Source organism: Grampus griseus, assembly GCF_964374135.1.
Source record: "Grampus griseus genome assembly, chromosome: 3".
Classification (NCBI taxonomy): Eukaryota; Metazoa; Chordata; class Mammalia; order Artiodactyla; family Delphinidae; genus Grampus; species Grampus griseus.
In genome coordinates this window covers 8,388,026-8,521,012 of record NC_139019.1, presented here as the reverse complement: position 1 = coordinate 8,521,012, position 132,987 = coordinate 8,388,026, and the positions used below count along the sequence as shown (strand labels likewise).

At 44.5% G+C, this 132,987-nt stretch overlaps 3 protein-coding genes across 4 annotated transcripts; 2 read left to right on the top strand and 1 right to left on the bottom strand.

Moving 5' to 3' along the window:
• The first annotated feature begins 11,914 nt into the window (after positions 1-11,914).
• On the top strand, positions 11,915-34,069 carry CMBL (carboxymethylenebutenolidase homolog). The gene is made up of 6 exons (XM_082652587.1): positions 11,915-12,136; positions 24,086-24,319; positions 26,366-26,473; positions 29,451-29,593; positions 32,144-32,235; positions 33,391-34,069. The coding sequence occupies exons 2-6, from the start codon at positions 24,105-24,107 to the stop codon at positions 33,568-33,570; spliced, it is 738 nt and encodes a 245-aa protein (XP_082508713.1). The 5' UTR covers positions 11,915-12,136; positions 24,086-24,104; the 3' UTR covers positions 33,571-34,069.
• A 2,541-nt stretch (positions 34,070-36,610) lies between these two features.
• On the bottom strand, positions 36,611-53,436 carry CCT5 (chaperonin containing TCP1 subunit 5). 2 transcript variants are annotated; one of them, XM_082651335.1, is made up of 12 exons: positions 53,294-53,436; positions 50,510-50,570; positions 49,863-50,027; positions 48,546-48,744; positions 46,589-46,781; positions 46,356-46,505; positions 43,783-43,902; positions 42,967-43,152; positions 42,092-42,229; positions 41,502-41,682; positions 40,080-40,234; positions 36,611-36,899 (listed from the first exon to the last, which is right to left on the bottom strand). In XM_082651335.1, the coding sequence occupies exons 1-11, from the start codon at positions 53,396-53,398 to the stop codon at positions 40,107-40,109; spliced, it is 1,626 nt and encodes a 541-aa protein (XP_082507461.1). In that variant the 5' UTR covers positions 53,399-53,436; the 3' UTR covers positions 36,611-36,899; positions 40,080-40,106. The 2 variants fall into 2 exon arrangements, with proteins under 2 accessions (XP_082507461.1, XP_082507460.1); XM_082651334.1 differs by lacking the exon at positions 36,611-36,899 and having other exon boundaries at positions 39,856-40,234.
• A 389-nt stretch (positions 53,437-53,825) lies between these two features.
• Positions 53,826-70,257, top strand: ATPSCKMT (ATP synthase c subunit lysine N-methyltransferase). The gene is made up of 5 exons (XM_082651276.1): positions 53,826-53,840; positions 59,705-59,994; positions 61,536-61,673; positions 63,208-63,258; positions 69,890-70,257. The coding sequence occupies exons 1-5, from the start codon at positions 53,828-53,830 to the stop codon at positions 70,058-70,060; spliced, it is 663 nt and encodes a 220-aa protein (XP_082507402.1). The 5' UTR covers positions 53,826-53,827; the 3' UTR covers positions 70,061-70,257.
• The last annotated feature ends 62,730 nt before the right edge of the window (positions 70,258-132,987 follow it).

Genomic DNA, 132,987 nt, shown 5'->3' with positions numbered 1-132,987 from the left:
TCAATAGAAAACCATAAAAATCCGAAGTGTGTGTGCATCTAATAAAAAGAGCTTCAAATACACGAAGTAAACATTGACAGTATTGAAAGGAGAAATAAACAAATCCGCAGTGAGACTGAGACAAACATCCCTCTCTCAAGATGCTTATCTGCTGAAAAAAAAAGTAAACAAAAATTAGTAAGTGTATAGAAGATTTCAATAGCATTATTGACCAGTTTGATCTAACAAACATTTATAGATTGCAAAAAGAAAAAAGCCATAAAAGTCATTTTGAGAACAACTGGAAAACTTGAATATGAAACAAATATTAGACGAATTAAGGAATTATTAATAATTTTCATAGATATGACAGTGGCATTGTGGTGATGTGGAAGAAGATTTTTATTCTTAGAGAAGCACACAGAAGTATTTATCAATGAAATGTCATGAAGTCTGCAACCTGTTTTTAAACAGATCAGAGAAAAAAGAGATAAAACAAATGAGACAAAGTATTAACAATTGAATCTCAGTAGAGAGTACAAATTATTCATTGTACTGATTTTTGACCTTTTCATACTTTCAAAATTTTTCAAAATAAAAATAGGTAAATATATTAGGATAGTTTGGTGTCAAATTAGGGGTGAGTTTCTCAAATTCAAGACTGAGGAATTAGGTTGTCATCCGTGGTTTGCCAGAAGGAAAAGGAGACCCTCTGCTTTTAGTAAATGCTCTTCTTTTGTCTAATATTCCTGGCAAGTGGGTACCACATCAGCTTCAAGGAACTCTCTTCCTGTAAGAGGCACAGGAAGAAATCCCTGGTGTATATGTGGGGCTCCGTCTGCAAAGCCAGGCAACAAAACCACTTTGAAGACATTAAAGACACTCTGGAGAAGCAGAGCCAAGCAGAAATTGATGTCAAGGAGAAAAGCCGGTGTACTTTACAAAAAGCAGAAGTTCCAGGGCCTTCCGTGAAAGTCTGAGAAGGAAGAGTGGAGGAGGTAAGGAGGTGGGGAAGGAGAGCCCCCTCAAACTTCCAGCCCAGGATTTCAAAGAAAACCACCAAGAAGCCTCTGTTAGACACTGAGAGACTCTGGAAGAAAAGGAGGGGAGAATTGTGTTTGAGGTCAACAAACGAAGGTCTCAGGTTTATGCCTCTGTAGGCAGATAGAATGGGTGTCCCGGAAGAAGAGAACCAGACATACTGTCTAACACAGGGGTCCCCAATCCCTGGGCTACGGATGGGTACCAGTCTGTACAGCAGGAGGTGAGCGGCGGGTGAGTGAGCAAAGCTTCATCTGTGTTTACAGCTGCTCCCCATTGCTCACATTACCGCCTGAGCTCCGCCTCCTGTCAGATCAGTGGTGGCATTAGATTCTCAAAGGAGCATGAATGCTACTGTGAACTGTGCATGTGAGGGGTCTAGGCTGTGCACTTCTTATGAGAATCTAGTGCCTGATGATCTTTGAGGTGGAGCTGAGGCGGTGATGCTAGCGCTGGAGAGTGGCTGCAAATACAGATTCTCATTAGCAGAGTGGTTTGACTGCACAGAGACCCTAATATATAAATTGCTTGCAGACTCATATCAAAACCCTATCAGTGAGTGGCAAGTGAAAACAACCTCAGGGCTCCCACTGATTCTGCATTATGGTGAGTTGTATAATTATTTCACTATATATTACAATGTAATAATAATAGAAATAAAGTGCACAATAAATGTAATGCGCTTGAATCATCCCGAAAGCATCCCCCCCATCCCCAGTCCGTGGAAAAATTGTCTTCCACGAAACCAGTCCCTGGTGCCAAAAAGGTTGAGGAGGCCATTTTGGCCTAAGCCATTTTGTGATCTAAGCCTGTCTACAATGCCTGCCTTTGACCAGGCCAGGGAAATAACTTAATCATATCAGAGACAATAAATCAGTTATAAGGACTCCCAGTTCTGTTTGAAGGTTAGGATTAGCCTGAAGCTCACTCTTGTGCCATTTTGCAGGATCCAAACCCCCTTGAGCCCTCAACCACCAGAATAACTGGAAGCTAGGGAACGATGATGCTGACCTCTGCTGACCCTTGAGACTTCAGTCAACCAGAACCTGGACTCTGTCAATCTCTTCCCCAATTCTAGACTGAATTCTCCTCTGCCCAAGTCCCCTTGTGAATATGCATATACTCTTGGCTTAAAACTTCCCCAAGTTTGCTCTTGGGGAGACACTGCATTGGGAAATATCCCTGGTGTTTTCCTTACTCGATGCAAGTAATAAATCCTATGTTTCTCTGTTCTTTGGCTTGGTTGTCTTTTGTGGCTTGGCATTCTCCAAGAGGCGAACCGAGTTTTTGGGTAACATCTTCGAAAGAAGACTACATCCCCTACTTTAGAATACTCAAAGGGAATCCTACATATAGAATTTGAGGTTAATAGTAGAATAAGTTAATAAAACATTATTTCAACATCCCATGATGATTTAATAACTCTTATTGACACCAAAACATTTCATCCATTTAATAACATGTGGTATTATTTTTAGCAACTAGATATTGATCTAAAAATCACATTTTATTGAAGTACATTAGAAGCAAGTAGATAAAGTCAGAATGTGGGAACTTCTACAGCAGCGGTCCCCAACTTTTTTGGCACCAGGGACCGGTTTCGTGGAAGACAATTTTTCCATGGATGGGGGAGATGGGGGATAGTTCAGGCAGTAATACAAGCGATGGGGGGATGGTTCAGGCTGTAATGTGAGCAATGGGGAGCAATGGGGAGCAGCAGATGAAGCTTCACTTGCTCACCGCCACTTGCCTCCTGCTGTGTGGCCTGGTTCCTAACAGGCCATGGACCAGTGCCGGTCTGTGGCCCAGGGGTTGGGGACCCCTGTTCTACAGGATAACAACCCAATGGGGAGACTATTCTAGATAAAAGAATGTTAAGAAAAAAGATAATCTCAAAACTTGGAAATAGAAAAGTGATGATTTAGTGTCCTGTTTTTTCAATGTCACGCTGGGGCATTGCCTAACATGCTAGGGGCGTGCACCTTCATTTCAGGCTATTTAAGATTAATGAAGGTATTTCACAGTTCTGTGAATAAAGATGACAACATGTATAAAACAGAGTGATGCAGATGATTCTTATCTGATAGCAACTGGGATTAATTTTGTCTGGTAGAGATGCAAGTGATTTCTATTTGGTAGCAAAGATCATCAAAAAGATTTTGATTTTAATTTTTATTTTCTTGGAGGTTGTTAACCAGTTTTACAAAAAAAATCTAACTTAGCAATCATTTTCTGATGCCTCAGTTTCTCAAAGTTTCTTTTAACCAATTTAATCATCTTGCTGCTTCCCTTATTACTGAGTTAATTAAATATTTAATACCTAGTTCCTTTATGTTTATAGGAGACTCGGGTTTTGCCTTTTAAAAAATTCTATGTTGAAAAGAGACTTGAAAAACAGAACACCAAATGCAATAGGGGGACCTTGTTTAGATACTGTTCTCTAACAAACCAGTTGTAAAGACATTTTTAGGGAGATGGAGGACATTTACAAGATGGTCTAAGCATTAGATGATATTAAGGAGTAAGTGATAATTTTCTTAGGTGTAAAGATGGCATTGTGGTATGAAGGAAAAGATTATATCTATATCTATATATATTTAAGTGTATGAGTTATCTAGTGCTGTGTAACAAATTACCCCAAATTATGCTATTTTAAAATGTAGGTTTTATTATTATTTACGTATGGCAAGGCCAATAGATCAGAATATGAGTGCCATTGAAAATACAGTTTTCTATACTCCTACATCCCAAGAGAAGGGAGCACACTACACCACACCACAGGTGAGCTACATGGGGAAGCACCTGGGTCAGTCTGGAGGCAGAGGGACTGAGGGGAACATGTGGGCATGAGACTTTGTTGTGGTTTCTATGGGAAGGGACAGGCAAGGCAGGGAAAGCGGGCTTAGGATTGTCTAGTCTGAAAAATTTCAGTGGACTCTGGGGCATGGGGGCTATCTCTAGTTGTCTGGTCCCTGGCTATGCGGTCACTGGTGCAGGTAGATAGTGGCCCAGAGTGTGAGAGCCTGATGGAGGAGGTGGTTGGGGTGTGGGCTCTGGATTAACTGGTTTGCTTATGAAAGCTATGTTCTCTTTTTAAATTTTTAATGTTTTATACAATTTTTAAAGGTTAAACTCCATTTACAATTATTACAAAATACTGACTATATTCCCTATGTTGCACAATACATCCTTGTAGCCTGTTTTACACCCAATAGTTTGCATCTCCCACTCCTCCATTCCTATATTGTCCCTCCTCCCCTCCCTACTGGTAACCACTAGTTTGTTCTCTATATCTGTGAGTCTGCTTCCTTTTGTTATATTCACTCGTTTGTTGTATTTTTTAGATTCCATGTATAAATAATATCATATAGTATTTGTCCTCTGTCTGACTTATTTGATTTAGCACAATGCCCTCCAAATCCATCCATGTTGCTGCAAATGGCAAAATTTTATGGCTGAGTAGTATTCCATTGTATGTATACCACATCTTCTTTATCCATTTATCTGTTGGTGGATACTTAGGTTGCTTCCATATCTTGGCAATTGTAAATAATGCTGCTATGAACACTGGAGGGCATGTATCTTTTTGAATTAGTGTTTTTGCTTTCTTTGGATGTATATCCAGGAGTGGAATTGCTGGGTCATATGGGTCATATGGTAATTCTATTTTTAGTTGTTTCAGAAACTCCATGCTGTTTTCCACAGTGGCTGCATCAATTTACATTCCCATCAACAGTGTACAAGGGTTCCCTTTTCTCCCCGTCTTTGCTGATATTTGTTATTTGTAGTCTTTTTGATGATAGCTGTTCTGACAGGTGTCAGGTGATATCTCATTGTGGTTTTGATTTGCATTCCCCTGATGATTAGCAATGTTGAGCATCATGTGTGCCTGTGAAAGGCATGTTCTATCCCTGGGAATTGGCTAGCCCTGGGAGGCACAGTCTTTCCAGGCCCCAGAGATAAAAACATCAGAAACACATGGTTAATACACATAGCGACTTTAAAAAATTTAGTATTTCATACAGTTTCCGAGAGTCAGGAATCTGGGAGTGGCTTTTCTGGGTGGCTCTGGCTCAGGGTCTCTCAGGAGGTTACCATCCAGTTGCTGGCCAGACCACGGTCATCTGAAACTTGACTGGGGCCAGAGGCTCTGCGTCCAAGATGGCCCAGGCATCTTGTTTTCTCTCTGTTGGAAGAGAGCTCCTTGCTGATTTTGGCCAGCGGCCTCAGCTCCTCAGCAAGTGGGCCTCTCCAGAGGGCGGCTGGCTTCTCCCAGAGCAAGTGATCTGACAGTGAGTGAGAGAGTTAAGCCACACTTATAAAAATAAATAAGTATCAGAAATGACATACCATCACTTCTGCCGTATGCTATTGGTCAGACAGATTAACAGTGGTCCATTGTGGGGGAAAGGGCTGCACAGAGTATGAATACCAGGAAGCAAGGTTCACTGTGGGCCAATTTGCAGACCACCACGGTCCACCAAAAATTCATATCCTTCCCACATGCAGAATACAGTCAACCCCTTCCAGAGTCCCCAGAAATCTCATCCTATTGTAGCATCCGCTCAATGTCCAGAATCTCATAATGTAAATAATGTAAATCAGGTCCGGGTAAATCAGGTCTCATAATGTAAATCAGGTCTATAAATTTATTATAATTCCTTAAATCCAGTTTCTCCAGTACAGTTCTTCTTGACAAATTATCTGCTCCACCCCTCCCCCTCTGTATTAGTCAGCTCAGGCTGCTATAACAAAATACCACAGACTGGGGGGCTTAAACGACAGACATTTCTTTCTCCCATTTCTGGAGGCTGGAAGTCCAAGATCAGGGTACCTGCATGGTTGAGTTCTGGTGAGGACTCTCTTCCTGGCTTGGACCTGGCTGACTTCTTTTTCTTTTTGGCTGACTTCTTACTGTATCCTCACATGGAAGAGAGAGAGACAGAACTAGCTCTCTGGTCTCTTTACAAGGGTACTAATCCCATCATGAGGACCCCACCCCCATGGCCTCATCTAAACCTAATTACTTCCAAAATCTCCACCTCCAAATACCATCACATTGGGGGTTAGGGCTTCAACATGAACTTTAAGGGGACACGAATATTCAGTTCGTAAACCCTCTCCTACTGAACACACAAGGGGACAGACAGAATAACCACTCTAGAAACTCTTGCTGAAAAAGGGAGAAGATGAGAGCATGAAGAAGTTGCTGGTCCATATAGATTCCAAGCCAAGCAAACATCCTAAGTTCCTTAATTATGTCTCAAGTCTTGGGAACCATACTCCAAGGCTTTGGACTGCCCTCTGGGCTCTTGGTTTTTCCCTGTGAGTCATCCTTCCTTTTCCATGAAAGGAAAGGTATCATGCTGTAACATGAAAGGTATCATGTGTTAGCAGCTGAGTAATATTCTCAGCCTGCTTCCTGCCAGTAGCACTTTGAGGGTCCAAAGACCTCTTTTTATTTTGTACTGGCTCTGTCCCTTTCAGTCCAAGTTGGTAATGATTCTGTACATATAATTCTCATAAAAACTTTATGGATTTCCTGCGAATCTCCATGGGATCTACTCCATTAGGCAAAGTCAACACCCCTAAATCTCTTTGAGATGAGCCCTTCTCCACATAGATAGGGCTTCTGCAGACAGCAGAGGGGCAATGATTCGAAGCTTCTAGGAGCACTGTTTTTCTTTTTTTTTTTTGGCCGTGCCGCTAGCATACAGGATCTTAGTTCCCTGACCAGGGATCGAACCCATGCCCCCTGCAGTGGAAGCGTGGAGCCCTAACCACTGGACCACCAGGGAAGCCCTGAGGAGCATCATCCTTTGATTGAGGGGGTCTGTGAGTGTCTTGGTCCACTGGGGCTGCTGTAACAAAACACCACAGGCTGGGTAATTTATAAACAACAGACATTTATTCCTCACAGTTCTGGAGGCTGGAATTCTGAGACCAGGGTGCCAACATGGCTGGGTTCTGGTGAGGGCCCTCCTCCAGGCTGCCGACTTCTTGTGACCTCACATGTGAGGTACACCTTTAAGCCCACAAGCATTCGGGCCACAGCAGCGAGGCACACGTTTACTCTCCTTAGAGGGCCTTTTGTCTGACAAAAGGACTATGGGGTATGGCTTTATATCTTTCTGAAATCTTTTAAAAATTATTTACAGGCACAGCCTAGGGTCTGTCTCTGGACCACAGGTTTTCTGGCAGGGCCCTGAATTTGGACTTTTGCTTGGAAGCCATTCCTTGATTCTAGCATAATTTGTCATCTGGCCCGGCTGAAAACCTTCCAGTTCCAGCTCCTTTCTGCTTAACGACCCTTCTGTTCATTTCTCTCTCTCCTCTGGCATCTTACTATAAGCAACTAGCAGAAAGCAGGCAGCACTGAAAACGTTTTGGCTCCAAATCTCCTTGACTAGATCACGAGTTCATCGGGTGCATTTTCCTCTGTCCACATGACTGTAGGCAACAGCATCACCAGGATCCCTTCCTCCAGTTTCTGACACTTTCCTGCAAGCTCTGACCTGAATCTTTAACGACCTGGACTCTTTAATTCACAGCTTCTTCAAGGTGCTCCAGGCATTTACCGATGCTCTCAACAAAGCCCACCGCCTGGTGCCAAAGCCACTCCCACATTTTGGGTTTCTGTCACAGTACCCCGCCTGCAAAGGTATCCAAATGTATTCTATCTGTACTACCAATGTAGCCCCAACTTTAGCAGGTTAAAGCAGTAGAAATTATTATCTTGCACAGTTTCTGAGGGTCAGGAATCTGGGACTGGCTTAGCCGGTGCTTCTGACGCAGGGTCTCTCAGGAGGCTCCCATCTAGATGTGGTGGGGTTTGCAGTCATCTGACACTTGACTGGGGCTTGGGGATCTGTGTCCATGAGGCTTTCTTTGTCACATGGGCCTCTCCATGGGGCTACTAGCGACATGGCAGCTGACTTCCCCCAGAGCAAGTGATGAGAGGGAGAGGGAGAGAGAGAAGGCAAGATGCAGCCATGTGTCTTTTGTAACTTAATTCCAGACGAGACAGGCCATCACTACTTCTGTATTCTACTGGACCAACCCTGTACAATGTGGGAGGACACTGTCGGAGGGTGTGAAATCCCAGAGGCGAAATGTCATGTTGTCTATAACCTATATATTTCAGCAAAAAAAAAAAAAAAAAAAAGAAATGAAGTAAACTGCAAAAATAGTCACAATAATTATATCTAAATCAGGGGAATATGGGACTTTACTGAGCTTTTCTTTCTATTTTTCTGCATATTTGTACAGTTTCATAGTAAAAAGTGAAAAAAAGCTAACTTAGGCTTTCTGTTTGGGGGTGACAAGATGGCTTAATGGCTCAAGAATCATCTAGAAACCAGCTTTCTTTTCTACCCAGCCTTCCGACCTGCCTTCAGCAGCAATGCCTGCCCTGCACCCAGGACTCAGTGCTTTCCCAGCTGGCTACCTGCAGCTGCATTCAAGGGGTGGGGCTGAGTCAGCAACACCGCCCCAGAAATGGGAACAGATGAACTGCAATACACTCTCCCCCAGGTATTCCTGGGAGATGTTCTCAAACACACCAGCACTTCTGATTTTGTTCCAAAATTTCTTTAGAGGAGCAGTTCCATGGAATACTTTTCCTGACCTTGCCTTCAAGGTCAGTGTTCATACAGGGCTTTAGCAGAGTCTGCGGGTCTTGTTTAACTTTGCCCGGTTTGTTAATTCAGCTTGGGTTCACTCAGTTCCTGGAATTTAGTCCCTTATTTCATAATAATAAATAAAATAACTTTGGAGGGATAACCAGCTGTGACTGCTGAGTCACAGCTCTTTATTAAGGAACTCTGTGAAATCCCAGTGTTCACTTATGCTAAGAGTTTCTATAAGAATAGAGCTTTAAAAAAATTTTTTTTTAGAGTTAAATATTAACGTGTGATGAATTTTCCAGAGGAGTTTGGAACTAAAACTGGTGAAGGTGAAAAAAATGCCATTTGGGGTGTTGCAAGCAGTTTGTACGTTTTAAGATAGAAGCAAGAATTTATGTTTAGGGCCCACCCTCCGTTGGTTCTGGGTGGTAACACTTTGGTGACTTCTTTGACTTATTCAGATATTTAAAAATTACCTACACATTATTTTGGAGAAATCCCAAGGCAGTGAAGTAATTCAGTTGCAGATGTTTCAAACTGGCACGTGAAACGTTCTGTTTAATGCTAAACCAGTGTATCTCTAGCAGGATAACACCTTTGCCTTGGGGAGGACTGGAAGGGTACCCAGCCATGGTGCGATGGTTTGTCGATGTGCCCACTGGGCTAAGCTGATCTATGTTTCCCAGGATTCCCTTTTCTTGTATGTTTCTAGTTTGATGGACCTATAAGATTTATTTTATCCTGAGAGTTGCACCTGCCTTCCTCCAGCCAGGCTTTCCTTGCTGAACCTATAACATAAAATCATGGAAGGTTGACACTGACATGGCCCATACAGATTATCTAGTTCAATTGGGTCCTAAAGTTGGTCCTTCGTAAGAGTCATTTGGGGAGTTTTTTTTTTTTTTTTTTTTTGCAGTATGCACTGCTGTGGCCTCTCCCATTGCAGAGCACAGGCTCCGGACGCGCAGGCTCAGCGGCCATGGCTCACGGGCCCAGCCGCTCCGCGGCATGTGGGATCTTCCTGGACCGGGGCACGAACCCACGTCCCCTGAATCGGCAGGCGGACTCTCAACCACTGAGCCACCAGGGACGCCCCTGGGGAGTTTTTTTGAAATACGGTTTCCCCAGTGCCACCCTGTAAGATTCTGGTTCAGTAGGTCTGAGCCCAGGACATCTGAATTTTACAAGTTCCCTAGATGGTTTTGATGGTCAGCAAAGTGGGTTTGCTAGTCACTGTGATTCTCAAAGTATATGGTCCTTGGACCAGGGACACCAGCATCATCACCCACAATCTTGGACTCACAAATTCCTGAGGTTCCCCCTGGACCTCCTGAATCAGAGGCTCTGTTTGCGGTCCAGCACTCTGTGGTTTAATAAACCCTCCAGGGGATTCTGATGCGTGCTAAAGTTTGAGAACCAAATCTAGTCTAATCCCTCATTTCATAGTTAAGGAAAACGAGTCTAAGGAGAAGGGACACGTCTTTGGTTTAATGCAAGGAGATGGACACAGGAGGCATCCTCTCCTTGCACTCAGGTGTTTCGAGCAGAGAACACTCACAGCCTGCCTTGAGAAACCTCAGGTTACTACACTTGTGAAAGCAAGGTTTTCATCAACTAGAAGATGTTACATGATCCAGTGACCCAGTTTGTAGTACAAAATGCCAAAGGAATCATTTTTTTTTAGGAGTGCAGGTTAAGGAAAATCAAGAGCTGTAGCACTTAAGCAAGCTTCATGAAGAAGAATTCTGAAAGCTGGAAAGGATTTGCATAAATGGAAAGAGAGAGGGCGGCCCTCTCCCCAAATTGGGGAGACCACAGGGAGGAAGAGGCAGGACAACGGAGATTCCAGCCAGATTCAGGGGGAAGGTGCACGTTAAGACAAAGAGGAGACTGTGAGAGGGGTCTGGGAGATAGTTTTGGGAAAATAGGTGGGAAAACAGTAGATATAAATCGTTTTTGAATGTTGTAGCAGAGGTGTACTTTATAATATAGCGCTGTCTCGTAATATTGGAATCCACTGCACAACTTTGCCAACTGAGACTGATTTGGAGGCAACTTTTTAAAAAATTACTTTTAAGTGCATGCATAAGTTTAACGCTGAGTTGGCAAATTTTGGCAAGGCATAGAGTTGTGAATATGAAATCCCTCATGTTAATAAGTGTTAATTAATGTCAGGAATGATACTTGGAGAGCTAAATTTAGCAAATAGAGAAAAATGATGTGTAATCAGTCACATTAGTCTTTCCATGTAACTGGTACTTCCAAGATGCTGGAAGATGCTTAGAAACAGTCTAATAGAAACAATTTTGTGTTTCGATGGAAACCTATGCTTGCCTAGAGGTCACCATCCAGGCTATCTGATTCTTGTCTTCCAATGTCTGGTCGCTGTTTCACAATTCTGTAAGTTGTAGGTAGATGACAGACAAGCAAATTGACCTCGTTCCCCATCCTGTGGAACAAAAGCCAGTTTGCCTCTGTCTGCATTTTCCTTTCACCATTCCTTTACTCCATATGTGTGCACTTTTTAAAAACTTTCTTCTGAACTAGTTTTAACATCTGCCTCGTTTTCTTATTAATTAATCAGTACTGTAAAGTTTTCAACACAGGTCATTTTTATATCTGTGTGAGCATCATGATTTTACCTTTTTCTGAAAACTGCCCTTTAACAATCAGATTAAGTCTCACAAACCTTACCCCTCGAGGCTTTTTATATTACTGATTTGCCATCCCTCTGCAGAAAAGATCCCTTAAGAAAAAGTCACCCTCAATCAGAATTCACGCCTTTTCCAACTGGAAGCGTCTTAACTAGTAAGGCTCTATCTCACGGGTCATGAGATTTGTGGTGAAATTCTTGTGGCGTCAAGAAGCTGCTGCTACTTTTCCCCCTGTCACTTATTTTCCTAATCAACATTTCTTCCGGTTTTCTTTCTTAACCCTTCTCTGTAGCCAATTGAATTGGTTATCACAATGTTAGGTGACCAGACAAAATATGGAGTGGCGGCGGAGGGAAGGAGGTCAAGTATGAATATGTAGTCATCTACTGTTTAAAATAGCCTAATTTTGATTTACAGTAAAGAAGTCACAGGTCTCAGGAGACAGGCGCACATGTAAATTTCATAGGCGGACTGTCTTCCTCCTCCCGGTCTCCCTCCCCCCCTCGTCGTCTCCCTTCCCCTCTCCTCCCCCCTCTCTCTCTCCCTCCCCTCCCTCCGTCTCCCTCCTCCCCTCCTTCCCTCTTCCTCCCGACCTCCCCTCCCTGCCCCTCCCTCCGGCTCCAGCCTTCCCCGGAGGCCGGGAATCCAGGACAGCCACTGGTCCACCGGGATCCCACCGCCCTCCGTCACCGCGTCCACTTCCGTCCCCGAAGGAGGCGCCTCCCCCTCGGCTTGCCCCTGACCGTCTCCCCTGTGTCCCGCGGGGCTGCGGCGTTGCCCGCTCCGGTCCGGCGTCCTCCGCGCGTAAGGACAGCGTCCTTCAGGCAGTTGGACGAGGTACGTGCGCTTCGCTAGCCCAGGATCGCGCTGCAGGTCCGCTCCGCTCTAACTTGCGCATGCGTTTGCTTGAGGCAAAGGCGGTCTTTGCCATGTGCACAGGTAATGAACCTATTAAAGTCCATTTTCAACACCAGCTTTTATCAAAGCAGTACATTGTCACTGCAGAAAAGCAACCCCGCCATCCTACTTTGGTATATTTTCCTGTATTGTTTAGCCATACATTTTGAATAGACAGTTGAAATCATACTGTATATAAACTTGTATTCCTTTTTTTCCATTTAACACTATGTCTTGATCCTTTCCTCCGTGCCATTAAATACTCTTTGTAACCGTTTTCCTACAGTTGAACATTTTGGTCGTATAGTTCTTACTACTGATATAAAAGTATGGGGGAAAAATGAGCGTATCTGCGTCCAGCTCATTCTCCACATTTTGCAGCCTTTATTAAGGATGGGTGTTAAGAGAGTAGGGTCTTGGGCTTCCCTGGTGGCGCAGTGGTTGAGAGTCCGCCTGCCGATGCAGGGGACGCGGGTTCGTGCCCCGGTCCGGGAAGATCCCACATGCCTGGGAGCGGTTGGGCCCGTGAGCCATGGCCGCTGAGCCTGTGCGTCCGGAGCCTGTGCTCCGCAACGGGAGAGGCCACAACAGTGAGAGGCCCGCGTACCGCAAAAAAAAAAAAAAAAAAAAAAAAAAGAGAGGAGGGTCTGGTCTAGGCGTGTAGCGTCCTGTATACTAGGTCCGTGTTGCCAGGAGAGACTGTACCGTTCCCACTCGGCCATGTGGGTCAGGAGGTGAAGCGGTGGCCTGTCCCAGGCCTTGCTGACGCTGGGCACTGCGATTTAGGGCTACTTGCTGATGGACATGCCACCTGTTGTTTTCAAAGCCCATTTAAAGTAAGGTGGTCAGAACTGAGCCCTGTGGGTATCTGGGGGAATGCCATCCAGGCCTCACAACAGTCCAAGAAAAGGCCAGAGGCAGCCACTTGATTGGCAGTTCACAGGCCAATCTAGCTTCATCCCATCTAGTTTTCTAATTAATGCTGTCAAGACCGTGTACCCTTTGGAAAACACAACCGTGATTACTGGAAAATAAAAATAATTGGAGGAGTTGATGTTCACAGAACCATCTAAGGATAAGGAGGGCCCTGCCTTCCCTGCTGCAAGATGGAAGATCAATTGCCATGCAAGTTACAGTGTTTACCCCGTAAAGGAAACCCCCAGCCTTCCCCTGCAGCCACCTTAGAGGTCCTGTAGTTGTTTTCGATGCCCTTTCAGGTGTTTCCGTTTCTAAATCTCTGAGGCTGCCAGCATTTTATTCCTAGACTTCTTTGCTTGTTGCATTCCCATCAACACCAATCCCCTTCACTTATCAAAATCTTCTTCCCTATTTCTTTTGGAGATCTTCATTGCTTTGGGAAGTGTGACTTCTGAGTTATTTAAATCCTGGGGGGTATGAAAGCAGGAAACCACACTAGCTCAACCATACTTGACCACCCATTTCTCGCCTTCTGCCCTCCAGTGAGAAAAGGGGAATGTTCAATTATACAGTTAAAAGATAAGTTTCAGCAAAAGGCAAAATCATGACTAATACAGATAGAAAAACGAACGTGTGTTAAAGATTCTATTTTATTCATTAAAGAGGGAACCAGGCAGATCTTATAACTGGTTCAGAAAAAGAAGTCAAGAAGCACAAATTTGTTTGGAGTAAAAGAATGCCTCCGGATGGTACATTTTAGGAAAGGGGGGAGGACACAGCAGCCCCTTGGAATTTGCAGGTCAAACACGCACCAGTGATCCCCGTAGGTTTTGACTTACAATTTTGTGGAGGCATTTGCTGTGTGAAGGAGGACTGGAGGGTGTCAAAGAAAATATCATTCATTCGTGACACTTGTTAAAAAACGGTAAGGCAGACCTTATTCAGGACCATCGTGATAGGGGTTAGGGACCACTCCAGGGGGATCTTGCAGTAGGAGAGAGACATTGGGCTCAACTCTGAATATAAGGAAAAGTGGGAGTTTCTAGCCAAGGGGCAGAGTAGGGGGTCAGTGGATGGAAATAAAGGGATTCCAGCTAAGCTGACCTAACAGGATTCTTGCAGAAGACAAGCCAGGGTGATCGGACATCACCTGGGGGATGATGGAGGATGAGGGAGAGAATCAGATAGGTGGCTGGGGGATTCTGCTAAACCGACTTAGCAGGATTCTTACTAAAACTGGACAAAGCCCAAAAGCCAGGGCCTAGTTGAGAAGAGAGTTCAGAGGATCCTGACTAGAGTTCGGTCAAGGAGAGAATCTTTGTCAAGGGGCCAGAAAAGTCAGTCTGTAGGGGACGGGTCTCGTAGTCATTCACAATTATGTGGGATCTTGCAGGGGTGTTATGGGGGAAACATGTACTTTAGTGCTGCATCCTGGGTGGCACTGAGAGAGAATGTGCCCATCAGGGTCTCCCCTGCTGGAGCATGTCCTGGCCATCCCTCGTGTCATAAAGAGAGCTCTGACTTCTGGAGGCGTTACTGGTGGAAACCACAGATCTGATCTCAGGGTGGCTGGAGTGTGTTGCCAAGTCCACCTGACATGATACAGAAAAGCGCTTCTTGGTACATTTTATGAGGACCCCACCATACATGTCAGACCTACAGTCCCATCCCCTTACAGGAGGAAACCTTATCCCTCACTGTGACCTTATAATGTCATAGAAGAAACTCTGTGTTTCAATGGAAAAGTACCCATCGACTATAGCCCACCCTTCCGGGCTGTCTGATTCCAGCCCTGTTCATTGTATTTGAGCTGTTTTGCAGCTCTGTGAAAGTTGGGGGTAACTGATAGGTTTGTAAATTCTGTCCTGTCTGGTGGAGAATTAATTGGCTTCCTCCCCTACTGTGGAAAAATTGGTTTTGTCTCCATTTACAATTCATCTCAACATCCCTCTACTCCATATAAATTAGTGCCCTTTTCTTTTTTCCTTAGGACCAGTGGTAACATCTGCCTTATTTCCTCCTATCATATGAGTAAAGTACAATCCTTAATGTGAATTCATTTTGGTAACTGTATAGGAGTTGAGTTTTACTTTTTTTCTGAAAATTGTGTTTTAACAAATGTGTCATTTGGGAGGGAAAAGAGCCCAAATCTTGAAATATATATACAGAAGGTTTACGTATAGTACAATCAGTAGAGTGTCAAGGGTGTGTTTCCCAAGGCTCTTGCCCACAGAGAGACTGTCTACCCTGCCCACTGTGGCCTTGGCCCGGGACACACTGGCTGGGCTTGGCTGCTGTGCCCCGTGAAGTGTCTGGCAGGAGTCCAGCCTTCATGTGTGGCACATCCAGGCCTTCCCAGCCAGCACCCCTTTCTGTGGGAGAAAGGCCTTTCAGGATCAGTTCAGAGAGTGGCTGTCTTAGCTGTAAACATTCCTTTTGGAAAGTGGATAGCAATCGAAGGTAAGTAAAAAGATTCAGATTCAAGGCTGCTTATTTTCTGTGGTCTCGCATCCTCATAGGACAGCCAGGTAAGAAATCAGCCTGAGGAATAAGTTCTCAACAAGTAATGTGCAGTGGGACATAAAGTTTACTGCTATTGATACTGGATTGTTCTGACTTCTCTTATAATAGTTCCATAATGTAGTTTATGGAAACAAAACTATGAAAAATACCATCAAAGTTTTCTTTGGTCAAATGACTAGCTCTTAATTTCTCTTTCCTTAAAATTTAGTCATTTCTAGTTATGAGCATTTAGAACATTCTGGAAAGTACAGGATATAATGTAATAGCCACCTATAGTCACATGACACAGATTTATTTAAAAAAAAAGATATTAACATTTTGTCCTGGGCTTCCCTGGTGGCGCAGTGGTTAAGAATCTGCCTGCCAATGCAGGGGACACGGGTTCGAGCCCTGGTCCAGGAAGATCCCACATGCCGCGGAGCAACTAAGCCCGTGCGCTACAACTACTGAGCCTGTGCTCTAGAGTCTGTGAGCCACAACTGCTGAGCCTGTGAGCCACAACTACCGAGGCTGCGTGCCACAACTACTGAAGCCCGTGCGCCTAGAGCCCGTGCTCTGCAACAAGAGAAGCCACCGCAATGAGAAGCCCGTGCACTGCAACGAAGAGCAGCCCCTGCTCGCCGCAGCTAGAGAAAACTGGCACGCAGCAACAAAGACCCAACACAGCCAAAAATAAATAAAATTAATTAATTTAAAAATATGTATTATTCAGGGGTTTTAGTATTAACTTAGCATCAAAAAACCATTGTCTCTCTCTTTTTTTTTAACATCTTTATTGGAGTATAATTGCTTTACATTGTTGTGTTAGTTTCTGCTGTATAACAAAGTGAATCAGCTATACATATACTTATATCCCCATACCTCCTCCCTCTTGTGTCTCCCTCCCACCCTCCCTATCCCACCCTCCCTATCCCACCCCTCTAGATAGTCACAAAGCACCGAGCTGATCTCCCTGTGCTATGCGGCTGCTTCCCACTAGCTATCTATTTTACGTTTGGTGGTGTATATATGTCCATGCAACTCTCTCACTTTGTCCCAGCTTACCCTTCCCCCTCCCTGTGTCCTCAAGTCCATTCTCTATGTCTGTGTCTTTATTCCTGTCCTGCTCCTAGGTTCTTCAGAACCACTTTTTTTTTTTTTTTTTTTTAGATTCCATATATACGTGTTAGCATACGGTATTTGTTTTTCTCTTTCCGACTTACTTCACTCTGTATGACAGACTCTAGGTCCATCCACCTCACTACAAATAACTCAATCTCATTTCTTTCATTGTCTCTCTATATGGCATTGTTTTTGAGATTTACTGTATTGATAAGTATCTATGGAATTTGCTCTTTGAACTGCTATGTAATGTTCTTTTTAGGAGTGTATTAGCTGTAACACATTACCGCAAACTGGGTGACTTAAGACAGCAGAAATTTATTCTCTCACTGTCTGGAGGCCAGAAATCCGAAATGCAGATGTTGGCAGGGCCGTGCTCTTCCTGAAACCTGTGGAGGAGAGTTTTTCCTTGTCTGTCTCCCGGCTTCTGGTGGCTGCTGGCAATTCGTGGTGTTCCTTGGTTTGTAGACGCACCCCCTCCAAACTCTGCCTGTGTCTTCCAAGGCTGTCTCTCCATGTGTGTCTGTGTCTGTATCCAGATTTCTCTCTCTTCTTCTAAGGACACCAGCCATTAATTAGATTAGCACCTACCTTCACCAGGATGGCCTTGTCTTAACCTGATTCCTCTGCAAAGTCCCTATTTCCAAATAAGGTCACATTCACAGGTTCTGTGGGTTAGGACTTGAACAGTATCTTTTTTGGGGGACGCAGTTCAACCCACGACAATGAATAAATGGCAACGTATCTCATTCTCCTGATGGTCGTTATATTGCTTGCAATTGTTGCCACATTTTGGTGGCAAGAACAGCCTTGCATACCCACTGCATGTGTCTGTGTGTACACACATACACACACACACACACACACACACACACACGAGTGTGAAATTCTCTAGGGAATACACCAGTGGGGGGATTTCTGGGTTGCAGGGTGTGTTCCTCATTGCCTTTGCTGAACTGCTTCCCAGAGTGTGTATCAGTTTACACTCCCTTCCGTTTCCCTGCTTGGGCACCATCTCTTGGTGTTAATAGACTTATTGCCAATCTGCAAGAGGTAAAATGGTGTCTTGTTCTTGTTATAATTTCCTTAAATACCAGTGAGGTTGCGTATCTCTTCACATGTTTACAGGCCATTCAGGTGTATCCTTTTGTAAATTGCCTCATATCTTTGGAGCATTTTCTATTGGGGCTGTCTTTGTTTTGTTAATTTCTAAGAATTCTTCATATATTTTATCTGGATACTATGGCCTCTGCTTTGAAAATAATTTCTTCTTTTAGTCTGTATCTTGTTTTCTCACTTTTTTACGGAGACTTTTATCTTACAGTGTTTAAAATTTAATAAAAGTTTGAAAGCTTTTTGTTGTGGGAAATCTCAAGCGTGTATGGAAGTCGAGAGGGGCTTCCCTGGTGGCACAGTTGTTGAGAATCCACCTGCCAACACAGGGGACACGGGTTCAAGCCCTGATCCGGGAAGATCCCACATGCCGCGGAGCAGCTAAGCCCGGGAGCCACAACTACTGAGCCTGCGTGCTGCAACTACTGAAGCCCGTGCGCCTAGAGCCCATGCTCCACAGCAAGAGAAGCCACCACAGTAAGAAGTCGTGCACCGCAACGAAGAGTAGCCCCTGCTCGCCGCAACTGGAGAAGGCCTGCGTGCAGCCATGAAGACCCAACACAGCCAAAAATAAATAAATTAAATAAATAAATTTAAAAAGAAAAAGAAAGTTGAGAGACTAGTACAATGGACGCTCCTGAACCACCCAATTCCAGTACTGTCAGTACTTAGACACTCTCCCACAATCTCCACAGCCTACTGGGAAAGTCCCAGTACACACATCAGCACGTAGCTATAAAAGATAAGGACTCGTTAAAAAAAACCCATCACTGTTATAACACTATTCCTCCTTCCCTTCCCCCCCCATTAAAATGATTCTCAATATCATCAAATATCCAGTCAGTTCAATTTTCCCCCATTTTCTTATAAGTGTTTTTTACAGTTAGCTACTGCTATGGACTGAATTGTGTCCCCCAAATTTACATGTTGAAGATGGTACTGGGAGGCGGGGCCTTTGGGAGGCAGTTAGGTTTAGATGAGGTCATGCGTGCAGGGCCCCCATAATGGGATTCGCACGTTTGAAGGAGGCTGACAGGATCTCTGTGTGTGGTAGGCAGTGACTCACAGGGCTTTGTTTTCTCACCTGGGTTGCTTGGTGTCCATCCCACCTCCTGAGGAGTCACAGAGCCTTCCTGCCCCTGTCATGACCCGGCAGAGCCCCGTCTGTTCTGCCGGCCTCTCCCTGCCTGCACCCTGCAGCTGGACCTGGCTGGGGGACACGGCCTCGCTGACCCTGCCTATGTTCCGGGCCCTCATTTTCCACTTCTATTCTCCCCTCCAATCTCCTCCTTCTACCCTGATCTGTTGACTCTGCTTCTTAGTTCTCTGAGCAAACAGAGGCAGGTGGGAACATCCACAACCTCCCTCCTGGCAGCACCCACCCACCTGTGTCTGTGTCCTCACCCTCTGCCTTCTCTCCCAGGGCTGTGGGAGGACCTGCCCAGTGCCTCCTCTGCTGTGCTGGCCTCACCCCTCTCTCCAGAGACCACTGGTTCCCTCTCCGTGGTACATTCTCATCCACAAGCCAATATGCTGACATTTCTTCCATGAAGAAAAAGAAAAAAAAAGACTTGTTTCCACATCTTCCCTCCATCTTTTGCTCACTCTCTTTTTTAGGACTGGTGACAGTCTAGAGAGAGCTTTCTGTATTTCCTGTCTCCCTGTCTCTCTTCTGTCTCAGCCCCCGGCAGTCCCGCCCTCCCCGCTCCTGCAAACCTGTTCTGGACGCCCTCAGCCTGACTTCCACCGTGCAGAGCCTGGTGGGCAACCCTGTCTGCACCCTCGGGTCTTCCTGCAGAATGTTGCATGGTCTACACCCTCCCTTTCTTTCTTTCTTTTTTATAAAAATTAATTATTTTTGGTGCATACACGTTTTTTCATTTTTAAGTATAGTGGATTTACAATGTTGTGTTAGTGTCGGGTGTACAGCAAAGTGATTCCGTTATGCTTACACTCTCCCGTTCTTTTTTTTTTTTTTTTTTTGCTCTACGCGGGCCTCTCAGTGTCGTGGCCTCTCCCGTGTACCCTGCATCGGCAGGCGGACTCTCAACCACTGTGCCACCAGGGAAGCCCCACTCTCCTGTTCTTGAAGCCCTTCCTTGGCTTGGCTCCTGGACACCACACCTGGGGTTTCCTCCTCTCTCACTGGCCCGTCCTTCTCAGACACAGTCACTAGTCCCTTTTTACCTCCCCAAAGGAAGTCTTAAGTACTGAAGGACCCCAGGGCTCCGTCTTCTGCATTCTTCTTTATTGTTATTTCCTGAATGATTCACTTGAGAGTGATTCACTCTCAAGGTTGTAAATACTGTGTTCAGCTGATTCTCATTATTCACAGAAGGTATGTTCGGTAAAGTTGCTGTGAATGCTGAACTAGCTGCTAGTGGACCACAGGGAAATGTCGTCGGTTCCTACGAGCCTCTGGTCACGTTTCCATCAACTCATCAATATTTAACCTTGTTTTGTTTGTGTTTCTGTATGAAGAAACACAATATATATTTACTACATATTGCTGATTCATTAACATTGACTCATGGCCAACAGCAGTGTGACTCACACCTGAACAAAGCTTGTCTAACACGTATTTAAGGCACATCACAGCCTTCTTGCACTTCGATCACTAGACGGCTCTTTAGCGCTGCCCATGAAATCACCAACAAAAAGCACAAAATTACCAAACGTGTGGCACTAAATAGACCATGAGAAGGACACTTGTTTACAGCGTGAGAGCTGATACAGGAAGACAGAGCACAGCCTTGCTCGACCTTGACTGGGAACGTGCATCTCAGTGACTCAGATTTTTTGTGGCTCTACACAGATTTGTGGGTGATGCAAAAGCCCGGCAAGAACTGATTTTGGAGTTACGAATAAATTTAGCAAGTAGGCAAATTCATGAATACAGAATCTGCAGATAATGAGGTTCCACTGCGTATGCCGATCACTCTGAAATGCATATCCTCAGCTTGGACCCCTGCCCTGAACTTGGGCGTTGTTATCCAGCTGGCCGCTGGACAGGAATGTGAATGTCTCATAGACATTTCAAACTGCTTATGCCACAGCCTGAAGTCCTGGTCTCCTCAAACCTGCTCTTTCGGCACTCTCCCCTTTCACTTAGACATTCCATCCTTTTCCAGTTGCTCAAGCAAAAGACCTAGTCACCACGGACTCCTTTCTGTTAAATATCCTACGCGTGCCATCTGTCAGCAGAACCAATTGGCTGCACCTGAAAAATCTATCCAGACCCTGACCTTTCTCACTCTTTTCACCATTACCGTTCTCGTGGCAAGAATTTGGCTTTTTCGGTGTGAGATGGAAGCTGCTGGAGGATTCTGGGCAAAGCAGTGTTTCCCACCACGCTCTCTCCCTGATATTTCTGTTCCAACTACACTGTTCCTTGTTGTTCCTCAAAAACCGGAAGAAAATGAACACTTGTGATCCCCTAGATTCAACAGTTGTTTGCAATGTGCCATAATTGCTTTATGTTTCTGTATGTATGTCTGTGCATGTGTGTTTTATAATGATTTGAGGGTAAATTGCAGATGCTGATACTTCATCCCCAACTTGAGCACACACAGTTAAAAAATAAGAACGTTCTCGTACATAACTTCTATTACCACACCGTAGAAAATTAATATTAATTCGTAATATCCACTATCATCCATATTCGCTTCCTCACTTGTTCCCCAAGTGTCTCTTGTAGCGGTTCTTAACTTGGAACGAGGATGTAGTCAAGATTCACATGGTGCATTTGATTTCATTTCTCTTTAATCTCTTTTAATCTCGAGCTGTCTCATCACCTTTGTTTTTCTTTTATATTTTTGAAGTTAGGATTTTTTTCCTCTCATTCTGCATGTTTGTCAGTTTTTCCTGTTTCTAAATTTATTAGCGTAAAGTTGTTCATACTAATTTTTTGGTGATTTTTTTAAAGGGAAAAATCCGTACTTACGTCACCTTTTTCATTCCACATATCGTTATGCTGCTGTTGTTGTGTGTTCTTTATCATTCTTTCCTTTTTATTGATCGGGTTTGCTGGGGATATACCTATTTTATAACTTCGAAAATCAGATTTTAATCACTTTCTGTTTCTCCATTGTTTATGTTCATCTCATTATTTTCTCCTTTTGGGTTTATTCTAATTTTTCCCCTCACTTCTTGAATTGAATGCTTGACTTATCCCCATTCTTCCCTTTTGTCTAATACGCGCAATTGAAGAGGATCGAAGGATGCGCTCCTCAAATGTGGTACTTTGGCGTATTGATTATTTTGAGCTGAAGGCAATTAGGAAACAGCAGATGCCAAAAGAGTTTTTCTCCCTCCCCCTTTCTGCCTAAAATTAGGGCATAAATTCCCTCTCCCCCATGAGGGGAGCAACTCTCATCACCAGATTCCCCATATATTTCCCAGTCATGCCTCCACAATTTATCACCCTTTGTTAAAATGCTGTATAAACCATGTGTCTAACTGCTTCTTGGGTTTTCACTTCTTTTCTGCAAAACCACTGTGTGCTAAAAATTAAAAATATTAATAACGTGTATGCTTTTTCTCCTGTTGATCTGACTTTTGTCGGTTAAATTCGCAGGCCCTCCGGTGCTGAACCTAAGAGGGTAGGGGAAAGTGTTTTTCTCTCTGACTGCAATCTAGGGCATCAGTATTTCTCTAAGGACCAGTGTATTGCTTCAACGTTTCGCTACAGCGTTTTCATTGTAATTCGGTTCTAAACCTTTTGGATGTTTATTATCATTTCTTCATTGTGCTAATATAACACGTTTTATATAAAATTTTTGTTGACTTGTGGGTTAATATGTGGGCAGTTTGGTAGCTGTTCACATCCGCTTGAAAAGACTGTATATTCTCTAATTGCTAATGAAGAGATCTCTATCTTTGGGTTCAGGCTTCCTAGTTTTTCCTTTCCAAGGAAACCTCTTTGAATTAAAAACAAAAATTTAATTAGAGAATCTGTCTCAAACAGTGAATTTAATATATTTACATTTGTTTGGATTTATTTCAGCCCACATTATTTTTTGCTTTATGGTTGATAGGTTTACTGTTCTTTTTCTTCTCCTTTCCTGCTGTTTGTTTGGTCAAGTGTGTTTGGGTCTCTTCCTCATTTCTACCCCCGTTCCCACCATCAGTTTTCCTGACGAGTGTTTATTTGGAGCACTTCCTCCTGTGAAGCTATTTGTAGTAAGCACCTCTTCAGTGGGAAGCATTTTTCGGCCTGGATTGTGAAAGTCTTGCATTTGTTTCTGCCAGGCGCCCAGGGATTTCCCTGCCCAGGGTCCACTGTTCCATCAATTTCTCAGCCTAGGTATTCCTACTTCAAAAGGATGGTGCAAATTGGGGGGATTGGTTTTTGTGTTGTTGTTGCTGAAGACTTTACATTCATTTATTTTCCAGTTTTATTTTATTATTTTATTTTTTATGGTTTCTTTTTTCCTTTCCTGGGCTTCCTTACCATATTCCTAGGCTTGGTTGGCAGAGTTTTTCTTTTTTCTTTTGTTGTTTGTTTTGAATTTTGTCTGCTAAATATGAACCTTTGAGGGCTCAGACCTTGTGTGGGAAAGTCTCAGTTACAAATCCCTGTCTCAAGGGGTCCCAAGGCCTCACTGGACACAGAGTCCTAAGCACTGGTTAGGTGAGGGCCTGTCTCTGGGTCTGGCCCTGTCCCCAGCACCCTGGCTCCTTCACATCTGCTCCTGCCACCCTGACCCTGACCTCCAGTTTCCTCTCTCACCCGGGGAGGGGGGTTGCTTTCTTTTCCCTCTGAGCTCCACCATTTTAACTTTTATTTGTTAGTTTCACTCACTCTGCTATTTCTACTGTTTATAATGGGAATGGATTCTTTTTTTTTATTATTTTTTTTTTGCGGTACGCGGGCCTCTCACCGTCGTGGCCTCTCCCGTTGCGGAGCACAGGCTCCGGACGCGCAGGCTCAGCGGCCATGGCTCACGGGCCCAGCCGCTCCGCGGCATGTGGGATCCTCCCGGACCGGGGCACGAACCCGCGTCCCCTGCATCAGCAGGCGGACTCTCAACCACTGCGCCACCGGGGAAGCCTGGGGATGGATTCTTCTTAGCTTAATCTTATCACCCAGAACCAGTATCATTGATTTCTTGCATGAATACACTGTAAGTATAGTTTAAATTAATTTTTTCCTGTACTCTTGATTTTAGTTTTCTCATTGTTTATAATCTTGAGATGTGCCCCACTCAGTGTAATGCATGTGTCTCTCTGTAGCCTGACTTAAACATCTCCAATGGCTAACGAAGCTCACCCTTGTCCATGTGACATTGGCCATAGAATAGAGTACGGAGGGTTGGGGCGTGAAGTTCAAGTTGAGCACATCAAGGCTTATCTCACCGCATCCCCCGTGGACGCTGGCAAAGCTGTGATTGTCATTCAAGATATATTCGGCTGGCAATTGCCCAATACCAGGTATATGGCCGACATGATTGCAGGAAATGGATACACGTACGTATAAAATTCTTCTCCTTTTTTTTTTGTTTGCTTAAATTCATGTAAATTTCTGTATTTTGTTCCCTTCAAAGGAAATGAAACCAAAAAACCCTGAGTATATTCTGATGTACATTATGTATTTTCTTATCTCACTGGGGTGCAGGTAAATGGAGACTGTCACATACGACAGCCAGTGTCCAGTGGAAGCCAACTGCTCCCAACCCAATGTCTGGGCTTCAGGTCCTCCTAGGATGGCTAGCCCTGTAGACTTGTTGGACGCTGGGAGAGTTATTTCCCGATGTGAGGCCCTGCGCAGACACCGGTACAGGACACCTAGGGCAGAACTCGCCAGCTCTGAAATGGATCCATTACTTGGCCCTTGAAGCATCTCCGCCTGGGGTCAGCTTTCACGCACAGGGCACACGTAGTTATCCTGGTCTGAACACGAACTGTCATGGCCTGATGTGAGTTAGACTGGCTTCCAGAACTGGCAGAGTGAGACCTCAGCTCCCAAAGGCTGTCTCTGTCACATTGTGTGACCATGGCCACCTTTGGTGACTGCTGTCACCTGCTTGCCCCGCACTGCTGTGCTGTTGGTAGCAACTTCAGTAAAGCACGGAGGAGAGAGAGGAGGGGCCATCCCTGCCAGCCCAGCTTCACTCAGCGAGCCCCGAGTGTGGTGCACCCCAATTCCCTTTGTTTTCTTATTTCTTAAAAAGAGGAGCTGAAAACCAAAGCGTGCACCCATCTCGTTTTCCTACAAAGAGAAACCCATTGAAAGGAAGCACCCCCACTGCTGTGTGATGCAATTTCCTGTTGACTGGAAAGAGGACGTCCACTTGATTTTTCCCTTTTTCATGCCCTCACGTTTCTTCTTGTGGATGAGGCAACTTAACTTTCCAAGGGCAATACCAGTAATGAAAACAATAGCCAGCCCTGATTGCTTTCTGGCTCCGCCAGACCGGGGCCCTAGGGCGTTCCCTGGGTAATTGCCCGTCATCCTTCCAACAACCCGGACAAGGCGGGGCTGTCACTGTTCCCATTTTGATGGTTAGGAAACCGGGGCATGAAGGCGGAGGTCTCAGTTGCCCCAGGTCACCCGCTGCATCGAGGAGATTGGATGGGACGGTGGCTTCCGTTGTCTTGGGTGGGTCCATTAGCTGGAGACGGAACATAAAAATGAGTAAAGATGCCTGTGACTTACAAAGCCTGTCACCCTTATCTAAGTATTTTGCCTTCAGAATAATCCTCTGAGGGTGCACAGCTCTGTTAGATCAAGAAAAAGAGGCTAAAAGTCATTAAGTGACTTGTTAAGGTTTCAGGGCAGAACGGGGCAGTACAGGGACCTGAACTTAGATTCTTCTGACCCAGATTTCAGTGCTCCTCCCACCCCTGCAGGAGAGGTTGTGTTCCTCCATCCATGGCCGTGACCTTTACTTCCGGAACCGGCTCTCTGGCGGGGGCCGCGTTGCCCCACCCCGGGGTTGGTGCGGAAGGAAGGTTGACATGGACCCCGCAAGCTGGCGTGTCTGCTCCGCGGCCCCTTTTAGAGCCTGCATGAGACCAAACCTTCGGGGCAGGACATTGTGCCCTGTTGGCATCCTGGGCGGAGGTTGGGAAATTGCATGGTCATGGTGACTGGGCCGCTCACCAGGTGTGCCCTCTGGCCTGAGGCTAATGCGAAAGGCCAGCTGAGAGGTACGACTCCTCAGGGGCAGGAGGGGAGCCTGTGTCCGCCCGCCCAGGCCCTCGCCGCCTGGGAACCCTTGTCCTGGGCGTCACAGCTAGCGGGGAGTGTGCACGACCGAGGCCTCGGCATTTCAGACGGGCTGGGCTCTCAGCCCGCTGCCAGAGGCCCTGCACCTTCGGTTGTGAAATCTGAGATGCTCTGGCCTGGAGCCAGTTGGCCTCTTTGCTGCGATCACAGCTGGCCCTTGTGACCACTACCTTTCTTCTCCTGTGGTCCAGAACCGCCAACGTGACAAGTTCTTAATGAACAGAAGCAAATATGGAGTCCCAACAGTTCTGAAACTAAGCAGGATGCATGTCCCTATTTTACAGAACCATTGTTCCAGACTTCTTTGTAGGACAGGAGCCATGGCACCCCTCAGGGGACTGGTCCACCTTCCCGGAGTGGTTGAAGACAAGAGATGCCAGAAGGATCGATAAGTAAGTCCCAAGTACGTTACCAGCCAGCGTGGCTGTCTTGGTGGCGCCCCAGGGCCCCGGGGGGAAAAGGCAGGAGGGAGAGGAGGGTCTGGCTTCCTCGGTCACCCACCCACCTGCCCGCCCTCCCGCCGTGTACGACCTCAGAGGCCACAGCTCGCAGAGTCCTTCCTGAGGCGTAAAGGAAACCGATTTCGTTTAGCACAGTCTTTGCAGCGGAGGGTTGGTTAGAAACCAACAAGTACCCTGCTGGCCAGTAAGTTCACTTGCTTTTCTCTCTGGGAAATGCTTCGTGGCACTGATGCTGAGAGAGCTTCCTTGAAGTACCTGGGGGTCCCATTTTCCTTGACAGTTGGGCTATAGGGGTCCGTAGATCAACACTCCCTCCTTCCCCTCTGGTTGCAGAACCAGTTGAAACAACAGGCAGAGAAGAGAGATCAGAGAACACGTCAGCCCCACTTCTACTCCGCTGATTGGAAACTGAGGCCCCAAGTGCCATCCCCTCCCCCCCAAAACCGCCACCCTCCCACCCCCTGCCTCGGGGAAACTGGGTCTTTAGACCAGACCCACCAGACCAGGACTGTGGTCTTGCCAGGGTCCAGGGAACTGTGGAAAGAAAAGGGGGGGATCCCCCAGGATTGCAGCCTTTTATTAAATTGGCTCCAGTCAGTCCAGAAGCAAGGACCAGAGGGCTCAGCTGCCACTCAGATCCCCTCTTCTTGGTCTGGAGGAATAAGGATGGAGTGGGGAAAGAGGCAGGGATGTTCTCTAGTGCCAAGCTCCTCCTGAACAGGAAGACCTGAGCCCAGGGCAAAGGGTCCCCCAGCCCTAGCCCCCGACTCACCGTGACCAGGCATCCTCCTGAATGCTGTCCTCTCCCATATCACATCACAGCACAGCCCAGCTTCTCTCTCTGCCCTGCTTCCTCCCTTGCCTTCCCCAGGGTGGACTCTGAGATCACTGGGGACCCAACTTCCCACACCTTTATCCATTTCCAGGCCTCCCTCCCAGGGACTCAGACTGCAAGCCCAGGAAAAACAAAATGAAGCAAGAAGTTACGAGTAAAATACAAGTAGAAACACAAGAGACCCCGAGAACCTGTGATGTGAATATGAAATTCAGCTTTGCGTGGAGGGGAATAGTTAGGACATTTTGAGGAAAAGCCTTGTGGGGCTGCCTTCTATCTGTGAGCGCAAATCAGGGTGATCCTTTCTGGAGGGCATTAGAACACCCAGAGGTACCTCTCCACAGGGGATAAGGAGAGCCACACATTTTAAATCAAAATGAGACATAAAATGGAGACACTAACTTGGAAATTAGACTAAAGTCCTTGTGTCTAGTCAAATATCTTTTGTTTGAAAGAAAACCCATCTTGAATGGTTACTGCTTAAGGAGTCATGGAATTTATTGGCTTATAGTACTGAAAAGAGGTCATTTCTGGCTTCAAGCAGAGGTTGGTCTATAGCTCAGAAGGTATCCCCAGGATTCGACCTCCCAACATCCCTCAGCACCCTTGTCTGATGCCGGCCCCATTGTCAGGCAGCATTTGCCTCTGGGTGGCAAGATGGCTGCAGCAGCCCCAGCCTCCCATGGGCTCCTTTCCCAGCAAACCAGCAAAATTCTCGTTTTGTCCTGATGGTTATGACTGGGTCACAAGTCCATCCTTGAACCAATCGTTGTGGCTAGAGATTGCTATGCTGCGATTGGCCAGGCCAGAGCCACATACTCCCCTCCTGGAACTGACCCTCCCAAAGTATATGGACCGAGCATGGGGAAGGGAGTTTCATCCAAAGCTAAGCTCTGGTGTTCCCAGGAAAGTGGGGAATATACTCGGCAACAAAAGGAAGATAGGTTCACTTGAGTCAGTGAAAGAACGTTTATAGAAATGCCCTCTTCCTTCTTGTCCCCTCCAGTTAAGGCAGTTATTCTTAAGATCAAAGCATTCGAGAAAAACTGAAAAACAAAATGACAAAAACTATTCCTTATTCCATTTTATTTTGCAGAATTACTTAATTACAGCTCTTCTAACATTATGAAAATAACTACTTGCACACAGAATGGTATGATACATATGTTTAAATGTGTTCAAAGATATCTTACGATTAAAAGAAAAAGAACGTGCAATAGAATTGCTTTCTCCTTTTTTTTTTTTTTTCTTAATTGCAAACAGACAGCGTTTCTTCCTTATCAGATCCAGCAGAACTTTCCGGGCCGGCCTTGCAGCACTACCTCTATTTTGGCATCGTGCTTCTAGTTGCAGAAGCTGTATGAGTTCCAGACAACCAATTTGCAAACGAACCATTTGCAAGGCCAGAGCCACTGTTCCCCGTCCCCTCGGGCTTGCCTCTTCCTCGTGGCTTTCCAAATACTACCGTGCTCTTTGGTCATGGGAGGAAACAGGCGATGCAGAGTTAGGGTGTCGGGCAGGGAGATGGAATGTGCTGAGTCAGACAGAGCTGGGGAGCTGCCTCCTGATTGAGGCTGCGCCCTGTTGAGAGAGAGGAGATGAAGGAGCTCCCTGGGGCCGGATCTTGGGATCAAGCCCTAGAGCCGCGGTGTGGCCTTGGGCCTTGATCTCTCCTGAGGCTGTGGAAGGCTGTTGCTCAAGATGGTCTGATTTGTGCCACCCTGTCAGGTGGTTGGAAGAGGCTGGGCTTGGCAGGGAGACTTGCTGGGGAGAGATGTCACTTGTTACTCGTCACCCAGGCAGGAGGTGGTGAGGACGGAGCTCTGAAAGTAGGGATCTCAGAACCTCAAGGAACAGCTGCTGAGAAAGCCCTGTTACCACTAGTGCTTGCTGCCCAGTGTACTTTCAAGGGGCCACAAAATACCTCATTTGTTTTTTTTGGCTGTGCCAGAAGCTTGCTGGGTCTCAGCTCCCCCACCAGGGATTGAACCCGGGCTCCGGCAGTGAAAGTGTGGAGTCCTAACCACTGGACCACCAGGGAATTCCCCTTGAATAACTTTTCTTTCATTCTAGAGAAGTTGACGCGGTCTTGAAGTATCTGAAACAACGTTGTCATGCCAAGAAAATTGGCGTCGTGGGATTCTGCTGGGGTGGAGTTGCTGTCCATCACATGATGATGAAATACCCAGAATTCAGGGCAGGGGTGTCCATCTACGGTAAACCTGCCTTGTGCATTTTTACACAATGAAAACTGGAGGAGGGGTTGAGTGACAAAGGCCACGAGCCTCTTCCCAAACTGAGGGTCCTGGTGTAACACAAACCCCAGTGGAGCAGAGGTGGCCTATCTTAAGGAATTGGTTTTAAAAATCTGAAGGTAGAGGCGGAAGTATGTAATATCTAACCAGAGGGAACCTGGGTCCCGACAGTGTGCCTTTGGGGAAATCCCCTAATCCGAGGTCTCAATTTCTTAACCTAGGATGAAGGGGATAACTTTCTTTCTGTGATGATGTTTAATATCAAGCAATATTTTTATGAGCAATAGCTGTGAAAAGATTTTTCCAAGATATGACTAATTCTCAACTACTCATGCATGCATGCAGTCCTGCATGCACACACACTATATATACACATGCATATATGTGTATATATATGAAAACAGGGAAAGGGAAAACCGACTCTAAAATGTAAATAGCAACATAAACATTTCATGCAAACAAACCAAATGTATCACACCAATGACATAAGAACATTATATCTGTGTATAGAAATGGTTACTAAGTGAGGATATGGAAACCTCCGACCTTGGCTTTCTTTCATGGTAGTATATCCAACAGTTATACTAATGATTCTTATTTGGCTTAATGGTTCCTCACTGCGGTATTTTCACTTACTTTTAGCGTTAAAAAAAAGCCCTTTACCTGTTTACTTACTCAAAGGCAGCAGCAAGCTGCCGGTTGCCGCTGTGCACAATGGGGCTGGCAGCCCTCGCGGCGCCTTTGTGTGAATTAGCACAAGCCGCTCCGGAGTGGACTGCTCGCCGGCGCCCCCTCGTGGCCGCCTCTGCGCAGTGCGCGACTGCGGAGCCGGGCGGGACTTGGAGCCCAGGGGCCTCAAAGCGCTGTGCAGCCACCTAACGTGGCCTTCACAGAATAGGGCGGAAAGCGTGGCCCTCTTGCCCGTGGCTCCCTGCATTCTAGAAAGGAGTTACAGCTAAGGGGAGGCTCTCCGGCTTACTTGGCTTTGCTATACTGCCAACAGGAAATGGAAAACATTTTTTTTTCCTCCGTACTGACTGGGATTCTCTATGACCACCCTTGAGTCAGGCTCCGCTGTGAGTCCTCTTTCTGAGGAGGTCCCGACCTTGGGCTCTCTCCTTGGCCCACTGGGTCAGTTTAGCGAGAACTCCCCATCCTTGATATGTGATCAAATTCCTCCTGTTCCCCCCCCCCCCCCATGGCTTGTCACCTGGCCTGCCTTCAGCAAAGGCTTTGTCAAATACTGTCTGGCCAGAATCCCCGTAGCCCGATGATTCCTTAGTCATTTTCCATCCACCGGCCCCCATCCTGCTCTGCGGTGGAAAATCCCACTTGTCCTCGCATTTGGGGTTGAGTCTGGTGTCCCTCCCTCACTGCAAACCCTTGTTGCCGTGGTCTCCTCGAATAAAACCTTCCTTACCGTCTTTGACAAGTGCCAGAATAATCTTTTCTTTATTTAAATAAATTTATTTATTTTATTTATTTAGTTTTGGCTGCGTTGCATCTTCGTTGCTGAGCGCGGGCTTTCTCTAGTTGCAGCGAGCGGGGGCTACTCTTCCTTGCGGTGCGCGGGCTTCTCTTTGCGGTGGCTTCTCTTGCTGCGCAGCACGGGCTCTAGGCCCACTGGCTTCAGTAGTTGTGGTGCGTGGGCTCAGTAGTTGTGGCATGCGGGCTCAGTAGTTGTGGCTTGTGGGCTCTAGAGCACAGGCTCAGTAGCTGTGGCGCACGGGCTTAGCTGCTCCGCAGCATGTGGGATCTTCCCGGACCAGGCAGCGAACCCATGTCCCCTGCATTGGCAGGTGGACTCCCAACCACTGCGCCACCAGGGAAGCCCAGAATAATCTTTTCTTTAGAACTCCTCTCATCTCAGAATGACAGTGGAGTTTGAAACTTTTACTTATTTTCCTATAGGAGTGGGCACACTCAAAGTTGTCTGAATCCCCAAAGTCCAACATGCTTTTGACTAAATGATCTCTAAAATTCTGAAGGCACTTTAGAAGGATGAAAACTAATTATTATGAATGACCTGCTGGGACCCGCTGCCGTGCCCAGGGACTTCACACACGTGGTCTCCTCTGAGCACAAATACCCCATCAAACCCTGACGTCAGAACCTTGGGGCTTGAGTAAACTGTGAGAAACTTCCAGAACAGCGGTGGTCAGATGGTCCAGATTAGAAAGTTATCACCTCTTGGTAAATGAAGACACGTCCCAAGAGGGAGCATTTTTCAGGCTGCTGCGTATCTTTACCTGCCAAGCAGCCGGCCAGGTCTACAGCCGTCATTTAATGGCCTGATTCCTGGTGAGTGAGGTAGAGAGAAGGGAGCTCAGACTCAGTAACCTCTTTGAGCCCAGTTTTATAGAACAGGCCACTTTTGTGGAATTGCTAAAAAGAAGAGACACAAAACCCCCAAAGCATATGTTTTCCTTTGAAAAATCTAACTCACATCGTTTTCTGTGGCACATGTATGGGAGTCATACCCTGTGTCCCTGTCCCACCCCCATTCTCCAGGCATCATCAAAGACTCTGAAGACGTGTACAAATTAAAGAACCCCACGTTGTTCATTTTTGCTGAAAACGATGCTGTGATTCCTCTAGAGCAGGTAAGTTGGCATCTTAACTCTTCTCGTCTCTGTGTTTAATGGCAGGACTTGACATTTTGGGGAAAACATCCCGAAGGATTCATTTGTTGCTCCAAATACGTTTCAACATTAAGGTTTTAAAGGTGTGTTTCATCGGGGACTTTGAGGGGGTCTGTAACCCCTTAAGTGCTCCTGCCATGGCTGGATGGCTGGTTACTTCCCTGCCCATGCTCCCTCCGCGTGGAACCCATGAGTTATCATAAGATCTCTGTCCTTAAAGACACAGCTCTGTTTGTTTTTTTAATTAAAAAATTTTTTTTATTGAAGTATAGTTGATTTACCATGTCATGTTAGTTTCAGGTGTACGCCACAGTGATTCGGTTATACATAAAAAATATATATATATATACATATATATGTATATATTTTTTCAGATTCTTTTCCCTTATAGGTTATTACAAAATATGGAGTATAGTTCCCTGTGCTATACAGTAGGTCCTTGCTGGTTACCTATTTTAACTATAGTAGTGAAGACACAGCTATGTTAAATCCAGTATGCTGATAAGGAAAAGGCAGATGGAAACTGTGGTTCAAAAGCAGTTGTTTAGAAATTACTGTTGTTATTCATAACTGATACATTTTATTGATATGTTTTAAACAACTTACACCTGAATCTATGAATTACATATTGAATACATTGAATATGGTATATGCAAATAGACTGAAGTATATATTGAATAATATATAAATATATTAATACAATTTCAAATAATTGATGTATCTTTAAAAAAAGTATTTTATTTTTATTTATTTGGTTGCACCGGGTCTTAGTTGCGGCACGTGGGCTCCTTAATTGCAGCACGCATGTGAGATCTAGTTCCCTGACCAGGGATCGAACCCGGGCCCCCTGCATTGGGAGTGCGGAGTCTTAACCACTGCACCACCAGGGAAGTCCCCTGATGTATCATTTTTATATCGCTCTGAATTCTCTCCTTTGCCAGAGGTGCGGACTGTGCCGATTTTAAAATTAAAAGTGAAAAATTCATGATAGCTATGGAACTTAATTTAAAGCACAGATGTTAAAGCTCTTTGATAAGCATTCAGGGAAGATTTGGAGAATGGAAAATATTGCTAGAGGGTTGAAGTCCTATCATCATGAACTCTTTTGCCAACCAGGTCTCTCTGCTGACTCAGAAGTTGAAAGAAAACTGCAAAGTGGAATATCAAATTAAAACGTTTTCTGGGCAAACGCACGGGTTCGTGCATCGCAAGAGAGAAGATTGTTCGCCTGAAGACAAGCCCTATATCGATGAGGCGAGAAGGAGCTTGCTCGAGTGGCTGAACAAGTACGTGTAGCCAAGGCCAAGGGCAAACTTTCTCAAAATAGCTCGCATCCAGAAATTTGCTTTGAAATGCTTAGATCATTTGATTTCATTTTCACTTTACAGAAGATGAATCAAGGAATCCTGAAATTCATCTGAAACACAAATTCAGTAGGAAAAGTTAATGTATGAAATACTTTAACCTTTAACATGTGCATAAAGAAAAATTTTAACAACAGGTCAGGACCTGAAGAATTTGGATGGTAGAGTAATGTGCTAACTATTAGTAAAAACCTAGAGCTATCCAGGGACCAGCTCACAGATCAGGCATGGCCTTCCGGCCTTGAATTGAGCACATCCTCTAAAACGAATAATATGGCAAAACCGTGAAGAGCCTGAAATGTAAACTCAGGTAAAGCCCACCTTAATTGGACTTTTATCTCTGTCTTAATACAGATGAATTTGTCATGTTCATATATTGCACTATGAGAAATTTTGAGATTAAAATAAAGTTTTAATGACTGACCTAATCATATCAAGCTAAAGACTTAATTTTTGAGTTTTTGAATCTGTGGCTTTTTCTAAAAGCTAATAAAAAACGACGGATGAGAGTTGCCATCCAGCTCCCTGCTAGGCAGTGGTGTTTCAGACAGTGACGTTTTCGGGTCCCTGGGGCTGGGGTGGCATCACAAATCTCTCCTGTGTTCAACCAGAAGGGTGGTGTCAAGGGTAAAGTTTCAGTTTTTACATTTAAATTAGTTAAAATCACATCAAATCGAAGGCCCAGCTCCTCAGTAGCCCTCCCAAGTCAAGCCTTCCATAACCATGGGTGGCGGGTGGGAACCGCATGGGGCGTGCGTGCCTGCAACGGTCAAGCCACTTCACGTGCTGTAGCTGCGTCCTGCTGATGCTGTTAACCTCATCATCCCCCACGTGACGGCCCAGCGGTCGTCCTTCTCAGTCCCGGCCCAGAGGATCTCTCTACCTGGCCAAGTGCTCACGACTAGAGCACGTAGCCATCCTTCCCGCTGGCCTGCAGGCTCTGCAGATGCTGAAGGGCTACCTTGTTCTCCACCGGGCCGGCCCTGCAGGAGGCTCTCACCAGGTGGGGCTGCGGGGAGGGGGCCGGCTTGGGTCCTGGGTGGGGGGTGGGCTTTCAGCCCAATGTGCATGGCTGACTGGGGGCCGTTTCTTGTCAGGGCTGGGGCTCCGGGAGGGAAATCGGGGAAATTTCTCGTCCGGAAGCCGGGGAGCAAGAAGGTCCCGGCAGCCTCAGGGAGCCGCCCCTCATCTTCCGTGGTCGCTGGGCCTGCAGAGGCCCCGGGAAGGGGTCCCGGGCCGGGCCAGAGGCCGGGCAGCTGTGGGTGGAGTGGAGAGGAGGTGAAGGCGCGGGGAACCAGGCTGGCTGTAGAGAAAATGAGAGGCGCGAGGGAAGAGCCCAGGACTCAGGACCCAGAGGGGCTTGACTTGTTCTGCTTTTTAAGGGGAGCTACTCGGTGGAAGGTGCGAGGGGGTTGAAGGTGCAGTGGAGAGGTTCTGTCAGGCACGGGGACCTCAGCTCTCAGGGTGAACCTGTCCAAGAGCCCTGACTCACCTCTGCTCCATGCCCACGGCTGCTGGAGGGGGCTCCCATCACTGTCCCTCCAGGGGCCAGGCTGGAGTGGCCGCCTGGAATAAGGCGCCTGGCTGTGCTGAGAGGAGAGCACCCTGGAGGGCCCTGCATGGCTCGTCAACGCTCTGGCCTGGAAGTGATGCTTCTCTCCCCTCACTGGCCTGAGCTGCTCACACGGCCCCGCTGGTCACAGAATCTGGAAGCGCGATCCTGTCGGGTGCCCAGAAAGGGCCACGTGTTGGTGAGGCTCACTCGTGACTACCCGAGATGGGGAACTGAGGGAGCAAGCTTGAGAAGAGTTGGAATCTAGGGTAACACCCCCCCCCCACACGACAGGAGTGTATGAGTTTCCTACTGCTGCTGTGACAGATGATCACTAACTTTGTGGCTTAAAGACAAATGTATTATTCCGTCAGCTCAGCTGTTTTTTCTGCTCTGGGTCTCACAAGGCCAAAGTCCAGCTGCTGGCTCGTTAGGCTCCCTTCAGGAGGTCTGGGAAGGATCCACTTCCAAATACAGCTGACCCTTGAACAACAGGCCTGGACTGCGTGCGTCCACTTGCAGGTGGGTATTTTCCAACAGTAAACACTGCAGAGCCACGATGCGCGGCTGGTTGAATCCTTGGATGTGGGACTGAGTGTATGGAGGGCCACAGGGCCGGCTGTAAGTCACTCAGGGGTCTTCACCTGCACAGGTGGGCGGCGCCCCTAACCCGTGGTGTTCAAGGACCAAGTGTGCACCCCAGTTTTTGCCACAGCCGTCCCTTGCAGTTCGGGACCGAGGCCCCGTTTCCTTCCTCGGCCCCTTCAGGCCTGTCTTCGGGGCCTGCACACGGTCCCTGCATCTCAGGGCCAGCAGGGGGGCATCCAGTCCTTCGCGCCTGCACCTCCCTTCTGTGACCACGAAGGGCTCCTGTGATATCACGGGGCTCACCTGCATCACCTCCCTCTCTTAAGGTCAGCTGACTAGTACTTCATGCCGTCTGCAAAGTCCCTTCACGGCAGCACCTACATCAGCGTGATTGGATGACTGCGCAACCAGACTGAACCCTGGTTTGGAATCCTGCCTGCCACCGGGAGGGGGGTGGAGGGGCTGGCCAGATGACCATGGGCGCGAGCACAGAGGCCGGAAGTTCACACCATCAGCTTCAACCGCCCTTGAAACGGGTCAGGATCATACAGTAAGTCTTGGTAAGTGCAGATTTTCAGCGCTGTATGAACGAGTTTATTTCAACGAGTGAATGGTGCAAACTACGCAGCGTCTCTTGGCAATGACCGGCATATCATGAGGATTTCAGGTGCTAATGCAGTAATTCTCAAACGTTGTTATCTCAAGATCCCTGTACGCGCTTAAAAACTTATTGAGGACCCTCCCCCCTCCTCCCAAGGGCTTATGTTTTTGTCAGTTACACCCGTTGGCATTTAGTGTTAGAAAATAAAACTAAAAAATTAAGGCAAATATTTATTTTAAAATAATGAACACACGTTAATATACACTTTTTGTAGTTTCCAAAACAAAAGAAGAAGAGTGGCGTTGTTTTCCACTTCTGCAAATCTCCTCGATGTCTCTCTTAGCAGAGGACAGTGGGTTCTCACATCTGCTTCTAACAACACATTCAATTCAGTGCAGTGCAGTCTGGCCACATCGATATGTTCAGTAGTTGGAAAACAGTGCATATTCTGTTTTAGTCTCTTCCAAAACAGAACAAGTGGTAGTTTCAATCAACTTTTCATTCTGTTACGTTGGTCCACCTACACAAGAACGAGACCGTAATATACTGATGATTGGAAAACACTAGCTTACTGAGCCACGCACAAATACCATCAGTCGTTGCTGGCGGGGGTGGGGGGAGAAAGAGGGAGACTCCAGAGACCCTCCCGGAGCCACAGTGAGCAGGTGGCTGCCGCCTACAAGCACTCTCACCAGACACCGGACCCGTCGGCACCTTGATCTTGGACCGCCAGCCTCCAGAACTGTGTTGTCTAAGCCACCCGGACTACGGTACTTTTGTTGTAGGTGTTCCACTGAAGTGACAGGGTCACAATTCATTTCTGAGCAGCCGTCTGTCACGCAGACGTGTGAGTAACCGGCTGTCAGTCACATTTAAATAAAGACGGTGTCCACAGGGAGGGGCCGGTCCAGCTGAGGCGGCTGCCATGCCTGTTACGTGAGGTGCTTCACACACTTGCTGTGTCGAGCGAGCACCGAGACGCGTTGTACTCTGGGGCCGAAATCTAATGACTCAGTGGCTGGCACTGCTTCGAGGTCACCCTTCAGTGGCAGCAGCTTTCTAAGCGGGTGGTGGTGAGGAATACAGCTTCTAGCACCACCACCCGATCCCTACTCACGAGTTTTACCCGTCACTGCTTTTGCACCATCAGTGCAACTGTCAACACGGTAAAAACGGCAAATCAGCTCTTAGAAACTACTGTTGACCTCACAGCCCCTTGAAAACCGCTGTTATCACCTACGTAAGACGTTACAACAGCATTCAGGACCCAGCATGTTCCAGGTGCCCTCGCTGCTGCCACTGTGTTCCCCCAACGCTCCCCAAGGAGCCACCTGTCTTTGGTGCCCTCTTTCCTGGCACTTCAGATGACCCCCGTCTGCCCGGCTACCCCCAAGAAGCACCTGAAATGCAGAAACACTTCTCCACACCTAGTAGTACTTCAATTATTTGTTACTTCGTTACTCCCCCCCCCCCGCCCCCTTTAGTGGAGCTGTTTCACCACGAACAAAGAAAGAAAGGATTAAAGACATTCGGTCACATACAACCCACTAGCCTCTCAGCCCCTGCAGAAGCGTTTGTATTTCTGAGTGGTTGTTTATAATTAAAGACCAGGCCACCTAACAAACATTGAATAGGGAACTCCCTGGTGGCCCAGTGCTAGGACTTGGCGCCGTCACTGCTGGGGCCCGGGCTCGATCCCCGGTCGGGAACTAAGATCCTGTAAGCTGCACGGTGCAGCCAAAAAACAAAACAAACTAAAGGACAAACAAACAAAAACACTGAAAAAGCCGCAAGTGCAGGAATTGGGAATCAACAGGACAATGCTGGGCCCTGCGTGGGAATCCGGCTTCAGGGTCAAGTGCCTTCACTGCTCTTGATACACACAGGATGAGGTGTGTGCTCTTGAAGCACACGGGGTCGGCTACAGTACAAGGGATATAAACTCGACCAGCCATTTGGAACTGGAAGATAAAAGGTAACGTGGTACCCTGAAGAGGTGCTTTTACCGGAAAACATCAAAAGCTTGTGAAACAACATGTCTACGAGTTTGTTCATAGCCACATAGTTTCTCTCAACCAAAACCAGGAGAAGCATCTGTGAGGTCCACTCTTTGGAGGAGCGGTTTCGTAGCTCTTTTCATTCAACCCCAAACCCCTTCTTGTGAGACTGGTCCAAAGCAAGTTGCTGTATGTTCTTTATAGGCTAGAATCCACCCTTGTAAATCAACTCACCTGAACTACTAGGTCAAGACATTTATCTAAGTGGGTCTAAGTCTGACACGATCCCAAACTTGACGCATTCTGACGCTGCACCCAGAAAGCAACAGTGTAAGTGATGACAGTGCCACTTCACAGTCCATTTCATGATGAAATGTGTGCCAGGTTGTATGTTCATTAGGGTGAATGATACTGGCGCTTCTACTACGCTGCCTAGCGAAACCACCAATGCGTTAACGTAGAGAAAACACGACGACCCAATAGATAGGACTGGTCAGCACCCAGGTCCCCAGGAGAAGGAACCCTGGATCATTTCCTAATTCTATGGAACCTGACTGGTCCAAATCCTCTCCCCCTGGTGGCACAAGAGTGAACTTTATCATCACGATTCTCTAAGAAACATCCTTTTAGAGAACCAAACACAAGCCAATGGGGAGAGGGGAACTCTCGAGTTAGACTGCCAGGGTTTGACTAAGCTCTACCATGTACTGGCCAGAAGAGGCTGGCAGATGATCAAAACTCACCTGTAGGATGGGAATAACAAGAAAACTGTCTCCTTTACAAGGTGGTGAGAACAGGTAAAGTTCTCAGAACACACCTTGGCCTTTGGTAAGGGCTATGTCACTGTTAGCCAGTATTATTTTAATAAGCAGAATTAATTCAATACCAATCTACTCATACATGGTCATTGCAAGGTATTTCCTCCCACTTAACCCATTTTTCTACATTTCACTCTACTTGTTCTGTTCCTCTGATAAGAAAACGCCAACAGGGTTCTGAATCGCCCTTCTAAGCACCTGCAGGTGGTGCAGGAGTCTGTGCCCACGCTGGCCTTCTCTGTACACATGCTGGCCTGCGCTTAGGGTGGAGCCAGGGCAGGATAACGCCAAGGGGACTACGTGAAGGTTACGCTGTTAACGCGGTCTCAGTGGCACAGTAATAACGCCCTAGCTCACGTCGGTGTAACCTAAAAGCACGTTAAGACATCCCACAATCGTTTCGTGGATACTCACCTCTGACGGGTCTCTACAGTCAAAGATCCACCCATTTACACAGATGCAGCATTTAAATAAATAGGACCAAGCCCGTAATTCCTCAGTGTTAAAATAAATCTTGAGAACAAACGAAACATTTAAAGCTGTTAAATATAGGTCCTACGGCTTATTAAAAAAACAAGAAAAAAAAGAATAAAAAAATCAACTTAAACCCCTTCAGTTAAGGCATTTGATGAATGTTACAGTGAATGTTTCTTAACTTGAAGAGCAGAATATAAAGGCTGTTTAAAGAGTTCCCTTTAATAGCAAATACAAAAAACCTGTGAGATCACATCTCTACAATTCCAGGTCTCTGAACAAGTCAAACTATAGCTACCAAACAGCTACTGTTGCTATAGCACCTACAGTGTCTAATGAAGGACATGGTAATAAATAACTGCAGATGCATCACGAGACACCCATTTATTTAATCACGGTAGCGGATCTTACTTCTACATTTTATTCTAAATTCTTTTTTTATTCTTCAGATTCTCCAGGCTTACGGATGTCATCAATCTTCAAAATCATTCTAACCACTTGTGTTGCAAGAGAGATCTGCTGCTTTTTGCCAATCAAGGTTTCTATGACGTGTTGTTGCTTCATATCTGAAAAACACATATAAATTACTATAAAACAGCATACATATTTATTACTAATACCTTGCTCCAATTTATGGAATTAGAGTAAAACTTAAGAAACACAAATTTGGAAGCCACTAGTCCCGGTTATATTTTCAGAAGAATATACTTCCACTGCTTCCCAGGACATTCTGGAATGTGAACCTGGTTTCCAGAGAGCTGTGGGGACAGGGCCTCCTCAACCACAGGCTGCGTTTCTCAGTGACCTGCCGAAGGGGGAATTGCTCAGCAACACCTCATCCCACAGCACACCCAATGCCGTCACTTACTGATAGTAAGCCCGATGTGACCGTGCCTGAAACGAAAAGTGACTCCAACGACCTGGGCATTCAAGTTAAAGGAACTGAAATATGTGTCTGACAAGGAGTTGCTGCTGTTACTCAACTCCTTGGGCTGTTAACCTAAAACCCAGAATACACCTACAGTTCTAAGTAAAAACAGAAGAAAACAAAACACAACACAACACCAAGGGCTTCCCTGGTGGTGCAGTGGTTGAGAATCTGCCTGCCGATGCAGGGGACACGGGTTCGTGCCCCGGTCTGGGAAGATCCCACATGCCGCGGAGCGGCTGGGCCCGTGAGCCACGGCCGCTGAGCCTGCACGTCCGGAGCCTGTGCTCCACAACGGGAGAGGCCACAACAGTGAGAGGCCCGCATACCACAAAACAAACAAACAAAACCAAAACACCAGCTGCTGGAGACTCTGTGGTCAGGACTAACTGCAGAATCCCAGAGACGGCCCCATCAGGAATCACTGGGAATCACCAGGACCACCGTTCCAACACGCTAAAGCTGCGCTACGTTTTCAGCAGATGAACTATGCGAGTGCTACAGAAGTTACAGTACCTCCCATTTATAAAACACCCTGGAATTTACGGGACACGACCATAGAATCAGCTGTAAACCGAAAAGTCCATTTCAGAGCTGTCTTATAGGTCATACAGAACCCACACCGACAGACATTTGTGTAAAAAAGGTAAGATGGAAATTATTTTCTAAAATGGAAGTCACCTTTGGAATAAATACCGCACTGCAGCTTTTTGTTATTAAAATTAGTTGTAGGTTGCTAAGACCAGCAGTCTAACAATTCCCAAGGTAATTAAATCAAATGTTCTAAAATTCAGGACCTGAATACCTGAAGTGTGTTTAAGTATTTAAAAAGACAGGATAACACGCAGCACGTAACGTTTCAAGTTAAGTCGAACCGCAGCCCCAGAGCGGTGATGGTGCCTCACCGTTTGTTCCCCTGTGCATACAGTCAATCCCAAGGGCAGGGTTCATCTCCTTCACTTGTTTGGCTCGGACTTCGGTCATAGTCTGGATGGGATTCATGCCGCTGTTTTCGGCAAGGGCCATGGGGATGACCTCCAGAGCGTCGGCGAAGGCTCTCATGGCGTACTGCTCCAAGGTCGGGCACTGGAAGGGCACACGGTTACGGTCAGCGTACTTGGCCAATGCCCCCCGCCAGCAGCTATTTGGAAACATAATTAAATCGCGTACCTTGAAAAACTAACTCATAAAGAATTCTAAGGACAGACCGTCCTATGAAAACGTCACTACAGGATAAGGATGGAGAAGGTACATGTGTGAGAAGTCGGAACAGGTCAGCCCTTCCTGCTGTGCCTGCAGGTACGACGTCTAATTCTGAATTTCAAGTAACATTAAGAGTGCAGAGATTTGCTGTTGAGGCTGCAAGGTCTGAAAAAGGCTGAGACACGCTGGTTTGTGGTAACCCGCACTCGAGTACACGGGCGCGAGAATCGACGCAGATCGGACGCCTGGGGTCTAGCACCCCGCTGCACAGTTTGTGACGGGTCTCACTCACCTTGTCGGCCTCCTGGCTGACGGCCAGAGCACAGGCTATTTCAGCAGCGCCTCCGCCGTACACCACGCGGTTGTCACGGATGAGGTTCCGGATGACACACAGAGCATCGTGAAGGGATCGTTTAGCTTCCTCGATGATCTGGGGAAAACAATTTTGCCTAAGTTAACGTGATCACAATCTAATCACTTTAGAGCCGAATACCGTGCACCTGGGGTTTAATCTAAGTGCTTGCTGGGTACTGGAAATATTCCTACCTTGTCCCCAGTAATATCCTTGGTTAAAAAGACTGGTGCCAGAAAGTTCTTTGCCAGATGGTTTCTATCTATTCTACTTTTCCTCCCTATAATGTAGTTAAAAACCCCCAAAATACAGGGCAGCCAGGGACTCATTCCAGGACCTATGCCCAAGTGAAGGGGGTCAAACAAAAACGACAAAGAAACACCCTTACAATGAGTCTTACTCATCTCGATGCACTAAAAACCCATTCCTGGTGAATGAAGAGCATGCCTATGGTTACCACTCAGGTTCCCCATTTATACCTATGAGACAGGAAAGGCAAGTGGGCCTCGTAGACCCAACAGTGGAACACGGTCTTCAGTATCTTACGTTGTGACGTGTCCTTTTTTTCCCCGGCTGCACCGCACGGCTTGCAGGATCTTAGTTCCCTGACCAGGGACCGAGCCCAGGCCCTGGCAGTGAATGTGCTGAGTCCTAACCACGGGACCGCCAGGGAATTCCTGACGCGTCCGTGCTTCTCTAAGGGAGATGCTGTCATCTTTCTCAAGGTAACTGTGTCTCAGTTAAGTACATTATGGGAAAAGCCAAATCACGTTCCAAATTCTGAAACAATGTAGGACAAACAACTGTGTTCTCACCATCTTATTTCCTCCTCTGATGAAAATGGTGACGGCTCTGGAGTTCTTGCACTGCTCGATGACCAGCATCTTGTCTTTAGTGGTCCCGAATGAAATTTCCTTCACAAGACCTGCAAAGCCCAGCTTCTCGGCCGTGAGCTCTGAGAACCTCGGGACGATGCGGCCGCCCGTGGCAATGGCGATCAGCTGACCAGCAGGCCGGGGGAAAGGAAGACCAGGCTGGTGAGCGGGGACTCTCAGAATCGCACCACGGAGGAGCCACACTTGACCCACGAGCGCCGTGTTCAGTAGAACCTCTGCCCCAGCCTGGCCCAGGTTTCAAAGTCTGCCCCGAAAGCCTGGCTCACTGAGCAAGGTTCCGAAGAGCTGGGTGTCCTGGTCAGGCTGCGGCGGCCCAGCGCCATGACCCCGTGCGCAGCCCTCAGCTCCCCACCCGTCCCCGCCACGAGCAGCCACGAGGCCACATGTGCCGGGCTACGGACCACGTCCGCCGGGCTACGGACCACGTCCGCAATGGCTCTCAGTACTGATGGGGCTGACAGTGAGGTGGGCAGCCTGTGCTCCTGCCTCAGAGTGCCTACGAGACAGCCAGGGAGAGAGGGGAAAGCGTCTCCAAGTGCCGTGAAACATCAGAAACACATATAAAAATGGTGACAAAGACTCTAGCGTTCTCCTCTCCCCAGCGCACCCTCCTCTTATCTGTGGAGCCCTGGCAGTGTGCTGACTGCAGGCGAGCGAGGTCACTGCAGCCTCACGTACAGAAACGCACCGTAAGCTCAACCCATGCTCACAGTCTCTTCGCAGGGAGCCTCCTACCTCGATTTCAGGGCCTCCGACCCAACGAACCGCAGGCAGGTTATTCTGAAGAAGTAAATGATTTGCTTCGTCGTCAAAGCCCCACTGGCAAATGGCTAGGTTAGCGCCAGTTTCTTTAATCTGGGGAAAGAAATGCCGCAATCATGTTAATAAAAAGTAAGTACTCCTTGAGCTCTTCTGTTTGAAAAACAGTGAGAAACATAGCTAGGTGTGTAGGTGGGTGCATTAAAATAATGCACAGAAAAGAGAGGAAAAGAAATACCCAAATGTCTACCTTCTGTCATCTCTAAACTCTAAATATTGAACACGTATCAACGGGAATCACCTCATTTTTAAACAAAGCTTTAAACGTTAGCAATTCACGTGAATGCCACCGTTACAAGTGAAGCAACACGAGGCACGTCAACAAGGCCAAAACCCTGCCCCCCGGAAACCAAGGTCACAGCTCTGTGTTGCCACGAACACCTATGAAGCAGTTTATTTGTGTGTGTGTTTAACAAAAGTTGAATCTTGCGATACAATTTTCTGTAGCTTGCTTTTCGCACTTGAGTAGGCTATCCTCCGTGGAACAAGATACAGGCTAATTTACAGGCCGACAGAGGTGACCCTGATTCTAGCACTACCTTCCCCCGCCCCCAATGCCACAAACAGCTAAGTGGCTCGTCCCGGGACGGCGGCAGTGATCGGTACTGTCAATCCCTCCCCGGGCGGTAAGGACTATGCCGTGTCCCACAGCTGCCATTTCACTCCTGTCTCCACCCACCCACCTGGTTCTCCCCCTCCTCCCCCCTTCCCCGACCCTCTGGAAGCTTCCAGTGGCCCTCTGGAATTGAGCCCATCGCCAAACTCCTTCTTGGCAATGTTCCCTTTCCATTCTGGCTGTAAACGAACGCTGGCGTCCCCTGAAAAACCAACATGCCACGCCTCCTCCTCAAATGGCTGTTTTCCCTCCCACCTGCTCCAAACAGGAGGGGCCCTTGCCTCTCCCGGCCACCCACAGCGTCCCTCTTTGGGTCACACTCTCATTCCTGACAGTGTTGGCATCCAGCCCCATCACCACTCCTGTTAGCATTCCTGGCAACCTGCACACCTATCGACACGGTCCACCTGACCCCCTTGGCATCTTGGTTCCTGTCCGCTTTTCCTGCAGGGCACCTTGGCCAGCACTCCCATGGCTACCCTAGATGGAGCCCAGGTAACAAGCTTTCATTTACAACCCTCTGCCAGCATACCCAACCCCTCAGCCTGCGGTTCCCAGCCTCAGGGCCTTTGCACATGCTGCCCACGCCCACCTCGCCGCAGCCTGGAACGCTCCTCACCCAGCCATGCGGCTCTCACTTCTCTGAGGTCTCTGCCCACAGGCCACACCCCCAGAGGCCCTCTGACCAGCGTCTGTAACAGTCCCCCGACCCGCCTTCCCCCTATTCTGCACCCTAAGAGCAAGTGCTCTGCTTTGTTTACTGCGTATATCCAGTGCCCACGACAGCGTCTGGTACATACTAAGCAGAGAGATGTACCATGAAAGCATAAATGAACGCAACTATTCCCCCCTCCCCTCAAAAACACTGGAACAGGTTCTAGTTTGTTTGCTATGATAATGTTTCAATAGAGACCCATGTTCATGCATCCCTGAGTGCTGGTGTTTAAAACTCCCAAGGACAGAGTCCCCAAAAGAGGAAACCGTTTCGTCGGAGAGCAGGCACGTGTAAAACGTTAATAGCCAGAGAGAAAGTTAAGTATTTATAAAATAACACTCTTGACTTGTTGAAGCAATGAACTGGGATGACTATGACTGCATTCTGGTTTGATTTCGGTTACTCAGCAACTCTTTTGTCTGAAAGTTATACTTGGAAGTCTCAAACATGTGGTAAGCCACACTACAACTGTTCAAACCTGGCACACACTAGCTCAGATGTGCCCAGGAGAATAAGCACATAAAATCAAAAGTGCAGCTCCAAATACACAGGCCGAGTCGTTCATGCGCCCCAGACACATTACCATTTTAAGACTTGCCCCCTTATGCTGTCCTGTGCCATTTGATTTTTTTTCTCACTGTGAATGTTTATCCATTTGATAATTTAAAAGTAAAGGAGGGGCTTCCCCGGTGGCACAGTGGTTAAGAATCCGCCTGCTAATGCAGAGGACACGGGTTCGAGTCCTGGTCCAGGAAGATCCCACATGCCGCGGAGCCACTAAGCCCGTGTGCCACAACTACTGAGCCTGCGCTCTAGAGCCCGCGAGCCACAACTACTGAAGCCCGTGCACGTACAGCCCGTGTTCCACAACAAAAGAAGCCACCGCAATGAGTCGCCCCCGCTCGCCGCAACTAGAGAAAAGCCCGCGCAAAGCAACGAAGACCCAACGCAGCCAAAGATAAGTAAGTTTATATATACAAAAAATAAGATTTAAAGAAAAAATAAAGGAAAGAAGCCTATACCTTTAATACCTTATTTGTAGCCACACAAAGTAGCAAGATTAACACAGATCAGCACCACATGTATTCACTACCTGGAGCTAACTAACTGCATCCTTTCAAAGTTTTAAATTTCACCAAGAGCCACGGTAAGACTTACCTGCCGAATCATCTCCTCAAACTTCTCCTTCTCATATTTCTGAAGGGCTTTAAAATCTTCTACAGACGTCACATCCAGCTTATGCTTCGTCTTTGGTTTCGGCGGTTCAAACGGACATGTTAGGATGGCAATCTTAGCATCTTCCACTTGCTACAGTGAGAGACAGAAACGTTATGAACAAACCAGTGGGCTAAGGAGGGAAAAGCCTGAAGCTGCAGAAGGCGCTGACTCACTTTGGGCATCTGCGGGTGACTGAAATCCTTGTCCACGATCACGCCCTTGATCAGCTTGGTGTCCTCCAGCCTCCCGCCCACTTTGCCTTCTACTTTGATGAGCTCGAAGTCAACGTCTCTGCGCTGCATGTCGGCCACAGTGAGGACGGCGTTCACGGCAATCTCGGCCATTTGTCGGTGACAGCTGTTAACCCTGAAACACACGAAACAAACCTTTCATGTTCACTGAACAGTGACTGCAACCAGAGCACAACACGTGATGTGGTAACTCATGACACAACATACTGTGACCCACAGATACTGTACAAAAAGAATGCCACCACGACCTTCACTTTCAACCGTCTGGAGCAGGGATTCTTAACCTGGGATGCAGGGACCCCCAAAGGGAATCATAACCTGGGATGGGAAAATAATTCCATCTTTATTTTCACTAACAATAACTGAAATTTACTATTTCCTTCCATTATGAATATACGTAAGGTAAGAGACCACTGAAGTATGGCAAGAACCGAAAATTTACCAAGACTGCCACTTTTTAATACTATTAACATCCTGAAGTCCAAAACAGAATGGGAGAGCGATGAAACCACCAAGGAGAAGCCAATCTCATCCACAGGAGGTGCAGCACTTAATGAGAAAGGCCTGACCATATCAGTTACAGAGGGGGGACGTTATCTTTTCTGAAAGTTTTGAAACATCGGAAAAGACTGCTCAGTAATTTTAACTTGATTCTGGAGAAACCACAAGGGAACTCTAGTACTTGAAATACAGTGCCTGAAATCTTAGGTCACCTAGAACAGATAACCATGAAACTAAAAATACCGTGTGACCTAAGTAACTGATATACAACGTTTTGCTTTATGTTGAGGATACCTGGCCCTCGTTATCCATTTGGACATTTTCTATAGTAAAGACCTACACATACTGGGGTTTTATAAAGACTTGCAAATAAAGCAGGGTCAACTTAGAAAGCAATAATAACACACGATTTGTGCACTTCAAGAAAGGGTAATGCCTGCTTTCCAGGAGAAAAACAATGCTGTACTTGTGACAGAGGCCACCCTGGGTAGTCACCCTTGCCCCGGAGCTGTCTCAGCTCAGACCTGCAACAAAGGGACAGCTGGCATCACTGAAGACTTCTTTGCTTTAACACAGTGCTGCAGTGGATGCCTCTCCCCGAAGGCAGAAAGCAGCAGACATTTTTGTAGTACTTCCCCTGACCTCTAAGTTGAGACCATGTCTTCCTTCTTGGTACAAATTAAAAAATTTCTCAAATTGATATGGATAAGAAAAACAGCGTAATAAGGCACCTTACACTGGATTTTTATGCTACATTTTTACAAGAGCCCACGAGTCTCTACCGTTGTTCAAAGTAAGTGTGTCCTGGGGCTGACGCTGCTTTGAGTCTCTGGGGCAACGACTGTGTCTTGAGTCCCCAAGACTTGGCAGCAGGCCTGGCACAGTCAGTACTATGTAAATGTTCCAAACGTAAGTCACTTTCAGCTTAAGTCAAACTTCAAGACTGCCCCTTCATACTAAATCAAAATTCTGGATCATTAACTTGCTTGTTGAATGAATAAAAGCAGAACTTTCCCACTAAAAGGCTTCCTAGCAAAGAAATGGTAGAAAGAAGTGCTATGAAAAATTAATACATCCCACTAGCAGGACCTTTTGCTAACCCGTCCTATCCTGCCAAATTAAAGAACTCTCTAGTTTCCAAATACTGTCAAGAGGCCTTAATAACCAAACCTGGAAATTCAGCTTCCAATTAAAACACAAAATGCCCGTCTACATTTGCAGTAAAGACAGAGTAAACCAAAATAACAACACAAACCGAAAGCAGCTCATTAAATCAACAGGAAACCATCAATGATAATTCTCAGTTGCCTTTCTGAACAAGCACACAAACTCTGCCCACTCTGTGAACGCGCCCGGCAACACTGTACTGTACACGCACACTTTGGAGCCCAGCGTGGTCTTCGCGGTCTGGATCAGGGGCTCGGTGTCCTTCGTGTCGACGAGGACACTATCGCTGATCCTGTCCAGGTACTCGATAGCGATGCGGGCGGCCTGCTCGTAGCCATCGGCGATCCTGATGGGGTGAATGCCACGGTCCAGCAGCTGCTCAGCCTCTTCCAACAGGGCACCAGCCAGGACTGAGAATGAGACAGCACACACCTGGCTCAGGAAATCGCTAAAACTCAAAACAAATTAGATGCTGCCGCTGGAAATACGAAGGTTCCAGAATTAAGCTGGAAGCATCTTAGAGGCCGAGGCCATCTAATCTAATTCTGCTTCGGTTCTAACCTGTATGTTCAATTCTTGGTGATATACAGAATGTAAAGAACATAAATCGCAAACGTTTTTATAAAGGGGAAAAAACTTATGTATCCTGGCCCAGGGATTTCTGTTCAGGGACATTTATGTTGGCGATAAAAGGATTACAAAATTTGTTTATTATCCTCCCCCCAACCTTGCCTTTCCCTCTCACTTCAGCATCACAAAGATGAGGAGTTTGTTTTAATGCTGCTGTATTCCAAGCACATCCAGAACAGTGCTTGGTACCCAATGAATATTTGAAATATTTGCTGAATAAATTAATTCAAATTTCAGATACAGAAAAAGTAACATTAAAGATATTCATCTTATCAATCCTCCCAAACTTTTAAAAAATTCAAACCTTCAGAAAAAATTTCATGACAGTAAAATGAACACTAGTTCACTCATTAATAACATTTTGCTGCATTTGTTTTCTCTACAGATGTGTGCCTTTTCTTTTCAACTATGTGAAAATTAGTTGCAGAAATCAGACATGTAACCCCTAAATACTTCAACACAGCTCCTAAGGAAAAGGTCATTCTCCTGCATCTCTGTAACACAACTGTCATACTCAGGAACCTTAACATCGATAAGATACTACTCTAACACATGACTCACAAATGACCCCATATGTCCCAAACATTCTTCACAGCTAGGAAAAACAAACAAACCAGGCATCCAACCAAGTTTTACACATTACAGCTGGCTGTCATTTCTCTTTAGCTCCTTTAATCTAGAATAATTGCCTAACTCTACTCCCCACCCCTTTCTTGTTCTTTTATGACAGTGACAGTTTTGAAGAGTCTGGGCCACTTGTCTTGTATCGTGTCCATTTGGATTTGTCCGACTGCCTCCTCATGATTTAATTCAGAATAAACATTCTCAGCAGGCGTGTTAGGCCTGTAATATTAAATAACACCTCTTAAATGAGAAAGGACATTTTGCCTTTTCTTACCAACCACTCCTGTGGTTCCATCTCCAATTTCATCATCCTGTGATTTGGACAGTTCGACCATCAGCTTGGCGATCTGATGATCGACATCCATCATGCTTAAGATGGTGGCACCGTCATTAGTTACGGTCACGTCGCCATCCTTATCCACCATCATCTTATCGAGCCCTAAAAGACACCAATGTTTAAAATGGCTTTGACCTCTTGACCCAGTTCCTATCTAGGAATTTATTATAAATAAATAATTCAACATACATAAAGGAATATCTCCATGGAGACCTTTCTAGATTGGCTAATCTAAAGCAAAACACTGGAAACAATTTAAAATGGCCAAAACTAGAGAAATGGCAAAAAAATTATGCAGCATCACAAAATGTAACAGTCATCACAAAATATAATGTCACAAAAGACAACAGCTATGATTTAGAAAATGCTAATGGTAATTATGTTAAGTGGATAGAACACCTAATCTAAAATTGTATGCACATTATGACTGTAACCGTGTTTAAGGTCTGGAATACACCAAAAACGTTTGGCCACATTAGGGGAGACGATGCCTCCCTTCATTTCCTAACTTTCGGCAAAGATACCGTATTGACTATTTATGATTTATGACTTTTGTTAAAAAACAGAGAATGTTAGTCTCTTACCATTTGGTCCAAGTGATGTTTTCATTGTATTTGCTACAGCCTTTGCTGCCATTATATGAGACTAAATGAAACAGAAACAGCCAATATTCAAGTTACATATAATTTTAAGAGTTAAGAACATAGAGCTGATGGTTATAAAAATCACTTAAGACATATTTTCCATTCTCTAGAAGTAGCAGCAGACAGGTCCATATCTAACGGTGACCACTTCCCAACTGCTAGTGTTAGAAGACAATTCTTATGTAAAAGAACAGAGCTAAGTGCTCTGTGTTCTCTCTTTAATCCTCAACACATCTATGAGGCAGGTTCTACGGGCCCATTTTACAGCCCAGAGCAGAGACAGTCTGACCTGACAGGCCTTGCAAGAGCACTGTGCAATGCTAACGTCATATGAAGAGTCTGGCCGTCAACACACAGCACCTTGAACTGTCGCACTACGGTTTACTGCACACTCCTCTCTCAGGTGGTCCAGCCAGTACACAACCCACAAGGTGGTCAATGCTGAAAATAACAGCAGCCTGAATGCATCCTTTCCTCCTTCCACACGATTGCACTCATTTGTGTGGTTTCCTGTCTTCCTATTCCTGCCGTCACCGACCTAACCCTGATCCATCGCACCTTACAGATTTCCTGGTCTCTTACCTCACCACCGATCCTTTGGATTCATCCTCCATCCAGCTAAGCTATCCATTTCTCTCAAACATGTTACTTTCCAGTCCCCAGCCCTTAAATGACTCCCCAGCACCTCAACTCTCACGTCTGAAAGCTCCAGCTGCTCTTCAAAGCCCTCCACAGTCTGAGACCCCGCCCCCTTCCAGTGAGGACCTGTGCCTGCGACCCAACAGGTCCTCTCGTCGCTGAAGCACCAATGCACAGAAAACCCTCCGCCCGTCAAAATCCTGACCAAGTCTCCAAGCAGTTCAAGCGCGCACGTGCCGTGAAGCCTACCCGTCACCCCATCTAACAGGTAACAAAACACACAAAGTTCACCAGGTTTGTGAAAATACTGGTAATCCTCAAAATACACCTTGACTGATAGGTCTGCACAATGGAATTTTTATAGGCCAATAACCACAGGGGCGTGGCATATATATTCTTAACCAGGGGTGATACTGCCCGCCAGGAGATATTTGGCAATGCCCGGAGACACCTCTGGTTGCCACAGTCAGGGAGGGGACCACAGTGGGTAGAGGCGTAAACATCCTGAACAGGACAGACCCCACAACGGAGAAGGATTCAGCCCGAAATATCAACAGCGCAGAGGCTGAGAAGTGGGCTTTAGACCACCGGCTGCGGAGTCACACAGAGGTGGGCCTGAACCGTGATCCTGTTCTTTACTAGCTCTGGGACCTCAAGCGATCCCTTAACTGCTGTGGGGTCAAGTTTCCTATTCCATAAAATAGTACCTGTCTCAGAGTGCGAGAACTACACGAGGTGTGGCAGGTCCAAAATAACCTGGACCTTCTGTTATACTGGTATTTTGGGTGCATGTACTTGGCTGTTACTTTCTCTGAAGTGAAAAATGGAATTGAATGCGTAACACAGGTGGTGTGAGCATCTACCACATACCAAGACTGGGCGGCCACTCCTTACGTTACCCCGTTTAACTCTGGTCCTCAGCTCGACAGGGGTGTATTGCCCCCACTGGGTTGTGTAACTTGTCCTAAGTCAAACAAACAGCCCGGAGTAGAACTGTACTGCTTCTTAATTTAGTAAAACCCCAAAAAACTAAGCAAACAGGGACACCTCTGACCTGGTGACACGGTCCATACACAGCAACGTCATGGATTCCATCCTAAATACTACCTCCCCAAGTTTAGTTCTACTTAAATTGTGATTCTGTTCAAATCCCCTTCAATGGCTCCCCTCCCATCCCTCAGGATAACATCTCGATTGCGGGGCATGCAAGAACTTCCACTTTTCGGAGCCACTGTAACTTAAAGTAGACTGTGCTGTTAAAACCGAAGTGCTGTCTTCTACAAGATGCCATGCGTTCTCCTGCCCCGGTCCTTGCGTTCGCTGTTTCCTCTTCCTGGAAGCTAGCTCTTTCCCATTCAAAACATAACTCCATCCCTGATCAAAAGCCAATCAATCCTCTCTCCAACGCCTGAAGGACACCCTCCAACTTTTACCTGCCACCCCTCCCAAAACTGGTGATTTTGGTCGTACACAATCTTGTATTATGGTTATTGGTGACAACTTTTCACTCCTGCAGTATTATGGTTATTGGTGACAACTTTTCACTCCTGTAGCTCGTTTGTAAATTTTTACGACCCCATGTCCTGGAATACGCCATGCATAGACGGACTCAAAAATGAAATACGCTGTAAATGACTGAGCCTTTAGAAAGCGACAAAGAAAATGAAACTCATTTCTTTTGGGGCTGTTGTAGGGACACCGCCTGAAGGCTAAGAATCAGAGTCCTAACCGGTCAGGTGACCTGAGAATACCTCCACTGCATCCTACTGCTGAAAACGCTGCTCGGAAGAACTGCAGGCTGGAGAAACCAGCGGGGACGCGCCTTCAACGCCTGTGAATCCAAGCCACCCCACCCAACTCTGAAGGGCGCCTGCGGGCCTCTTTAACCGCCAAATGGGACTAAGGGCTTATACGTTGGCCTTTCCCGGGCCCGAGGCGTGGACCGCAGGACTGGAGACCAGAGGGGCTCCCTCGAACCTTCCCCGGGAGCACGTGGCAGAACCGCTGTGAAGCGGCGCAGGCGCAGAGCCACTGGCTTCGGCCGCGTCCTCTCATCCCACCGCCAGTGCGTCCCCGTCCCGTTACCTTGAGGGCCTCAAGTCCCATAAGACGAGACTTGCGGTCCTGATCCTTAATGATGAGGAAAGGTCGGCCATATTCATCGAAGGCGAGGGTCCCCACGGACGCCATGCTGCAGCCACTCCAGTTACTCTCCCGCAACTGGCGGAACCTACCGCGGAAGCAAGAAGACACTCTGCTCTCGCGGGCGGGCGCAAAAGCTCGCGCATGCGCAGTATGGGCCGCTGAGACTTATTTCTTACTAGAGACTAGTTTAACGCCGGACAGTACCTTCTGGAATCAGCGGCCTTCGGAAACTTCTATCATCCAGGAAGCTGTGGGGGGAAGTTGGAAGACACGGACGGGAACTTGAGAACCCACAAGCCAGGAGTAGATAGAAGTTAAACATTTATTAAATCTATAAAATTGACTATTTCTTGACAGTGGTTCCCAACGAGGAGCTCATTTACTTAGAGCATTATATTCTCCCTCCTTCCCACCCCGGCTCCGAGGAGATGGTAGAGTCCACTTCCTGTTTTTAAAACTACCGGGGATCTCGCGATGGAAGAAGGAGGTGAGCGCGGCCGGGCGTGATGGTGTGTTCCGGGCGCGGGCGGGGGCGCGGCGTGGGCCTCCTGGGCGTGGTGGTCAGTCAGCCGGGATGTCAGCGATGCAGCAGGTCCGTGTCGGCGCGGCGGGACTGGGAGCTGCGGGGCCGCTGCTCGGGCTCGAGGTCTGGGGTTCGGTGCTCAGTGCTTGTACCTGCGGCAGTCCTGGTATCTGGCCACCGGGAACTGTTCTTAGCGCTTCAGAGCGAATAACTCACTTAATCCGGAACGGTCTTCTGAGATGTGGGCACTGGAGTCACACTGTCCGGGTGGGGATCACAGTTCTGCCACTTACTAGCTGTGTCTTTGGAGAAGTGACTTGTCTGCAAAAATGGCAATAGTAACAGTAGCATCTCTGTTTACGGCTGCTTTACGGATTCAGGGAGAACAGTGCCTGGTTCCTAGCAAGCTCTGTTTGTATTATGTGTTTGTTAAAGAGATTTGTTTGTATTTGTGTTTGTTAAAGAGATCGCCGTTTTGCACGAATACTCCAGTAACTTGCCCAGAGTTACCCAGCTAGTAAGAAGCAAAATGGCCTGGCCTTGCGCTAAGAGTCCCACTCTGAAGCCCTGTGTTGTGCTGCCTCTGAAAGATCTTTTCCTGGCAACCCTATCTAAGTAATACCAGGTCCTCTGAATCCCCTCTGCTGCTTTTTCTTCGGAGTGCTGATCACGACGTAATACTTTCTAGGCTTAGACTTATTTATTATGGGTTTCCAGTCTCCCTGTACTCTAGCTGCTGTAGAATAGGGACTTACCCTGCTGTATTATTCCTAGCTTTTATCGGCTGCTCAGATGTTGAAATGAATGCGTGGGTTATAACATTTAACTGTGGCCTGAAAGTTAAGAACTGGCTTTGTCACTGGATGGTTGGTGGTGGGCATTTAACCTCTCCTGTTGCTTGGCCCACTTCAGTGGTGCTCCGAGGACGTTTTGGCTCTGGTCTCAATTCACTTTGGCTTGGCCAAGTCAGCGTTTCCTCATTCACGGTGATGAATCCTGTAATCCATTTGGTTCATTAGATTGTCCTGAAGTATAGGAAATGTCTAAGGATGTCCCCTATGCAGTTTATTTCCTGTCAAAACATGGAAAAAAAGTTTTTTTTCTAATGTCAATACATTCTCTATTTCAAAAAGACACAAATGACGTTAGACCAGTACAAGAAAGGCTTCTTAAGGGACAAAATAATATACGTTAAAGGGACATAAAATATATGCTGTAGTTTTTCAGCCTGTATGTATATGCAAGTACACGGTGAACAGCCCTAAAATATTGTGACGTTCAAATATAAACCCCACTTTAAACAAACGGCAGGTCCCAATCCCCAAAAGGCCTGTCCTTTCTTCCTGGCCTTTTTCCTTTGGCTTGAACTCGGATAAGAACCCTGTACCTTTTTGTGCCTCTGTCACTGCCTCTAGCTTTGGCTGACCCAGATCTGTCACTGAAAATTGAGATTTTCAACCATTATCAGAAGTCAGTAACTAGGCAAGGCTGGAGACAACAGAAGTTCACTTTTTTGGGTCATTTACTTTCAACAACTGGCTCCCTCCAAGTGCTCAAAAATAGCCAATGGTCCCCACAGCTCTCATGTAAAGGAATGTTGCCATGTTCAAAAGAGCACATGTGACAGAAATCTTATGTCATTTATATGACAGTAAGACTGAATCTAACATGTTCCATCCAGAGGATTAGACATTTGTAGAAGCAGTCTTGATTTTAGCTTTGAATCTTTAAGGATTGGCTTTCACTGATAAAAATCAGTACATTTTTTACTGAACGGACATAGCAATATTTTGGATATATACATTGGATTTACATAGTAACTTCTTCAAAAGCTCATGCAAGTTTTTGTGACGTTGAAAGACTTTTGCAGGTCTAAAAACTTGACACAGAAGATTGAGTGATTTCATCAAGGGGTACACTGCTGTCAGTGTTGACTTTCTAAAAAACACAAATACTGTAGTGCTTTTGCACAGAAAGTTTCATCCCAGTGCATAAGAATAAAGTACATGTTTAACCTGGTGTGCAAGGGCTCCCCCGTCCTTCCTGTTTTATCTCCCACCCCGTGCTCATCAAACTGCTCCCCCGCCTTCCATGCCTTGGTTCCAAGGTGTCCATCCTTCTTTTGAGAATGTCCCTTTTCTAATACAGGCATCCTTTGCTTTTTGAAAATGAACTTTACACCACTTTGCTTTTGTGAAAAACCTACATTAGCCCCTGTTTTCCCAAACTGAAAGGAGTCCAAAGAAGGTTTTTGCTTTCATGACAAAGGGGGAAAAGGGAACACAGCGTGCTGACTTAGTTTTGCAGGGAGCTGTCCCGGAGGCAGTGTGCACCCCGGCAGCGGGAGCAGCCCCGCCAGGCTCCTTCCCCAGAAACCACACTCAGCATCCAGCCGCCACAGCCCTGAACTGTGTCTGGGAGCATCCGTGCTTCACCTAGATTTCTTTTGCTTTAAGCCGTTTGGCTTACGAAAGATTTCATGGAAACACTCTGCTTTTGGACAGTGGGGGAAACCTGTACCCTCACGCCCTGCTCAGATTCTGTTTCTGCCAACACCTTCCCGGTTCCATCATTGGGATCAGTCTTTCCTCCACCTCCTGTTGTATTCCCATGGCGTTTGGTACACGTTAGAGCATCTGTCACAACCTGCCTTGTAACTGTCTCCACTGGGCCCCCATCACTCACTCAGGCTAATGGGGGCCCTGAAGACCAGGAGTTCATCACATCTTTTGCTGATTAAGTTGAAGGGCCCATGTGTACACAGGTGAAACCGTTTGGGTCATCTGACTCGTGTTGGTCTAATCAACTCCCTATTGGCTTATGCTGACTAGAGAAACAGTCCATCAACAGACAAGTGGATAAACAAAATGTGGGCTATCCATACAGTGGGATATTAAATATTTGGCCATAAGAAGGAATAAAATGCTGATACATAGTACAACATGGATGAATCTTGAGAACATTATGCTAGGTGAAAAGTCACTCACAGAAACCACATACTGTATGATTTCACTCATGCAAGTCTGCTTTCTTTAGAGACAGAAGGCAGATTTGTGGCCGCTTAGGGCCAGAGGGGCAGGGGGGAGGATGGGGGGTGATGGCTAAAAGCATAAGGGGTTCCTTCTGGAAGTAATGAAGAAGTTCTGAATTTAACTATGGTGATGGTTACACATATCTGAATCTACTAAGAACCTTTGAATGGTACACATCAGATGGGCAAATTGTATGATATATGAATTACATCTCAATAAAGCTGTTAAAAATTGTTGAGCCCCCCTGTGATAGTATTGAGAGTAATAATAATAGTGGCCAGTAGTCATCACTTTCTCTCTCGGGCTGTGCTAAGGGCTTTATATGCATTGTTTATTTAACTGACCCAATAACTCTGTAACGATAGTATTATTTTAGAATGTTACAGGGAAGGAAACTGAGCCTTAGCAACAACTAGTGCCACACAACCTGTTCAGTTCTGAGACTCCAGAGTTGTGTGGCTGGAATCTTCCTAACCACTGTCCTCTACAGTTGGAATGCCTGCAGGAGGATTTTACACAAGGCAGGACAGATGTGCCTTGACTTATAAAAAAGAAAAATCAAATGCACTTCTATTAGCATGTAAGTTCCTCCATACAATGCTGAAAAGTATAAATGAGAATGTATTTAAAACTCTTGCTTTCTATCAAACACAATCACTTTCCTAAACTTTACTTTACTTCCATCGCCTGCATCAGCAATAGACTTTTGTTGTCGTGTCTGAACTGGTTTTCCTCCCTGACACTAGTTGTAAAACTCACTTCAGGGCACCTCGGGCAGCAACAACAAAGCTGCAACAAAGATGCTGAGGTGGGTCAGCTCCTCCCCCCACCCCCCCAAGCAGTGACTCACAGCCGTGGGCCAGCTTCTGGTGTGTCCTGTGTTCACATTTGGACCTCACCACAGCTGTGACAGATGACCACATCTCATGGGTATGGTAGGCGGAAATAGGTCCATGTTTGAATCCCCGGACCCTGCGAGGCCGCTACCTGGGGAGCAAGTTGGCAGATGTGGTTAAGTTAAGGACCTTGACGTGGGGGAATTATCCTGGCTTGTCTGGGTGGGCCAGTGTGCTCACAAGGGGAGGATCCCTTTCCTATAAAGGAAAGGGGGGCAGGGCTGTCAGAGGAGGTGTTGCGATGGAACCAGAGGTTGAGCGATGTGGGACCGGTGGCCGAGGAATGCAGGTGGCCCATCCTACCCTAGAGCTTCCAGAAGGAACACAGCATAGCCAGCCTATTTCAGGCATCTGACCTTCAGAACTGTACGTTAATAAATGCGTGTTTTTATTTATTTTTTCACACACACACACACACACACTGTATTTTATTTTTACAGGAGATAAATAGACTGACACCAAGCATTGCAAATGGATGACCACGACAAAAGCAACAATGATTGCAATTACCAAACACGAAACACTCACACTGTGTCATAATATTGACATTCAGTCCAGGAATCCTCCACTGTAACAGCTCCTTCACTTTGCAGTGAAAATTGATTTATATATTTTTTGCCTCTGGGTCCTTGTGGGATTTTTTTTTTTAATTCAAACAGAAAGTCATAAAAATTATAATCATCCGCATCAGCTATGCGTGTTGTTTTAACCCACCAACTTTGTGGTTATTTCTTACAGCAGCAGCAGGAGACTAACCCAGTGGGCCTTTTGTATGGCTTACTAAGGCCAAAACTATGAACACTACTGCCTTCGATGGATAAGACTCTGTTGTCGCCCCTCCTCTCACTCTCCTTTTTCCTGCAGATTCCTGTGGTTTTGGTCTTAGCGCCTCAGTGAGATGGAGAGCTGGTTCAGGGCAGCGATGGGCTTGTTCCCTGTGGGGTTCAGGTGCTGGGCGCTGTTCTGAGTGCTCTTCCTGTATCCCCTTGTTTCATCCTCACAAGGATCCCATGATCCTCACCTTACAGAGGAGGAGACTGAGGTTCGGAGAGGTGAAGGGTCACAGCTCTTAGTGAGGGGCGGAGCCAGGGTCCTGACCTTGGCAGCCTCTGCAGCCGTGCCCTTCGCTCTTGTGCTGTGCTCATCATTAATCCATTTAGAAATTAATTTCAAGTCAATTTCAACTTAAAAAACTTGAGATCCTATTAGGAATACTGTTCTAAAGGATAAACTCAAGAGGAGGTTATGTAAGTTACCATTTGTTTCCTCTGTAATCAGTGACTAGAGTTTGCTATATTCTGTACTTGTGATAACATTGAAATGCTTATTTTATTTTTTGTTCTTTGTGGATCTGCTTTAAAAATCTCCTTATTACCATATTTAGTAAAACCTGAGTTTTGTCTCCTCTGTACTTCAGAATTGAATTTGTACAACTGGATAATTGATGCCTGACCAATTTTGATGTAGAATACTTTCATCCTATTTGAAATAGGGTAATAATCAGACATTTTCATGCTTATTTCTTTATGGGGCTTTGTTCTGAACCATAAAAATATGGAGTACATAGTTAATATTTGAATTAACGGATACTGATTCATAAAATACCAAATAGATTGGAACACATTGTTTTCTAAGGAAGATGCCTAGAAAAAAAATCAATATGTTGGAAAGAAAAGGTTTTAGTCTTCCATGAGTATTGAATACTTTTCTGTAAAACACTTTAGTTGCTGGACTCTAGAACTCATTGTGGAATTCTACATTTGTAATTTAAATTGTATTGAGCAAAATTATCCTTTAAAAAGCATGAGTGTATTTGTCAATAAGAATTGTAAAAAAACCCCACTACCTTGGATTCCCGATTTGGTGCTACATATGTCTTTTCTGCTTGCTCTCAATCCAGGGACACCCCCAGAAACACTTAAAGAAGAAAGGCAGTCAGGATGTGTTCCACCTACAAGTCTTGAGGGCAACAGTTTGAAGAAAAGCAATTGGGGGTTCTTATTTACTGGCATTGTTGGGGGGACGCTGGTGGTCGTGTATGCTGTGGCCACACCGTTTATAACACCAGCCTTCCGAAGAATCTGTTTGCCTTTTGTACCTGCAACTGCAAAGCAGATTGAAAATGTTGTGAAAATGTTGCGATGCAGGAGAGGACCCCTGGTAGACATCGGTAGTGGCGACGGACGTATCGTGAGTTATGCGAAGATGTTTTAAGGTTTATGTTGTTTTAGGTTTTAAGGTTTAAAATTTCTGTTTCACATTTCTTGTGAGGCTTATGCAAAGACTTGCTAAATTGACAGCCTGATTAAAGTCATTTAATTTTGTGTTTGTTTGGCTGAACTTCTAAGCCCTTCAGCGGGATTTTGGAATTTATTTTTCTCAGATTTAATTTTTCTTAAAGGTGAAAGTGCACTGTAGATCTGCCAGGTAAAAAGGAACAACTAATTTGTAATTATGAAGTTGTCCATTAAAAAACTTAGGCAGTAGAGGTGACATAACCAGAAGAAACATGTTAAGTCATGTAGTTTGTTTTACATTTTTTGCATCATAAATGCTTCTACATTTACCTGTATTTATACAAGTATCATAATTCCTGTGTGGTAATATTGAGTTAAATAAGGAAGAGCCAATGTGTTGAGCCCCACTTATCCAAAAATCAGACTTTCAGTGACTTCAGCTCATTGTGACCCCAGCTGGGAACCTATAAATAAAGACTTAAAGCCACTGACTGGCCAACGGTGTCCCTCGTTGGGCAAGGTGGCACCATCTTTAGGCCTCCCCCCAGATGATGAGCAGAAAGTGAGGATAGCAGAAGCATAGGCTCGTGTTCTGGAAACATTTAGTGTGGAAACCAGCAGGGTACAGCACCTTTCACTGCCCCTGCAGACGTGGACCCTGCAGTTTCATGGTAGTGACCTGGAATAATCAGCAAGAGTGACTTGTTTTGAAGAAATCCGGGGATTATATATTAACTAGGAGGACATTTTAAAATCCAGATATGAACGCTTTACATCTCTGGATGGTCTCTTTCTGGTTTCTAAGAAAATGGCAAAGGGGCGACACCGTAGTTACTTGGGAAATTGCCGTAGATGGGACAGTTCCTTCAGGGCTGCTCCCTTGAACAGTGGTGGCAAAACAGGGTGAGCAGAGACCGCAGCCCAGCCCACCGTCCCTCTCACCTTTGGAGGCCGGGGACATTCGGCACTTGACTTTATCCTGACTCGTTCCATTTTGCTTTTACCTGTTGTCGATTTTGAGCGAACCATCTTTAAATACCAAGGAAATGTGTAATTAATTGCAGGTTCCTCACTGACCGGTTGTTCTCATTGCATGTTACAGCTAGTTCACAAAACAGTCTCCAGGCTCGCTCAGTTCACCTGCTGCTGTTCCGTCAGTGATGGAAGGAGAAGGCAGGTTTTCAGAAACTTTTTGTCAGCCCTTCCTGGGGTGGGCCAGTCCAGAATGAATTAGGCAGCTGTCCAAAGCAAGCCTGTTCTGATGCTCAAGGTGAAATCTTCGACAGAAAAATAAGAAAACTGAGTTTAAATGGACGGGCATTACGTTGTCCACAAAGCTATTGTAACTTCAGAGCCCCACCTTTAAATGGTGTCTTGAACAAACACCTTTTGATTGGATGTTTTATGATTATAGACCATAAATAGGAAGTTTTCATATCATTTGACTATGTGAGTTGATGTTTTTCTTATTTTGAACATGGCCTCTCCCCACAGGTAATAGCAGCTGCAAAGGAAGGATTCACAGCTGTGGGTTATGAATTAAACCCCTGGCTCGTCTGGTACTCCAGATACTGCGCTCGGCGGGAAGGGGTGCAGGCATCGGCCAAATTTTACATCTCAGACTTGTGGAAGGTAAGTAAGGCAGAGGATGGTGCTAGGAAACTCCACCCCCAAACTTTATAATTCATGATTAGTATGACTGAGACCTGAAGATGTATTAAAAGAAGAAATGTAAGTGTATATTTCAGCATAATGAAATGTGAACAGCTTTTAAACTGATACGTTTTACAAATCAACACTACTTTAGAGGAGAAACTTCAGGTTTATAACTTACAGGTCATGTGAATACTAGCATTTCATTTACTCAATTTAAAAAGTTCTCATTTCTATTTATTATGCAGTGATAAGATTTTGATCTCTTTTGGAAGTCTTATGCATCGTAATACAGGCATTAACTTGTTAATGTCATTCTTGGTAAATAGTAGGTGTGTGTGTGTGTGTTTGTATGTGTGTATGTGTGTGAGTGTGTTTATTTGTGTGTATATGTGTATGTATGTGTGTGTGAATGTGTGTTTGTGTGTATATGTGAGACTGTTTATGTATATGTGTGTTTGTGTATGTGTGTGTATATGTGTGTGTATGTGTGTATGTGTGTGAGACTGTATATGTGTGAGTTTGTGTATGTGTGTGTCTGTGAATGTGTGTATTTATGTGTGTGTACATGTGTGTTTGTATATGTGTGAGTGTGTATATGTGGTTTATGTGTGTGAGTGTTTATATGTGTATGTGAGTGTGTGAGTGTGTGTATGTGTGTGTGTGTGTGTGTGTGTGTGTGTGTGTGTATGTGTATACATACCTAGAGAGAGACAGAGATGGTGCAGGAGAAAAGAAGGGATCCACCAACCATGCTGTCATGGTTCCTTCATGTCTTCATAAAGCACAAGATATTTCTAAGTTTACTTGTTCTCTAAAAAGTGCCCTGTAATTTTGCTTTAGGAATGCTCCATAAAATGCTTTTTCTTAAATAACAATTTCCCATTGTAATATTGTCATCAGTAGCTTATAAAAATTCACTCGAGTTTTATTCTGTATATACGTAAATGATCTCTCCATAGAGTAAATAAAACTTTTATCGGGCACTAAGAATTTTGACTGGTGAAGCACTTTTTCCCCCAGTTTTCCAACTAAAGACCATTTCATTGCATCTTTTACTTAGTATTTTAGAGAAGAGGAGGGGGGCTAGAATTCTAAGGATGGCTCAACAGGAAAAACAGGTGGTTCTGAAATCCCTTGAGCTCTTGCTAAGCTCGTTTGGTAGAGAGTGGAGTAGAAAGTGGGCCAGGGGTGCAGACGGCCCGGGCTACCTTGATGAGCACCAGTGGTCCCTGGATGAGTCACTGCCTTTCTGACAGTTGACCCCGGGTGGCCCTGCATGGAGTGGCTGTGAAGATGAGATGAGATAACTTACGGGAAACTTTTGGAAAACTGTAACAGATGAACTAACACGGGCGAAAGTGTGAATGTGGGAAATCTTAAAAAGGACCACTCTTTGCGAAAACCCACTGTTGGGTGAAATGGGAAATTGATACTCATTTTGAAATAAAACTTAAGCTAATGTATGGCTTTCAAAAATTAATCTGTGAATTGTTTTTTCCCTCCCCTTTAGGTCACTTTTTCGCAGTACTCAAATGTTGTTGTCTTTGGCGTGCCCCAGATGGTGAGTATGCACTCTCCTGCCCCCTGCGTGTTTGGTTCTAGGTTATGAGGGGGCTTCCAGCCCGAACAGACTACCTATCTCAGGCCTGCTCCCCCATGTGCAAAATGACAGCCTCCCAAGATTCTGAGGGAACATCGGATTTTAGATCATTGGTTTAACAAAGTACTTCAGGGCCCTAGAAGATTAATCATAAAAGATCCAGTCTTGTAGTTTAAAACTTTTGCTTCAGATAAAGGTCTCAATGATCTACCTAAGCCCTAAAAATTCCAGTCTGAAAACTGCTTTATGAGCTCCTGGTGTCTAATATGGGTGGATATTTTCACGTTCACTCACTTATATTCTGCTGAAATCACTTGGGAAAGTTAAGGGAACGTTCCCTTGGAGCTGATCATTCCTTGGATTTTGCAGTGAGATGATTTTCAGGGTGCATGAGCGTTGACTAGTTTCAGCTGACCTCAGTTGACTGATTTGTATTGAACTCTGACTCTGTACTTTCACAAGTGAAAATGCTGCCGCATCAGACTGAAAATGATCCTAAATTTAGCCTTTGGAAAGGTGACCAGAATGGGATGCTTTCATTGTAATTGTTGGTTTACAGACCATAGTAAGAAATCCCCCTTCACTTTTCAAAGTATATAATTGTAGCCATAATAATCTTGGTAAAATTGGATGTTTGCTGAAATGCCACTGTGTGACTGATATGATTTTTAATTAAAAAAAAAAAGAAATTTACTTTTTTTGTTGTTATACCTTCTTATTCATACCTTACTTTTTGTTTAAGATGTCTCAACGCTGGAGAAGTTTTGTCTTACTGTTAGGGCTTTCAGTGCGATGCCATTTTCTTTAAAAAGTCTATTTAGAAGTGCTTTTGTTAGATATTCTTGAAAGTGACAGAAGCTTATATGTTCGTAATTCTTAGCAAGCCTAAAATTAAGATGAAACCTCCGCATCTACACTTCTGTTATAGAAATGAAAAGAGGTAGAAAGGCATGATCCCTGGTTATTAAAAGAAAAAAAACTATTTAGGATCGTAGAGTTGCTATGGAATTTGATGGTTACTTCCTACTTATTGTGAAGTTTGGGCATTCTTTTGGAATAAGTAGCATTTTGGGGCAAATAACTTTAATTTGAAATCTGTACTTTCTAAAAATAGAAAGTTGCTGTTTATTCCTCGCTGTCTTGAGAGGCCCCGTGGTGGCCGCAGCAGCTGTGTCCCAGTGGGGGGCAGCAGTGGCCTTTGCTGGGCTCTAGTTCCTTGTGCTTCTAACCACTTCTGTAGTCAGTTTTGGGAACTGTTCACTCAAGGGAAATAAGAGTGTGTAATTTTGAAGAATACTGTTACGATTATTGTCCGTTCTTCTGTACACAGAGAAATCTTAAATAAGGAACTTGCAGCATTTCACTGTTCCCAGAAAAAGGGAGCAGGTGAAATACACGAAGCACCCACGTTCCCTGGGTTAAGAGGGATTCAGCCAACTTGGAGTCTTCCATGCAGGGGGATCGATCGGGGTGCAGGGCCCTGATGGCTTCTGTGGGTCTGGGGGCCCTGGTTTCCGGGTGGAGGGCCCTGCTTTCCCCCTTGTCAAGCTTTGCCTACGTGGAGGCAGTGAGCGGAGGGGAGTGCTCCCAGGGGACTCACGGGGCCGGGTCGGCCCTCTGCGGGTCGTGTGAGCGCTGGAAAGTTCTTCAACCCGTCTGGGCCCCATCATGCCATTTTCTGTTAATAGACTGCATTTCCCTGGCCAGTTTCCTGGCAGTGGCTCGGTGGCTGGACAAAGCCAGCATGGCAGGAAAGGTTTCCAATGGCAACTGAAGCACACAGAGGCTGCGAGAAGCCGGAGGATGCTTAGGGAGCTCCAGAGGTGCGGACCCTGGTGTTACCCATCCTCACTCTGCCCCTGGTACCGGGCTGGTGCTTCCTAGCAGCTCTGTGCAGTGGTAGCTCAGATGAGAGCGGCTCTGACCTTTGATCCTGGGTGTGTGTCCGGCGTAGCAGGAGTAAGGGTGCCAGTGGACCTGGCAGGCCAGTGCTAGGATGGTAAACAGCCGCACTTAACACAAGCTCATGCCCCAAGAGTGTCTTTTTGGAATGTGGGACAGATCGGTTGTGTCCTTGTTGAAAACCCTTCTGTGACTTCTTGCTACCTGAAAGCAGTGAGGGTAAGGCCCGGCCCTCCACATGGCCCGAGTGGTCCTGCTTCCGCCAGCCCTCTGCACACCAGCTCCATCCTTCTCTTGGCCCTTAAACTGTACTGTGTGGGGTGGTGTGTGTCCTTCTCTCTGACTTCAGTGCCCCCAGCTCTGGGCCTGGTTAGGGAGCGTCTGCTCAGCACTCGCAGGTCGGATGTCTTTTCCTTCGAGGAGCCATCCCTGATCGCCCTGTGAGACAAGCCCCAACACCCCCGACTTCCAGAGCCCTTTCCTCTCTCTGAGGACACATGGCCGCACGTTTCCTTGTGCGATGGCTTTGGTGCTGTCGGCCATGGGCACCGCGCACTGTGAGCTCAGGAGCAGGGCGGACCTGTCGTCCTCGCTGCCAGACCTCCAGCTCAGCAGCACCCGGCCCCGTGATGGCCCAGGAAACGTGTGTCAAACGAACGGATGAATATCGTATAAATACACGCATTAAGTACACTCTTCCAGTGGGCTATTAAGTTTCGTAACTTCAGAGGGTGACTCCTTTAATTTTAGTTATGAATCCTGTTATGACTTGATGAATGAAAATACTATCATCATGTTCTGATCAAGAAACATGATTCATGACCGAATCATTTATCATTCATTCATTCATTCAGGAGCAGGTTCCAGGAGCAGCAGGGAGGTGGGCAGGAGGAGGGGAGCAGGGGAGAGGTGGGGTCCGAGAAGAGACAGGGCTTGGGCGGGAAGGACACAGGCTGCCATGGGGAGCAGATGGGGAGGAGCCAGGGGACGGGGTCTGAGCTCTGGCAGGCATCTGGGCCATCGATGGAGCAGCTGGTGAGAGGTGGTCCAATTCTGGATGCGTTGTGAGGAGAGAACCAACAGGGTGAGCAGGCAGATCCAGTTGGGGGCACGAGGGAGGAAGGAGCCCAGGGCGGCCCGAGGTGTTTGGCCTGAGCTGCTGGAGTTTGCTGAGCCCGGAAAGGTGCAGGCAGAGTGTGCAGGGACGGGAGGGGAGACCAGGAATTCCACGTGGCCTGTGCAGTCTGGGACGCGTGTGGATATGTCAGGTGGGCGGCGGTGGATGCCAGGAGTCTGGGGCATGGGAGGGAGGGCTCGTGGGACATTAGTGCCAGGAGTTGAAGCCAAGGAGTGGCTGAGGTCACCTGGGGAGGGGCCGGAGCCGTGTAAGGCCTGAGCCTTGACCCCCAGCAAAGGACTCGAGGGGAGGGGGAGGGGGAGGGGAGGAGGGGAGAGGGAGGAGGAGGGGAGGGGAGGGGGAGGGGGAGAGCAGGTGTGTATGTGGGTTACTCCAGAAGCCAAGAGAAGCCCGTTCCAGGGAGGACTGACCAAGTGGCTTGGAGCTGCAGGTGCACTTCTCTAATGTGTCTTACGCCTTTGAGCTGGTTTCAACTTATGTTTAAAGTTTTGAAGATGTAATTAGAATACGATGAGTTCGTGTCACTTTGAAACGTGTAATTGTATGAATAATTTTGAATTTCATTAGGCGGACGTGGCACATCATGGCTTCTCTTTGTGTATGATATCAAGAGCCAGGTTTGTTGCATATTTATGTGTAATTTAGTCAGTTAATTTCTTATGATTGAAATAGTGCCTTTCATTTGTACGTTTATCTTGACTTAGCATATGACAGTCATTTGGAAATAAAAGATCTGTAAAAAAGAAAAGAAGAATGGTAATGTGAATAAATTTATAATTGTCATTTCTGTGAACAAAATTACCATAAGAAACATCTGATATTTTGGAAAAACACATATTGTCCTATTCTTTGCTTATTTAATTTTTTCCTTCAAGGAAGAAAACTTTTCCTTTTTTTTATTTTTTAAAAAAGCAATCTTTTACTAGCTGTTAAAAGAATGGAAATATTCCATCCTTAATGGAATTTATTCTTTGTTATCTTGGTATTGATTCTAATGAAGAATCAGAATTCTGGCTCACTGCAGCCATAGGTCAGGTTAGAGGAATTTTTCCAAACCTTTCTTTAAAGATATATAGGTGAGGCTTCTTCCTAGAAGCCCTATTGATTTGTTCATCTTGATTTAATTGGTTACTTTTAAAGGGAGTAGGTTTTGCTCAGATCTTGGTTTCTAAATATCGTTTCTCACTCAGAGGAACCGGGAATGTTTGAGAAATGGCTGATTCCGGGGCTGAGGAAGGGAAGACACAAAAGCCTGGAACATTTTGTTGAGCCCAAATAGCAGGAGGTGCTCAGAATGTTTGATGGGGCACATCGACAGGAGAGAGAAGCCAACTTGAGGGAGTTCCCAGTGGCCAAGCTGGGACAATTTGTGTGCTAGAGTAAACAAGGACGATGGTGGGTTGTAACCCATCGAACGAAGTGAGAATCTAGGAGTTCACACTTACAGTGATGGAGAGACAGAAGGGAAAGCTATTCCTCGACGTTTTGACTGTCGATCTGGGAGGAAGGATGGAATTAGCAAATTGCCACTTTCAGTCCTTACAGTAAAACTTGACTCAGGCAGAATCATCAGGAATGCTGCATTGAGTGGGGCAGCTGGATGAGTAATAGGACATTTGCATCTTCTCAAGGCGTCTCCCCGCAATTGCTTACCCATTGCAAAGGAGCAGTAGTAACCAAACTGGAGACACCAGAAAGCTCCTTGACTGAGTGGTACGTCACCCTCAAAGCAGGAGGACCCCATGGACTCGGGACCGTGGAGCCCTGCAAAGTCCACAGCCCCGCTCGTGGGGCGTTGCCAAGGACGCGCGCACCGAGTCATCATGAGCCCGTGTCAGAGGGACGTCCGGTAAATAACTGGCCTGTGTTCTTTCTTTTTTTTTTTTTTTTGCGGTATGCGGGCCTCTCACTGTTGTGGCCTCTCCCGTCGCGGAGCACAGGCTCCGGACGCGCAGGTTCAGCGGCCATGGCTCACGGGCCCAGCCGCTCCGCGGCATGTGGGATCTTCCTGGACCGGGGCACGAACCCGTGTCCCCTGCATGGGCAGGCAGACTCTCAACCACTGCGCCACCAGGGAAGCCCTGGCCTGTGTTCTTAAAGGAGGTTATTGTCGTGAGAGACTAAAGGAGGCTGAGGAACCATTACAGCTCCATGCAGTGTGGGAGCCCGGCTGTGGGACAATGTGAAGGACATTACTGGGACATTTGACAAAATTGGGATGCTATTGGAGTTATTATTACTGGAATACAATGTTAAATTTCCTGAATTTGATAATTGTGCTGGGTCTCTTTCTTAGAAAACACCGAAGTATCAAGGAGTAAAGGGCCATGTTGTATGCGACCTGTTCTCAAGTGGTTTAGAAAAAATGTTCAGAGAGAGGGGAAGAGAGCAATAAGACAAACTATTAAAAATTGGTGAACCTGGGTAAAGGAATACAGGAGTTCTTTGCTCTATTCTTGCAACTTTTCTATAAATTGAAATTATTCCAAAATAACAAAGGAATAAAGTAGAAAAGATGTTTTTAGGAGGTGAAGGTGGTAATATAATTTTAGGACCTGAAGATAAAATTTTAAGCAGCTGTTAATTTGCTGACGTAATTACAATGTCAGTACTCTTAGCAAGCAGTAAAACTCCTCCTTCACAGATAGTAATAAAATTATGCAAAAGTGATAAGAGGATTTTATTTTTTATAAGTTATGTTGACTATCAAGAAATTAATTATCAGTGTATTATGGATGCATTTTTAAAAACTATGAAATAGCGGGCTTCCCTGGTGGCGCAGTGGTTGAGAGTCCGCCTGCTGATGAAGGGGACACGGGTTCGTGCCCCGGTCCGGGAAGATCCCACATGCCGCGGAGCGGCTGGGCCCATGAGCCATGGCTGCTGAGCCTGCACGTCCGGAGCCTGTGCTCCACAACGGGAGAAGCCACAACAGTGAGAGGCCTGCGTACTGCAAAGAAAAACCCCCCAAAAACAAAAAAAAAACTATGAAATATTTCATCATATTTCAAGTTGGTAGAATGTGTATATTTTTTCATGGTCTAATTATACCATTTTTTGTTGATTTTAGGTGCTGTTGATTTTAAGATGTACCATTGCTATTGGGAAAGAAAAAAAAATGTTGCCAATTATAGTTCTAAGACAATGTCAATTGTACGATGTATCCTGATTTCAGACGTGTTAAAAATGTGGAAAAAGATAAATAATTGAGACAGGTAGATTGAAATGTTTAGGTAGGTAAATAATTTAAGGCTGCTTCTCACATTAATTACTGCCACATCATGATTTTAGTCAGGAAAGTGAACTCTGTGATACACATCTGCTATAAATGGCAAATTTTATAATTGATACTAGAATATTCTTATAACTGTTGTTCATGTGACTTCTGTATTTTAATGGATTATTTGATGATGTATTTATGCCCAGGAGTGGTATTTTTACAATCAGTAATTTTGCACAGGCTTTTTTCAGGGATGCAGATACAAAAGGACATTGAGAAATCATTTCCTCCGACTATCCGCTCACTGAAATGATGGCTGTCGTTCTCCACAGATGCTGCAGTTGGAGAAGAAGCTTGAGCTTGAACTTGAGGACGAGGCTAGAGTCATTGCTTGCCGGTTCCCCTTCCCACACTGGACCCCGGCCCAGGTCACAGGGGAGGGGATAGACACCGTGTGGGCCTACGATGCCAGTTCTTTCAGGAGAAGTAAGAAAAGGCCCTGAAGATCCGTGCATTTCCAGTTGGTCATTCAAATACAAACTTTATCCAGAGAATTTTCTGAAGTGTTGGGGGTCTTTGATTTTATAGAGACTTAAGGCTGTGTCTTCAGCAAACAGGATATTTTTCCTTGTTATGGAATGAGAAATTATGATTGCTTTCCTTAACTTTTGGAGAAAATAAACAGAAGTTGAGAACAGCAGGTAGATTTAAAGCTCCTTTCATGGTGTGTTCAAAACAAATGTGCTTACTGCTTTTCATGCACTCGGGTGTGTGAAAATATGGATGAGCTATGGTCATGTTGATGGGTGGGAGAGATGTCAGCAGCTCTTCACATTATAAAGAACATGCTTTAATGCCACAGATGAGAAGAAACAATTTAAAAGGAGGGAATGCATTTGTAAATGTTTGCAATTTCCTGTAACTTTATTCACACTTGAGATTTATCTCTTTTTTTTCTGTACTAGGTCAAAATTAATTTTCTGAAGGATTTAGAGAGGTATTTATATATATATATAGTTTTAAAATTTTTTTAAAAAATTTAATTAATTAAGTTATTTATTTATTTTTGGCTGTGTTGGGTCTTCGTTGCTGCACACAGGCTTTTCTCTAGTTGTGGTGAGCGGGGGCTACTCTTCGTTGTGATGCGTGGGCTTCTTATTGTGGTGGCTTTTCTTGTTGTGGAGCATGGGCTGTAGGCGTGCGGGCTTCAGTAGTTGCAGCAGGCAAGCTTAGTAGTTGCGGCTTGTGGGCTCTAGAACACAGGCTCAGTAGTTGTGGCGCATGGGCTTAGTTGCCCCGCGGCATGTGGGATCTTCCCGGACCAGGGATCGAACCCGTGTCCCCTGCATTGGCAGGCAGATTCTTACCCACTGCTCCACCAGAGAAGCCCAGTATTTATATTTTATAACACTTATTAGGAATATTTTTTCCCAAAGTTAGTGGATTACTGTATTTTGTTGAATCTAAGCTGTGCATGTGTGTGTCAATGTGTGTCTATAAATACACATTTTAACATGTCTGAAATTGTGATGTACCTTCCAGGTGATGGTGTCTTATCACTGTAATTGGCAGTGCTGTACTTCATGAGGTAGTTGTATGTCACCCACCATAGACAGAATCTCAGATATGATGAACTCTGGTATTCAGAGAAGACACAAGGTATAGTGGAGTAGTTGGTATGGATTTAATAGTAAAATAAACAATCCTGAGCTTTGGTGTAAGCCAGACCTGGGTTCAGATCCTGCTTCCTCATTAGCAGGGACCTTGGACAAGAGGCTTTCCCTTGGTTTCCTGAGCAGCCCTGTCATTGGGATAATGATACACTGAATAGGGGGCTGGGGACCGATCTGTAAAACTCATGGCACAAAGTCCGTGGCCTGTAAGTGGCATTTATTATTTTAGACACTAAAGAAAAGCTTGTTCACAGAAGTTGCAGATTATTTCTGCTAGTCACTTCTTTATTTTATGAAAGCAGCCATTTATTTAATATTTCTCATTTATGAGAAGAGACTTGACTGATTTAGATAAAGACAAGTTAAGGAAAACCTCTGAATGTGAGTAGACAAGCTTCACATATCTGAAAAATTAATATTGAATGGGGGTTGAATAATCCTTGTGTATCATGGAAAATAAACTCCCAATTATATACCTGAAATCTAAATACCAAAGCATTTTAAGAGAGATTTGATATAAAGTGAGATGGTTTGCATCTTTAAACTGATAAAAATATGATCAATTTGATAATCTTCATTTTAGTGAGAAGCCACTGTGGACTCATTCATTCATTCAGCAAATGGTTATTGAGTGTCTGCTGTATAATAAGCTTTTCCAATTCAATGCTTAATGACATGCAAGTTCCTGAATCTTATGGGATTCGTGTTCTAGAAGAGAGACAAACAAACAGGTGAGTGAATGTCACTGTGTGTGAATTCTCTGGAAGAGGTAAACAGTGGGTGGTGTAGAGAGAAACTGTGTGTCTGGGGTGAGGGGCTGGGATGTTGGGGACATGTGTCAGGTTTTTAGCTGTCACCATCCATCCGTTTCCCAATAGTCCCTGATTTCCTTACGAAGAACAAATTCTTTCTCGCTGTGTGTAGTTTTGGTGTCTTCCCCTTGCTGTCACCTTCCATTCCAGCCAGACCTGTAACTTGGCTGGGTGCATCTGGAGAGGGACCTCTCATAGCTCCCTGCCAGGAGGGTGGGGTGGGCAGAGGCCGGGTTTTGTGGAACCTTGGAGGTATTCCATAATTTCCTAGACATATTCCTGCTGGACTTGTAGAGGCATCAGGCTATCTGCAGAGTCATGTATGACTTGGCTGTTTTGGGGGTTCCTCCTTTAACTTCCTGAGAATTAGATGATGCTTGGTCCTGCAACCTTAGAGAAAAACGGACCGTTTCATAGAAGTTCTGTGATTCATGGCATCTGCAGGGTCTTTAATTGACTTTTAGTTCCTAGGTTAAGGATACGGATCAAATTTGCAAACAACACGAGGCAGGGAATGAGAGCTGCTATATTTGATGTCAAAGATGGGATTCAAAAAATGTCTATACAGATTGAAATCAGAGGCAAGTGCTAACCTGATAACATTTAAAGTTAAATAAAACAGTAGAAATACAGCTTAGGGGTCATGTAGCATAACAGGAGCCTTTGTGAACAGACCTGGAGGCTCCATTAACACTCAGGTGCTCAAAGACTTGAGCACCTTTCCATCTGAACGCACCTCTCTCTGGAAGCATGGCCCCAGGATTGCAATGCTTGTGTTCCCCAGGTGTGCCAGGTGGGCACCTCATCAGACCCTCAGCCAACTCTGGCATTCAGACTTCTCCAAATGCTTAGCTCCACCAACTGCACATGAAACCAAGTTTAGAAGGTGTAGGAAATGAGACTCTTCCACATACATTGTTCACCGTTGCTGGGAGACGGCATACACCAGGACAGGTGATAGCCAGAATAAAAAAAATGTAAGATTCCTGATATTTAAACCACGCAACTGGATACTACCCCACTGCCAAAGTACTTTCCCTGATGGCCAAAATTATTAAAGACCTGCTGTGAAGAATTCAGTGTCCTCACGTCCAGGAGTCTCCTAAGCTTGTGCTAGTATGTGTATTTCCTAGCTTAGCCCTGGCCGAGCGCATTCCAGAAAAGACCTTGAAGCCATTGCAGAACATACGACAGGAGTCTACTTAAGTCTCGACAGACAAGAAGCACATCCCTTGGCTGTGTGGTGTGGCTCGTTGCCCACTGTGGCCCTAGTGTGATCAGCCCTTTATTAAGATGTTGGAGTCGTGTGGGCCATGGTGGAGTATTCCTCACCTGGTCTGGACAGCAAAGTTTGCTGACCCAGGCAGCAGGGGGTGCCAGTAGACCAGCCAAGGGGGTGTGCAGACTCTGCTCCCTCCTGCCCAACAGCCATCTCCCCTCTCCTTGGTGACAGGCACCAGTTATCCAGGTGTCAGGCGTTGACGAGTTCAGGGAATGTGGGCCCTGCCCGTTGTCTGATCCCATCGCCTGGGCGTCAGGATGGGCTGTGGGCAAGTAATCCAGTTTCCTCCAGTGAGGTTGGAGGGTCCATCCGCTAGCAACTTCGGGAAAGGTTTTGCGGCAGTAACACCTGAAGTTTTAGCAGCCATTTTGCAACCACTGGGGAAAAAATGAAGATGAAACCCAAGATACTGAGGCTGGAGGAGCAGAAAGAAGGAAAGACTCTGGGTCTTTCTTTGATGACGCACTGAGTGGCTGAACCGACCTGGAGCCTCTGACTTCAAGACATCTTGTGCGGTGAAGTGATAAAACCATGTTGTTCTTAAGCTGTTTTTACGTGGGTGCTGTGTTATTTGCACCCTCAGCAGCCTGACGGAGACAGGAGGGTTGAGGCTGCATTGGGGTGAGAGGTGCCCGGCAGTGTGAATGAGCCCACTCCCCCCGTCTGGAGGGCCCTGGAGGAGGCAACACCTGCTAGCGAGGTTGGAAGGTATGTCTGGAGTGTCCCAGAGAGACGGCGAGCTCCCAGGAGCAGGGAAGCCTGCTCCCAGAGTGGTGTTTGGGAACTCTTTACCAAGTCAAGGGGGCTGTGAACTTGGACGTGGCCTTCACAGTGACATCTGAGGAGAGCATCCTGTCCTTGGGGACACAGGCAGGGATGAGTAATAGCAGAGCTTCAGCTGTATCCCTACGCCCAGGGAGTCCTGTAGGGGGAGAGATGATTTCTCAGGATGGGAAAGGAATTAGAAAAAGGAAGAAATCACCTTGGACTGCCTTTCTTGACAGGTAGGGTTGCCAAGTAGAGGAGCTGTGTTATGGACTGCACGTTTGAGTCCCCCAAAATTCCTGTGTTGAAATCCTAACCCCCCCACCCCCCCACAGTGTGATGGTATCAGGAGGTGGGGCCTTTGCTTTAGGTCATGAGGGTGGGGCCCTCATCAACGGGGTTAGTGCCCTGATAAAAGAGACCCCCAGAGAGCTCCCTCACCCCTTCTACCACGTGAGGACACAGCGAGAAAAGGGCCGTCTATGAACGAGGACGCAGGCCCCCACCAGACTCTGGATCAGCCAGCGCTTTGACTTTGGACTCCCCAGCCTCCAGAACTGTGAGAGGTAAATGCTTGGTGTTTAAGCCCCCCAGTTAGAGCAGCCCGGGCTAAGACAAACTGGTACTTAAGAGAGCCACGCTTGGCACTGCCCAGACTCGTCCGGGCCCTAGCCAGCATTCCCTTAGCTCTGATGAGGAAAGGAAGTTAAAGGGAGCTAAGCTTCAAGAGGACTCTCCCATGTGCCGGCTGTGAAGGGCAGCAAACCATCCCGCTGACCTGATGGTCAGGACTGAATAGGCTCCAGAAGTTCTACTGGGCCGTCGGAGGGTGTGGTTGGACCATGCTCGCAAAGGAGGCCTCCCCGGGAGGGGTCTCCTCTCCGGGTCTCCCTTCCAGGCTCACACGGGGGAAGCTTTTGGCAGTTTGTCCCTAAACTAACATGGGTGATGTAAAAAACTAGAATTAGACAAGGGAGCAGAAGAAACCGCATTGATAAGCAGAGTGACTTCTAGATGGTAAAGGGTCCTGAAAAGACATCCTAAGAGGCACAGAGTGGTTGTGATGTTTATCCTGGGTGAGAGACGGTTCGGAGGAAAGAGCTTTCAGCTTTTGAAGGGCTGCCAAGCAGCAGCAGAAAGGAAAGTGATAACACGGCTGTGTGCCTGGGTTTCCATGCACTGGAACTGTCCCGTTCTCATCCTCAGGGAGGTGGCACCGTCTTTACTTATTTTACCTTTTTTAACCAAGGGGGGGTGGTGGTGGTGTGTCATCATTAACTTGCTCAGTTACAACCTGACCCGGAGGCGCAGGGTCTTACTACACTTGGCTGCTTCCCTGCAATTCGACCTGTTCTGTGGCTCTGGGGTGTGAACTGGGGTCATTGGGTGGGTGCCAGAGGGACGTGACGTTCACCCTCAGGATGAAGTACAGTCCTAATAAAGTCATTTAAAGTCAAAATGTGTTGCCTCTGGACCTGGTGAGTCCCTTGTCACTGGAGATGCTGGAGCAGAGGCTGGACAGCCACTTGGTGGGGATGTTGCCGAAGGGATCCTTCCACAAGCAGGCTGAGTCCTAAGACTTGAAATGATGATGAGTTTTCCCATCCTAGCGGGGCCGCCAACCTCCGGGGGTCTGGGAGGCATCACAGCAGCCTTCAGCGGTGAAGGCCAGTCACACAACTGCAGAACTCAGCATCCCCAAACACAAGGAGGCTGTGATTTGCTAACAAGGTAGTTGAAGTACTGGGGTGCAGATGAGTGAAGAGAAACGTATCAGGACTCCAGCTGAGAAATGTGTAGGGCCAGAGAAGGAAGTTGGAATCTATAACCCCCCCCCCCCCCCCCCCCGCCAAGGGCTCAGCTGGAGAGAACACAGTTGTGTTCCCTGGGTCCTGATTAAACCAGGGGACTGTTTCTGAAGACTCTGGTGGAAATAGGTCACTAACGGTGCCTCATTCCCTTCTGACGCTGCCTCACCCAGAACCTTGTCCCCGGAGCAGCCTTCTGAGGACCAGAAGCCCGCGACCCTTCTGCAGTTTGTCGGCCCAGGTTTGGACATCTGGTGCGGCTGGCGGATAGACGCGAGCTGAGCTGCGGGATTCGGTGTTGAGAATTTTAACTGGAGAACAGAAGAATTGGGAAAATCTTAGTGGAAGTTAAAGTTATGAAGTTGAGGCCAGAGGAACTTGGTGTGAGAGACGAGAGCCAGGTTTCTCTCTGGGTCAAGGGCTCCGTGCAGGGGCCAGGCCATGGTGCTGGGGACATGGAGGGTGGGACCCCCTGCCAGGTGCCTGCCCCCACCCGCCGGGCGGCAGGAGGACATGTCACTGTTCTGGAACGTCTCAGCTGCCTCTTCATCAGAGGAGTGTCCTCTTCCTTGAAGAGCTCCATTTAGGAACTAGGTTATTTTGGACGAATGAAAATACTACTCATCATAGCAGGTATTAAACAGGAGGAGCTCTTTTTCCCCAAAGACGGTGCAGGTCATATACTTAAATGGAAAAAGATGGATATTTGTATAAATGTAAGAAAATCTCCATCTAAATAACACAATAAAGTTTTTCGCTCAGGTAGAAAACTTCAGTCGTCCAGGATCCTCTCGGGCAGGACTCCTTCTCCCTTCGGAGTGAAGTGTTGCTGTAATAAGGACGTGTTACAGTTGTATTGGAATTGGTGCACTCGTGACCCAGTGGACTGATGCAAATGGAATATGAGCAACAAAAACCATATGCCTGGGCTTCCCTGGTGGCGCAGTGGTTGGGAGTCCGCCTGCCGATGCAGGGGACGCGGGTTCGTGCCACGGTCCGGGAAGATCCGGGCTGGGCCCGTGAGCCATGGCCGCTGAGCCTGCACGTCCGGAGCCTATGCTCCGCAATGGGAGAGACCACAACAGTGAGAGGCCTGCGTACCGCAAAACAAACAAACAAAAACCATATGCCTTTTCCAGGTGAGGGAGATTAGATGTCTTAACTCTTTCTCATTTAATATTATGGTGTGAACGTTATCCGGAAGGATGGATAAAACAGTAGCTCATCGATCACTAGGTTTAATTCAAGGATTCGAGGGAGGAATCAAGTGAGTTTTCTTCTCCATAATATTGTAGGATGAGCAATTGGGCAGCTGTGTCAGAATAATTTCACAAAACTCCATCTATATCCCAAACTCCGTGGATACATTCATTTGGCGAGGTCTTGTACGGTTGGCTATAAATATAGCTTTGCGGTATTGTCCGTGGGGAACGTGACAGCTGAAGAAGGGGCGGCGTGTCACAAGACATTAGGCGAATGCCCGTACCGCATAGCTGGGAGTCAGCAAAATCCTAAGGCAAGTTCACGAAGCTGTTGCTGTTCCAGTGATCTTCCCTTTACCTCCCCCTGCACTGACCTTGTCCCAGGCTCTTACCCTTTACCCCTTTACCTTTTTGGCTTTTGCACATTTTTTCACACTTTAACATTTAAAAAAATTTTTTATTGAAGTATAGTTGATTTACAATGTTGTTTTAGTTTCAGGTGTACAGCAAAGTGATTCAGTTCTACATATATGTATTTTTCAGATTCTTTTCCTTTATAGGTTATTACAAAATATTGAGTATAGTTCCATGGGCTATACAGTAGGTCCTTCTTGTTTATTTTATATACAGTAGTGTGTATCTGTTAATCCCGAACTCCTAATTTATCCCTCCTCCCATCTCGTAGCCCCTTTTTCACATCTCTGCTATTAAGCCTTACATTTTCAAAGGCATTTGCGTTTCGTTAAGGAGTGTGTTAATATGAATTTGAGTAAGACCGAAAGAGATGAATTTGTAATGGAGAAGTGTCAGATTCCTTGCTTCCACCTGCCCTTACCCCAGTCTATACTACTCAACTGGTACATCCGTGACAGCTCGGAAAGGCAAACTGTGGTTGCCGGAAGTTTCTCTTGACTTGAAAATGTTAATTATGAATGGAAATTTGTAGTCCAGAAACTATGATAGTGCTCGTGTAATGACTGTCTACCATGTGATCAGCCTTTTACATACTTTATTTTTAATTCTTATGTTAGCTCTGCAGTGTAGACATGATATTTCTTAGTGGGGTAAATGGAGGCATTTAGAGAGATTTGTTTGCTAAGGCCCAGGCACTACTAGGCAAGTAGTGGAGCTGGTATTCAAACCCAGGCCCTCTGATATTAAAACTGCGATTTCCCCAATTTCACTGCTTGGGCAGGACGCAGGGGACATTCTGTTGCTCGGGAATCAATCCCGTCTACCCAGTCAGCAACACTTGAGAAACTCTGAAGCCTGGGTTCTATCACACGGTAGCGGGCACAGGGTGGTCCTCGAGTAATAATAATACCTTCTAAGCAGAACTGAATTCCCATCTACCTGCCTGATAGGTCTACCCCACCTACAGATGGGTTAGTGCAGACAGACCACCTATGCTGGGAAATAAACGACTGGTGAAAAGTACCCATCTGTATTAGTTTGCTCAGGTTGCCGTGACAAAATGTCACAAAATGGGTGGTTTCAACAACAGAAGTTTATGTGTCACAGTCTGGAGGCTGGACATCTAAGATCAAGGTGCCAGTAGGGTTGGTCTCCTTGGCTTGCAGATGGCCGCCTTCTCACTGCGTCCTCACGTGGCCTTTCCTCTGCGCACGTGCATCCCTGGTGTGTCTTTCTCTTCCTGTAAGGGCACCAGTCCTGCCAGATTAGGGCCCCACCCTAGTAGCCTCATGTTAACTTAATCACCTCTTTAAAGGCCCTGTCTTTGAGGTCCTGGAAGTTAGGGCTTCAACACATGAATTTTGGGAGGACACAAATCAGTCCATAAGAACATCTGACCAAGTTAATTATGGCATCAGTTTCGTAAGTAAATAATTGGACCTAGCCTAAATGTGCATCGTTTGGAGACTAGTTAGTACCTTCTGGTCTGTGTGTCTGGAGCAGCTGTGAAAAAAACTACAGCAGAGTGACGCGTACCAATGCACGTGTGATTTCCGGAGAGAGGTTCCTGTACTGTGACACGTGTTCTTCAACAACGCACATTAAACGTCACCTGCCTTATGGAAAAATTGGGTTAATGGGAGGCTATTCAAAATGGGTGCAACCTTGAAATCAGAGCATTAACAGAAAGAATCACTGGTACCTGGGGAGATTACCTGGACTGTCCAGATGGACAGCTCAGTGGCACTGGAGACTGCCCCAGGGGATAATAATTTATTCAAATAGCGTGGGAATGCTGGTTTGGGGGAACAGCACAGCAACGATGAGTCTCCTAGGGCTTCCACTTGCTGCAAGCCCAGGACTGTGCAAGCCCTTGGGCGATGCAGACCCTCCTTTTACAATTTCTTAAAGTACAACAGAAAGGGCCCTAGGTTGAGAGCTACTTCCCTTCCAGCCGAAGCTTCCAATTCTGTTCTCATCATTCAAAGCTAAGCTCCCCTTGCAGGAAAATCACACATGAACCAATATGACTTACAGGTTTTTCTCTACTCTCTGCACCAGTGGTCTGCAAGTTAATTGGTGTTATAACAATAGGTGTTGTTGCAGCGTGGGATGTTGTCAGGTATAACGAACAAGGGGCAGAACAGTGATGTTTGCATCTGTTTATGTCATCACGGAGCATTCACATGCTCACACATGTGTTCTGTTTCTAACACACACACACACACACACACACACATCCTGCCCAAAGTCATCTATGAATATAGGAGAAACTGGTAATAGCATTTGCGTCTCAGGAGGGTGGGTGGCGTTTGGGACTTGAGGTAAGAGGAAGATGTCTTTCATTACATATTTTAAAAATTATTTTTTGCATTTTTACCATACATATGACTTTTCAGTGAAAAGTTAATTTTTACAAGTTCAGATAGAAGGTTAGGTCCAATTCACATATGAGATGCCACTTTTTAAAGCACATCTGAGGAACTTCCCTGGTGGCATAGTGGTTAAGAATCTGCCTGCCAATGCAGGGGATGCGGGTTCGAGCCCTGGTCCGGGAAGACCCCACATGCCGCGGAGCAACTAAGCCTGTGTGCCACAACTACTGAGCCTGCGCTCTAGAGCCTATGAGCCACAACTACTGAGCCCACGTGCTGCAACCACTGAAGCCTGTGCACAGCAATGAAGACTCAATGCAGCCAAAAAAAAATAATATGACAAAGGATTAATCTCCAAAATTTACAAGCAGCTCATGCAGCTCAATATTAAAAAACAAACAACCCAATCCAAAAATGGGCAGAAGACTTAAATAGGCATTTCTCCAAAGAAGGTATACAGATTGCCAACAGACACATGAAAGAATGCTCAACATCATTAATCGTTAGAGAAATGCAAATCAAAACTACAATGAGATATCATCTCACACCAGTCAGAATGGCCATCATCAAAAAATCTAGAAACAATAAATGCTGGAGAGGGTGTGGAGAAAAGGGAACCCTCTTGCACTGTTGGTGGGAATGTAAATTGATACAGCCACTATGGAGAACAGTATGGAGGTTCCTTGAAAAACTAAAAATAGAACTACTATACGACCCAGCAATCCCACTACTGGGCATATACCCTGAGAAAACCATAATTCAAAAAGCGTCATGTACCACAATGTTCATTGTAGCTCTATTTACAATAGCCAGGACATGGAAGCAACCTAAGTGTCCATCAACAGATGAATGGATAAAGAAGATGTGGCACATATATACAATGGAATATTACTCAGCCATAAAAAGGAACGAAACTGAGTTATTTGTAGTGAGGTGGATGAAGCTAGAGACTGTCATACAGAGTGAATTAAGTCAGAAAGAGAAAAACAAATACCATATGCTAACACATATATATGGCATCTAAGAAAAAAAAATGGTCATGAAGTACCTAGGGGTAAGACGGGAATAAAGACACAGACCTACTAGAGAAAGGACTTGAGGATATGGGGAAGGGGAAGGGGAAGCTGTGACAAAGTGAGAGAGTGGCATGGACATATATACACTACTAAACGTAAAACAGATAGCTAGTGGGAAGCAGCCGCGTAGCACAGGGAGATCAGCTAGGTGGTTTATGACCACCTAGAGGGGTGGGATAGGGAGGGTGGGAGGGAGGGAGACGCAAGAGGGAAGAGATATGGGAACATATGTATATGTATAACTGGTTCACTTTGTTATAAAGCAGAAATTAACACACCATTGTAAAGCAATTATACTCCAATAAAGATGTTAAAAAAATAATAAAAAATAAAGCACATCGGAGAGAGACCTGCTCAGCAATGCTGTGGGGCTGAAAGCTGGGCTGTTGTGACCATGTATGTTGGTAAATGAGTGGAAAATTGGAGAGCTGGGTATTTCAGGGCACATCCACCGGCAGTCAGAACTGCGCTTTTGTGAAGATGGAGAGCTGAATTTCAGTGGTTTGTGTTGGTTGCTTGTTGTTTGTGATTTCTTTTTCATCGTGCTGGTTACATATTGTTTGTGATTTCTTTTTCATCTTTTTATTTTTTGGCCTTGCCGTGCAGCATGCAGGATCTTAGTTCCCCGACCAGGGATTGAACCTGTGCCCCCTGCTTTGGGAATGTGGAGTCTTAACCACTGGACCACCAGGGAAGTCCTTTCTTTTCATCTTCGGGTCTTTCCCTCTTTCTCCCCTGATATGTGTCTTTATCATCAAATGGAACAGAGAAACACGTGATTTGTATGATTTAGGTCAGCAGTCCCCAAAGTTAGAGACTGGAAGATGGGAGGTGGGTGGAGCGAGGTGGTGGATTCAGTGGGTGAGGAGGGAAGTGGACAGCCCTGAGCAGAGATTCCCTTCCCTGGGCCAGACCTTCCCCTCCGCCGCCCTCCTTCCCAGCCGCTGTAGGTCACGTCCAGCCCCCCGCCCCCCCCCCCACCTTCGCCCTTGGTGTCCTTTACCTCCTCCTTCTCTGGGAGATTGCCACTAACGTTTGGAACGGGTCACGCCCAACACTAAATTTTGACAGCAAGTTAAAAGCCAAAATGCATTCTCTTTTGCTTTTTGTACTGCCTAAAAAAGGACATCCTGCGTAGATTAGCAAGTGACATGCACGGACAGTGCTGAATGGAACCTTTAGGTTATTGATTCTAAATAACCGTAACTCCTGTCTGAAATGTTTCCTTTGTGTCTAGGGAGCCCTGAGTGAACGCTTCCTGGGACTGGCCGTTCACTCCCAGCCCTTCAGGCAGCCCGTTTACCTTGGGCACCCCTGTTGGAAATGCCTTCTGTAAACGTGACTGAAACCAGGCTCCCTGGCACTTCCCACCCACTGGTCTAATTTTACCCCCTGGGGATCACCCTGAAGGAATCTGATTCTTCTTCCATGGGCTAGAATTTCAAAGATTTGAGGGACCATCTCCTGTCCCCAGTGAATCTTCTATTCTCCAAGTTCTTCATATAAACTAACCTCCCTAGGCTGGTAACTCTCCTCTTAACAGAAGCTAGAGTTTATATGATGATCTTTCTAAAGTGTGACTCCTGGACCCAGACATGGCCCCAGATGTGGCCCAACCAGCACAGAGGAGAACGGATGACTGCCTTCCTCATCTTCAAATTAGACGACACATGACACTCTCAACTCACATGGAATTTTTAGTTATGCTTCTAAGTCGTCATCTGTCCCATATAATAATCTTATATAAACCACATTCATGGAGTGTTTTTTTTTTTTTGACCCAAGTGGGTTTTAGTTTTTTGAAGCAAATAAAGAACCTTAAATATAGTCCTTTTGAAATTTTATTGTGTTTGACTTGCCCGACTGCCAGGGGTTTTGAGGGGACGGCTGGATCCTAATTTCATCATCCAGTCATCTGGTTGCCCCTGTGCCGCCCACAGCTGTAACCACCATGCCATCAGTCTTCTCATCCACGTTGTGTGAAAGAAGCAGCCACAGAATGAGGCAGAACCCTGAGACCTCCCCACCTGTAACCTGTACTTTTGCTCTTCTGGCTGCACTCCTGGGAGGCTGTTGTTCACTGAGCTTATACTACTCAGTGATGCTCTCTTACAGCTCGTGTCCCTCTTTCTTGACTACAAGGATGTGTAGATGAGCGTGTAGCCAGAATGTCACCTCCACGTGGAATTCATCACTGTGTCCCAGCTCGGAAGACAGTGCCTGGATGTCTTAGGCGGTTGGTCCATAGTATTTGTTGAATAAATGGGCGAATGAAGGGTGTCAGGGGAGAGTTGTTCACATGTCTTACTAAAGTCCAGCTACACTGTTTTCCTTTATCCCACACCCAGTGATGTTGGCTTCCTAGTTAAAAAAGAAAACCCGCTACCCTGCCATGATTCATTCCTAGCCATCCATACTGTCTTCTGTAGTCCCTACATATTTTTTTTGACTCATTTTTTTTTATTATTTGCTTTCTCACATTTTTCTTAAAAAACAAAACAAAACAGGTTTATTGAAGTTTAATTGATACACAAAAACCCCCCCAACAAAATCCTGGATGTATTTAATGTATACAGTTTGATGAGTGGACATATGCACACACCTGTGAAACCATCACCACAGTCAAGGTATAAACATATCCATCCCCTCCAAGAGTTTCCTCCTACTCTTTTGTGTTTTGTAGTTGTTCTTGTCTTGGTGGTAAGAACACTTACCATGAGGTCTGCCCTCCTAACAAATTGTGAAGTGTACAATATTGAATTCTTCACTGTAGGCACTGTATTGAGCAGTAGACTTCTATAATATATATATATATATATATATTAAAATTAATTATTTATTTTTGGCTGAGTTGGGTCTTTGCTGCTGCACACGGGCTTTCTCTAGTTGTGGCGAGTGGGGGCTACTCTTCATTGTGGTGCACGGGCTTCTCATCGCGGTGGCTTCTCTTGCTGTGGAGCATGGGCTCTAGGCACGTGGACTTAAGTAGTTCTGGCACGCGGACTCAGTAGTTGTGGCATGCGGGCTCAGTAGTTGTGGCGCACGGGCTTAGTGGCTCCGCGGCATGTGGGATCTTCCCGGACCAGGGCTCAAACCCATGTCCCCTGCATTGGCAGGTGGATTCCTACCCACTGCGCCAGCAGGGAAGGCCTAGACTTCTAGAATTTATTCATCCCGTATAACTGAGACTTTATACCCACTGAACACAGCTCCTCTTTATCCCTCTACCAAGCCCTTGGCAACCCTCATTCCACTCTCTGCTTCTGTGAGTTTGACTATTTTAGATCCCTTGTGGAAGTGGACTCATGCAGTATTTGTCCTTCTGTGGAGGCTTACTTCACTCAGCACGGTGTCATCTGGGTTAGTCCGTGTTGTCACATACAGCAGGAGTCTGCTTCCTTTTTGCTGCTGTGCATAAACCTTCTCAGCCTGACTCTTTCCTGAGGTCCAGGTCTTGTCAGTCTGTAGTTTCCAGAATTGACCTTCCTCCCCTTTTCAGGACTAGTGTTTGCACACTGCTAAGAGATCTCCTTACTTCTCCTGTGGTACATGATTTCTCCAACCTCCCCAGTAATAATCTTATTTCTGGACAATATTTTATTCTAACATGGATTCATTAAGAGCAGTTAACTGACCCAGCTGTCTCTCTGTAGATTAAAAAAGCCCTAGTTGGAATACATTTTGCTATCCATTCTGTTTTTTAAAACTTTCTTTCCCTTTGGATGACTATGAAATTCTCGCAGTGCTGGTTTCTTCCTGAGTAAATGAGTCTAAATTTGAAATTTCTTTCTTTTTCTTTTTTCTGGCCACACTGCTCAGCACATGGGATCTTAATTCCCTGACTAAGGATTGAAACTGTGCCCCTGGCAGTGGAAGCATGGAGTCTAACTACTGGACTGCCAGGGAAGTCCCTAAACTTGCAATTTCTAATGAAGAAGTTTTTCTTAGCATAATCACTAATTGAGATAACATTTCTCTCTACTGACAATTTTTCATTTATAATATCTCAATTCAAAAGCTAAGTATTTTGGGTGGTGGGTTCCAAAATAGAACAATGGGTTTCACACTCACCATGTGTTTCTGCTTGTATTTACAATTTACAAATCACTTTCCACTGTCCATCGGTTCAGCTCAACTGACTTTTCTCCTCCTCTCTCAGACACTCACCTTCATCTTATCTTCCATTCTGTCTCTCTTGCATTTTGGGACCTGGCATGTGCTGTGTCCTCTTTCTGTTCTTGAGGAGGTGTTAGGTGTTTTCCTTCCACATTTTAGTTTTTACAAATACAGTTTTTGATCACAAAAATTCACACCCTTACGAAGCCTCTTGTCGTTTTCTGTTCACGTTTAACTAGACATCATCTTGTCTTTTTTTTGTTTTTATTTTATTTCGTAGCCTATCTGCTGATGCAGCATCACTTTTGTTTCCAGTAAATGAAAGGAAAACATTTCCACCCACTTAGTAGTTAGGCAAAGGGAAGAAAAGAAGCTTGAGTGCTCAGCAGTTCTCTGAGGTAAGTACATGATGGATTGACATTTTATTCTGTTTCACTCTTTGGTTCACAGATTGGTGTTTTGTATCTTCTGTAGTTTGGTGATTATTTGTTAAGGTTTTTACTTGATGCTTTTTAAGACATGGATTTGATCCTATATAAAAAGAGTTTCCATTAAAACAGAAGGTTCTGATTTTTTTTTCAGGCATAAAGAATTACTTTGCTACAGAATGCAATGGATTATGTTTAGCGTGATAGGAACAAACAAATATTTCAAATTATCCATATGACTGTTGGTCAAATCCTGCAAACTGCTAGCAAATGTGAAAATAATCCAGACTGATTATGATGAATTTTGTCCCAGAATCAAAGGAACTGTTGCTGGAATTAAAACAAGAACGAGGATCTTACTGCTCCATTTGTCTGTGGAGGGAAATGATGAAGGACAGGGATTTGCTATTTACAGTTTTTCTCCCACAGAGGGAGAAAGCTTCAAAGTTTCAAAGTGGGTTTGATATGGTTTTTTTTCTTTCAGTTGTCAATCCTTTGTTCAGAAAAACCAATATTCTGGCCTAAGGAAATATCAATGGAAATGTCTTCCAAGTGTTGGCCAATAATGATACCATATAAAAATACCATTTAGAATGTTTTAACCTAATGTTTTAAGGTGTTAATGGTAAAATATGAAAGCTCTATGCTTTTAAAAATTGAGGTATCATTTACATACAGAAAGACAAACACGTACCGTCGCCTAACTACTACACAGTCGAGATATAGAATAATCCCGTTACCCACAAAATTCCCTTGTGCCTTTTGTGGTCAGACCCTCTCCCCACCCTCACTCCCTGACAGCCACTCATCTGTCTCCTCTCCCTCTATTTTCTAGAATATTGTATGGATGGAATCATAGAGAATGTAAACCTTTGAGTCTGGCTGCTTTCACTTAGCAAAATACATTTGAGATTGTTTCGTGTTTATTAATCTTTACAGCTGAGTAGGGGTCCACTGTATGGATATACCCGACTTTATCATTCACCAGTAGAAAAAATTTGGATTTTTTTCCTGCAATTCTTGATGATTATGAATAAAGTCGCTACAAACATTTGAATAGTGTTTATTTTATTTTATTTTTTTTTGTGGTACGCGGGCCTCTCACTGTTGTGGCCTCTCCTGTTGCGGAGCACAGGCTCCGGACATGCAGGCTCAGCGGCCATGGCTCACGGGCCCAGCCGCTCCGCAGCATGTGGAATCTTCCCGGACCAGGGCACGAACCCGTGTCCCCTGCATCGGCAGGCAGACTCTCAACCACTGCGCCACCAGGGAAGCCCTTTATTTTATTTTTCATTTTTACTTTTTTGTGAACACGAGTGTTTGTTGAAGTTGGGTAAATCCCTAGAAATAGAATTGCTGGGTGTTCGTTATGTCATAAGAAATCGCCAGGCTGTGGCTGTATTATCCGCATTCCCACCAGCAGTGCAGGGGAGTTCTGCTTGCTCGACATCTTCATCAGCACTTGGTTTTCTGAGTTTTCTCCTCTCGTTCCAATAGGTTTGTTCTGGTTTCTTATTAGGGCATCATTTTGTATTTTCCTAATGATGTAATGGGGAGCATCTTTTCATAATCTTATTTGCTACCCATAGCAAATCAGTTCTTTAATGAGGTGTCTGTTCAGATCTTTCGCCTGTTTTTAAAATTGGGTTGTTTGTTTACTTATTATTAAGTTTTGATAGTTCTTTATAAATTTAGGATCCAAACATATATCAGACATGTGTTTTATCAGACATATGTTTTGCAAACATTTTCTCCCAGTCTGTGGCTTCTCTTTTTCCTTCGTTTAGCAGTGTATTTTGCAAAGCCGAAGTTTTTAAAAAAAATTTATTTTATTCAAGTATAGTTGACTTACAATGTGTTAATATATGCTGTACAGCAAAGTGATTCAGTTATACATATATATACATTCGTTTTCATATTCTTTTCCATTATGGTTTATCACAGGATATTGAATATGTTCCCTATGCTCTGCAGCAGGACCTTGTTGTTTGTCCATTCAATAAATAATAGTTTGCATCTGCTGACCCCAAACTCCCAATCCATCCCTCCCTCCACCGCCCTTGGCAACCACAAGGCTGTTCTTTATGTCGCAAAGCAGAAGTTTTTAATTTTGATGAAGTCCAACTTAATCAATCTTTTATGAATTGTACTTTCATATCATATCTAAGAAATTTTGCCAAGTCACAAAGTTTTTCTCCTATGTTTACTTTTGTAGTTTAGGTTTATAGTTACAGTTTTTACATTAAGGTCTATGATCCATTTTGGGTAAAATGTTGTGGAATAAGGTATGAATTAAGGTTTATTTCTTTGCATGTGGCCATCCAATTATTCTAGCAACATTTGTTGAAAAAACTGTTCTTTCTCTTTTGAATTGTCATTGCATTTGTGTTGAAAATCAGTTGACAAAATATATGTGAGTCTACTTCTGGACTGTGTGTTTTGTTCTACTGATCTATGTGTCTATCTCTCTTCAGTTCCTTACCATCTTAAGTATTACAGCTTCATGGTAAATCTCAGCTTTGTTCTTTGTAAAAAGTGTTTTGGCTTATTGCAGTTCCTTTGCCTCTCCATGAAAATTTTAGAATAAGCTTGCCAATTTCTACAAAAATGTCTACTGGGATTTTGAAGGAATTTGCATTAAATCTATAAATTAATTTGGGAGAATTGACATCTTAACAATATTGAGTCTTCCAGTCCATGAACACAGTATATCTCATGTTTATTTAAGTATTTAAATTTTTTTTGCCAGCATTTGGTAGTTTTTAGCATACAGATCTTGAACATGTTTATTGGATTTGTACCTCAGTAGTTCATGTTTTGGGGTTCTATTGTAAATAGTAGTTTAAAAAAGTCAATTTCCAATTTTTTATTTCTGGTACCTAAAAGTACAACTGTTTTTTATATGTTGATCAGGACCCAGTCATTAGTCCTTGTAGCTCCTTTGTAGGTTCTTTGGGATTTTTTTTTTAAACATCTTAATTGGAGTATAATTGCTTTACAATGGTGTGTTAGTTTCTGCTGTATAACAAAGTGAATCAGCTATACTTATACATATACCCCCATGTCCCCTCCCTCTTGCGTCTCCCTCCCTTCCTCCCTATCCCACCCCTCTAGGTGGTCACAAAGCACCGAGCTGATCTTCCTGTGCTATGTGGCTGCTTCCCACTAGCTATCTGTTTTACATTTGGTAGTATGTATAAGTCCATGCCACTCTCTCACTTTGTCCCAGCTTACCCTTCCCCCTCCTCGTGTCCTCAATGGGATTTTTAGTGTACAGAATCTTATTGATGGCTTTTCATTTCTCACTTTCTCTTATTAAAAAATGAAATAGGGATATTAATCTCTGATTTCTCCCTCCTTTTTCATGGATTAGTGAGAGAATTCTGAAAAGCAAGCTTCTCGTAAGAAAGGTGTAATAAACATTATAATTGTAATGTATTTTAGTTAAGAAATCTATTAAGATAGCAATTGATACATGTGATAATTACAATTCAAATCCAGTATGATCAGTGCCCTCTAAAATCTATTGTATATCCACAGTAACAGTGCTGGAATGATGTTAAACATAATGGAAATTTTATCCTCCAGTGTTTTAAACCTTCAGGAGCTTCTCTAGTTTTTTACATTTTCTAAAGAATAACGGATTGAGCTTTAGAGCTGTAGGTCAATTTATATCATCTGAGGTTATGAGATAATTGTCATATATATATATATTTTTTTTTGCGGTATGCGGGCCTCTCACTGTCGCAGCCTCTCCCGTTGCGGAGCACAGGCTCCGGACGCGCAGGCTCAGCGGCCGTGGCTCACGGGCCCAGCCACTCGGCGGCACGTGGGATCCTCCCGGACCGGGGCACGAACCCGTATCCCCCGCATCGGCAGGCAGACTCCCAACCACTGTGCCACCAGGGAAGCCCCAATTGTCATATTTTTATAATTATCTTTTAAGAGTGATCCTTGTTTTAATGAATATCAGATTATAGTTAGTTTCCTTGGACTGGTTGCCATTTCTTTTCCAAAATTAAAAACACGTATACACACACTATATTTCAAAAGGAACAATGGTGAAATTTTTGATGAGTCAATGAATAGTCAGTGCAAAGTGAAAAAACTAGAGAATAAACTTCAATAGTTGCAAATACCTGCCTTAACTATGGCTATACTTTATTAAACTTTATTGATCAATTTTTTTGTAAAATGGTAAGCATGTTGAGGAAAGGGAGAAAGTGGAGCATAATCAATGAATAGACGTGATTTGCCTCCTACTGAAAAATAATCATTGCAGAATATTTTATGATAATTATCCTAATAAAAGAAAGAAGGAGTGATTTTTTTGCCATTTTATTAGCCATTATACTATACAAATGTAGCTTTGATGACACATTTTTACATCTACACTCTATGATGTATAAAAGTAATGACAGGGCTTCCCTGGTGGCGCAGTGGTTGAGAGTCCGCCTGCCGATGCAGGGGACACGGGTTCATGCCCCGGTCCAGGAAGATCCCACATGCCGCGGAGCGGCTGGGCTCGTGAGCCGTGGCCGCTGGGCCTGCACGTCCGGAGCCTGTGCTCTGCAACGGGAGAGGCCACAACAGTGAGAGGCCCTCGTACCGCAAAAAAAAAAAAAAGCAATGATAAAATTCTATTTAAGGAAAATAGATGCCACTTAAAGAAAATTATTATGATTTTTAGTGTTTTCATTTTCATCTTAATTGTAATAACTTTTAATATAATTTTTGGGACATAATCAGATTTTCAAATATCAGTATTTTGTCTGATGCTTTGTTTTTTTTTAAAACAGGAACTAGTACTTTATTGTTAGGGCACTGATTGTTTTAAGTGTACAGTTCAGTGGTTTTTAGTATATTCACAAATTGTGCAATCATTGCCACCATTTAACGTCAGAGCATTTTCTACACCCCAGAAATAAACCCTGTACCAACAAGCAGTAACCCCCAACCTCTACTTCCCCAGCCCTTGGAAACCATTAATTTGTTTTCTGTTTCTATGAATTTGTCTACTCTGGAAATTTCACCTAAATGGAATCATACTATATATGTGGCCTCTTGCGCCTGCCTTCTTTCACTTAGCATTATGTTTTCAGTGTTCATCCATGTTGTAGCGTGTAACAGTACTTCATTACTTTTTATGGCTGAATAATATTCCACTGTATGGACAGGGCAGATTTTATTATCCATTCATCAGTTGATGGACATCTGGATTGTTTCCACTTTTTGGCTATAATGCATAATGCTGTTATGAACATTTCTGTATGAGTTTTTGTGAGAACATTCATTTTCAATTCTCTTGCTGGGTCTTATGGTAATTCTATATTTAACTCTTTGAGGAACTGCCAAATTACATTCCAAAGTGGCTGTGCCACTTTACATTCTCACCAATGACATATGAGGGTTCCAGTTTCTCTGCGTCCTCACCAACACTTGTTATTGTCCATCTTTTTTATTATAGCCATCCTAATGAGTATGAAGTGTTATCTCATTGTGGCTTTGATTTGCATTTCTCTAATGATGAATGATGTTGAGTATCTTTTCATGTGCATATTGGCCACATATATGTTCTTTGGAGAAATGTCCATTCAAATCGTTTGCCCATTTAATAAATTAAATTATTTATCTTTTTTATTGGTGAGTTGTAAGAGTTCTTTAATTACTCTGGACACTAGACTTTTACCAGATGTATGATTTTTAAGTATTTTCTCCCATTCTATGGGTTGTCTTTTCACTTTCTTGATAGTGTCCTTTGAAGCACAAACATTTTTAGTTTTGATGAAGTCTAATTTATCTTTCATTGTCTTGTGCATTTGGTGTTATCTAAGAAATAATTGCCTGTAATAATTAAATGTAAATTGAATATTTACATTTATGTTTTCTTCTAGGAGTTTAATAGTTTTAGCTCTTACGTTTGAGTCTTTGATTCATTTGGAGTTAATTTTTGTATATGGTGCGAGGTAGAGCTACAGCTTCATTCCTTTGTATGTGGATATCCAGTTGTCCCAGTCTCTGTTGAAAAGACTTATTCTTTCTCTGTTGAATTGTCATGCACCTTTGTCAAAACTCAATTGACCATACATAAGTGGTTTAATTTCTGGACTCTCAAGTCTATTTCATTGACCTGTAAGTCTATTTTTTTTTTTTTTTCGGTACACGGGCCTCTCACTGCTGTGGCCTCTCCCGTTGCGGAGCACAGGCTCCGGACGCGGAGGCTCAGCAGCCATGGCTCACGGGCCCAGCCGCGCCGTGGCATGTGGGATCTTCCCGGATCGGGGCACGAACCCGTGTCTCCTGCATCGGCAGGCGGACTCTCAACCACTGTGCCACCAGGGAAGCCCTGTAAGTCTATTCTTATGCCAGTACTGCATAGTCTTGATTGCTGTAGCTTTGTAGTAAGTTTTGAAATGGTGAAGTGTGAGTCTTCCAACTTTCTTCTTTTTCAAGACTGTCTTGGCAATTCAGGGTCCCTTGCATTTCCACATGAATTTTAGGATCAGCTTGTCAATTTCTGTTAAAAAGTTGGCTGGGATTTTGATAGATGTCTCATTGAATATGAATACCAATTTGTGGAATATTACCATCTTAACAATATTAAGTTGTCTTCCATGAAATTGGGATGGCATTCTATTTCTTTAGATCTTTAATTTCTTTCAACAATGTTTTATAGTTTTCCATGTTCAAATCTTGCACTACTTTTGTTAAGAGTATTCCTAAATATTTTATTCTTTTCTATGCTATTGTAAATGGAACTGTTTTCTTTTTTTAAATATTTTATTTTATTTTTTTAACATCTTTATTAGAGTATAATTGCTTTATAATGGTGTGTTAGTTTCTGCTTTATAACAAAGTGAATCAGCTATACATATACATATATCCCCATGTCTCCTCCCTCTTGCCTCTCCCTCCCCCCCTCCCTATCCCATCCCTCTAGGTGGTCACAAAGCACCGAGTTGATCTCCCTGTGCTATGCGGCTGCTTCCCACTAGCTATCTATTTTACATTTGGTAGTGTATATATGTCCATGCCACTCTCTCACTTTGTCCCAGCTTACCCTTCTCCCTCCCCGTATCCTCAAGTCCATTCTCTACATCTGCGTCTTTATTCCTGTCTTGGCCCTAGGTTCTTCAGAACCATTTTTTTTTTTTAAGATTCCATATATACGTGTTAGCATATGGTATTTGTTTTTCTCTTTCTGACTTCACTCTGTATGGCAGTCTCCAGGTCCATCCACCTCACTACAACTAACTCAATGTTGTTTCTTTTTATGGCTGAGTAATATTCCACTGTATATATGTGCCACATTTTCTTTATCCATTCATCTGTCGATGGACACTTAGGTTGCTTCCATGTCCTGGCTATTGTAAATAGAGCTTCTATGAACATTGTGGTACATGACTCTTTTTGAATTATGGTTTTCTCAGGGTATATGCCCAGTAGTGGGATTGCTGGGTCATATGGTAGTTCTATTTTTAGTTTTTTAAGGAACCTCCATACTGTTCTCCATAGTTAATTTGCCCAACTCTTAATATCATTATTGGGCATTTAATTATTTATTCCTTTTTGAAAACTTGGTTGCCGATTTCCACTTGATAGCCTCATTGTTTCCAAGATCTAAGATAAAATTTAAAATTTAAAATTTCTGTTCTTTTCAAGTCTGTTATATCTGACATTTTGTTCTTTAAGTAATTAATTATGATTTAACAAGGGTGATTTGACCTCAGGACATTAACTAACAGACATTTGTTTTTAAGAGATTTGCTACCACTATTAATCAAGGAAGATGAACATGAAAATAAGATCCTAAGTAAACTTGCTAATTGCTAATTTGATAATTTCTTGTAGTTCACCTTATCATTGTCTCTCCTTTAAACAAAGCCAGCTACAAAGAAAATATTCTTAGGTGAATAAAAACATGTCCTTTCCTATACTTAAAAAAATCAACTGATGTCTAAAAAGTTTAAGTTTAGTTACCCCCAGTTCAGAGAATTCCAAAGCATTCCTCAGTCTGAAGGATATTCTTAGAGGTGGAAAAAAAGGAAATTGTGCTACAGCAAAGCAAATGAAAGTCTCAAAGTGAAAAATCTGTAGTGAGATGAATCGTCAATCACTCTTCAAGGTCTAATTCTTCCTATTGAATTTTCTTATTTTGGCTCAGTGACACATTCAGTGAAGGGTCATGATTTTATATAATTAATTCCATGACTATAAGTACTGAAAAAAGAGAGGTTATTAAAACTCGGGAGACTTCTGAGTTCTAGTAAAACCATTAAGAAGGAACTAATGTGATAATAAAATGAAAAGCAATTCAAAACTTATCAGCCTAATAAAGAATATTACCAAATAAAAATCTCTGAAAATGAAACAAAGGGAAAAAAAACCTCACCAGCTCAGATTAACAATCTGTTATGATGGGTTTGGCCCTCATTAAATCAGCCATGATATCTTGAAGAGGGTATTTAATTACCAAGTGATTTGTAACCCGATTCATGGGAAAGTTATAGGGGGAATTGTAAGCATCTTGACATCAGCAACACACACACAAAGTCTAGCCACAAACGTGGTCTATCCTTTGGTACTCACCTGTCTTTTCTGTCAACCAGTTAGAAGCATTTCTTTCCTCTGCAAGGCAGTGAGTTACACATACAGTGCATCGAAATAACAGCATTCTGCCAACAAGGACAAAGTATTTCATCTCTATGAAGGGAGTTTGATGTCAAGAAATGCTTTGTGGTGGATGGCAGTACGTACAGGTCTCCCCCCTCCATTTTTACAGTGGTGAAGGGAAGAGAAGATTAAGTGTCCAACCTTGGACTCTAATTCCTTACTGCAGAAGAAAGGCTGGCTTTCCCCTAAGGGGACTTGTGCTCATTCCATCTTGTTTCTACACAGGATTGTAGAGCACACAACTATTACATTTTACAACCACCAACAAGCCTGAGATGAGCCATCATGCAAAATTCAGGTCATCAGGATCTCAGAGATGCCAGGTGTTCTCTCCTGCTCGGAGTGTCTGCTCCCACCTTAACATCCCTCATCCCTCATTCTCTTCAGCATCTTCCATTCCTGTTTCACTTCCTTCTCCCTCGTCTCCTTTCTTCAAGGCTCTTCTTCTCCCAGTACCCTTAAGTTACTTCTGGGTGCTGTCGACTGAAGAAAAACTCACAACCTAAAAGTTGCCAGTTAAGTTTTATTTGGGGAACTTTCTGAGGACTATAGCCCAGGAGGCAGCCTCTCAGATAGCTCAGAGGAACTGCTCCGAAGAGGTAAGGGAGGGGCCAGGATACAAAGAAGTTTTTGCTGAAAACAAAACAAAACAAAACAAAACAAAACAAAACACGTAGTTGAACATCAAAAGATTACTGCTGATCACAAAAACCAGACATCTCAAGTTAATGATTTTAGTGCTTTTCTATGTATGGGAAGATGCAAGAGTCTGGGCTCATTGAAATTATTCTCTAGATATGCACCTTAACTATCTAGGACCAGTATCCTGTTTTTCTCCATCCTGAATCCCCTCAGGGCCCAAGGTGTGGTGGCTACAGTGGCTGATGGCGTGATGGCCACAATGTTTGTTGTTTACTGAAATGGCAGGCCACGTTCTTTGTCCACAGTGCCCAGCAGAGTCTTAGAAATCTCACTGTTCTCAACTCCCCAGGCACATAACCCATGCTTATGAGCTTTCCCATAATAATCTCCAGTAATTATAAAATTGGAATGGACTTTTAAGAAGTAAAGGTAACTGAGAGGTAACTGAGAAAGTGGTGTGCGCCCCATCACACAGAAGTGGCTGGACTGGAATGGGAACACCATGCCTTCGGACCTTCCTAAATGCCTGATGAGTTAATTCACACCAGGCTGGTAATAGCCAATGCTGGCACATTGTCAAGTCTCTGAAGTGTTTTTTCCAGAAGTATATAGAGCCATTGGATGAATCAGTATGGTACATCTTCTTGGAGCATGAATTCAACTAGAACTGATATTGGGAAAAAAATGAAAGACTGTGTTAAGCTATTGTCTCTCACCTTGCTCTACCTTTCTGTGTTCAGTGTTGGGGTGTTGGGCTGAGACTCTGCAAACACGGTTCTACTTTGGAGCAGCTCCTTTTTGGGTGCTGCCTAAAGGGGGCGCTAAAGGGTGGCTGCTAGGCTGGAGGGGGAAGAAGGGACCTCCTTCTTCCTGTTTGTTTCCTGTTAGTGACCACCCAGGGACTGACTGCCCAGTGACAGTTTCTTACCCCGCAGCATCCAATGTTCCAGTAGCAATGATTGCACTTTATCCCACATGTACAGAACCCATCTCATTGGTCCCCTTAGAAACACCCGCACTGCTGTTTATGTTTCCTCCTGCAGAGAGCTCCATCCCCTGTGGGACTCGCCTCTCTGCTTCTAGGGTTTAAGGATCCCAACTGCTTCCTTTTGTTTCCCAGCACTGGGGGGTTGGTTGCTTTCTGCATTACAACCTTTGTGAACCTTGGGGTCCCCTATTTCCATTTTTTAGGTCACCAGTGCTTGGTTATCAACTTTATATGTTAAATTCTCAGTTAAAATCGTGGGCGTGGTTTCTGTTTCCTGTCCAGACTCTGACTGATAGAAGTACTTCAATCCGTATTTACGATTATATTAAAATAATCATAAATATCTATGGAGTAGAGCACAGAATTTAATTACATTTAAAAGACAAAACAGTGACTTCCCTGGTGGTCCAGTGGTAAAGAGTCCACCTTCCAGTGCAGGGGACGTGGGTTCGATCCCTGGTTGGGGAACTAAGATCCCACATGTTACAGGCCAAGCCCGCGTACCACAACTATTGAGCTTGCACGCCTGAACGAGAGAGCCTGTGTGCCGCAAACTGCAGAGCCCACGTACCACAACTAGAGAAAGAAAACCTGCATGCCACAACTAGAGAGAAGCCCACGTGCCTCAAGGAAGATCCCGCGTGCCGCAACTAAGACCCAACGCAGCCAAAAAAAAGAAAAGAAAAGAAAAAACAGGAACTTCTTCAAAGGAATTTGACACCTCTTCAGAAATGCCTCCTGCATTCCCTTCCAGACACCTTCATTATCTTCCTTTAGGAGTACCTTAGTGGGAAAGTTAAAGAAGCAGTGGTTTGTGGAGTTATTCCCGAGGGTGTGTTAATGCCAGGAGCGGGGGCTTCCAGAGACGAATGCCTTCATTTAAAGAGATGGAGATGGCACGCTGGTTGGGAGGATCACTTTTAGCAGCTCTCCACAAATTTTACCTACGAGCAAGTCAGATTGTATCATCAGAGATGAAGAGTGTGTGACTTTAAATGGCATTATGCAAGTAATGATCGGAAAATAGCAATGGATTGGTATCAGAAGCACTGTTTTCCTGAACTCTATAAAATTCTAATAGAAAGTTTCAGCTGGAGCTGAGTGGCCCACCCCATATGGGCTGGGTAGTTCATGCATGAATCAGAGCTATAAACAGCCCTTGGAGATGGGATAAGTCAAAACTTCTGATTGGAGCCAGAGCTAAACTAGCAGCTGTGGTTTGTTCTGTTCACTGATCAGCAAAGCTTCTGTTTCACATTGGAACACCCCTGCATATGCTTGGCAGGTGGATGGCATCTTCTTTGCGACTCCCAGAGAAGACATAACCACGGAGCATCATCCTTCTTGAGCAGGCTCCCAATGTCCTTCTTGAAGAAAATAAGGCAAGAGAACAGCAAGAGAGCAACTCATTCTTGAGAGTGTATCAAACATTAAATTGTTCATAATGCAGTTTAGTGTCAGGAGATAAATCAGTCTTTTTTTAAATCATAAATTTATTTATTTATTTATGGCTGCATCGGGTCATCGTTGCTGCGCGCAGGCTTTCTCTACTTGTGGCGAGCAGAGGCTACTCTTCATTGCTGTGCACGGGCTTCTCATTGCGGTGGCTTCTCTTGTTGCGGAGCACAGGCTCTAGGCGCGCGGGCTTCAGTAGTTGTGGTGCACGGGCTTAGTAACTCTGCGGCATGTGGGATCTTCCTGGACCAGGGCTTGAACCCCTGTCCCCTGCATTGGCAGACGGATTCTTAACCACTGCACCACCAGGGAAGTCCCGATAAATCAGTCTTGCGTTGCTAAAGTTGTAAATGCAATGGTAACGATAGAAACAGGTACACAGCCTCCTAGTACTGCAAATAGAAAACCAGGGCATGGAAATTACATTGTGGTCAAAAGTAATGTCCAGTAATAGTTGCGTAAGATGTATAGAATAGGTTGGGATCAATGAAGCTGCACATGTGGGTTTGGGTCAGGCCCATGAAGCTTATGGAATCTAGGTAAAGCTTTCTTCTACTGTTAAGTGTGTAAAATTGCATGAATATGAATGACAAGGTAGTCTTTATGGAACGGGAACCCCTAAAAAAGGGCAACTTGAGAAGAGGACCCACCCCATCCCCTTGCCTGATTAATGGTCAGAAGTAGAGAGCAGAGAGAATCTGTGATAGGAGAATGATCTATATGAAAACATCTTTCCATGCTACCTGGCAGAAGCTTCCTGAAATCATGGAAGCACAGAATATGAAACTCTGGAATGCTAGAGTTGGTTCCATAACACACAGACACCCTTTCCTAGTTACAGGTAAGTTTTTGGATTCCTTTGTTTATATCCTTGAAAATAACCAAGCCTAGAATTAATTCACCTGAGAAACAAAACTTAAACACAACCCAGATAATTCACTGACTGAATTATATTCTTAGAAATGAAAGCCAGTCTTCCACCCAAATGTATTTTAAGGTCCCCTCATTCCATGGGATGGTCCTGAGAAGTTCTGCAGTGAGGAAACCCGTTAAATGTTTTATCCATTTTTTTCAACTTTATTGGAACACACAATTCTTTTTTCATGTAGCATCTCTTAAGATCCAGTGGAACCTGCATTTTTTTTTTTTTTTTTTTTTTTTTGCGGTATGCGGGCCTCTCTCTGCCGTGGCCTCTCCTGTCGCGGAGCACAGGCTCCTGACGCGCAGGCTCAGCAGCTGTGGCTCACGGGCCCAGCCGCTCTGCGGCATGTGGGATCTTCCTGGACAGGGGCACGAACCTGTGTTCCCTGCATCGGCAGGCGGACTCTCAACCACTGCGCCACCAGGGAAGCCCTTTTTTTTTTTTTTTTTTTTTTAATTTTCAACATGGACTTTAACTTTTTTCTGCTGTCCTCGATTTTGTGGTTTATGTTTTTAGAGGTTTTTTTCATATTTTTTTCTATTATGGTTTATTACAGGATACTGAATGTAGTTCCCTGTGCTCTACAGTAGGACCTGTTGTTTAATCCATCCTATATATACTAGTTTGCGTCTGCTAATCCCAAACTCCCAATCCTTCCCTCCCTCACCCTACTCCCCCTTGGCATCCACAAGTCTGTTCTCTATGTCTGTGAGTCTGTTTCTGTTTTGTAGATAAGTTCATTTGTGTCATATTTTAGATTCCACATGTACGTGATATCATATGGTATTCGTCTTTCTCTTTCTGACTTACTTCACTTAGTATGATAATCTCTAGTTGCATCCATGTTGCTGCAAATGGCATTATTTCATTCTTTTTTATGGCTGAGTAGTATTCCATTGTGTGTGTGTGTGTGTGTGTGTGTGTGTATATATATATATATATATATATATCTCACATCTTCTTTGTCCTTTCATCTGTCAACGGACATTTAGGTTGTTTCCTTGTATTGTAAATTGTGCTGCTATGAACATAGGGATGCTTGTATCCTTTTGAATTAGAGTTTTGTCTGGATATATGCCCAGGAGTGGGATTGCTGGATCATATGGTAGTTCTATTTTTAGTTTTTTGAGGAAGCTCCATACTGTTTTCCATAGTGGCTGCACCAATTTACATTCCCACCAACAGTGCAAGAGGCAGTGGAACCTACATTTTAAAGATCAGTCTGGGAGGTGGCCTAAAATATTCTCCTGCATATAGAAACAAGTTGAAGATTGGTGTCTTCTTTTGGAAAATTTATTGGAGCTTATTCTTAGGTATCTTGATCTAAACAAGTGAGTGTGATAATCATAAGGATTGTTGATTATTATTTTGGTAGGTCTGCTTTTCACACGCCTGGTAGGATTGGAATTCCCCAACTCCTTGAAATTAGGCATGGCCATGTGACTTAATCTGGTCAATAGGATGTGGACAGAGTCTTTATGATTTAGTGCATCAATTACTGCACTTACTTCTTCCTGCCATAACAGTTCCAGTTGGTGGAGTTGTTGTCAGACTCTGTCCCTTAGTGAAGATGACAGGGAGCAGAGCCCGCTCTGTGCCCCCTTATGGCTGATGCATAATGAACAGTTAACATGAGAGAAAAATAATTATTTATTTTTTCTAGCCATGGGAGTTGTAGGGCTGTTACTTACTGCAGCATAGTTTAGCTTATTCTTACTGATACAGAAATTGCTACCAGGAGTCGGACGCTAGCATAGCAAGAAAGTTATAATTTGTCATTGGCTCGAAGGACAAGTCGTAGGCAGTGAAGAAACTGTGATAAAGCCTGGAAAGATGAGAATCCTCGTTATGCAGGTGCAAAAATTTTGGTGAAACTGTTGTTCACAGTTATTTGGAAGGCAGATTATATGCCTAATGAATCTGCAGTTCTAGAGAAAGAGACAGGAAAACAGTAGGGTTGACTCTTGAACAACCATGAATCAAGTAGTACCATAGTATTTACTGTGGAATAAAAATCCGTGTATAAGTGGACCTGCACAGTTCAAATTCATGTTCAAGGATCACCTGTATTAGTAACATGTTGGTTTCTGCTGGCTGCACTTGACAAAGTATTGTAAGAGACAAGGTCAGAAAAGAAGTAGCTGGATTCCAAGCAGGAGGTCATGGAAGATTTGAGGCTTTGCAATATTGGAAAGGCTGACTGATTTTAGATTCCAAGCAGCAGGAGATAAAATTGAGAGAAACTTTTAGTAGCAAAAAACATTAAATCTGAGTCTTGCAGCACAGGGCATGACCTCTGTGCCTACTGTTATAAACCATTCAAATGATTATATTTCCTTGGCTATCACACCATTATTAAAACCTCTGCAAGGGCTAAGGTGCACCAGAGTAAAGATCCAAATAAGACATGTCTTGAAGGTAACTGTGGTTGTGCCTGTTGGCAGATGGAGTTTTCTGGAATCAAATAGATAAAAGACTAAATCGTTGCAAGGGGTACAAGGGGTACACTTGCAAGGAGTACACTTCCAAAAGAATCACCGGGTTGGACTAAAAGAGACTATAACTATTAAAGACCTAAAACGGCCCTTGGGCCCCAAACATTTAGGTCTGGAAGTAGGCTGAGCAAGCTGTGCAGCCCCTGAGCAGAGCATCCACCCTGATGCCTACTTCAGGATGTGTCAAGGAGCATCATGTAACAGGAGGCCAGGCCCTGTGGAGGATGACGGATATGAGGCTTCTTGCAGGGAGCACGTTCGGGACTAATATCCCGCCCGCCCAGCATAGACCTCAGAGTATTTGTCCAGGGGATTGCAGAATTGCTGAAGGCCACTATCTGTTATATACCTCCCATTTTCCTTCTTTCCAAATAGAAATGTTTGTTGGAGTTTTCTCTTCCTTATTTCATCTTCATAAATTGGGTGTGTGTGGGGTAGATAACTTGTCTTTTTATTCTGTGAGTCTCCAGGACAAGAAGAGGCACATCCAGGACCAGTTTAGTCGCTGTGTATCACCTCCTTTCATGGACTGAATTGTGTCCCCTCAAATCAAATACTGAAGGCTTAACCTCCAAGGAGACGACACTTGGAGACAGGAACTTTAAGGAGGAAATTAGGGTTAAGTGAGGTCATAACGTGAGGTCCTAAGCCGAAAAGATAGGTCTCAGGGGAAACCAACCTTGCCGACACCTTGATCTTGGACTCCCAGCCTCCAGAACTGCGTGAAATAAACTTCTGCTGTTTAAGTCCTGCAGTCTTTGGAATTTGTTACACCAGCCTGAGGAGACTAATACACCTCTGGATGAAAGGACGAACATACATTACCCAGAGGTGCTGGATCAATGACTGGGGAGGGAATAAGTGAATTTTGTTTAAAGGAAGAAAACTGAGCTGACTCTCCACGAGAGAGGTGGATTGCGGTGGATTCTGGTTATCATTAATACTCTTCAGCTGTTAATGTTATATTTCCATGACCCCTTGAAGAGCAGCATGGTCACATGGCTCCCTTGGCCAATGAGATGTGAGCAGAAGTGACAGGTGTTTGTCTAGGCAGAATCCTTTAAGAGCTAATGCACCATTTGTCATCTCCCCTCCCCTCTGCCACAGCATTTGTGATGTTGCAGGTGGTAGAGTGTCTGTCAACCGGTGTCCCTGAATGCAGATTACACGGAGCAGTCCCAGCCAATCTATTGAGCAGGGTGAGAAATAATGTTTACAGCCATTGAGATTTTGGGGGGTGTTTTTAAATGTGGCATAACCTAGTCTACCTCAATGGATCTAATCAATAATATGGGTTGGGAAAATTTCCAAAACTCTTATAGAAAATTTGATTGTGTAATACGATTAAATCAATATATTGGAGCTTGTCCTTCATTAGATAAAGAAGTAAAGCTGATATCGGAAGATACCCATCAGTCACTACATTGTCCTTTGTCTTCAAAGGTGATGCTATTGAATCACTGTCGGAAGAACATGTTTTAAGTTAATTTGTCAGCAGTTGTAATGGATTCTCTTAAAACTATTCACTCTTCTCCACTCAGCTGCCTCTAGGAAGGCGAGGGTTATATGTAATCATCAATCGGAGCCAGGCGGGGCCTCAAACCCACCACGTCAGTTCCATTCACTCTGTGCTGCAATAAGTGCGCACGAACAGTTGACAGCAGCAAGGCAGAGTCACCAGGGAATCTTCAGGTCATAGTTTAGCTTAAACATGAACCACAAACCAGGAACAAGGAATGGCCACCCACAGATTAAAGACATTTGTACGATTAAGGCATAGTGACCTGAGGAACAACTGTTGTATACCTTCATGAATAAAGAGTTTGCAAGAAAGTTTCACCATGTGCAATGCCAATAACTCATCGATAAAATTCTAAGAAGGTAGGCTGGTGCGTTGTTATAATAGGGAGTTAAGAGAAGCTGAAAACATTCTATGGAGTAGAATGCATGGTTGTCTGTGTGTGGTTTGTTGTTTATTCTCTTAACAGTGCTTCAGAAAGCAGAGAATCTCAAGGGTGTGTGTGTGTGTGTGTGTGTGTGTGTGTGTGTGTGTGTGTGTGTAGAGAGAGAGAGAGAGAGAGAGAGAGAGAAAGAGAGAAAGAGAAAGGGAGGAATCTTGAAGAGTAAACTTTTGGGAAAGACTGCATATGAGGGAGAAGGTAGAATTTTAGTCTGCAATCAAACCATCGTCCCTGTCTTCCAGAAACTATCTTCTGCCACATTTGCTCAAGCAGTCATTCCATGCAGTGTGGTCCCTCCTCACAACTATTTGCCCGAGGGGCCTCTTGACCCAAAGTGGGCCCTTCCCTGGGCTTTTTGACCAAGAGCCTAGAGTCGCTCTAGTGACAGAAGTCATAAGAGATGAAGCTGACAGAGTGGAATTGCTGGCAGAGTGGTCTTGCCCCTCTAGAAGGCCTGTGGTGAGAGAGGGGAGAATAAAGCAGGTTGTAGAGGGGATGGCTGGAGACCGAGCCTGTCAGGGTTCCAGGGCCTGGCTTCATCTTGTCCTGTCCTTGACCAGCACAAGACAACCCAGTGTCCTTATGTATTAGTTTCCTATGGCTGCTGTAACAAACTCCCACAACCTAGGTGGGCTTAAAATAACAGAAATGTATTCTTTCAAAGTTCTGGAGGCCAGAAGACCAAGATCAAGGTGTTGGCATGGCTGGCTCCCTTCAAGGGCTCTGAGGGAGGGAAACTGTCCAGAGCCCTCTGCTTGCTCCTGGGGATGGGTGGCTGTTCCTGGCATTCCCTGATGTGGAGATGTGGCACTCCAATCTGTGCCTCTGCTGTTACACGCATGCTCTCCATCTCTCTTTGCATTGTCTTCTCTCTGTGTGTCTGTCTCTATGTCTCTTCTCCTCTTTTTGTAAGGACACCAGTCATACTGGATGAGGGCCACTGTAATGACCTCCTCTTAACTTGATCACACCTTCCAAGACCCTATTTCCAAATAAGGTCACATTTATAGGTGCTGGGGTTAAAACTTGAACACATCTTCTGCAGAGGACATAATTCAAACCATAACACCTTGTATGTATCTTTTCCCTTAAGCTTCCTGGAAATGACCTCTGTCTCTTGCAGTTTCACTTGGATTTGCGGGGAGGGCACCTGAGGCAGAACTTGAGGCCCTGAAGATAGAGTGGGTGTGAGGGAAGGAGCACTGAAGAGAGCTGTACAAGTATCCATCGGTGTTGGGAGGGGATACTGGATTAGGAGCTGAACTAATAGAATGACTCAAAGGGGAGGTGTGTGAGGCTGCATAGACTCTTGGCTCAGGAGATGACAGCCAGGGTTAGAGCCGTTGGGACTCTTGCCTTTGGAAGACAGAAATCCAGCTCAAAACTGCTTAAGTAAAAAAAAAGAAAGGGGTGGCTTCCCTGATGGCGCAGTGGTTGAGAATCTGCCTGCTAATGCAGGGACACGGGTTCGGGCCCTGGTCTGGGAGGATCCCACATGCCGTGGAGCAACTAGGCCCGTGAGCCACAACTACTGAGCCTGCGCGTCTGGAGCCTGTGCTCTGCAACAAGAGAGGCCACGATAGTGAGAGGCCCGTGCACCGCGATGAAGAGTGGCCCCCGCTCGCCGCAACTAGAGAAAGCCCTCGCACAGAAATGAAGACCCAACAAGCCAAAAATAAATAAATTAATTAATTAAAAAAAAAAAAAGGGAGGTGGAATTACTGACACATGTAACTGGGAAGAGAGGAGATGTTATATATAAAGCAGAATAAAGTATAACTGTTGCTCTTTTACGTGGAAATATCAAAAAGAGCCAGGAAATATCTTGTTATTACGTCTAAAAATTAATAATACCAATAATAATATTTAAAAAATGAGTACCCAGCTGTATTTGAATACATTATTGAATGGCCAATTTTTAAACTAAATATGACTCTACAATAATTACTTAAACTATACATAACATTCTTTCTTTTTTCTAAAGAAAGAAGACTTTTTACTGAAATAGATAGAAAAGGTTTCCTGGAGGAGTTAAAATATATTTGTCTATATTTGTCTATATTTGTCTGATGAATTACATTAATTTTTAAAATTTTTTAAAACTTTTTATTTTATATTGGTGTATAGTTGATTAACAATGCTGTGATAGTTTCAGGTGTCCGGCAGAGTGATTCTGTTATATAAATACATGTATCTGTTCTTCTTCAAATTCTTTTCCCGTTTAGGTTGTTACATAATATTGAGCAGAGCTCCCTGTGCTATACAGTAGGTCCTTGTTGTTTATCCATTTTAAATATAGCAGTGTGTATATGTCAACCCAAACTCCCTAACTATCCCTTCTCCCCACCCTTCCCCCCCTGGTAACCATAAGTTCCTTCTCTAAGTCTGTGAGTCTGTTTCTGTTTTGTAAGTAAGTTCATTTGTATCATTTCTTTTTAGATTCCAAGTTGAAGCAATATCATATTTCTCTTTCTCTGACTTCACTCAGTATGACAATCTCTAGGTTCATTTTATATATATATATATATATATATATACATATATATTTTTTTTTTTTTTGCGGTACACGGGCCTCTCACTGCTGTGGCCTCTCCCGTTGCAGAGCACAGGCTCTGGATGTGCAGGCTCAGCGGCCATGGCTCATGGGCCCAGCTGCTCCGCGGCATGTGGGATCCTCCCGGACCGGGCCACAAACCGCGTCTGCTGCATCGGCAGGTGGACTCTCAGCCACTGCGCCACCAGGGAAGCCCGGTTCATGATATTTTTGATCGTCCGCCATGGATATACTTTTAAGTCGTTTACAACCTTTTGCTATTAGAAATAATGAAGTTTTTTGTGCATATACATGATTTCATACAGGTGCGAGTATACCTGTAGAATACATTCCCCGAGGATAAATGTGTCAGACAGGGGTCAGTCAGGAAAACAGAAGCCAGTCCATGTAGTTCTTGTGTTAAAGATTTGAATAAAGGCAGTGAGGGCTTACACATCCTTGTCAGATCCAGGTCAGCAAAGGTTAGGGAAGATGCAAACGGCAATCTCAGGTCGAAGCCTCTGAGTCGGGGGTCCTTAGAAGCTCACTGCGAAATTGCTGTAGCTCCAGGAAGCTCTCACCAAGGACCTCACTGTGCAGTGCAAGGTCGTGGCTCTCAAGAGCTTACCAGGAGCAAGCATCAGACTCCCGGCTTCCATGCCTGGCTCCACCTCTATATGCAAAACAGTGGTGGCTCCTCTCCTGTTTCTCATCTGCAAGGGCTTCTTATTGGAGGACTAACTCAGAACAAACCTGCGACCAGCTTCTGGGGAATATAGCTCCTCCCTTTTCTTTTCTGATTCAGAGATTTTAGAAGGGGTGGGTAGTGATGAAGGGTTGACAGCAGACAATCCAGTGCAAGCAATGTGTAGAGAAGTGCTGGGTTGATGGGTATGTAAACTTTAAATTTCAATTGATACTTCCTAATTGCTGCTCAGAGAGGCTGTACCAGTTTACATCTCCAGCCAAGAGTGTAAAAGAGTATTTATAAGAATGCCTCTTTCCTTACACTCTTGTCTACACAATGAATTATAAAAAATTTTTAACTTTGCAAAACCAGTAATGGAAAATAATATTCTATTGTAGTTTCTAATTTGTATTTTTAAATGATGAGACTGAGTGTTTTTCAGTTTTAAAAGCCATTCCCCCCAACCCTGCCGTGACTAGTCTGTTCATGTCCTTTGTCCATTTTTATATGATGTTGCTGCACTTTTTCTTATTGATTTATAGGAGCCCTTTGTCATAGTGCTACAAACATATACCAGTTCTGGTCTTATTTTTGCCATGCATAAAATTTTAATGCTCTTTATTCAGATTTGAAAAATCTTCTATTTATAGCTTTTGGATTTTGTATCATACATGAAAGTCCTTCCCTACTTTGAGAACATCAGGGAATTTGCCCTTAGTTTCTTCAACAATATTTATGGATTTTTAAAAATTTAAATGTTTGACCCATTTGTGATTTATTTTGATATGATGAGTGTCATAGGGATCCAACTTGATACTTTCCACATGAATCAAAGGAAAGCAGAGAGTTCTAGATTAAACTGTATTCCTTCTAGAAGTTATAAATTGCAGACATTCCACCTGTAGGCTCGAGCAACCCCAGGTCAGGCTGAGCAGGCAGAGGACTGGGAAAGACTTCGGGCTGGGACAAAGCTGGAGGCAGACGTGAGCTTGGCACGTTCACAGCTGGGAATGGGACTAGCCTAGGATGGGCTGGTGATGTGACGCGGAAGAGAGAGGATGGGTCCACCTGGAGGGAGCCATGCTACGGATGCGCCTCAGTATCAGGCCAAGGTGATAAGGAACAGAGCTGTGAGTAGAGAGCTGCAGTCACCGCATTTTGGGAAGTCTGGCCTGGCTGAGGATTGGTGGGAGGGAGGGCAGATGACACAGCAGGGGAACCTGAGTGGATGTGCTGTCCCAGCCCCAGGCTGAGCCCACTCAGGGCTCATTCCCCAGGACTGGGTGGGCGGCTGAGGCAGAGGAACTGCCTACAGACAAGGGGCAAGTTTCAAACCAGGACTCTCAGGGGCATCCCTGGAGTCAGATCGGAGGGTCCCCAGGAGGCCTGGAGACCTGGGGTTCTGCTTCTGCTCCTGACTCAACCCCAGAGAGCTTCACATCAGACCAAGCATCCTTGTGGGATCCATGGCTCAATAATGAGACTTAATAGATATGGTGAGGAGTTTGCACTGTGCCAGGGTGTAGGTGAGCTCTATATCTACCATCTCATTTAATCCTCACCTGCTACCATCCCCATTTTATAGATTGGGAAACTGAGGCTTAACTCACTCAAGGTCACAGGGATTGAAAATGGTGGCGCTGGTCCTGAGAAGAGTCTCTCTGACTCCAGAACTGAGCTCTTAATTGCTCTGAAGTTACCTCTGTGACTCAGGGTCAGCAAAACTTTTCTCTCCTCTTGGTTATGAGCAAAGGGCAAAGATTCATGTACATATATAAACTCTTCCATTGTAATTAAAAATGTACTTACACATTGGGATGTACAAGAAAGTAATTCTGAATTGTTGACATACCTTCTAGTGTGATCAGGTAGATACCTACATAGATTTTAAGAACTTCATTGGGGAAGACATCCCCTCTTCCCAAATTACTTGTCCCAGCTTCTCACAGATGCCTGGTGTTCCTCAGAGGGAGACAAGGGCTTTCCTGAGAGATAAGGTTTAAACTAAAGGCTGGGCTGCTGTCTGTTCCTCTGTGCCCTTCACATTCTCTGCAGGGCACCTGAAGCAGAGATTTAATTATTTTTTTCTAGAATAAGGGAGGAGAAAAGGTGGCTTTTAAAGTAATGTTTATCCTTCACATTCACTCGCTATTTTTGTGTAATTATTTGATAAGAAAACCAAAGTTATAGGATTGACCGTGTTGCTGTGAAAGGGAGGGAACAAACAGTCTCTAAGCACTTTCTCAGCAGGCTGTGACTCTCCCTTTCACTAGCAGTGGGCTTCCTGTAGTCCAGAAATCACGGCTGCCTACAGGGGCACCACCACCCGGGCTGTGGTACAGCGTCGCCTGCTTAGAAGGGCTCTGTGTTTTGTTTAATGCGCCGCGGTCGCTGTCTTAAAATTCTTAATAGTTTTTGCACAAGGGACCTTGCATTTTCTTTTTGCACTGGGTCCTGCAAATTAGGTACACGTTCCTGCCTGAAATAACATGGTTAGGGACACTTGTAGAAACTTGGGATAGAATACTTTATTGACCTCCAGTGACGTCCTGCATCTTAAGGGTAGGTGATAAAATGTGGGAGCCCCAGGTGCAAGGAGCAAATTTGGTAAGGTTTTATGTAGGATGCCACCTGGCATCTTTCTACAGGCACCTCTGCAACCTTTCTGCCCTCTTCCTTGCTGTAACAATCCACAACCCACAATTAAAGCAGCAGAGCTGTTGTTGAGAGAAATGGGAGAACTAAGCTTGCAACTAGGACCTTTGCTCCAAACTCTCAGTTGTTCATCCTCCAAGAATTCTGTGAGCCTGTCTGCCTGGGGCTCTTCGTACCTTGTAATATATAGTACCTGTCCATTAATACTGAGAGAATTTCCAGGTGGATCCTGTTTCGCCTGACAGCCTGGCACCAAAGAGAGCACTTAGGGGAGTGGGTTTTGAATCTGGTTCATGTTAAATCATTTGCAGAAGTCCAGGAGATAAGACATAAACTTGTGCTTGTTGAAGCAGAGATGCCTCACCTGCTGCCTCTCCTTCTTCGTACCTACCTTCCCTCTTACCTCTAGAGTGCTATAGAGAAAAGTTTACAAACTCCTGGCCTAGATCCATGTATGGTCCTACCAATGTTTGTCAAAAATCTAAGCTTACTTCAATCTGAAGCATTCCAGCTCAGAACACAAAAATTACAAGAAGAATGAAAAATTCTCTATGGTAAAATGTATTGCCAAATATTAAAATAGTTCAAGGGCACTGTTCAGCTGAACAAAGGAAATGGAGAGAAGAGTCCAGAGCAGGCTGACTCTGTCCTTGGACATTGCAGGTTAGACACCCACTATAGATTCCTCAGTTCTTCTTGAGTATCTACTTTTTCAATCTTGTCATTGTATTGCTTCATTCAGTTCTCCTAACAACCCCAGAAAGCAGGGTACTGGGGTAGGTTGATCATGTGAATGGGCCCAATGCATGGCTCTACCCCCCGCCCCCTAGCTTTTAAACTCCCCCAACTCTGAAGCTGGGCTTGGCCATGTGACTTGATTTGACCAATGGGATGTAGAAAATGTGAGACTGTTTTGCTTGCTCTATCAGTCAGGGTTCTCCAGAGAAATAGAACCAATAGGGTATATATATATGTATATTAAGAAATTCCACAGTCTGCCTCTGCAAACTGGAAAACCAGGAAAGCTGATGGTGTAATTCAGTCTGAGTCCGAAAACCCAAGCACCAGGAGAGCCATTGTCCAAGGGCAGGAGAAGACTGATGTCTCAGCTCAAGCAGAGAGAGTGAATTCACCTTTCCTCCACCTTTTCGTTTCATTCAGGATCTCAGTGGCTTGGGTGAAACCCGCCCGCCGTGGCCAGGGCGATCTTTACTCTGTCTACTGATTCAAATGCTACTCTGTTCTGGAGATATCCTCACAGACACATCAGAAATAATGTTTTCCTGGCTCTCTGGGCATCCCTTAGCCCAGTCAGGTCGATACATAAAACCAAGCATAACAGGCTATAATGAAATTTGCAGTCCTCTCCCCATCCTTCCCCACTGCCGTCAGCAAACACTTTCCACACTTTTTCGTTTTCTCATGTATTTCCCTCCATAACTCTAAGTATGATGCTTTTACTGCTATTTCTTGACTTTTAGTTTTAGATTACAGTTTTATTAGTATTGAATTTATATTATGAAAAATCAGGATTTAGCTGTGTTTCATGATTACGTAACCCTCACACAAAGATATTTCCCTTTCTCAGATCTCCCCTTAAAAGTCTGAACAAATATTGTGTGTGTGTGTGTGTGTGTGTGTGTGTGTGTGTGTGTAATTCCCTTTTCTCCACATTCAGGGGTGGGTGGGTTTATATATCTAGTGTTTTCGTTATTTTATCTGTGTAAATCTTGCTTACAAATGAGACAAATTATATCTTAGTGATTATATTTCATTTCCTGTGCATTTTTTCTGGTTCCTTCTATTGGGAATTGTTTTCTTCTTCGCCCCATCCTGTCTTTCTTCATATCTCTTTCTGACATTATCTTTTCACATTCTCAACCAGTTTTTTTTCCCAACAGACCTCTCAGATAACTTCTCAGATATTTGTTTGGATAAGCTACTGAGATTTTATGTTTTTTCCCCAGCTTTATTGAGTTACAATTGACATATCACATTGTGTAAGTTTAAGGTGCACAATATGATGATTTGATACACTTATATGTTGCAAAATGATTCCCACAAGAGGGTTCATTAATACCTCTATCACCTCACATAATTGCCATTTGTTTTGGTGGTGAGAATGTTTAAGATCTCCTTTCTTATCAAATTTCAAGTATATAATATCAACTGTAGTTGACTATAGTCATCATGCTGTACATTAGGTCCCCAGAACTTACTCATCTTATAACTGGAAGTTTGTACCCTTTGATCAACACCTCCTCATTTCTCTCACCCCACCCCCTGGCAACCACCATTCTACTCTCTGTGTTTGTGAGTTCTGCTTTTTTTTTTTAGATTCCACATATGAGATCATACAGTATTTGTCTTTCTCTGTCTGACTTATTTCATTTCTTATAATGCCCTCAAGGTCCATCCATCCACCCATCCATTAATTTTGTAGCAAAAGGCGGAATTTTTTTCTTTTCTTTTAACGGATGAATAACATTCCATTGTGTGTGTATATATCTGTCTCACATCTTCTTTATTCATCCATAGATGGACACTTAGGTTGTTTCCGTATCTTGGCTATTGTGAATAATGCTGCAATGAACATGGGGGTGCAGATATCCTATCCCATGAAAATACTGATTTAGGGGATTCCCTGGCAGTCCAGTGGTTAGGACTTGGCGCTTTCACTGCTGGGGCCCGGGTTTGATCCCTGGTCGGGGAACTGGAATCCGGCAAGCTGCATGGCATGGCCAAAAAAAAAAAAAAAAAAAAAGATATTGATTTCATTTTCTATGTATATACACTGAGAAGTCAGATTGCTGGATCATATGGTAGTTCTATTTTTTAAAATATTTATTTATTTATCTATTATTGCGGCTCGTGGGCTCCTTAGTTGTGGTATGCACACTCTTAGTTGCGGCATGCATATGGGATCTAGCTCCCTGACCAGGGATCAAACCCAGGCACCCTGCATTGGGAGCACAGAGTCTTAACCACTGAGCCACCAGGGAAGTCTTGGTAGTTCTATTTTTAATTGAGGAAACTCCATAATATTTTACATAATCGCTGTACCAACTTACAGTACTACCAGTAGTGCACAAGGGTTCCCATTTCCTCCACACCCTCGCCAACACTCTTCTAGGAGTCTTACAGTTTCAGTTTTATGTTTAAATCTTTAATCCAGTTTGAGTTAATTTTTGTGAGTGGTGAAAGATAGGGGTCCGGTTTCACTCTTCTGCATGGGATTATCCAGTTTTCCCAATACCATTTATTGGAGAGACTATCCTTTCCTCACTGAGTGTTCTTGGCTCACTTGTCAAGTATTAGTTGACTGTATATGTACAGGTTTATTTCTGGGCTCTTGATTCTGTTCCAAATATGTGTGTATTTTTATGCCACCATCATACTGTTTTGATTACTATGGCTTTGTAATAAAGTTTGAAATTAGGAAGTGTGAAGCCTCCAGCTTTGTTCTTCTTTTTCAAGATTGCTTTGGCTATTTGGGGTCTTTCATGGTTCCATATGAACTTTAGGATTGCTTTTTCTATTTCTGTGAAAAATATCATTGGCATTTTGATAGGGATTGCATTGAATCTGTAGATTGCTTTGGGTAGTATGGCTATTTTAACAATATTAATTATTCCAATCCATGAACACAGGATATCTTTCTATTTATTTGTGTCTCCTTCAATTTCTTTCATTAAAGTCTTGTAGTTTTCAGTGTACACCTTCTTGGCTAAGTTTATCCCTAATGGTTTTATTGTTTTTGATGTTATTATAAATAATATTGTTTTGTTGATTCTTTTTCAGATATTTTGTTGTTAGTATATAGAAATGCAACTGATTACTGATTTGTTGATTTTGTATCCTGTGACTTTACTGAATTTATTTATTAATCCTAATAGTTTTTTGGTGGTCTTTAGGATTATCTATATATAAGATCATATCATCCGAAAATAGAGACAATTTTACTTTTTCTTTCCTGATTTGGATGTATTTTATTTCTTTTTTCTTGCCTAATTGTCAGTCTTGAGATTTTGTGGTTATTTTTCCATGCAGGAAATAGCAATAGCTGAATGATAAAGAGGCTTTCCTCATATGTCTAGAGATCCTTGGCTGATGGCTCACTTTTAAGAATGGAGCACTGAAGACGGGCCCAAGACCCTGTGTGTGTAGATGGGGCTTGTGGATTATATAGTGACTGTGAGGGGACGTAGATGTTTGATGGGGAGACTCCAAATGTAGTGTCTGCACATCTTGCTATTGTGCCACCACTTTTCCTGGGATGTCCTTGTCGCATGACTGGAGTTTATACATCTTACTTCCAGCAATCTGGTGGACATCTTCCTAGCATATCTTCATATGGCACAGAGAGAGTGCAAAAGCTCTTGTGTCTCTTCTTGTAAGGATGCTAATCCCATTCATGAGGGCTCCCCCCTCAGGACTAAATCATCTACCAAAGGCTCCACCTCCTAATACCATCGCTTGGGGGTTAGGATTTCAACATATGAATTTTGGGGGGACACAAACATTCAGTCCATAACACATCATGAGATAAAGTGTGGATATTGCTGAACCCACAGAGCACTGATGCTGGCTTACCTCTCGTACTTGTCAGTAAGAACTTTCCTGATCTCCTTGCCTCCCGCTTCCTGCCTGACCTGGAGGGGTCAGAGCTGGATCTAGCAAACAGGAGCAGAAACATAAGCTAAGGAAAAGAGAAGAGGCAGCTCCCCTCCTAACTGCAAAAGCCTGACCTGGGGAAGGAAAGAAATATGAACTTAGAATCAAGGTTTGAAGTTTGAATGCTTCCGTGGGACTGGATATTTAAAATGTGGAATCGAACTTCTGTTTCGTGATTTAGGTCTTTTTAAAGTTTTAAATTTAACAGTGACCAGAAAATTCATGGGGATGAGTTTTTATCCAGAAGTAGAACTTGTCCATTAGCAGTTTTAAAGGGAAAGTGAGTCGAAAGTGGATGTTAACAAGTTTCAGTTGCTTTATGATTATATCCCAGACTTTGGAAAGTTCATCTTCATGATGACATTCATCTGAGAATCTTTTATTTTGCCCTTCCTCTTGAGAGGATGAAATTCTAGACTATTATTTTTGTCATTACCTCAATGATATTATTCCATTGTCTTCCAACATCTAACGTTGTTGAAGAGAAGTCTGTGTCACTGTAATTGCCCTTTGTGTTTCTGACAGTCTTGTAAAGGAGGAACTGGCAGCCTTTGTTCTGGACTATCTTTTTAAGGATGTTTGTAGAACAAACAGCCTCGGAAGGTGGAGATGATGTCTCCTTCTGGAACAAGGGGTAGGCTTGCTTAGAGCCTTGGGAGCTGAGAGAGCCTCTCCTCAGGGTCTTCAGCTCTTCTTAGTGCATTGAGATTTTTTTCCTGTTTGTTGTGGGAGATGTTTTGAGCCCAGCTTTGCCTTTTTTTTTTTTTTCTTGGAGCATAGTGAGTACTATTTAGACAGGAGGTTTACCAGTTGTAGATAAATAATCACTTTAATGACGTTTTCTGGAGTATTTAATCACGTTTCATGGTAATGTGATTAATCCTGGAGTTGCATTTGTTGCCATAGCAGTTTACTATTGATAATTCCATTTAACAACATTGATTTTAATTTTTGCAGATATTGTCTATATTTTTCCTCAAAGTTTATTTCAGAGTACTTACTCTATTTTTTAAAAAACATAACTCATCTAGCCTTCCTTATTATACACTCTCTTGGGACTTTCAGATCAGTGGTATTACTACTCCTAGGATTTTACAGTGATTCCAGTCCCATCTGATGCTCTGCACACTTCCCATTTCCCCCTGCTCGTGCTAGATATGTTACATTTCCCATTTTATGACTTTTCACTTCTTCAAACTGCCCTTTATTGCTTGAAGTTCCACATTGTAATTTGAAAAGTAGAACACTAAAATATCTATTTCTGAATGATTTGCTAACTACTGGGCTGTAATAGTATTCAAAATTCATAGTTCAGTTGAAACTTTATTTTATTCAACTTGAGAGGTATTTTTGTAGCTGATTATTCTTGCTTATGGCTTTACCTAGAGCTTTTATTTCACGGTTACATTTTGTACCATGTTAAATATTTTTCCATCTATTTTCACAAAGCTAGATAAAAATGTTAACAAAGGCATAAAAGTCATACGTTAAACCAGGAATAGTATTGGAATCAGAAATGATATACTGTGTCACCTTACTTTTATTGTTTTCTGAGATTTATTGCTGTGGAGAAGATTCAACCCAAGAGTAGGATGGCTAATACAGTTATACCAAATTTTCAAACCTCTAAAATTATGACGCTATAACTTTCATATGCTGACTGGAAATGAAAAGGAAAATATGTTCAGATAAATGTCCTGAGGTAGAAAAATAAATACCAACCATACAGATGAAACAAGTCTTGCTTGTTATCTGTGTTAGATTGGCTGCTCTCCTGCTGAGAGCTGTTTCATCATTTGAGTCTTCCTTCAGTGATTTCCCAGTACACTGTCACCCAAGGGGAGTCAGGAAACTATGTGTAGGATGGCAGAGAATCACTGCAGTTCTGCCCCTTCCCCATAACTGAGAGGCAGCAGCTCCTGACCTGGGATGCCTGGAGTCCCCGGGGTTCCCTGGGCTGGCTTTGTGGACAGGGTGCAGGGCATGGGTTATGTGTGTATTTATGGGAAGTGGGTCTACATCTTTCATCACATTCTTAAAGGGGTCCATGATCTTCCAAATGCCAAGAACGGAGTGTAACAACTTCTCTCTTTTACCAAAGACTATTTTAGAAATTATTTTGGCTATTACAAAAGGGCTAATGGGTATTAAGCACATTATTAATAATAATGTATATGATTATGTGCAATAACTGACCTGAGCACTCGGTTAAAATATTATTATGGGTAATTGCAAATGTACAAAAGTAGGGAAAGCATTAAAATGATTCTCCATGTGCATATCACACAGCTCCAATCATTATCAACATTTTGCTAATTGTTCTTAGCTACTGAAATGCATAGCCTGATATAATTGCTGTAGGTACCCTAGGGGTGGGTACTGTCAATATTCCTTTTACAGATGGGGACCCGAGGCTTGGAGAGGCTCAGCTGCTGGCTGAGGGTTGCACAGCTTGGGAGTGGCTGGGCTGTAGGGAGGGGACTTGAACCCGGGGCTGGCCAGCTCTGGAGAGCCAACCTCACCTCAGGCCACTAGGTGCCTCCCTTCTTGCATGGCTGCCTCCCCTGGAAAATCTGTGGCCCCTGCACTCCTGTGCCTGGTTTCCCTGGAAGTGCTTTCATCTTGGAAGTAGCTACCATTTACTGAGTGTCTCCTCAGCTTTACACGTGGTTTTATTCCATTTTTTTCTCCTGTGTTTCAAAAAGTGTATTTTTGCTTTTATTTTAATAAAGACTCTCTGAGAGAAGGATTTTATTCCCACTTTACAAGTGAGGAAACCTCAGAACAGATGTTAGGCCACTCAACCAAAGTTATACCTAATCAGCGATGGAGTTGGTGCCGGAATCCAGACATTCCGTCTTCTCTCCAGCACACACTGGGCTCCAGGCTCAGTTACATGTGGCATGAAATTAAGAAAAAAAATGTATAGAGTGTATTTTCTAGAAGAGAGTTTATATTCATGGGGTCAACTAAGGGTGGCTAGAATTGGACACCTAGATGGAGACTGCCGCTATGTCAGCACAGGGGAGGGTGCGAGGCTTCCGGAGTGAGCCCCTGCCTGCCTGCCTGCGGGGCACTGCGGTGTCTCCCTGAGACCCTGCCCCCATCAGATCCTCAGCGTCCAGTGCAGGCTCTTGTTTCCCAGTTCCAAGCTGGGCCCTCGGGCATCGCGGTGTATGCTCCCACGACTTTGTGCACTCTTTCAATAGAGGAAGAAGAGACTTCCTGGAAGTGGCGGATTTTAGGACCGTCCCTCACCCCTGGACAGTGAGATCTGTCTTCTGGGACCAGAAGCAGCATCACTCGTCATCACCCAAAAGGTACCGTGCTCCATCTCGCTCAGACGAGCACCCAGGCCAGTGACACCACAGCATTCAGGAGACACTCCTGTCCTTCAGGGCGTGGCTGGCCTGTGGCTGCATCACTCCAATCTCTGCCTCCATCTTTGTTTTTTGTTTTTTTTCAATAAATTTATTTGTTTATTTTTGGCTGCGTTGAGTCTTCGCTGCTGCTCGCGGCATTTCTCTAGTTGCAGCGAGCAGGGGGGGCTACTCTTCGTCGCGATGCATGGGCTTCTTATTGCGGTGGCTTCTCTTGTTGCAGAGCACGGGCTCTAGGCGTGTGGGCTTCAATAGTTGTGGCTCGCGGGCTTAGTTGCTCCGCGGCATGTGGGATCTTCCTGGACCAGGGCTCGAACCCACATGCCCTGTGTTGGCAGGCAGATTCTTAACCACTGTGCCACCAGGGAAGCCCTCTGCCTCCATCTTCGCATGGTCTTTTCCTTGTGTTTCTCTGTGTCCTCTTCTCTTCACATAAGGACACCAGTCATTGGATTTAGGGATTGCCCCCAATCCAGGATGATCTCATCCTGAGATCCTTAACTAACTACATCGGCAAAGACCTTATTTCCAAATAAGGTCACATTCTGAGTTTTGGAGTAGACATGAGTTTTGAGGGACACCGTCAACCCACTGCATTCTGGATGGCAGAGAGAAGACAGGATCATGAAGTAGAGTTCTCGTGGTAGCCTTTTGTCATGGGGGTAGTGAGTTCCACCAGCTGTGTCCTCAGAAAACAGAGGATGTCGGGATGGAGGGGCTGGCCTAGCCAAACGCACTTGAGCCCACTGCTCCCGGAATGTATTGCTGACCCCAGGCATCTTAGAAGCGCAGCCTCCATGGGTTTCCAAAGAATGCTTTGGAAAGTGGGTCCTACCGAGAGAAATATGACTTGGAAAACTCAAAGAGCAGTCTTGCAAGTCAAGCCACAGAGCTGCAACCTCACAGGCTCCAATAGGCACAGGAGTAGAAATGCTCAACTGATGGATTTGCACATTTCACCTGCTCAAAGCGGAGGTTTACACTACGGCTAACAGGACGTGCCAATTTAGTGTTGGGTTATTATTATTGTTGTTGTTATTGTAATGCCCTGCTGTGTCCTGGGAACACTCGTTGTGTCACTGAGGGTCACTAGACATGGTGGGCTGTGACAGTTGCCCACCTATATCCCCACAAGGGGCTGGATTGTGGTGGGTCATGGCCGGAACTACTGCAGGCCCAATGACTCCTAGGACATGAGACATGGAACATGGAACATGTCACTTAGTTGTAGTTTCCTTACACAGTACTGCTTAGACCCTTGTCTGCTGATGTGCCCCCAGCCCATCCTCGTAGTATAAAATGATGAATTCTTGGCTCTGAGCTTCTCTGACCTGGTGGATTACTCCTCCATGAAGGCTGCACTGACTATTAAATTTTGGACCTGCCTCTTTGAGCATATAGGAAAGCCACGGGTGTTTTGTTCCCTTACGTTTAACCTTATCTCAGGAATATCTTTTGCACTGTTTGCTACTCAGTGGCATACTGAAGGGGACTGAATTCACGCTTTTAATTCCAGTCTGTTTTAGACTCTGTGGTCTGACCCTACTCCCAAAACCATGCCCGAATCAACCTCCATGGCTGGGGGTTGGAATAATCTATTTGATTTTAGCCCATCTGGCTTGAACCTTGCATGGGGTGGGGAGGGGACGGTGGAGTCAGTCTCTCAACCACAGAGCTGAGTGGTATGGGAAGTTTGTAAAGACGTTTGGAATTCTATGCCTTGAATAAAGGGAGGTAATGCTGGAGGAAGTAGCAGATGGCTACTTCATTCATGGGTGTTTTCTAGATTGTATGTACTCTTTACATGCCCTGACCAGATACTTGCAGATTTCAGTGTTTCCATTTCTTGATGACCTTTTTCTTCATAGTGAGAAGTATAAGTCTTTTTTTTTTTTCCTGGCAAATAACATTTCTCCTTTATTTTATGCTGCTGTACCTCCATGTTCTTTTTTTTTTTTTAACATTTTTATTGGAGTAAAATTGCTTTACAGTGGTGTGTTAGTTTCTGCTTAATAACAAAGTGAATCAGCTCTACATATACATATATCCCCATATCTCTTCCCTCTTGCATCTCCCTCCCTCCCACCCTCCCTATCCCACCCCTCTAGGTGGTCACAAAGCACTGAGCTGATCTCCCTGTTCTATGCGGCTGCTTCCCACTAGCTATTTTACATTCGGTAGTGTATATATGTCCATGCCACTCTCTCACTTTGTCCCAGCTTACCCTTCCCCCTCCCCGTGTCCTCAAGTCCATTCTTTATGTCTGCGCCTTTATTCCTGTCCTGCACCTAGGTTCTTGAGAACCATTTTTTTTTTTTTTAGATTCCATATATATGTGTTAGCATATGGTATTTGTTTTCCTCTTTACTTCACTCTGTATGACAGTGTCCAAGTCCATCCACCTCACTACAGATAACTCAATTTTGTTTCTTTTTATGGCTGAGTAACATACCATTGTATATACGTGCCACATCTTCTTTATCCATTCATCTGTTGATGGACACTTAGGTTGCTTCCATGTCCTGGCTATTGTAAAGAGAGCTGCAATGAACATTGTGGTACATGACTCTTTTGGATTTATGGTTTTCTCAGGGTATATGCCCAGCAGTGAGATTGCTGGGTTGTATGGTAGTTCTATTTTTAGTTTTTTAAGGAACCTCCATACTGTTCTCCATAGTGGCTGTATCAATTGACATTCCCACCAGCAGTGCAAGAGGGTTCCCTTTTCTCCACACCCTCTCCAGCATTTATTGTTTCTAGATTTTTTGATGATGACCATTCTGACTGGTGTGAGGTGATACCTCATTGTAGTTTTGATTTGCATTTCTCTAATGATTAGTGATGTTGAGCATCCTTTCATGTGTTGTTGACAATCTGTATATCTTCTTTGGAGAAATGCCTGTTTAGGTCTTCTGCCCATTATTGGATTGGGTTGTTTATTTTTTTGATATGGAGCTGCATGAGCTGCTTGTAAATTTTGGAGATTAATCCTTTGTCAGTTGCTTCATTTGAACATATTTTCTCCCATTTTGAGGGCTGTCTTTTCATCTTGTTTATGTTTTCCTGTGCTGTGCAAAAACTTTTAAGTTTCATTAGGTCCCATTTGTTTGTTTTTATATCCATTTCTCTAGGAGGTGGGTCAAAAAGATCTTGCTGTGATTTATGTCATAGAGTGTTGTGCCTATGTTTTCCTCTAAGAGTTTTATAGTGTCTGGCCTTACATTTAATCCATTTTGAGTTTATTTTTGTGCATGGCGTTAGGAATTGTTCTAATTTCTTTGTTTTACATGTAGCTGTCCAGTTTTCCCAGCACCACTTATTGAAGAGGCTGTCCTTTCTCCACTGTACATTCTTGCCTCCTTTATCAAAGATAAGGTGACCATATGTGCGTGGGTGTATCTCTGGGCTTTCTATCCTGTTCCATTGATCTATATTTGTGTTTTTGTGCCAGTACCATACTGTCTTGATTACTGTAACTTTGTAGTATAGTCTGAAGTCAGGGAGCCTGATTCCTCCAGCTCCGTTTTGCATTCTCAAGATTGCTTTGGCTATTCAGGGTCTTTTCTGTTTCCATACAAATAGCAAAATTTTTTGTTCTAGTTCTGTGAGAGATGCCATTGGTGGTTTGATGGGGATTGCATTGAATCTGTAGATTGCTTTGTGTAGTAGAGTCATTTTCACAATGTTGATTCTTCCAATCCAAGAACATGATATATCTCTCCATCTATTTGTATCATATTTAATTTCTTTCATCAGTGTCTTATAATTTTCTGCATACAGGTCTTTTGTCTCCTTAGGTAGGTTTATTCCTAGATATTTTATTCTTTTGGTTGCAATGGTAAATGAGAGTGTTTTCTTGATTTCACTTTCAGATTTTTCATCATTAGTGTATAGGAATGCAAGAGATTTCTGTGTATTAATTTTGTATCCTGCAACTTTACCAAATTCATTTATTAGCTCTAGTAGTTTTCTGGTAGCATCTTTAGGATTCTCTATGTATAGGATCATGTCATCTGCAAACAGTGACAGCTTTAATTCTTCTTTTCCAATTTGGATTCCTTTTATTTCTTTTTCTTCTCTGATTGCTGTGGCTAAAATTTCCAAAACTATGTTAAATAATAGTGGTGAGAGTGGACAACCTTGTCTTGTTCCTGATCTTAGTGGAAATGGTTTCAGTTTTTCACCATTGAGAATGATGTTGGCTGTGGGTTTTTTCATATATGGCCTTTATAATGTTGAGGTAAGTTCCCTCTATGCCTCCTTTCTGGAGGGTTTTTATCATAAATGGGTGTTGAATTTTGTCAAAAGCTTTTTCTGCATCTATTGAGATAATCATATGGTTTTTCTCCTTCAATTTGTTAATATGGTTTATCACATTGATTGATTTGCGTATATTGAAGAATCCTTGCATTCCTGGGATAAACCCCACTTGATCGTGGTGTATGATCCTTTTAATGTGCTGTTGGATTCTGTTTGCTAGTATTTTGTTGAGGATTTTCACATCTATGTTCATCAATGATATTGGCCTGTAGCTTTCTTTGTTTGTGACGTCTTTGTAAGGTTTTGATATCAGGGTGATAGTGGCCTTGTAGAATGAGTTTAGGAGTGTTCCTCCCTCTGCTATATTTTGGAAGAGTTTGAGAAGGATAGATGTTGGGAAGTATAAGTCTTATTTTGTTTTTCTGAGACCTGGGAGCAGTTGTGGATAGCTCTGCTCACAGGTATAGATGTTTCATTTGATTATTCAGTGCATAGCTGAGCCATGTTCTGCTGTAAGCACCGGAGATACAGAGAAGGGAAAGTCTCTATTAATTGGGGTAACACGAGCTGCTGTAACACAAGACCTCAAATCAGAGAAGCCGAATGTATCAGCCATTTGTGAGAGTTCTGAGGGGCGCCCTGCAGGTTGGCAGGTGGCTCTGCTCATTCAGGGACGTTGGCTGATGCTGGGCTTTGCAGTTTTCCACACATGGCTTTCAAGGTCACCCTCATCCTTGGCACTCCAGCCAGCAGGAAGAGGGGAAAGATTGTTGGTGGGGGCTGAGGGTTGGGGTGGAATACAGGAACCAGGCTTGGAAATAGCTCTCATCACTTCTGCTCACATTCCTTTCTTCTGGAAAGTTCCTACCTGCCCTATGAGGACACACTTAATTTAATGGGGAAGATCAGCATGTGAATCAAAGGCAGAGGAAGAGCAGGTCTTAAGCAGTAATTTTCTACCTCACCGCCTACATTTTACAATTCCAAATTGTCCCAACATTAGGAACAACTCAAAAGGGAAGAACTCTAAGATGGAAACCCATTGCAGCCTAACACATGCAACAAGGTCATATTTTAAAATTTTTATTTCCCCCTTATATCTGTTTCTAATTAGTTCTTTCTTTCTTTTTTTTTGGTATGCGGGCCTCTCACCGTTGTGGTCTCTCCCGTTGTGGAGCATAGGCTCTGGACGTGCAGGCTCAGTGGCCATGGCTCACGGGCCCAGCCGCTCCATGGCATGTGGGATCCTCCCGGAGCGGGGCACGAACCCACGGCCCCTGCATCGGCAGGCGGACTCTCAACCACTGCGCCACCGGGGAAGCCCAGTTATTTCTTATTGTTAGTGATGATGTTAAATTTTATTTACCTCATTGCAGTTCCTGGTCATTCTTTGTCTCTATTCCTTGGAAAAAACCAAATCCAAGCTTGTACTGGAGATTTATAATGTTGTTGGTTCAGATTTCCATCCCCCTCCCAACTTAATTACCACAACAAACCTGTAAAGGGCTGTTAATATTTCCATTTTATAGACATGGACACGGAGAACTTAGGAAACGTCAAGATCGTGCATCAGTAGAGATAGAGCTGTGTGTTTGTTAGGGTCACACCAGTTACTGAACAAGCAAACCTCTAAATTTCAGACATTTGTTTCTTACTCATGGGATAGCCCAACTGGGGGTTCCCAGGTGGTGGGTGACTTTTGTCCCCTGGCTCCTTCTTTTTTTTTTTTTAATATTTATTTATTTATTTTGGCTGCACCTGGTCTTAGTTGCAGCATACGGACTCTTAGCTGCAGCATGTGGACTTCTTACTTGTGGCATGCATGCGGGATCTAGTTCCCCAACCAGGGATCGAAACTGGGCCCCCTGTATTGGGAGTGTAGAGTCTTACCCACTGGACCACCAGGGAAGTGTCCCCCCCCCCCCCCCCCCCCCCCCCCCGGCTCCTTCTGTCTTGTGGTTCTGCTATTCTCTGGGACCTTGGAGCACTCAGCATCCAGCTGGCTTCCACCCAAACTCAGGTCTTTTCATTATTCTGGAATCCCGTCTTTTCTCATGAATATACAGTGTCACACATACACTCGCATTTGGTGACTTTTATATTTTTGTATTGTCTTGGTAAACTATGCCATTACCAGCATTTTAAAAACAAAGTTTGTAAACCTTAATGTAGGCTTTTTTTGCCTCCCAGTTTTTAATTTTCAAACAATAGCAGAGAAGCCATATATTTTTCTCACTCTCAAATATTAGCCTCATATTTCCCTTTAGCTTTTTTTCCAGCAAAACTACATTTTTTGACAATGTCTGGGATTTTTTTGCATTGCTCCCCTTCGCGTTTCCCACCTCAAGGGTTGCTTCTGTAGGTGTTTTGACAGATGCCTGGCTCAAACAGGCTCCCATGGAGAATGGATATTTCTTGGCTCTTGTGTGTTACTGTTCAGGCTATTAACAGCTCCCTAAATGGATTCACCACAGTCAGCTTTCAAGTCACCACTGGCCTTTTCAAGTTTGTCAGCCACAGGTGGGGGTATTTCTAGCCCTTCCTAAAGCTCTCTGAACCTTGTTCCACATTTAGCTGTTTCTTATGAAAACCCTAGACTGGTTAGGGGAAAAAAATTTTCTCCCTAGTCCTGGGATCGAGAATTTGAAAGGAAATGTCTATAGTGTATCATTTTTGATTCTTTCTTAGTGTGTTACTCTGGTGCCCAAGATGAGGGGCTTGAGATTTGATAGCCAGGGAGGATGAATGAACAAGAGGATGAAAGGTTAAAGGTAAGCCCACTATGTAGTGAGCTATTCCCTGCCAATTAGCTTTATCCCAGGACTGTGTCAGCATCATATTTATTCTCTGGACACCTTTTCTCCAAGACTATCATTGTTAGTCACGTGCTTCCAAGAAATGTACCATTTTGCCTGGTTATTCACAAAACTTGACTGCTGAATGAAGAGGCGCCCTGCCGCAGTGCAGGGACTCTGGGACAAACACTGGCCATTGCAGATTTGACTCACTACCCACACTGGCCCCACCAGAGGCAGAAGGCAATGGTGGCCAGGGCCACTCCTTTCTTAAAATTGAGGGCTTGACATTGGGCTGAGCTCAGAGGTTTAATCCACTCCTCTGTCTCGGCTTGGTGTACCCTCAGACTGGTGAGAGGTGGGTGGCTCCTGCCCAGGGAGACCTTGGTCAGGAGGTTCACCTTGCAAGGCCTTAGGTGTGAGGTAGGTCTAACATCTCTCTGGAAATTCCCAAAGTTGAACCTCTGGGTCGCTGGGATGCAAACAAAACACATTTGATGAAATGGATATGTGTGGAAAGCAATGCTTAGCCTCTCTGTATTATGTTTCTAGTTGTTCTATAATTATTACATCATGGTAATTACTGAATTTCCTAGATTCTAAGATATCACTGACTGTAAAACACTATCAATTGAATAGCAGTATTTTTGGTGTGTTGAGGAGGAGAACAAAATCCTACTGTTTAAAATGTGCAGTTTGACTGCAAAACACATTCCGAATTTTAGAAATGATAAAACGTGATAAAATGGTCATATTTTAGCTCAAGGAAATATGTTAGAAAAGAATATGTTTCTGCTCCAGACTACAGCAAAACCAGCTCCTTGGGTAGCTGGAGACGCTTCCTTTTTTCCAGGTTAGTTATCCCTTTTCTGGCAGTGGTTTTTGGTCTGCAATTATAGGAGCGGGCAAAAGCCAGTGGTTTTAGCACTGAGGCTCCTGCAGGGCGATTTGTGGCTGTAATTTCTTGCTGTTGTCTGTTCTGCCTCCCACCTAGCTTGCACTGAAACACGCTGTGAGCCAGCGGACCCCTAGGGAGTGAATTTGCAGGAAGATAAATTCCCCGTCCCTGCCTACATTTGAATATGGTGGAAACTGAATAGAATACAGATCACCCCCAAATTGAATTCTGCGTACCTGCTCTGCTAAGTAGAAAATTGCATATCAAATAGGTTCCTGGACTCAGCTGTGTCTAGATACAAAGCTTGCTTCCAGTTTTTAATGTTCTCAGTCATTCAGGCATGTGAAACCCGTTTGCCCTAATCATTTCAGGATCTCAGGCATTTTACTGAGGGGGAAGTTATCACTTTTTACTGCCAACTCCTATCCCTGCCCTACCCCACAGTATTCTCGAGGATGCTGTGTTTATCTCTGTTACAGTATTAGCACCCTCAGTTGGAACTGCTTGGGTGTAGGGACTAGGTCTCATTTTTGCAGTAAGCATTTAGTATTAGTAGCAGCACACATCATTGTGCGATAAATGTATGTTAAATGCATGAGGGCAGGGAGAACTGGCTGGCATTAGAACCTCTAAAGATCCTTCTCACGTGGACTTAGCCCTGGAAGGAAGCCCATTGCCCCTCTCCTTCTGTGTACGGCACGTGGGTAAGATGCTAACTTGTGTCTGATTGGCGTTTGAGTATAGTTTTCTCCTTGATGTAACTCCTCATTACGCCCTTTGTCTCTGTTTCCTCTAAACACTGGTAGATGCTGGGGCTAGAGGAAGCTGCAGAGGCTGGTTGTGCCATTGCAGCCATGCCAGTTCTGTTCAGTCTCCAGGCGGCCACACAATTCCACAAAGCAGGAAGGAAGATGCCAATCACAAAGTGAAAATGCAAGGACACTCAGGTTCCATACAGGATCAGTGCCAGTTGTTGGCAGATTGGGTGTCTCCAAGCAGGGGATTATTTGGGGACCATCAGGAAGATCAAGGATGCTTCCCTCAGTGGTCTAACAGCACATAGGTTTTCACCATTAGTGCTTTGCTCCTTTGAGGCTGAAACCTTTTTTTTCAAGAGTCTTAAGTAAAATAAAACTCCACGTCAGGGACTTGTGTGGAGAGGGCATAAACTGCGTGTCAAAGAAATTAAAACACGAAATCTGAATTTTGTCCTGAGATGGCTTTGCGGAGAGGATCCTTTGCTTGCATTCTGAGACTTGTGTGGCTCTCCCCTGGGCAAGGGCCTAGGGGTGGGGCCTGAGCTGTTTGATTGGCAGAGTACAGAATCTGGGGTAAGAGGCCCCCCCTTGATTTTCTCTCTGGGTCTCATGGTTTAGTCAGGCAATTCTCACTGCTTCCTGTTGGGGTGGTTTTCCCTGGGGGGTGCTACATTATGGAAACTGGAGGGGCATTTTTGCTTGTGACAAGGTTCAGGGGGCTCTGCTGGCATTTAATGAGCATGGCCTAGGGACCCTGCATCCTGCAGTGCATGAGGTAGTACTGCCCATGGATGGATTGCCCTGGGTCCTGCCGGACTTTCAAATGTCCCATGGGACTTTCTTTTTCATTTGTTTGTTTTAATTTTTAAAATTAAATATTTATTTACTAAAAGGTGATTACCCTGAATATTTAAGTTACTGTGACTATTTCTTTCCTTTTTGAGCATAGATCAGGTTTCTAATTGTGTTTGGTGCTCCTGGGGTCTTTTCACTGATGCCTTTGCAAGTGTACAGCCAAGTAGACACCGCAACCCAAGCAGCCTCCAGAATTTCAAAATTTACACGCAGGGAATGTAACGGTTCATCTCGAAATTTACATAAGCCTTGAAATCTTGGGAAGAATGACCTAAAAACAACAAAAATAATGCAGTAGATGTTTGTGTTTATAATACTTACAATTTGAGCAATTACAACCACGCATTACATAGTTTCTACCAGTGAACCTTGACAAAGGCCATGCCCAGCACTGCTTAAGGAAACACACAGAGTTACTGACCAAGGACACCATTGCCCTGTTCAAAGGGCAAGAACGTGGCAAAATTAGGCCATATGTTCTGCAGAAAGAGCTTCATAATATCCTTTTTGTCATCACCATCCTTTGAACATGTCATCCACAGGAAGAGAATTCTAACCCATGATACTTTGGGTTAAACCACAGCATTTAGCATGCCATTCATTCCCGAGGAGTTTCTCCATGCCCGCCTGTGTCTTCAATGACAGTCTCTAAGAAGCTGTATAAGAAGGACAAAGATTACATCTTGTCTTTTACATTTGGAAGGGTTTTCCTTTGCATGGAGTGCGTTGGGATTATGAAAAGGAAGGAAACAGAGAGTAGAAATCCCAGATTCCTTTTCTTTCATTTACTTGTTCATGAAACAAAATAATTATTGAGTTGTATCACACACGCCACGTCGACACTCAGAGCTGGTGAGCGATGCACATTCGTAGTCTCATGTTGTTTCCTGCCATGGGACTTGCATACGGGTGAAAATACTCTCTGTTTTCCACGTGCACGGGTGTGAGCTACTCTAAATTTTCTGAAGGCAGCCACCATATAAATCATTTTGCTTGGAACTTGACTGAGTTAGAGCTGGAAAGTCACTTGTGGGGTTTGACTTACCAGTGTAGTCACCTTGTCCACTCACCTCTATGGCTTTCGTGTTCATGAAGTCTCTAAGGACAGGAGCAAGCATCTGACTACTGCATTACGTCCTCCAGTATTGCCTTCTCTGAGATTTTCTGTGTTGAAATATATGTACATTTTATTGCAAATTTATTTTCCCCTTTTTATTACAGTTTTAGGGCGCTGTGACGATTATTTTTAAAATTAAGTTTGCGTTAGGATGTATATATATTATATATATTTTATATCATCTTTGAAACTTTTTCACCTTGCAAAACTGAAACTCTATACCCATTAAAAAACACCCCCTGTTAACCACCATTCTGCTTTCTGTTTCTATGAATTTGACTACTTTATGTACCTCCTATAAGTGGAATCATGAGGAATTTGTCTTTTTGTGAGTTTTTTATTTCACTTAGTGTCCTCAAGGGTCATCTGTGTTGTAACATATGACAGGACATCCTTCCTTTTTAAGGCAGAATAATATTCCACAGTATGTACAGACCACATTTTGTTTTTCCATTCATCATCAATGGACGTTTGGGTTATTTCCACCTCTTGCCTATTGTGAATAACGCTGCTATGAACACGAGCTCCTGCTTTCATTTCCTTTGGATGTATACCCAGGGTGGGATTGCTGCATAATATGGTAATTATACTTAAGTTTTTTGAGGAACCTCCATGCTATCTTTCATAGTGGCTGCACCATTTTACATTCCCACCAACAGTGCACAAGGGTTCCAATTTCTCCACACCCTCGCCAGCACTTAATATTTTCTGGTCTTTTTTTTTTTGATAGGAGCCACCTTAATGAGTGTTTTTATAGACTATATTTTATATGTATTCTATTTTAAGATAGTAAAGGGGTAGTTAAAAAATGCTTGCTATCAAAAGCGTTTGAGGACAGCTGCTCTAGTGTTTTTCTGCATGACAAGACAACAGTCTTGTTAACCTACAACAGTATCTTTGAAAATTCGTTAGAAAACAACTATCCCTTCCTACTCTCTAATGATGCTCTTCTTTTCCCATAGCTGACCCTTGGCACCAGCTTGGTCTAGTGTGGCCTCTGTGGTTTTCCTTTGTTCTGTGCGGAATTAGGCATTTTTCAGTATGTTTTTTCCCCCTCTGCAGTAATTAGTGATCTCTTTCTATTAAGTAGGAAACCAGAATTGCTGTTTTGGCACGGAGCACTTGAACTTACATACAACATTAATGAGTAATGTTTCCATGACTGACCAAGCGTGAATTTCCTGGTGGAAACATGTCTCAGAGACACAACAGAATAAACCGCAGTTGGGGTTCTGGGGTTTTCACCTGCTGTATACTTGTTGGCCATATAAGTTATGACAATGCAAGTTAATGTTATCATTGGGAGTGTTGAAAGGTAGAGTATTTCATTTAGAACATTATGGGGTAAAGATGGGTAATAAATGGACATCCTGTTCTATAGACGGATGTGGAAGGAACTTGGTTGGACTGTTTGCCCCAGGACCTCAGTCTCGAGGTGTACTTTATGAAGCCTTTTATGCATTAACCCTGGGCTCATTCAGAAGTTTTCCCCGCCTCACCTTTGGTGGTCTCCTCTGTGCTCTAACGTGGAAACCCGTTACAAGGACTGACCTGGGATGTATTTTGTAGCTAATGTTTCCTTAGTAAACTTCCGTATAGGTCCCCCAAAGAAATTTTTCTGTGATGTGTCAGGGACCAAAAATATATATAAAAGAAAATCATTACAGTATTTCACTTGAGATTGTGCAGATAATGATAAGTTCCTTTTTTTTTTTTTTGGAAGAATTTATGGCTATTCAGTTAAACAGCCACCAAACAACCTGGAACCCACCACTATTTCCAAATGTGCTGTGTTGGTGTTTGTAGCTCACCGTATGTTTGAAGTATGACATAATCCTTATGGAACACATTCAATTTGTTGCTTCCCAACTTCAATAGAAGCAGTTAAGTCTGTCTCCTTTTAGACAGATTGTTAATGAAAAGGTAGCTGAACAATCATTTTCTTGTAATATGCAATTCTGTCTCCTTAAATACAGGAGCCTGACAGAACCATTCAGCACTTAATACTTTCTCTCTACAACTGAACTCTCTCTGACCCTCTGAAACTAACAACTGGAGCAAAAAGAGAAGAAAGGGGGGAAAGTTAGCTGAAAATAAAAACTCACCTGTAACACATATAATCCTGAAAGTTGAGTGGAAAGTATATTTTACCTTATTGTTTTTAGATAATGTATGAATAATTGCCTTCTGCAGCCAGATCTGTTTTTATTGATTTTAAAGTATTTCATGATGTTGGTGCAATGCTTAGAAAATGGTGAGACTGTCTGAAAGATTGAGAATTTAGAGTCCTGAGCTTTCCTCTCATTTAGCAATGAGTCAGTGCTGCTGATTATGGCACAGATGCATGGTGCTCCCTCTTCCAACAGGGCCACGCAGGAGAAAACAAAGAGATTGGCCATCGGTCCAAAATAAGTGTGTGATTTTACCTTATTTTATTTTACTTTACTTTAGTTTTTTGCTTTTTAACACACTTTAATATTTTAAATATTTTTAATATTTTTTTTGATAAGACTGTGTAACCTAAAGAAAAGTTGAAAAATGGTGTAGTGCACAGCCTATAATCACCAAGTAATTTTACAATTAACTTTTTATAAAATTATATTTTATTTATTTATTTATTATACAGCAGGTTCTTATTAGTTATCTACTTTGCACATATTAGTGCAGATATGTCAATCCCAATCTCCCAGTTCATCACACCACCACCACCCCCAATTTAATTTTATATTTATTTATTTGTTTATTTATTTTAATAATTTTCCCAAGAGTTTCTTGAATAGAATTGAGCAAAGACAGCTTTTCATCCCATTTTAAAATACAAATAAAATATTCAACAAGGTCTTTAGAACATAGTGTAGAATAGCAACTGCTGGTGTTTATTGAGTGATTACTCTATGCCATCCCATACCCAGGTTATCTGCGGACCTCACTAGTGAGAGGTGGATGGGTCATGATGAATACCCCCATTTGACTGATGCAGAAATGTGGGTCAGAGAGGTTAATTAACTTGCCTAAGATCACCCAGCAATTTTGTGGTAGAGCCAACTTTTACACTCAAGAAGGCAAAGTCTCAAGTCAAGATGCTTAACCCCTATACGATGCCGCATGACAGCAGGAGATCACTTCCCACAGTAAAACCTCGTCACTTCAGATTACATTGGAGATCTGGGGGAGGAGCTGTCTGAATGACAGAATGTGTGAAAAGAAATGCAATCTTACACCTCCAAGGAGATGTGTACAGAATAAATTAATATGGGTTTTAAAATTAGGCAAGCAGGGAGTTCCCTGGTTGTCCAGTGGTTAGGACTCAGCTCTTTCACTGCTGTGGGCTCAGGTTCAATCCCTGGTTGGGGAACTAAGATCCCACAAGCTGCGTGGCATGGCCAAAAAATTCAGTAAATAAATAAAATTAGGGAAGCAGTCTTGACAATCTCATTTTATTGTAAAGGAAAATAGTTGGTTTTAAAATAACAAAGCATTTAATTTTAAGTGTCTTACTTTCATGATTCTAATCCATGGTTTCTTGTAGTACAGATCTAAACTATTCGCTTGTTGATTAAATAAACATCGTGCCGTGTGGACCACGTAAGTGCCGTGCAGACATGTAAGTTACATGTGGTGGAATCTTTGAGAGTGTAGACTCCAGGCTCAGGGCTGGGTTCAAAGGCTCGTATAATGTCCCAGGGTGGAGGACTAGATGGACCCAGAGGTATTCAGCCGGCCTTCGCACAGTGCCTGGAGCGGAGAAGAGGCTCAACTGATGTGGAGTCATCACTAGTACCACCGAAATGAGGACTCGGGGCTCACGGAGCGAGCAGGAGACAGGGATGCAGCAACTAACTGCCTTCTGTAGTGAATGGATGTGTGCGATCATATTGGAGGCGGTGAGTCTGGAAAGGCGGGATGTGGCCCGACCCTGGGCAGCCTTGGGACAGCGTTTGGGCTCCATTCTTTGGTACTAGGGAGCATGGAAGGTTCTTGAGGCTGGAGTGATAAGGTAGGATTTAGGAGTGATTTGATGGAGACACAACAGAGACCTTGTCTGGAGGAGGGGAACAAAGAGAAAGGAGACAAGAGCGGGACTAATGCTCCCCGTGCCTGTCAGGCACACCCAGGTAGGGGCACCTGGGGGCCTTTGGCACATCAGGCCACCAGGCTGTTCCCACCACATGGGAGACCACGTAGCTCACAGGGCCTGACTCCCTGCTCACCAAGTGACCGCTCGTTGATCTTCTCTCCAGGTTACTCACAGACAGAGAACGCAATGGCTACACTAAACAGGGGCTTTAGGCCACTCGACAGTTATGTTTCACGCTGTGAACTGGTAAGTCTGGGTGTAGTTGAACATGGCATTGCTTCGTTAGTGTGAGTCAGCATCCCAGCCCCGCACCCTCTGACACTGCACACATCTGGGCTGCCCAGCTGGAGGCCAGCCCCAGACCGCAGAGAACTCACCAAGGTAAATGCCACCCACGGGCTTTCCTGGGGGCCCAGCTGCACATGGTGAGTTACTGTGTGAACTACTGGAGTCATCCCTGTGTCTCTGACTTTTCTCCTGAATTCTAGACCCACGTTTCCATTTGCCCTTTAGGGGTCCATCTTGTGGATGCATCTTCAGTTGAACTCGTCCCACCCACACCCGACTTGATAAGACCAACCCCTGGCCCTTCCTCCCCACATGTGACAGCCCCTAGCACCTCCTCCCTTCACTTATGACCCTGCTCTGTGACCTGGCAGAAAGTCCAGTTCCTCCAAGGCCTGTGACCCCTGATGCTTTCTCCTGGGTTCAGCCCTTGCCAACAGCACTTGACTTTCATAGACTTTATCTCTAGGTGTTCCTTAAGGTCTTTAAACCAGTCTCCCCCTTTGGGGGGAAGGGTCTCAGCTTTGGCTTCCTTTGGCAAGACCACTGCCCCATTCTTGTGTCCTCCTCACCCCTCCCTTGGGACCCATGCAAATTCCACACCTGCAAATTGCCTCAGTTTGACCTTTGGACCTCTCCATGTGGATAGACAAAAGTCATGGCCAAAGTCAAAATTATTGACCCCTCAAATCTGTGTTTTCTTTGACGTTCTTGAAGTTTTAAAAATGGCGTTAGCTTTTGTCTGTTTACTCAAGGTAGAAACTTGTCCCTCTCTTCTTTTTGGACACCAAGCCGGAGGTGAATCCTCTTCTTAAATATCACTCACAGCCCCGGATCTCTGTCCATCAGTTCCACTCAGAACTTGGGTTGGTGCCCAAGTACAGGGATGGCCTTTAGCTGGTCTCCCTGCCTCTGTTCTTCCTCTTTTCTAACGCCATCACAGTCATGCTCCACACTGCTGCTCTACAGAATACTTATCATCTCTTCTTCCTACGCAAGGAAACAATAGCAGCAGCAAGCAAGCAACCAACAAAACACGTAAAACCTCCTTGGTGGCCCTCCGTTGCCGGCAGGGTGAACTGGATTCACAGTAAAGGATGTTCATCACTTGGCCCTGACTTTCCAACCCCTTCCCCTGTGTTACAATTCAGCCACACCACCTGCCACTGTGCCTCTGTTTCCTGAGAAAGCTGTGCATTTGTGATTTGTTTTGTTTTCAAACGTACCTTTGTGCTTTGACACTTGCTGGGGATGCCACTTCTCACACCCCGTCCCTTCGTTTGCTTGTTGAACTCATGTTCACCAAGGCTTGGTTCAAAGGGGCACTGGCAGACGTTCTTTTCTCTCTGTCTTCACGGTGACAGGAA

Bases quoted from the DNA above. Each gene is read 5' to 3' on its own strand.
- ATPSCKMT (XM_082651276.1), top strand. The intron at 59,995-61,535 runs GTGAGTTATGCG...CTCTCCCCACAG, and splicing joins GTAGTGGCGACGGACGTATC to GTAATAGCAGCTGCAAAGGA. The intron at 63,259-69,889 runs GTGAGTATGCAC...CGTTCTCCACAG, and splicing joins TCTTTGGCGTGCCCCAGATG to ATGCTGCAGTTGGAGAAGAA.
- CMBL (XM_082652587.1), top strand. From the start codon at position 24,105: ATGGCTAACGAAGCTCACCCTTGTCCATGTGACATTGGCCATAGAATA. The intron at 24,320-26,365 runs GTACGTATAAAA...CCTATTTTACAG, and splicing joins ATTGCAGGAAATGGATACAC to AACCATTGTTCCAGACTTCT. The intron at 29,594-32,143 runs GTAAACCTGCCT...CCCATTCTCCAG, and splicing joins GGCAGGGGTGTCCATCTACG to GCATCATCAAAGACTCTGAA.
- CCT5 (XM_082651335.1), bottom strand. From the start codon at position 53,398: ATGGCGTCCGTGGGGACCCTCGCCTTCGATGAATATGGCCGACCTTTC. The intron at 43,153-43,782 runs GTAGGAGGCTCC...CCTGCTGGTCAG, and splicing joins TCGGAGGCCCTGAAATCGAG to CTGATCGCCATTGCCACGGG. The intron at 42,230-42,966 runs GTGAGAACACAG...TGTTTTCCCCAG, and splicing joins TCAGAGGAGGAAATAAGATG to ATCATCGAGGAAGCTAAACG.